General features: G+C 36.2%; 1 protein-coding gene and 1 long non-coding RNA gene across 2 annotated transcripts; one reads left to right on the top strand and one right to left on the bottom strand.

Annotated features, from left to right (window-relative positions):
• Positions 1–56,795: 56,795 nt before the first annotated feature.
• On the top strand, positions 56,796–107,374 carry LOC150097159 (uncharacterized). The gene is made up of 4 exons (XR_016549655.1): positions 56,796–56,920; positions 99,473–99,644; positions 106,143–106,300; positions 107,282–107,374. It is a non-coding gene; the product is annotated as an uncharacterized LOC150097159 (long non-coding RNA).
• Positions 107,375–108,856: 1,482 nt separating this feature from the next.
• On the bottom strand, positions 108,857–127,745 carry LOC150097158 (zinc finger MYM-type protein 1-like). Its single transcript, XM_090407602.1, has 2 exons — positions 126,402–127,745; positions 108,857–108,910 (listed from the first exon to the last, which is right to left on the bottom strand). The coding sequence occupies exons 1-2, from the start codon at positions 127,743–127,745 to the stop codon at positions 108,857–108,859; spliced, it is 1,398 nt and encodes a 465-aa protein (XP_090263728.1).
• Positions 127,746–144,179: the final 16,434 nt, after the last annotated feature.

The raw sequence follows: 144,179 nt of genomic DNA, 5'->3' as shown, positions 1-144,179 counted from the left end.
ACGGTATCGTATTATATTTGGCTCATGAGAGTATAAGGATAGATCATATAACAATTTTACAAAGAAACGTATCAGAAGAACTTCACAACGTGTTCAAACAACGCTATTGCTATGAATCGCAATTATTCAATGCACAGAATGTAGTAATAAAACTGCAAATGTGCACGATGCCCAATTTTGTTATTTTAGTTCTAATATATATCGATCTGTCAGTACACATTTTTGAAAACAAATATTTTAAAGTATCGGTGATTAATCGTGTGACGTTCAATGTGGGGACCATTGAGCAGGACCAATACAGTCATACCCCATTGTCTACAGAAGAACACAAATGATCTGGCGAAAGTTTACCACGTAATGTTCACTTTTGTCTTTGAGATTTGCTAGGTGAAGAAACTTTGCCTAATTAACCATGCTTTTGAGGTAACCCGAACGTCTTTCTTTCTTCGTCTTTCTTTGACTGGTTCCCGAGTTAATCGACTTTGCTTCCCCAGAAACTGAGTTCCGGCAACAAATACGTGTCACGTAGAATTGTTTAATGAGCATCTAGCTCTATCTTTTTAGCTAGCAGTGCAGTTAATGATTTCAGGTTTGTATTTTCCAAAATGTTTCATAGTCTACTGCTTGGAAGTAGAGTAGAATTGGGTGAATGTTAGCCTTTGAAAAGTATGTGTGTTTGTTGGTTGTAGGTCTTTGGAACTGTGACCGAAGCAAATTAAGGCTATAAACCAGTGTAGTGTATTTAAACTGCGCGTGTTCTCTGCCATGTTTTCCTGTTTTGCAGGAAGAAAACTTTGTCATCTCCATAAAGCCCTGATTAATGTTCTTCCCGTGCTAGAAGGGATTCGAACCCTGCAGATCTCTTCATTTAAAGGGCCTTGTAAGTAACTTTTGCATTAGAAAATTTTGATAGTAGAAATAACAACATCGAACTGAAGTTGTGAGTTCTTGATGATCAAAAAAACGAAACAATATGTAGACATTTTTCTGAATGATCCAGATAATTTTGGTGATGGAGATTGCATTGTGACTTAAGGTTGATTGATCCGTGCTTTAGGACTGGTCTCCGCACTGATTCCAATTTATTCTCTGAGCAAATGATTTGCTCTTTCCGAAACAGAAATGACATAGGCTCTGAAGATGAGTTCTTTGTTAAATTTATTCTTCTAAATGCCACCAAATGAGAGTATGAGACATACGATGGTGGCCTGAAAAGTTCTCGACATCGACCATAGATAGCAACATTATCGGTAGGATTTAATTTTTCTGAATTGGTACACCTTCATAAGAAGCCCTGTAAAATTGAAAGTCATTCTCTCAAGTAGTTTGTCTTATACAGCTATCTGAAGCAAAAGTGTTGACTGTATCCCTTGAAATGGATAAAACTGAGTATCTTGCGGTTATAAAATTCTTTGCAAAAGAAGGATTAACGCCGAAGGAAATTCATTGGAAGTTCATAAACGTTTACGGGTACACTTCTCCTTCGTCTTCGATAATTAAGAAATAGGATGCTGAGTTTAAACGTGGCCGAACCAGCCTTGAAGATTATCCACGTTAAGGACGTCCAAAAAGTGTAACAACACCAGAAATTAATCAAATGCACGATATGGTATTGGATGTTAGGCGAGTCAAAGTGCCTGAAATTGCTGAGACTATAGGCATTTCAAAAGAACGTGTAGGATATATTTTGCATGAAGAATTGCAAATGAAAAAGCTTCGCATAAGATGAGTGCAGCGCTTGCACACAGCAGATCAAGAATGCACTCGCATGAAATTCTCTGAACAGTGCTTAGAGCGTTTTAACAAGAATAAAACTGATTTATTAATATGGAGGAGACTTGGATTCATCATTACATGATGAATCCAAACAGCAGTCAAACAATGGACAGAAGTCAGTTGTTCAGCGCCAAAGAAGACAAAGTATTATCTTCATCAAAAGCCATTCATTCAGGGAGATCAATCAGGGATGTCCTTCCTGATTGACCTTCTATTGTACTTTTACTAAGTGTACCTATCTACAACACTCTGTCTCCAACCACTGCAACGAACCGCAACCACAACAACACCGTCTACTGCCCACCACTACCACCACTAGTATATTCACAGACAATCACATACATCCATGACCACGGCGGGATTCGAACCAGCAGCCTTTTCACTGGAGAGCGGATAGGCTAACCACTCCAAACTAGACCAGCAATTTTTGCTGTAATTTTTTTTTCCCTTTATAGTTCCAATATATAATCAATTTATTTTTGTGAATTGATGTATTCGAATTATGTTGCTACTGAAACGTAAAAAATAAAATAAATTTGGGATTATCGTGCATTTGTATTCTTTAGAGTAAATTGAGAATTTACTTTAAAGTAAATTGAGAACCGTTTACTATCAGATCATTATCAAATTCACTAATATTTTGAGTAGCTTTTGTTACTGTCTTTTTTTCCCTACCCTCTTGTCGCTACCACAATTTTATTTCTTACTTTTATTTCGCAGGGAAAAATTTCTTTCTCACACATGATGTTAGTTTATCAAATTCTTGGAGGTGTTCTGCAGCCAGGAGGATGATCACAGATATTTATAGCGGTTATCTAAGTGGGGAGTCCTGCATCTTGGTTTTGTTCTCCTCACAGACAGGTTCGGAATTATGATTTCATTTCTTTTATCTTAAGTGTTGGCTTTCAATTTTCCTGTTTTCACGAATGCTACCATCATTTGAGTTATGAAAGAATATTCTCTCTGCATTCAATGCACACCAGTTAGGTGAGCTTGTAAACACACAGCTGCTTTTTTGTGCGCTAACAATACTTTTCTTAATAGATGTTTACCATTATAATATAATACAGGTTATTTAAATTAAAATTACTTACAATATAAATGGCATAGTCACTATCTAATACATTTAAAGTTTTTTATTTTTATGCAGATCAATTGACAGTGGCGTGTACTTCAGACGAGATCTTCAAACTTGGAATTCCTGTATTGGTTTTCGAGTCCAGTCAAGGTGTCGCCTTAATCTCCGTGATGTATGACCCGTTCGTGCAAAAGCGTTTTTTTCTGAACTGTAACAAACTGCTGGTGATATACTTGCCAAACTCACGAGAGGATGTGCTGCATCTTATGGATCAGGTAAGAGAGTCTTGAACTCCTGCTCTTGAGACTGATTATTCAGCTTTGACCAATCCGGAGAAGAAACGAGAAGAAACGCTGGATTCCATTTATAACACAGTTCCTCCCCCCCCCCCAAAAAAAAATAAAATAAAATAATTTCTCCCAGTCTTGTTTAAATGATCTGAATGTTCTGCTTACACTTCGTTTATAATCCATTGAATATTATGGTTCCTAATTTCAGTAATAATAGTGTAGTGTAGAACTCTGGAGTTCTGGATGTTAAACTTTTCCAAACAAGAACCGATCCCATTAAATTCTCCAAACAAGTTGATTATTGTTCTCCAGAACAGTAATCGACTTGTGATCATATTTCAAAACAAACATCCCACAAAATTCTACTCTTGCTCATCTACCTATCTGCATAAAAATGAAAATCTATGGGTAGTTATTCTCCAGAAAAATAAATTAAGAAACAAATTCAACGAAGTCGTTAGAATGGACTTATTTTGTTGTGCACCAGCGAACTGGATATCGTCCAATTTTGCACACCAAAGTAGGCTATCTGACCTATTAAAGCTTATGTTTGCAGTTATTTTTTTTTAAATTTCCATTCATATCTACTAAACGTATATTAACGGAATATTATTATTATTATTATTATTATTATTATTATTATTATTATTATTATTATTATTATTATTATTATTATTATATTATTACGAGGTCTTATTATTACAAAGATTATTATTACAAAAATTATTAAAAATACTATATTATTACAAGGTCTAAAGAAGACCTTGTCATAAACGGTCTTCCAGAAACCGAATCCACAGAAAATATCAGAGACGTAGTTCTAAAGTTAGGCCAAGCAATTGACATCCCCTTACAGCATAATGATATTCAGACCATAAATCGGTTTCCCAGGAAGAACAGAAAACAAGGTTCGCCACGACCGGCACCAGTTATAGTTCGTCTGAAAAGCAAGGCTACAAGAGACAATCTCATAAAAGCCATCAGACTGAAAAAACCAGTAGTCAAGGATTTAAATGCATCGCAAGACAATACGCCAATCTTTCTATCTCAATATTTAACACCTTTCAATCAGAAACTTCTGTACCAAGCAAGAGAGGAAAAAACAGAAAAAAAGTATCAATTTTTATGGATCAAAGACGGCAAAATATTCTTGAGAAATTCAAAGACTTCAAAGTCTATATAAATAAAAAGCTCGGAAGATATAGACAGGTTGCCAGAGTGAAACAAAAGACTCTAACTTAGTTCAATAAGAAGATCTCAACACAACAAAAATGAATGTGAACCATCAGATAGATGTAATTACACCAGAATGCATCAGTAATTGTACTTTCGAATCTCTTGATGCATGGAAACAAAACACAGTACAAGCGAGAGGTCTCTCAATCTTGCATATTAACATCAGAAGCATCCGAAAACATTGGTTATTATTACAGGCTTATCTGAGAAATTACACTGATATTATAGATATATCGACAGTGTATGGGAAGCATTTAAACAATACTTAAGTCATGCGATATGAGAATGTGTCCGGAGAGTTCGAAGAATAAATATAGCAGAAGTCAAATGGATGTGTAATCTTGTTAAGCAAGAAAGCAAGAGATTCGTAAAAGAAGGATGATGTGGACGGAATACTGTTTGAATAAGGATGACATCCATTATGAACGTTATAAGCAGCAGGCTAGAATAGTCACAACTGTTGTACGGAAAGCTAAGTCTGATTATGAAAAGAAACTGGCTCTGCGTGCTACAGACAACTCAAAAGAATTCTATCGATATGCTGCAAGTAAAAGAAAGAATGAATATGAAAGAATAACTCTTCTAAATCCAGATGGAATGAGGGTTACTGATGCAGAAGAGGTTGTTCAGTTAATGAGTGCCAATTTTGTTAAAAGCTATCAACCTACTGATCGCAACATTGAGCTCACTGTTACCTCTTCACTAGATGAAGAAACGCAGGTGTGTGAGGCCAAGGTATTAGAGCTGTTGCACAAATTGAATAAGAATTCAGCAATAGGGACTGATAGAATATCAGCATGTGTGCTAAAAGAGTGTTCAGATGAATTGATCATTCCTTTGACTAGGATGTTTAATATGAGTCTCAGAACAGGGAAGATTCCGCAGTAATGGAAGGAATGTATGATAATTCTATTGCATAAGGGTGGTGCAAAGACCGATGTATCAAACTAACTACCAATGTATCTCAGGAGTGGTGGTGAAGATTGTAGAATAATTAGTTAGGGCCCGCATTCAGAAATGGATTGACAGTGAATCTCTACTTTTCAATGAACAACATGGGTTTACTAAAGGAAGGACATGTTTTAGCAACTTGCTCAAATTCTATGACAATGTTACCATTGAACTAGAAAAGGGGAATGGATACACTATGATACTTTTGGATTTTGCTAAGGCTTTTGACAGAATACAACATGACAGACTGCTGCATAAACTGGAGAAAATAGGTTTGGGTTATACAACATTTGCATGGATAAGAGGATGGCTGACTGACAGATATCAAAAAGTGATATACGGGGGATCTGAGTCTGCAAGGTTTAAGGTAGCAAATGGTGTACCACAAGGATCAGTGCTTGGTCCACTGTTATTCACTCTGTACATTAATGATATTGGGAAGGATTTGACAAGCGATTTTACATACAGTTATTTCCTGATGATGCAAAGATAGGCAGAGTAATCATGAATGCTGATGATATGCAGTCCTTGCAGAATTATTTGAATAAGCTGGAATTGTGGGCATGGGAAAATGGGTGTCAGTTCATTGTCAGTAAATGTAAAGTCATTCACTTCGGCATGATTACCTATCCAATATCGTAGTATATTGGTGGAATTAGACTAGAAGAAACTGATGAGGCTAGGGATCTTGGAGTGTTAATAAATAGGAAGTTGAAGTTCAGGGGCCATGCGGCAAAGATTGCAAATACAACTCAAAAGATAATTGCAATGCTTAAAGGAACATTCACATGTAAAGATAAGGATGTTATTTTGCCTCTTTACAAAGCCTTGATAAGACCTCACTTGGACTATTGTGCGCAGGTCTGGTCTCCTGGTTTCCGATGTGATTCTGATATATTGGAGAGAGTACAAATACGAGTGTTAAAAATGATATCAGGATTGTGGAATACTGATTATGAAGACAGGTTGAGAATTTGTAGATTGCAGACACTAGCAAACAGGAGAAAGAGGGATAATATGATTGAGACACCTACAAACTGCTGAAAGGGTCATACAGGATTTCAATTGATGGGATTTTTCAATTTATGGAGGGTGGGGAAAGGACGAGAGGGCATCCTTGGAAGCTGAGAATGAAGGCTGCCAAGAAGGATGTAAGGACTAGATTTTTCTCTCAGAGGGTGGTGCGTGATTTGAATGGATTGCCATTGGATGTTGTGAGTGCAAGCAGTGTGAATGAATTCAAGAATAAGTATGATAGCTAGTGTGTGTAGTATGTGGCCTCCCTCGATGAGTCTCTGACTACCTGGAGGTCTCTCTTAATAATAATAATAATAATAATAATAATAATAATAATAATAATAATAATAATAATAATAATAATAATAATAATAATAATAATAATAATAATAATAATAATAATAATAATAATAATAATAATAATAATAATATTATTATTATTATTATTATTATTATTATTATTATTATTATTATTATTATTATTATTATTATTATTACAAACGTGCATCCATAATTCATATATTCCTACTGTATATAGGGGTTGGACAAAATAACGGGAAGAAAATTGTTATACATACATATTACTTCATTAATATTGCGTTGACCACCTTTCACTTTCAGTACAGCTTGATTTCTCCCTGGAATGTTCTGAAATAAGTTTTGAATAATTTCTATAATTCATCTTGAAGAACATTTTCGAGTTGTTTTAAAGACGTTGAAGGTGGGAATCTGCTTCTTATTCTAGTCTCCAAAAGTGACTAGAGTGGTTCGACAATCTTCAAATTTGGTGATTGTGCTGGCTAGGAAAGATTTAAAGTTTACCTTCATGCTCTTCAAACCACGATTGTACTGTCATATCAGCCAGAATCGAGGCAATATAATTTTGAAATGCTGCATTGCTGTTTGGAAATACGTCTGCATCACATGGTGCACTTGATTATCAAAAATGTCCAAATAATCACTTGCAGTAGTTCAGCCATGAAGGCTAATAATGGGACTAATAGGATACCACGATACTGCTGCCCAGAACCTCACAGAACATCCCCGTGCTTTACTGTTGGAATACACGCATTCTGTTTTTGTTGGCTTCTAAGATGTTGTTAAAATATAAACTGTAACGTAGGAATTTGTAATATAGGAAATCTAATGTACGAAACGGACTGAAGGTCGACTCATCTGATTATATCACACGTTCCCAGTTTTCTCATTTTCAGGTTTGAGGGTCATGACACTATTGTTTATGCCTTTAAACATTCTTTTCGATAATCCGAAGTGAAAATTCGCGATTGTAGCTCTATCCGGAATATTGGATTTATGAAGCCAAGGCGGATAGTTTTTGCGGAAACAGGATCCGATAGATGAATATTCAGTTCTGCTGTTACCTGTGCTGCAGTAGGTTTGTGATTTTTTGAAACAGTCCTCAATGTCCGACTACATGGCAATCTCTTGCCATGATCTGTGTCTGTAAACTTCGAAATTTACGATCTCGATATACTTAATAACGTGGCAGTTGTTGTTGTCACTGATGGTCCTGCTAAACAAGGCCAATGATTTGTCCTCATTCAACGCCGGATAAGACTCCCATTTTCCGATTTTTAATGCATTCACTGATGCATGAGAAATAAAAAATGTAATATGTAATGTATGCACGAAAACACAATATAAAAGTATCAATTATGAAATATACTGCATATATTTCAGTTTGAAATTAACAGGCCATCATCAGTGGCTTAAAAAACAATTTTCCAAGTACAATGCAAATAATTGATTTATTCGAAATAGAACGAGCCGCGGAATGTTAAATCGCCAAAGCAGTATGCTTAAACTGAAGAAAAGATTAATATTAACAGTGTAAAAATAAATTGCATATAAATATATAACTTATCATATCACATTCAACAGATCATCTACATCTGTCAAAAGACAGATGTAGTATCTAGTTGGTTTCTTAAGACCTTATGTGTTTATAAAATACCATTTTTGGTTCAACAGTAAATAAATAATGAATAATACTTTTACATTGTGTTTTCGTGCATATATTGTATAAAACTATGGCACAAGTTTCTCTAAAAACAATAAAGAGTAGAAACAAAACAAAAAAGAGCATCTATTGCTACTACCACAAAGTTTTCGATGTAGCCAATACAAATAAATTGTTTCCCAAAAGACCGTATAGTCTATTCTAATATTTTGGTCACCCCTTGTATATAGTCACGAAATACATTGACAAATGGTATGTATTACAGATGACTGCTGTCACCAACTTTCATAAATGAAAATTTGATTATTATTAAACTTGTTTCAGTATTTTTCACTAACGTGATTGGCAACGATATCGATATATCTCACTTATAAATTTATATTCATGAAGTTGAAAAAGAACGTACTTATTAAGAGACCAAGAACTCTTATTTTCCAAATGCAGAATAATTTCGCCCACGGATGGAAAATTTGGAGCGCTACAAAATGGCAATTTCACTGGGATGCTTCAGATGCTACTCACACAGGTACGATGTTTTGAGTTTTTGAGATCTTTCTAAAAATTGCATATTACTATATTACATCCATGTTTCTGTCCAGAGGAGGCCGATATAAATGTACCAACAGCTTCTATGACCTATGACACCTCAACTGCTGCCGAAATGGCATTTCTCATATGGGTGGCTCCATCAACTTTCATGACTAGAGCTCCACAGGCAATGCTAAATCCATCGGCTCTCGTGGCTCCGTTTCCTCTTAAGGTGAGAGCATATTGACCTAGTAATGTTGTTTTATTCATATATGCTCGAAATTCTTCAACTCATTATTTTTTGTTCAGACAAAAAAAATAATAAGTTTGTAAACAGAAATTTAGAAAAATATAAAAATGGATGTCGATAAATTTTTATTCATTTCATTTGCATATTAATGAAACCAATTAAGCTTTCTTTATATAAATCACACTCAAAGCTTCTTTCGCATTGAGCAGTGCATTCTATAAAAATACTTCAAATTTATAAAGCTAAAATAGAATTGAAGATGGTGTTCTCATCATTGAGTTTGAAGATTGATAGAACACAATCAATTATTTATAGTTTGAATAAAATTCAGCTATTAAAGCAACGAATAAAATGAATTTACGTGTAAAATATTAATAGAAGTTTTTTTTTTTTAAATAAAGCGATTATGTTTTCTGTTTCTTCTACAGTTGTGGATTATGCTGATGACTTCGCTGTTCTTATCAAGTTTCTTTGCATATTTCCTTTTGCTGAACTCAACCTGGACTTCTTGCAGCACAAAAGTTACTTTACGTGATATCACATGGACCTTCTTTGGGACCCTGACCTTCAAAGGTAAGGAATTCTCATAAATATCTTTTAGGTGAAAAAAAGTGTAATGGTTACACATATCAAAATAGAAGCGAAATATTTCTATTCAGTGTGTTTTGTTTTTCTTTTTTTATGTGAAGTGAATTAAAAAAGGGACTGCACTGGCATTTATTGTACACTATGCTGTTTTTCAGTCTGGTACTAGTATCTTAAAAGAACACCTTCGTTATTTAGAGAAAACCAAGTAGACCTCCAGGCGAAGGGATTACTTTCACTATTATCCTATCTCGGGCTCGTGTTCTTACTTTATTCTTGGATGAAGGGTGAATTATATCCTTCAAAGATTCCAAATTACATCCCGAACACACTGTATAGACACAGTACCTTCACTTAAGGTCACAGTAGTAAAGCGTTCTTGAACCTGACTTGTAGATGTTACACCTACTAAAGCCGTGATGATTAATGTATCTGGAGAGTTCTCATTCAGGCAGCAAATAATTCTACCTACTCAACGAAATCGTACCTGGAGGAAGTTTGAATACAACTACCTGCAGCTTTCACAGACGTCCAAGAGAAAAAGAAGTCATCAGCAATCCTAAAAGGTTTGAAACAGATCAATGCTCTTTCGATGCACGTACGAGTAGAAACTATGATTAATCTACCAAGGCTTTTCGTTGCAATTTTTAACCTTCCATGTTTCATTACTCTTTCAACTCTTGAAATCATCATTGTCTTTCATCCTCTTACACAGAGAATCAAATCAAATTACCCCTCTCCCAGTTTACCAAGCAACTCATTACATGCGTCATCCTTTTACCTTTTTCACTCTAATTTCCAGTTTATTTTTCTGTTTCAGTCATTCCTTCTTCGATGTTTCAAAGTGAAGCCTTTCGGATATTTTCAATGATGTGGTGGTTCTTCGCTTTCATCACTGCAACAGCGTACAGCAGCTTTTTTCTCTCATTCCTCACTATCACCCATAAGGACAAACCCCGAGAAACGCTACAAGAGTTAATCAAGGCAGTAGAAAATAAGGAGTTTTCATGTGGAGTTTTTGACGGATTGTCTTGTCACGATACCATCATGGCAAGTATTTTTCGGTAAAGTTAGAGTAACTTCGTGTGCATAATCTGTTTATTACACTTTTTTCCTACCTTTTTTTTATTATTATCTTTCCCAATACCGATACGTTGGTAAATTACAGCACAGTTTGTGCACGAGAGGATACAGAGTTAATTAATCGAGGCCCCTCTTTAGGAAGCAATAAACCGCTTCTGTCTGCTGTCTATTGCCGTACTTGATACACCATCTTCATTAAGTTTAATTATTTTAACCATAATAGGTAATTTAACTGGTTTATTTTCCTTCTTCTTTCATCGGAAGCACCCTTACTTTGAATTTTATCTGCAATTATTAACAGAGATAAATTAAAATGATTGTTATAAAAGTGTTTATAATACACAACGAAACAACAAAACAAAAGAGAAATACAGCGACCAACGATATCGTAAACAAAATTTTAATGCACAAAATTGGGACATTGGGTCCCTAAATGAGATGTATGGGCGAATGCAGCGACGTGTAAATGAGCATTGGTTACAATCGAAGAGCGTCGTATCAGCGGATGGTCCTAATGCGGTATTATTGTTATTAATATTTGAAAGTTCTTCTGCAATATACTCATTGTTGAAGTGTTTTATGTTTGAATCCCTCTGATAATTAATTCCGCTGCTGAATAAAATGTAACAAATGTAAATGTAAGTGATAACCCATACAGTTCTCGAAACCACATATCAGTTTTCTCGGCTACATCACTGAACACTTACGACGGAAAGTTTAGGGCAAATATTTACAATTGTTTCCTCACTCACAGGCTGGAAATTTACATCTTGCACTACGTTTTTTAGATTTACAGCAGGTTTTAAACATGAATTCGTATAGGTAATTGGTAGACAGTGCCAGATCAAATTGACTGGCAATTGATAATGTTTTCATTCAGGTTTCTTAAACAGTGCTATATTATATATATATATGTGTGTGTGTGTGTGTGTGTGTGTGTGTGTGTGTGTATGTGTGTGTGTGTGTGTGTGTGTGTGTGTTCCCGTTTCTTCTCAGGAAGATGCAGATGGTATGTTTAATGCCTTCAAACGAGCTTTTGCTGATGATCCTTCGCTTCTTCTGCAGACAGGAATGCCAGGAGACAAAATTATTCATAGAATTCTGAAAGAGAACTTTGCTTTTTTGGTTGAAAGCATTTATTTGAAATTCCTTTCGAGTTTCTTCGGTAATGAAAATTTCTACATATCAAAGGATTCGTTGCATTTGAACATGGCTGCTTTCTTTCTTCCAAAAGGACATCAATGCAGGGAGGATTTCGACATTATGTGAGAATACAGTTTTTTATCTTTTCCAAATAAAAGAATTAAGATTCATTTTGGCAATTAAATATTTGAATTCTGCTCAGTAAATGTTAGAAACTTCAGAGAGGTTCACCGATAATTCTTAGTGAAGAGAGACAATTTTTTTTCTCCTTCTGTCACACCAAATCAACACCACAATTTTGACATTCACAATTCAAATCAGCTAGGTTAATACTTTAGAAAATTTAAATATGAAGTCGATCTCTTTCTGATCTTTTGTCGTAGTTATTGCAGCAAATCTGCTGCAAGCATAACGAGGTTTTATTTTTCCTGGATAAAGCGTGAATAGTAGTGGAGTCACTTTGAACCAGTTCAAGATCAAAATAAGATAAGGATTCGTGAGGTCATATGTATGTAATGTTTGAAATTTCCATGGGGACATACCTGTGTGACATCACGTTGTGTGTTTTGGTTTGCATATGGAATTCTGGGTGGTTCGCGTATGGTATTGTGGGTAATGGTTAAAGGTAATGATCATATCTCTCTCTCTCTCTCTCTCTGTTACGTCACGTTGTGTTTTTGACTCGAGTATGGAATTGTGGGTGATGGTTAGAGATAACATAGGGTATGGATCTTTGGAATTTCCCAGGGTGACACATCTGTCATTGACTACATGTTGTGTCTTTGGTTAGAGTGTGGAATTATGGGTAAAGGTTGGAGTATGGAATTGTGGGTGATGGTTAGAGTATGGAATCCTGTGTAATGGTTAGAGTATGGAATTCTGAAAAGATTGAAATCCAGATAATATAAGAATTAGATAAAAGACATCACATTGTGCGTTTGGTTCGAGTGTGGACTTGTGGGTACTGGTCAGTGAATGGAATTCTGGGATGTGGCTGTGTCTGTCATTGTCATGAGATGAGGTTTTCTGTTCATGTGTGGAATTATGGGTAATGATTAGAGATTAAAATTTTGGGGGATATTTGATCAACTCTTGGGGTCTTTAGCTTGATTGTGGAACTATGAGAGAACATTTGTTAGTATACCAGTAGACATTTTCTAAAATAATTAATTACTGGATATCATTGGTGTCCTCCCCCCCTCAAACACACGAACACTTTTTTTCTTTCATGTTTACATCTTCTAAAATAAATAATTACTGGATATCAGTGGAATCACCTTCATCCCCCCTCAAACACACACACACACACACACACAACATATTTTCTTTAATATGTACATTTTCTAAAATAATTAAATATAATTACATGACATCAGTGGTGTTCCCTGCACACCCCTCAAATACACACACACACACTTTTTTTCCTTTAATGTTCACATTTTTTAAAACAAATTAAATGTGACATTTATTACAAATTCTAAGCAGAATAAATATTCTTAAATAAGGAAAACACATGACCGATATCTCAATTGGCTTTTAATTTTTCAAATACACGTTTATTTGACTGAAATATTATTTACAAGTATATTCATAATGAAAAATTTAAATGTAATTACCTAGAAATATTTCACTCTTACTATTTTCCTGAAGAAAGAAAAATTCCAAAGGGTTTTGGGTTTGTTCATTTTTTTTTACTTTATGGGATACACAAAATAGTGCAGCACAGCACAACACACAGACACACACACACACAAACAAGATGATCTGCAGCCTGAAAGAATAAATTGCAATAAATAAACTGAAAATGCACTCGATTATTGTTCCTTCATTGAGTTGAAGGGAAAAGGGAGTTATTTTCGTGGGTATGTGTGACTTCCTGTGTGTGGAATTCTTGGTGAAGGTTGGAGTATGGAATTCTGACAAGTGAGATGAGTTTTTTGTTCGCATGTGGCATTATGGTTTTTTTTCTGTTCCCGACATTAATATCAAAGTGGTGATATATATTTTTTAACTCATTTATTATGTTACATATTTTTTCAACACAAATAAATAATTATTTATTCTTATTTCAACTAAATATTTGGTCTGGTATTATAATTTTCAACTTAATTCATCTGTTACAACTTACAAAGATTAGATTTCCATATTTTTCTTTTGCATTAATAAATGTTGACTGAAAGGAAATGAGAAAAACAATGATTGGAAGTAAAGTAAAGGCACCACTAACCTCTTCTGTTAATTTCAAAATGTAGTGTGTCAGATTGCACTACAACTTGAAAATTTTTTTTCGCATTCGCATTCATAATTAAATAGAAATTAATAAATTAAACTTAACATGTATCTGAAAGTAGGGCTACCATGTTTCTTGAAAACCATATGCAACATCAATGTCTACCATAAAAAAATGATTAAAAAATAAAATATTTATCTTCAATTAAATATTCATGATGAAGACAAACAAGAAATTAATCACCTTTTCAAAGGTTTGAAATTCACACTCATATAGTTTTCATCATTTGGAATACTGTAACCTGAAAATTCACATCACTCGATACAGAATTTTGATATGCTTCTATATATTTTTTTCAAGCTGCTTGGTTGTTTTCTCTATTTTGCTTAAAAAATTCAAAATATGCTTTTCAAAAAACCACTTCTGTAGCTGAAATTTTTTCCCAAAACGTTAACACAGCTTCTTGAAATATTTGAAGGTTGGCATGAAGAAATAAGACTAATAATTCACTGAGTGGATTTTCAAAAAAGTCTCTGATTAGTTTGTGGCAAGAAATTTCACAAGATTTGTCTACAAACTCGCAAATTTCTTTTGGCTTTCTGTTCTAATCTGTTCGATATATCTAATATACGTAGTAAAAAAATTGACATTATGTAATTCATTTTGTACTTTATCCATTAAAATACCCATAATAACGTTATTTGCTAGCACTGTCTTTTTTAGGATAGAAGGGTCGTAATGTTTTCAAATAAGATTCAACTGTCAGCCACATGATTTTAAACTTTTACGTATAAAAGTGTGTGAAAAGAAAAGAAAATATAGCTTCTCTTTATTTTTGAAAACAACATTGAGAGCTTCTATTACTTGCTCAAACAGCGTTTATGATGTAAGATCAAGTGACTTGTTCTCTCTCATATGTCCCTAATTTGTTTTGAGGGGAAAAAATCGCTGGTGGAGGGTTACAGGGTATTCCAGAAGGCGATAGACGTCTTCCCTACAAGGACCCCCCCCCTCTCCTCCAGAAGATGACCACTCAGTCAAGGGAGAGTGTGAGCTCCCCGTTTGCAGATATCTGTTAGTGATCTTACTTATCTCAAACTGATAACCTCTGTGGTTATCAGTTTGGGTGAGATGAGTCATCTGCACGAATGTTACATATTTTGAAGAAACGGTCAGTGTAAACAGTGCTATATGGAATAACAATTGAGTCGAGTGCATTTTCAGTTACTGCAATTCGTTCGTCCAGTGCAGCTATCGTATTGTGTTGTTGTGTTTTGTGTCCGGTAAAGTAAAATAATGGGTGAGCCACAAAAGTCCTTGAAATTTTCTTTCATCAGGAAAATAGCACGAGACAAAACTCTTCATAGGTCTAAAAGTATGGATAGCGATAATTATTTTAGAAGATGTGTACACTGTGATGTGGTTTATTTATTTATTTATTCGTAGAGTTTCCTCCCTTTTTCTCCCCCATCCCTATTGTGGCAAGTTGAGCCCCCTCATGGGGGGTTAAGTATTTATGGCTGTAGGTCCGTGTGTCTTCACAGGGCCAGTTTGCCTGCTTGCGGGATGAAAAACGCCAGATAAACTGGCGAAAAAAACCTATTGCCTGCGCCCAAGGCAGGCTAACTTGCTATGGCTGATGAAAATCCTCAATTTCCTCATGTCTTCGACGAGAATCGAACCTGGGACACTCCTTCCCCAGTCATACGGTTGCGAAGCGCACAGCCACAAAGGCTAACAGCACGGACTACTGTGATGTGGTTATCTAGGACCACATGGGAACAGTTACGCAGGAAGTAAATTAAATTAAATTAAATTCATCAGTGATTAAATTAGACCTTCAAGACTTTATTCAATTCGATATAGATTCTTTAATTTGGGACATTTACGAACACTATACGAATACTGCTTGTGTATATCTGGTAACAAAAGAATAGATGGAAAGTTTAGGAACTCACTGAGTCATATCCAGGCTATCATCTTATCAGATGTACGAAGCTGTGCTTCCTATGGTGATGATTGTAAGAGTCTTTAGTGTGACCTGCTATTTTAATGTAATATAATCAAGAAACAGTGAGTAAAGAACATTTTCTTTATTGAACTCATTGGAAAATGTTAAGTGTGTAAACCAAATCTTGTGAAATATTTCTAGGTAATTACATGTTCGAATTTTTCTCTGTGAATATTATTTGTAAATAATATTTCAGCAAAATAAAATATGCATTAAACTTAAACGAACAAACGTTTTGTGTTGTTGGTGTGTTTTCCACAGTGAAAGTTTTACTCAGTTATTCTGTTTAGAAGTTTATATAAATCCATAACTTTATATCTTAATGCAGTTCTTTTTCTTTTTAACATTTCTTTAGCAAAAAAGTAATGAACTATTAATATCTAGAAATTAACATCTATACGATCATATATATATATATATATCACTACATTGAAAAAATTAATGCTTTGAATGGTAAAAAAGTGGAAAACTGATATTTATTTTAGAAAATGTCTAATGCTACCTATTGACATTTTTTGAGTCATATATAAACATTTCGTTCACATACTCGTAAACCCGAATGTTGGTTTCATTAGCATCACAGAAGGACTGCACATAAACATCAAAAAGGATAATATGAGTCATAATTAGACACCATTGACGTTTACATTCACATAAACATAACACTATAGCCTAAATTTTTAAATTATTTGGAACTGTCTAACACAGTAATTAACAAAGTATACTACAGAGCTGATATTCATATGAAATAATAATAACTTTTATTTGTGCTGACAAAAGAAGTTTCTAATAAGAAAACGCTAATGCAAAGTCCTCACCCTTGCATGTCTCATATCCATTAGTTAAACTTACTAATTCTAAGGAAAAATATGACATTTTGAAAAAAAAATTTAAATTTCAGCTACAGAAGTAGCTTTGAAGCACAAGGAATCAAAGTCAAAATCAATAGGCAGAATTGACAAGAAGCTCATCCTCATAGTTTTTAAAGCAAAAGCAGATTATCTATGTCAATAAAGGAGACATAAAAAGTAGATTTTGTAAAGCATATTTTGAATTTTTAAACTAAAATAGAGAAGCGCAAACAAGCAGATTGCGCACATCAAAAGCCCGTATCGAGTGTTGCGAATTTTCGGGTTGCAGTATTTCAAATGGTAAAAACAATGTGGGTGTGAATGTGAAACCATAGAAAAGCTGATGAATTTCTTGTTTGCTGTGATCATTTTTATTTGCAATTTTTTTTATTGTTGACATTGATGTCCCATATTGTTTTCAAGAAATAGAATAACCCTACTTTGAGACACATGTTAAGTTTAAAATCTTAATTTCTGTTTTGTTATGAATGCGAAAAAAAGTATGAGTGCAAAAAGCAGTTTCTGTATGTCAACAAAGGAGACTTACAAATTAGATTTATTTTGAAAGCGTATTTTCCAATTTTTTATGAGAAATGTATCTCTTATTAAGAAATGTGGGAAAGCAGGGTCAAAGCTACAGAGCAGTTTTCATGAACGCAATGAAGTCAGGATTTTGAGCTTCAGTGGCCAGATGTTGATGCATCTTTAGAATTTTTAATTCCATATCTCGACTTCCAAAAAATCAGTTGTTGAAATATACAATATTTTTGCTGAGGTTTCAATTATAAAAATACTACTGCAAGATTTAAAGTAAAATAGAGAAAAACAACCAACCAGATTGAAAAAAAATTATATATATATAAGCATATCAAAAGCCCACATCGAGTGATGCAACTTTTCAGGTTGCAGTATTCCAGATGATGAAAACAATATGGATGTGAATGTCAAAACTTTGAAAAGTTGATCAGTTTCTTGCTTGTTGTTATCATCAATATTTATTTGAAGATAAACATTTTATTTCTGTTTACATTTTTTTATGGTCGACATTGATCTAGCATATTGTTTTCAAGAAATATGGTAATCCTAATTTCAGGCACTTGTTAAATTTCAAGTCGACATTTCTGTTTAGTTATGAATGCGAAAAAAAATGCGAGTGCAAATTATCAAGTCATAATGCAATCTGTCACACTACATTGTGAAATTAACAGAAGAGGATAACTTCGAATTTACTTTACTTCCAATCCTTGTTTGTCTCATTTCCTTTGAGTCAACACTTACTAATGCAATAGAAAAATATGGGAATCTGAAGTATAACCTTTGGAAGTCATAACACAGGAATTGTTGATTACCCAGGATTCGATACTCTAACCATTACTCAGATTTCCAAAGTCGAACTTTTACTCACAATTCCACACTCGAACCGAAGAGACAATGTGATGTCAATAACGGATGTATCACCTTGAGAAATTCCAAAGATTCCCTTCTTTATCTTATCTCTGACCATCACCCACCATTCCATACTTGAACCAAAAGACACAATGTGACATTACAGAGATATATGATCCTTTTCTCTATCACCTCCAATTCATTATGTGAACCAAAACACACAACATGACGTCACACACATGTGTGTGTCCCCAGGGAAATAAAAATTCCATGCTCATGACGTCATGAATCCTTATCTTATCTTGATCTTTATCTGGTTCAAAGTGACCCCACTACTACTAACATTGAATTTCACATAGCATTATACTTTTTCCTGAAACGCTTCTAACCTTATTGTCAGTTAGTTCTATATTTATTTGCATTAATATAAGGGAATTAAAACTCCATCACTACACTGAATTCTTATTTTTAAGATTTTAAAAAAATGTTCAAAAGTAACCTCGATAATAACTGATGGTTACTGATCAAAAGTTAGCCACAGAAGACCAGACATTTCAGATCAAAGCAATCCAAGCTAAGTTTACAGTATCAGACAATCTTACATTTGCTTTCAAAATAAGCTGCATAAAGTAATGCACCATCAAAATACTGAAACATCTGAAATTGGAATTAATTTTCAATATTGAAAAAAGCGAGCCTTTAACTAATAAAATAACTTTCGATTAGTGAATGCAAGTAGTTGGAAGTATTGTACAGAGAAATGAATAGAAAATATATCTTTTCAAAATTTATTGCACAAATTGCAAAAGTAATTTTTGTCCAAGTTGAAAGGTGTAGAAGATTTTTCTTTTAAAACTCGCAACAACTACCAAGAATGAGTGGTAAATATAATTGGATGCAAATAATTGTAAATTCCTGCCAGGTAAACTACTGTAAGTAAATTCTTGTAAGTTCTGCTATATACAGGTATCGAAGGAAATTGAGTCCTAGAATAATTTTTCTTATTATTCCAAGATATATTCAGGATACTCGATTGTCTTCCTGTAAGACAATTGATCACAAACCATATTAAACAATAGAATCCTATGTGGACAAGTCATCAAAAAAAAAAGGAAACATATTCATATGATTTTTGTGCATTTGAAAATACTCGTTAGAAAAATTAGTGTGAACTCAGTTGTACCAAAAACCAGAGTTAGGAGAATTAATGACGGAGACAAAAATTGATTATAGAGGTTTAAAACTAGACACAAAGTGGATGTTGAGTAGCATTGGATCATATTTAAATTCAGTACAAAATACGAGTTACCACGAATATATCAAAGGTATTTTAAAAGGAACAGAGAGTCCATGAGGAAAGAATTGTTATTAGCCTTTGAGAGAAGCGAAATCATTTTTCTAATTGGAATCAACCTATTAAAGGCTATTGAACTCTATTTAGTGCCGACGGAAGGGCAGAGAGTGCAATCTAGTATCTATTTTTATCCATATTTCACGTTTGTGAGAGCATCATGGATATGTTAGAAGTTTATTTGGTGTATCGCATTTAGAATTAGAAGAGAATTAGTTCCTATTTGTACCAGTAAGAAGAAAAGGCTTGAGTTGGAAATGGACACAAACATTTGGTTTGGTCAGGAAGGAATGGAACTAAAATGTTTGTTCCATAAACAGAAAATTTTATCTAAGGATAAATATCTTTTTATCTATGGGTTTGAGTTCTCTCTAATATAAACTAAAGATAAGTTGATTTTTAATGGAGAATAAGATGAAAGGACAGAAATGATGTTTACTATCATTAAAAAGCTAAAAAGTTGTTGTTGTGACAATGTAATATCTTAGGAAAAATAGCTAATATGAACATATGCATGTAAGGTTGTGGAATTCATATTTCTGAACAAATATACCGACTGAATTCTGGAGCATAAGTTTTCAATACATTTTCAAGTGAAACATCAGGAGCAGAAGACTTTCGGACTCTTCGGAATTCGTTTCGTAAAAAGACAGGAGTTACGAATTACCTTCTTTTTAAATAGTATGTGGTTATTTGCCTTCGACAGCTCTGTAAGGAATTGCAGAAGAATGATGCCAAGAGAGCACCTTTATCAAGTAGTAAAGGTAGCGCTACCACTTGAATATGAGTAAATGAGAGAGGCGAAAATTTTGTTCAGTGTACTTCAAAGATTTCAATGCTGGACTGCCATTTGAACAAGAAGCATTAGCTCCTGTATTAGGATTTTAAAATGGGATTTACAGGTGTTGAAAACTGTAAGGTTCGCTGATGATGAAAGTGGAATTGGCCATAATCGTTTACTTAATCTACCTTGACATACTTCATAGAGAGTCATAGTTTGTGTGTGCTGTGAGAGTTCGATTTGATTGAGAAATGTACCAAAGCAGACGAAACCGAGAGATGAGTGAAATCGTTTCATAGAAAGGGAACTTGAGCGGTGTTGTGGTGTGAGTTATGAAGACGTGCCCTGAAAGAATTATCCAGGGTCTATCTGGAAATTGAACTGATTAAGATAAGTCGAGATTATTTGATGGATAGTTTGGAATCATCTGCTAGAATTGTTGATAGATTGACAGTCTATTAACACTGTGTAAAGAATTATAAAGTATTACAATTGTTTAATTATTATGAAATCATTTGCTCAAATTTGGCTTGCGTAGTTGTTTAGTAGTTGTTTTAAATGAATATGTTCTCTTTTTCATTTTTTAGGATAATGAAGGTCATTGAAGCAGGAGTATGGGACAAAATATTGAAGGACCACTTGGTTAGAGAAGAACTCAAAGGACTCAAACAAAATCAGTCAGCCGAAGTAGACGAAAATGATAAATGTGTGGCTTTAAAAGTGGAACACCTCGAGGTCGCATTATTTTTACTCCTGGCTGGTTATACTGCGTCAACTCTTATGTTGGTTGTAGAAATTGTAACTTTTAAAATTACTTCCAAATGAGCAATACATAGGGAACCAGCCTTTCTGTAAGGCTGGTTCCCTATGTATATATAATATATACGGTTAAAAAGCCACAGCTACTCTTTTTAAGTGAGCAAAAGGCGTTAGCATATTATTATTATTATTTAAATAAGAAACTATCCATTTGGCACCTGTTTAACAGATGTTACCTTTTTCATTTAATAAAGTATGTAGCTTGGGTTCCTCCTTCCAGTTGTCTCTCTGAAAATCTTAGCATTGTTCTGTTGTTCAGTTCCTTCAAAAATATACTGGAACACTTTAAATATAAGAAAACAGACAAAGCTCAATATTTATGAGTAAATAAGCAACCTTATTAACCCTGGATTTTATTGTTCTCTTCTAGAGATACCGGCACTGGCAAAGCGAAATTTCACTTCGCTTTGCAGTGCATTATGTTTATGTGGTTTCCTCAGGAAGCCACTCCATTCTAGATTTTCCTCAGTTACTGAGGGAAATGATTTGCTAGAACAGATTATTCCACTTCAGTACAATTCTAATAGTAACTAAAGTAGTATCCAAGAGTTGTATTTCACCATTAATGACAGTATTGATAAAAAGTGCTTATCATTACCATAGCGCGTAGGCAAAATTACACCTAACCACCACCTTTCCATCCCGACCATTGTGATTTATATTTGGGACATACTTGCGCCTATCTCTTCGTATGTTTCTGCTTGATGAAAAAGCGGACTGTAGAAATATTGGCTCCTCTCTCTCTCTCTCTCTCTCTCTCTCTCTCTCTCTCGCTCGCTCGCTCTCTCTCTTTCGCTCTCTCTCTCCCCCTGTCAAAAGCTACGGTATCAAACGTTTCCTCCTGAAATTATTCATCAACCCATCAGATACATGTTATCAAGTTACGGTTATTCACAGGGAAAATACGCATGTTGTCAGCAGCGAGGAAAAATCCCGAATTCGCCCACGTCAAATGCTTTCGAAGACAGGCATTAATGTACTTCCTAAACAAAGACATACTACACAACCTGCCAAAGTTAATCAAGAGGGGCATAAATGGAATAACGTACACATTCTACTTATCCTTCTCATCACAGTGCTTCTTCTGTCATGAAGAGGGTCTCTAAAACACTGTCCCTAAATTTCCAACTATTCATCAACAAATATCGCAGCACAGAATAGCAAACCAGTTGAACAGAATAACAGTACATGAAGAAAATCAATGCATAGGAAAAAGTAAACCGAACATTTTTTCCCCATCACGTATTTCACAGCCAAGAAAATCCAGGGCTGGAAAAGACAAGGGACACGTGGCAATTGCACACCTGCCCAGTAATGAGATCCAAAGTTCTGATAACGAAGTCTCGCAACACGCATTACTCGTAACAAACAACATGAAAACAAGGACTCTCCTAACAGAGATGACCGGGATGAACTAATTATAAGCAATCCCTGGACACAACAACCAAGAATCACAAATCCAGCTTCCCACTAATTAAAAACCTCATTCGATAGAAGAAACTGCTCAGAATAGCCTTTCATCACCTGCAGCCAGCCAAGGAGGAACAGAGTTCCCAGACGATGAGAAAACGGTACTTCCACATGACGACTTAGAAGCGGAAGAAACTGAGGCGCAACTTTACCGCACTGAGGGTCACTTAACCATGATGCAGCTGTCATCCTTCTTACAAAAAATGCGAGGCTCCCGTCATAAATTAACTATAGCCCTTAAATTCACCGTAAGAAATCCGGAAAAAATATCTCAACTTCAGGCCTAATTAATGAGCTAAAAACACAATACAAGACCAATATTAGAGTCAGCTTATAACCAAACTTTCATAAGCATAATATCGTTGATTTTTTTTTTATCTCAGTGCAAGAGGATATGCCTCTGCTTTACCTCTGCATCTAATTTAGAATAGTCCTTGATCATGTAAAGAAATATCACATAGACCTTCACACTTCTGCAAGAAACAAATATAAACTTCTCATGCAACCCATCTAGAAAATAGGTGGAGTGGCCTTATGACTAAAATCACTCTACAACTCAACAAATGTTTTCTCTTTGAAAAAAAAAAATGAGACAACAAACTGCATCTCCACTAATGTACACACTGGCCATAGAACCTTTCTTAAAAAAAGAGTACATGACACCATGATCTCCAAACGTAATAGAACCACATCTAAAAATGAACCTATCAGCTTATGCTGGTGACGCCACCGTAATAATCCGTAATGACGAAGAAATAACAGTAACCGATAAAGCGCACAGATTATATGCATTTGCCTCACGGACAAATTAAACTCTGCAGAAACTACTGGCTTGTGGTCAGGAAGATGGCAGGCTAGAACTGATTCTCTGATTGATGGTACCGGGTCAAATGAAGGGCAAACATACTTAGTTTTACATCTTAGCCACACCAAAATACATAATGCACTGAACTTGACTCAGCTGCACAGCTGATTCAAACAGGTACTAGGAAAATGGAACAGCATTCATTCAATGTCTTCACTTAGAGGAAGAGATGTAATAATCAACCAGATGGATGCGAGTGTGCTATGGCTTACCCCAAAGTACTGACACCCCTTGAAGACTTTCTCCATCACATTCAAAAGGCAATCAAACGTTTCCTCTGGAACAATACTAACTTTCTCTTAATATAGATAATCTTTCTCCTAAAGACACTTCGGTCAATCATACTTATGTAACCGCCTTCGATTACATCATCAAATCATCCACGAGACGATTACACTTTCCACAAGCCTAAGAATGCCCAGTTTTGCATCATCACCTCCTAAGCTACCTCATTTTCACAGAGGTGCTCTGCAGTGGTGAAAAAGTACAGAACTTCATCACACTGGCAGCATCAACAGAGTCAGCTGAACCTGCAGAACCACAGTTTTCGAAGATAAATATAACAAGTCTCACAACAGCCCAACCCTTTTTTCCCAACATGGATCTTGGCAGGAATAAGAATCATAGGGGACCTCCTTATCAACAGACGCAAGCTGCTATTATAAAAGCCTACCCACATTACAATACGCCTCAAGGAATTTGTATTCCTTCTAGAAACTGCGGGGAGCCCATCTTCCATCTTGTATCATCTGAAGCCTCACTTCCAGTTCTTCCTTGCAACTGGAAGAAAATATATCACTTCACCATGTCAGTACCTCCTATTTCGCCGTTCTAATATTCATGCTTATCCCTCTCATCTACAAAGCTACACGTGCCACATAGATTTCATTGGACTCTTCCATATAAATCGATGTGCCAAACCGGATTCCGATATACAGTGGAGGTTATGGCATAACATCTTGCCAACTCCCAGTATGCTCTACAACTTTCAACTTAGAGAATCGGATCTGTGTCTCTTCCGCAAAGTTTCAGGTACCTTGGAACACACATCTAACCTGTTCTGCATACAAAGCGATTATCTATGCCCTAAATACTGCTTCTAGCACCTCTAACTACACAAAATAGCGAACCCCACTGCAGGAATTTTGTCCATACAGAAGAGAGCAGACAGTGTATTCAATTTCCCCTTCTTCATTTGTGCTAAGGTATCTACAGTATCTTAAGCACACAAGAAATAACCAGCACCCATCCATAACCGAATCGGCACAAATCCTCCTCTGTTGCCTCCATCGGAATCTACAAAGCAGGCTTTCACTGGAACTTAAAATTATTACAAAGAACTATCGCGAAATTCATAGAGGTGTGGAATCGAACAGGTACCGTGTTCTGGATTACAGACGACGATACACTTCAGCTGAAACATATCTTAAAGTGACAGTGAACTGTAATATAAACTCTTTAACTAAACGGACAAATCCTCTCCACCACTTTCCTTGTCTAAGAGGCGTAACTGTAGTCCTAAGAGAGTCTATGAGTAAAGATACTGCCGTCACCTGCGAACTCTTGTTTCGCTTGTACGGACAACAGAACGTCCTATGTGCAGTAACTGACCGAACCATTTAATGAGGTCTGTTTCTGACCCATATCTCACCAAATTTTGCAGAGGGAATTGAAGAGGACTGGTATTCGCAATCGCTAATGGAGGTTCAACACGGTATTAAATAAAAGTTTCTAATTCAGTGAGTGGTATGTGTACATCACACCTTCTTCACAGTATCAATTTTTTCCCCTTATAGGAAGTTAAATTTAATTTTAAATGTACTGCTAACATTTTTTTAATTATATATGTATATATATTATTAAAAACATAGCTATAATGACTAAAAACCGAGATAACTTATAAAGATTTTAATAAGAATAATACGACTAGTTTCGGCTTATAACAGCCTTCCTCGGGTATTCTTAAAGGAAAAGAATAGTAATTAACATTGAAGTATCTAAACAAACTGGAAATTACAGGTAAAAATTCCACACATAATTGATACATAAAAAACGTTGTACTTTTTCAAGTTGTTCTAACAGGCGTGCCATTGTTTATTGCAAGTGTGCGTGCAGGCTCACGTGAACGCCAATATTGAATAACTGCAGCATGGCTATCTGGGATGTTATAACTCAAATTGTTGTTTAAGTGGACAGGCTTCAGCAGGATTTCCCTTGATTCTACAATTTTTCTCTCAAACTCATCATCACAGAGAAAGATATTTTCTGATCTATCCCAGCAAACGGTGTGGCTTTGTTGATCATCATTAGGATTATTTGAAAAAAAAGAACATGACTGGATAATGCAGTTGCATGAGATCTTTTGTAAGAGATGTCTCTCTTATGCTCTTCTATACGTTGCTCAAATTCAACGTTGTTAAAAAAACATTGAAGAAAATAGGATTGAAAATAAACAGGTTAGTGTTCCTCAAACATTGTAAGTTCCATTCAGTTTGTCGCAATTTCATCTCTTTTCAAAAAAAGATAACAACGGAACGCGCTAAAAGAATTTACCGTAAAGCTAAGATGGATCTCCTCAACGAAAGAATTTCAGACACAAAACGTTGTTTAGCTTTTTTGTTCAGCACAAAACGATCCTTAACTCAAAAACTTGAAGAAATTATGGATAATGTTAACTTACATGATTTTATCATTAACAGTGAAGCACAAGCCACACGAATACAAAACAAGAATAAATGTACTCTTATCAGGAAATTTTACAATCTAAAAAGGATACAAAAGAGATCTGGTCTCTAGTGAAAAAACTTTTCATATTTTAACGGATGCGGAAACGGATATTCTTAGCAAAGGTCTCAATTTCATTCCCTCACCAAAATTTATCCCTAAAGAATCTCTCCTTACAAAAATAGAAAAGGCAAGTTCACTCGTTCCTAATCATTTGGCGAAACTTCGTATTGAATCGATTTTCATTATAAATAATGCTAAACCTCCAATAGATAATATTTCTCTGGCTGAAAGACAAGCCCTAAAAAATCTAAAACAGAACAGTAACATTATTATTTTACCTGGGGATAAAGGAAATTCCACGGTCATCCTCAGCTCCGAAGATTACCACAACAAAATGCTTCAATTACTTGGAGATAGTTCCACATATTCAATTCTTCAGGAAGATCCTACAAGAGAATTACAAAACCGTACAAACAACTTGTTAAAGACTGCGAGTGAACTTCCTCATAATGTTCACCTCTCTTTACGCTCTCTACATCCGCTTATCCCACGCATCTATGGAGTTCCCAAAATACATAAAGAAAACATCCCTCTTCGCCCAATTGTAGAAGGAATCGACTCATACGTATAAACTTTCAAAATATCTAGCAAGTACCTCAAGTGTTTCTCTCTCCAATAAATCTTCATCTTTCATCAAAAACGCCACAGATTTTGTTTCACATATAAAAGATATACCCATCAATGAAAATTACATTCTAGCAAGTTTTGACATTACATCTTTATTTACTAACGTTCCTACGGACGAGGTACTTACATTAATAATGGAGAAATTATCCAAAAAAATGTTTTACTTTATTAAAACACTGCATTCATTCTGGTTACTTCAGATATCAGGACTTCGTTTACCAACAAAAACAAGGCCTGGCAATGGGCAATCCTTTGTCCCCAGTTCTAGCTAACATCTTCCTTGAAGATTTCGAAACGAAAGCCATATCTTCCTTCTCATTTAAACCAAAAGTTTGGAAACGATAGGTTGATGATATATTCATTATTTGGAATCATGGGCACACATCTCTCACAGATTTTCTTCATCATCTAAACATCCAACATCCTAATATAAAATTTACTGCTCATCTAGAAAATAATAACTCCTTAGCATTCCTGGATGTTATGCTTACACGATGCTCTGAAAGATTAAAAATCTCTATGTACAGAAAACCTACTCATACTAATAGATATTAGATATCTGCATAAACTTTCTCATCATTTCCCACCACAAAAACTTGGAATTATATCTACCTTAGGACACAGATCACGTTCTCTCTTGAATGAACCAGATGAACTATAAAATGAAATAAATCACCTTTCCCTTATCTTTAAATAAAATGGATACTCTGAAAAAACGATAAAGAAATTTCTTCTGGATCCTCCTAGGCAGTGCACAACAGAAAATGTTAATTTTAAAGGTAGCATCTCCATCCCATACATTAGCACAGTCTCTAAAAAATTAGCTAAAGGCCTTAAAAAATACAATATCAGGACGTTCTTCACCACACTTCCTAAAATCCGTTCTCAAATCAGCCATCCAAAACCTATTCATCATAACCTAAAATATCCAGGCGTGTATAAATTATGGTGCGATTGCAATATCCCTTATTTTGGACAAACTAACAAATCTATTGAACAACTTATTCAAGAGCATAAGAGAGACATCTCTTACAAAAGATCTCATGCAACAGCATTATCCAGTCATCTTCTTTTTTCAAATAATCCTAATGATAATCAACAAAGCCACACCGTTTGCTGGGAAAGATCAGAAAATATCTTTCGCTGTGATGATGAGTTTGAGAGAAAAATTGTAGAATCAAGGGAAATCCTGCTGAACCCTGTCCACTTAAACAACAATTTGAGTTATAACATCCCAGATAGCCATGCTGCAGTTATTCAATATTGGCGTTCACGTGAGCCTGCACGCACACTTGCAATAAACAATGGCACGCCTGTTAGAACAACTTGAAAAAGTACAACGTTTTTTATGTATCAATTATGTGTGGAATTTTTACCTGTAATTTCCAGTTTGTTTAGATACTTCAATGTTTATTACTATTCTTTTCCATTATGAATACCTGAAGAAGGCTGTGATAATGGGGGTGGGGGGGGGGGGGGGTGGGGGGGGGGGGGGGTGGGGGGGGGGGGGGGTGGGGGGGGGGGGGGGTGGGGGGGGGGGGGGGTGGGGGGGGGGGGGGGTGGGGGGGGGGGGGGGTGGGGGGGGGGGGGGGTGGGGGGGGGGGGGGGTGGGGGGGGGGGGGGGTGGGGGGGGGGGGGGGTGGGGGGGGGGGGGGGTGGGGGGGGGGGGGGGTGGGGGGGGGGGGGGGTGGGGGGGGGGGGGGGTGGGGGGGGGGGGGGGTGGGGGGGGGGGGGGGTGGGGGGGGGGGGGGGTGGGGGGGGGGGGGGGTGGGGGGGGGGGGGGGTGGGGGGGGGGGGGGGTGGGGGGGGGGGGGGGTGGGGGGGGGGGGGGGTGGGGGGGGGGGGGGGTGGGGGGGGGGGGGGGTGGGGGGGGGGGGGGGTGGGGGGGGGGGGGGGTGGGGGGGGGGGGGGGTGGGGGGGGGGGGGGGTGGGGGGGGGGGGGGGTGGGGGGGGGGGGGAAAGAAGCCACCCACCCAAACCAACTAATAAGGACAGCGACAGGCTATAATGAACATTACACAATGAAACACAAACGCCCCAAAACAATCCTGCTATTCCAAAGCTAACTATAAATCACACAGCCCGAATAGGGCGAGCACTTGCTCAATAATTACCCCTCTCCCTCCCTCAGGAGACAGACACACAAGACAAAGGGTGTAAATGCCAAGGGCTTGGTTCTCCATCACACCAGTTTAAGTCACAAGTCCGTTTTTCCCGTGCTTTGTATTCGATTTTTCTTTTTGATGTTACGTTTTTTAGTGTTTAAATTTTCTGGAATAGGGATGTTACAGTCACGGAAGTGTTCTTGTAGTCTTGCCCATAAAGACCTGATGGTGGAACCTGTGTAGGTGATGTCATAATCGTTTTGGCAGGGATATTTATAGACTACATTGTGCTGTTCAAATATTTCTTTCTGTGTGTGAGGTTTGGTGGATTTTAAGAGGTTTGCCAGTTTTTGGTTTGTGGTGAATACCAGTTTGTAGTCAGTATGTTTTAAGATGTATTTATAGGCTTTGTATGTGTTTTGGGTGTATGGTAGTTTGATAATTTTTTGTGTAGGGAAGTTCGTTTTGGTACTTGGGTTGTTTTGGCGGTTTTTTGCCGTCTTGTTTGCGTAGTTAATCAGTTGTGTAGGATAGTTGCGATTTAAGAAGATCTGTATTAGTTTTTTTTATTTCTGCGTTTAGACTATTTTGATTGGTTAAAAATTTGTAAGCATTTATTAATTGTGATAAGATGACAGATTTTTTAACAGAATATGGATGGTATGAGTGAAAATGGAGGTAGTTTCCGATGTGTGAGGGTTTGTGGTATATTTTCGTGGCTATTTTGTTGTGTTCTGGTTAATGTCAAGTTTAAAGAAATTAATGGATTTGTTCTGTTCGGTTTCTGTGGTGAATTTTAATCTGTTGCACAGCGGACATGCCTGTGTATTTTTCAATGACGTGCAAGTCCGCATGTGTTTCATTGAAAAAATACACAGGCATGTCCGCTGTGCACTCCATCAAACCAGCAACCAAGACAATACAAGCTATGCTACACCAAAGGCGGTACATCAAATCATCAAGAGCCTCAACAACAGAAAGGTCCCAGGTCCTGACGAGATTTCAAACGAAACCATAAAAGCACTCCCCCATAAAACAGTTATGCATCTAGTGGCGATCATCAACGCGATGCTAAGACTCAACTACTTTCCCACTTGCTGGAAACAGGCAGATGTAATCCTCATCCACAAACCCGGAAAAGCACCTCAATTCCCCCAGAACTACAGACCTATCAGCCTCCTATCAAATCTGGTAAAAATCGCGGAAAAGATAATTCTGAACCGCCTACAAAATGAAACGGACAAGATCGATCTAATCCCAATAGAAGAGAAGTGCTTTATTAGAAGAGCTGGAATATTAAAATTATTTTAAAAGTTAAAGCCTAATAACAATCACTGCACACTGTTAAAGAAATAGAATTAATGAAACGAAATAATGAGAAAAGAAAGAATAAATATTTTATAGTGGAAATGTTCTGAAGGGAATAATATTCATGAATGTGTCGAAAACCTCAGACCCAGAATGCCTGAATAACGTGTAGCAAATGTCAGTGACCAAGCCGTGCATTTATGGAAGTATTCATGAATCACCGGACTTTTCAGATATCTAAACCTTTCAACATTCGGGAAAGGGAGTACCCTGGTTTATGACAGGTCATAGATTACAACAATGGGCTGAGTATCCTCTGTTCTCAAAACAGAACGCAATAACATGTGTTGAAAATGTCAGTGACAATCAGCAAAGAAGTACAAAGAAATTTTTTTCCACTGAAGTTGATGATCAAGGCAGTCTGTATCCGGTTCTCAAAAATTAGTAATACGAATACTGTTTCTTCGTGAGTTCGCAATTCAGTGTGTATGTGCTTGCTTCGAAACCCGAGAGCTGTGATTTTTTAAACGTAGTAGGCCTATAGATTTAAATTTTAATATAAATAAGACAATTTGACTATTTAGCTGTTCTGATTTTCTCTGAGTCGTTTTCTTTTGCTAGCTCCGGATCAAACTTTCTCGGCATCACTATGTGTATTAATCTATCAAAAGCGAAATAAATATTCATTAAATTCTTCTTCTTCTTCTTATCATGGAATATAGGCCATGTGGCCTGTTCCCGTCTCATGCCATCTCTTTCTTGGTCTTCCGATTCTTCTTTTTCCACTTAATTTGTATCTGTATAATATTTTTGGTAGTCTGCTGTTGTCCATTCGATTTAAATGTTCTATCCATTTTTGTTTATACTGTCTTATGTAGTAATTAATTGGTTTGATTTTTAGGGATTGTAAGATTTCTTCATTTGTTTTGTGGTCCCACTTGGTATATCCATCTTTTTTTCTGAGGAACTTCATTTCTGCTGTTTGAATTCGTTTTTCATCTTTCCTTTTCATGGTCCATGTTTCGCTTCCGTATAGTAGAGTTGGTTTTGACAAGACATTATATAGTCTGATTCTAGTGTGTTTTTGTACCAGGGATGGCTTAAATATACTATTTATTATGCCATTTACTTTGACAAAGTTTGATATTTTAGTGTCTATGTCTTTTTCTTCTTCGTATGAGAGATCACATCCCAAGTATCTGAAAGTGTTTACTTGTTCTAGTATTTTATTATCTATCACTATTTTACTTCTTATTGGGTTTTCTCCTTTGAATGCTATTATTTTTGTTTTTTCTTTGGATATTGTCATATTATATTGCTTTGAGATATCATTTAATGATTTTAATGATCTTTGTAAGTCATCTTCTGATGTAGCTAATACTATTTGATCATCTGCAAATAGTAGTGTATCTATCTTCATTTGTGGGATCATTTGTATACCAAATGGGTTATGCTGTTTCCAGATTGTTAATATTTCATTTATATATATATATACTGAAAAGCAGAGGTGAGAGGGTACATCCTTATCGTACTCCTCTTGATATATCTTTCCATTCTGAGGTGTGTTCTAATTTAACTGCTATTTTATTTCCTGTATATATTTCTTGAATAGATTGTAAAAGTTGGTTTGGTATGTTTAAATTGGTTAATATTTTAAACAATTTTTGTAGACTAATTTTGTCAAAAGCGTTTTCATAATCAATAAACGCCACATGTGTTTCTTTTTGAAATTCTCTTCTCTTTTCTATTAATAATTTTAAAGTAAAAATTGGATCTATGCAGGATCGGCCTTTTCGGAAGCCATTTTGTTCTTCTAGTAATTTGTTTTCTACAATGCTGCTTAGTTTCTCTTTTAATATTCCTGCATATATTTTATATCCTGTATTCAGCAGGCTACTTCCCCTATAATTATTGCAATTGTCTTTATTTCCTTTTTTATAGATTGGGATGACCAGTGCTTTTTTCCAAGAGTTAGGGGTTTTTCGGACATCCAAACCATATTAAAAAATTTCAAAAGTCTTTCATTAATTTTTCACCTGCATTTTTGTATAGTTCTATATTTATATTGTCTTCATTAAATTCAGATTAACATAAATACATAATTACGTTAAAAGATTAAAAAAAAATAGAATCAGTAGTATTTGGTTTTCTTAAAAAAACGAGTAACAATAAAATAAGAATAATTTCGTCGAAAAATATTTTCTTATCCACTGCGACAACTACTTTCAACTACAACAACTATCATATAATTAGGTAAATACACTTGTCTACTGCTTTACAAATACCAGTTGTTATGCATGTGTACGAACAACACTTACCTCGGATTCACATAAAGAAAAGGGAAAAAACAACGGCAAAAAAATTATATGTAGGTATCGCACAATTAAGATTTATTCAACTGCAGCTCTGATTTTTTTTTATTTGTAGCAATTAGCATAATAATTCCAGATGTAACTTAAAACAGGAGGCAATAATAAATAATAATGATCACTAACTTCTTCTGCAGCTTATCCCACATTAAGTGGGTCACTGAACGAAAACTTTCTAACATCCACTTTTTTTACTCGACATTTTAGCCACAAAATAACTAGAATATTAATGAACAAAAAATGTTGCGAAAATCAACCTAATTTATAAATGATGATATTCATAATAATAATAAAGTTGAAAATTAAATGCGCTGTTTATATGATATAGAAATTGCTCTTACTCGTCAATTTAGACCGCAATTTCAATAACTCAGCGATCTGTTCTTTCCTAACAGGATTCTAGGAAATCACACAGTGAAATATTCTTAAGAAAGTTATGGATTAAACTGTATTTAATCTCTGGATTAAACTGCTAGGTCGCTCAGTAGCTTGTCAATAGAAGTGAAACATTTACTAAGAGGAAATTTCCAGAGAACATTTGAATTTACTAGTAGTGAAAAGAACAGTGGTCTAAAAAGTCCAGAAGCGAAAACCATCTGTGACAAAATGAAAGTAGTTTATTTAAGTAAAAATACAACCAATTTACATAGAGTTCATAATGAAAAGGACACGAATAATATTAATAATAATAATAAATTTCTTCAGATGTGACTCATCTTGTTTTGGTATTATGTCGGTAATATTTCTTGATATGCTCCACGTTTTACAAAAAACTGGCTAAGTTATTTTGAAAACAGCGCATACATATAATCCCTAAATAAAGCGTCTTTTCTATCAAAATATTCAAAGAATAATACCAAATGCTTATAAATACTTTATTAGAATATACACTATAACTCATTTATAATTTCAGTATAATTCTCTACAAAAACATCCCATTTTCCCGCTATTTTATATATATAGAAATTCCAATTTTTCTATGATATCATTAGCAGAAATCCGATAAAGAAAATTATTTTAAAGATTAGTAGACGTGAATGAAGAAAGCTGGTTATTGTAGTAAATGTGAGTTGATGCTGGTATAAAAGTTGTGAGATGAGGAAAAAGTTCATATTCTTAAACAATAGTACGCATTATTCTATGATCTGGAAGGAAATGAAATTTGTAGAGAGTCATTAGTTGTTCAGACTACTGGTCTAAATTAGAAAAGCCCAAATTTTTCGATGCATGATATACTCTAACAAATGTGCCACACGGAGAGATGCATTTGTTGATTAACTAATGAGTTTTCATAGTTGAAAAAAAAAATGCTGTAACACAAGGATGTAGTTACTCTGAGGGAAGGAAAGTTCTTTCTTGCTGTTTTTGTTATTAACTTTTTGTTATCTCTTCGCAGATAAACTAAAAAAGTACAGTAGAATGGCGATAAAATTTTTCATCGTGGATCAAAACACTATTGGCTTCTACTTTTTATCATGCAATTATCCCCCCCCCCCAAAAAAAAAAAACAGTTATTCCTTGAATGTCGATTTAAAGAAGTTAACGGATTAACTGTGGTGGAACAACCTTTGGTCACTTGGCTTTACATGTACTGTGTTATTTGGGATTTCCTTTACTGTCCTACGATATTTGATCTATTTTTTGCTACGTAATTACTGTATCTCTTCCCCAAAACAAAAACGAATTTCACATGTGTGAAAATAATCGACCCTGAAATGCTTTTGCAATGAATCCATTTAGCTATAGTAAAGTTGATGTCTTTTATTTTTCAAATCAGTAAAACGGAATAAGACTGCTTTATGTTCTTTCACTTTACTGACAATGTAGAATTTTTCCGCGAATTTTCAGATCATTATTTCATTTAAAAGGTTATGTCAAATATTTATATTTTTTTAAATAACATTTATTGAAATAAAAATGAGATTTTGCTTTCTTTCCTTGCAAACTGCCCTTATATGGATCGTCAGATCTCAATTTTAGGAACGATTTCCACCCCCCCCCCCCTTTTTTTTTATGAACAAATAATGTTAAACTTCATTACTTTTGGTTTCTGATGCCTTTTTTTTTATCGTCAAAATTTATATCGAATGATATTTTAGCAGGGACACTTAGCCTTCGTCTTTTGCTTGAAATTTTGAAATTGCAATAGAGTTTTATGTAAATAATTAATTTATTTATTTGTGCGATGCACATCACTATAACACCCAGGGCGTGACCACTGAATATATGTTGAAAAAATAATATGAAGGGTATCTTATGCGGAATGATTCAAAATTTTTGCTGGTTTTGAAGATTTTACTACTGTTCCCCCCCCCCCCCCCCCTCGTCCGTCTCCTCTTCTGGAACTCAGTTACTTAACTACTTTAAATTTCTAGTGGTTTGAAAGCGTTCACACACACTATTCAAATTCTATTACTTCAATTTACTTTCGAATAAAGAAATAAAGCAATAATATTGTAGTACCGTCGAAGTGTTTAATTCTGTACTATTCCTTTGAAATCTGAAATCAGCTGTCTGTTGAAATTATTCTAAGTTCTAGCAATACTATTATTTTTAATAAGTAAAACTTTATGCGTAGCACACAAAAGAAAATTCAGTAGAGTTATTATTTTTTTTTTAATTCTAAACATTACTACGTCTTAGAAATACACCATATTTATTATTCTCGAAAAATAATCCTTTTAGCTGGAGGAAAAGCTAAAGACAGATTACTCTCACTGCTATTGAGAAAGAGAAGAGAGAACCTTTCCCAGAAATCACACTACGTTGCCTCAAGCTGTAATGAAAAATACATCGAGAATGTCTTGATTCATTCTCAATTGCTGAATAGCAGATATCATAACAGAAAAACTGACATTTTTTTAAAGGCTGATCGAGTATTTATGCCAAAATGATTTAATATACAGTGACCAGTTCAACTTTTATTATCGAAAAATTATAAATTATTTGATACAATTATGTTAAAAAAAAAGATTTAAATGATTTAAAAGAAAATGAAAGGCGCATATATGTTAATTTTTTGGGGGGGGGGGGGGTTGTGAGCTAACGGAAATTATTGAGAAAGTGAGAGAAGAGAACGAGACCAGTAGACACACTAAAAAGTCCATGACAATAGCCGAATACACAGAGAATTCTATTTTACTTTACTATTTTTTCACACCTTTCTGATTGATTATTCTCATATTACGTTTGAAGGAAGAAACTTTTTTAAACATTAATTTCCCCAATATTACAATTTAATGATTTATAATTATCAGAAATTATATAAATGAGAAAATTTACAGTTTGCTAATTTATAATAATCACAATTTAATTTCGGTATCGGAATATTAAAAGTTCTCTGCTGCAATTACTTTGGAAAAATCAAGAATTCAAACAAAACGAAAGTGCACATATATATACTTGATGTTATCTATCAGTATTTCTCTGGGTATAAGAGGTGATAATTTCGGGATGGGGAGGGGCGTTAGCCATCAAAGGCGAAATACAATGTTAATTCAGTTATGAAAATTTTAGAAATACAAATTCATGTTGACGCATGTACCTATACATGTTTCGAATTATAAACTGTAGGGAAAGAATAGCTACTTCAAGACTGCTGCATAATATCGAAATTAGTCGAAAATATGTACAACAGTTGACTTCATATCCGCCGTTTATTTTGATTAGTAGTGAGTGATTAGAGAAAATCCTAATCACAAGAAAGTTCAATGCAAAAACCCTACAAATTATTTTGTAAAAATTATGCATTAAGTGATATGATTCAAGATTTGCGAATGATTCTCTATAAAGCGAAATCGTAAAAAAGTGCGAATCTTCTAGCGATCTCTGAACTATTCTTCGAACTAAGGTTTTGAATAAAAAATATAACTTAATTTGGAACAGATGGATGCTGCTTAAGGTTCGGATTTTCATGAATTTATGAAATAATTGTTTGACAAAAATAATTATCTTGAATCAAGTTCTGGGAGAATAAAATGTATTAGCGATTAAAAGAATCAGCAGAAAATTTATAGTGATATTGATCTTCCAAAGTGATACAACATGAACTGAAGAAAGTCTAAAAGGATTTCTTATTTTGCACTAGCATTAAAAACTATAATAATATGATAAAAACAAGCAGCAAAATTGAATATAACTCGTAAGTATTTATTCTAATATAAAATAGATTCTGGTAACCGACCAAATGGCAAGCAACTGCGTTTCTTGCTATATGCACCTGAAAGTAGATGTGTAGGGGAGGTAAGCTAGTTAAGTGTTCTTTTCAGCCTGAAGGATTATCACATCTTTAAACTGACAAGACATCCAAACTCCTTTTTATTCATGTGCATTCAACAGGTGGTCTGAATCTTATCAAAGGTTGAAACGCTTAGGTACATTAATTTTAGGGAATAGAGGACTTCCTGTTAGTTTTATATTTTAAGGAAAGAACAATATATCTAAAATGGAGCAGGAGCCTCACAAAATATTCAGCCGCCTCAAATTTTTATATTATGAATGTAATATTTAAAAATAAGTATTTTACTTTTCAACTATAACTAGACTTTTTTTATATATTGTTGTTTGTGAGGTGTAAGGTTTTAAAATGGTGACTCGTAGATAGTGAGACCCCAGCTTGCGCATAATTCGCCTTATGGTAAATATTGCCATGCTCTTAACCCTCCATGTATGAAATACTCAGAAAATACTGAACATTTCAACTATATCTCCAGCAGATGTGATTTATGTTCTATCTTCAACAACTAGAGTCAGTCTTCCACATTATCCCTTTCTCTATTTTTTTTCTCTTTCTTCACAGTTAATCTTTTTCATATATCAGTTTATCATTCTTACATTTACCACCTTCCTAGCCTGAACTATATGTAAAAATTTATGAAATATTTTTTATTCTGCTGTGAAAAAATTGTCTCATCTTGAAAAGAGGAATCTTGATATGTTTTTTTTTTTTTTTCAATTGAAGGTGTGAGTTAGACAATCTCATATAGAGGTAGCAGTTTTTCTTCCATCAGCCTCAAGAGCATGCAATTTACATAGAAAAATAACAGTAGTCATGGTGGGTGTTGATGTAGGCAATGATGGTAATGGTAGTTTGCTGGCCGGTGGATTAAGTGGTGGAGATATGAGTTGCAGAGTAGGTGCCTTCCCTCGGTGAGACTTTGGACTCCTTGTAGGTGTCATTAATAATAATAATATTAAATAAGTGCCTATGTATCCTTGTGTACTTCTTAATCTTAAAAATAACTGAGGTTTGAGGTGCAGGCTTGTGTCATTAGAAGAGATAGCTCTCATAATGTGTGTTAATGGTAATAGTGTAGTCAGAGGATTAAGTAAGGGAGATGTAACGTGTGTGGAGTAAGAGTCGAGTGCCTTCCCATTATGAGTCCTTGTTTTCACTAATTCCGTTGCCATTTATTAGTCTGTCATTTCTCTTTACTGATGAATGCTTTGTGCTCAAATGGCAGTCAAGCCTTCTGGTCACTTGCAAAGGCTGTTGGACAAAACTTCTGTCCTATTACGTTTCTCCCGTCTCTCAATCTCCTGTCCAATCTCAATGGAAAAACATTGGTAGCATTCTACTTCCTAAGCATCAGTTTCCTCTAATCCCTGTTTAGATTACCAATGAATATCTGCTCCTTTTATTCCAAAAAATAAACCACAGTATGCCTCCTCTGGTCTTTCATCAGGAAATACTCCAGCACAGTTAGTATTATCGTCCAGCTCTATTAAGAGCTTGTGCTCTAGGATTAAAATTACATTATAAATTAATGGCATTTTTCATTTGTCACAAAAAATATCTGGTTTCACTTAACATACATCTGAACCATTTTTACAAGAATACATAATTGGGCAATGCAACTACTTCCAAAATTGCTAAAATAATTTACTTTATTTATTGTAAGCTGCTGAATATGTTGATAGAGGAGGGTGAGAAGATATATGTAGCATACTGAAAAAGGAAAAAAAAAGTATATATATATTATTTAAAAGTTTTCATGGTTATTTATTGCATGCTCCTGAAGTTTAAAGTTGTCCATTAAGAAATGTTGCAAATGATGTAATTTATGGGCAATTATTTTTTTGTAAACTATACTGGGTAAAAAAAATATATATATAAATTACTTGTAGTTATTCATATTATACCTGTCCATAAGGATGTGTGTGTTGCATTATGGGATACTATGCAATTGATATGAAGCCATTAGCCTCTATATAAAAGTAACCTAATTGTGAAGTGACTTGATATGCAAGTCGCTTCACACCCATCCTTTACGTATGGATAAAGGATGAAACCATGAATATAAATTCTTGTCAGCTTTAATTTAATTTATAATATAAGCAAGTGAAAAGATTTTCACCATTTATTTCTAATCCAGAATATTTTAGTAAAAAGTTGGGACAACATTTTACTAAAATATTATGGATCTGGCAAATATTGCTGTACCATCCACGTATAGAGCTTTTGTGCTTCTGAATTAACTCCATCCTTCACTACAAATATTTCCCTTCTTACTGGAAACTGGCGGACATAATGCGAATCCATAAACCTGGAAAAGACCCTCGATTGCCTCAAAGTTACAGACCAATTAGCCTCATCTCAAACCTGAGCAAAATTGCCGAGAAGGTAATTCTCACCAGACAACTCCAAGAATCAGTACACCAGCTAAATATTCTTCCTGAGGAGCAGTTTGGGTTCCCCCAATATCATAGCACCACGCAGCAAATATACAGATTAGTGGAATATATCACCATGGGTTTTAACTGGAGTCAATGCACTGGGGCTGTTTTCCTTGACCAGTGCATTCGATAAGGTTTGGCATTGTGGTTTGCTATACTAACTGATATCAACTGGTATACCAATGGGAATCATTCATCTAATAAATCATACCTCCTCGATAGGCGCATGCAAGTTAGGATGTGTAGGGCAGTTTTGTCACAAAAACGCATCTTGGCTGGAGTTCCACAAGGATCCTTACTGGCACCGATTCAATTTCCATATACTTGTGTGATATCCCGCACAAAACATTGTCATCAATCAAAGCCCTATACGCGGATGATACAGAGATATTGGCCAGATCTTTAAAGCCACACCAAGCCACCAAGAAATTGCAAGAAAACCTACTGTTAATCGAACAATATTTTGCCAAATGGTGACTCCAAGTGAATCCTCAGAAGAGCGTAGCCATCCTATTCTCTAGAAGATCAATGCTTCCTGCTGAAGATATCCTCCTATTCAATACAAAAATCCCATGGCTAACTGAGATCAAATATCTTGGCATACTATTGGACAGAAAGCTGACATTCAGCTCTCATTTCAAGACTCTCTGTGCAAATACATCAAAAACCATAGCATGGCTCTACCTGCTCATTAACAGAAACAGCAAGCTGAGCAGAGAAATCAAACTATTCATATATGAAGTTTAGGGGACACATTGCAAAAGTAGCTAAAACAGCTCATCAACTCACTTGGTTGTTGAAAAATACCTTGACGAGCAGAGACAAGCAAGTTATTGTACCTCTGTACCGAGCCCTGATAAGACCTCATCTCGACTACTGTGCCCAGATTTGGTCACCTCGGTTCCTTCTTGATGGGGAGGAGGTGGAAAGGATCCAGAGGCAAGTGATTAAGATGATAGCAGGCCTATGGAATGAACCATATGAGAACAGGTTGAAGATTTTGGGGTTGCAGAAACTAGTTGATAGGCGGAAAAGGGGAGATATGATTGAGACATTCAAATTGCTAAAAGTATTCTATAAGATTAATTCAGAGGATATTTTTGAGATCAGGACTGGTGGTGGGAGAACTAGAGGACACCTATGGAAGCTGGGCAAGAGTGTGGTTAGCAGGAGTGTTAGAGCTGGGTTCTTTACTATTAGAGTGGTAAATGAGTGGAATAAGCTGCCGGAGTCTGTTGTGGGTGCTATGACAGTGAGCGAGTGCAAGGCAAGGTATGATAGATACTGTGAGAATGTCAAATAGTTGTGTGGACATGGAGTTTAGGGCCTCCCTCGATGAGTCTAAGGACTCCCTGGAGTAGCCCGAAATAATAATAATAATAATAATAATAATAATAAACTGATGGTTCGTCCAATACTCACAACCCTAACAAACTGATCCAACTGGCTGCAGATTATGACGCAATGGATTATTTCAAACATAAAAAAGACCAAAAGCCATCCTAAACTGGAATACTGAGAACTAATTTCCAAGCTCACTCCAATTAACTCATAAAGTTTTCTCCACTCACAGTTTCTCTCAAGATAGCAGTGAATATGAAAAGCATTTGCTTCGCCCCTTAGGTCAGTAATGTTGTAAGTTGTAACTTTTATCTCTAAGTCGCTGATATATGGTTTATTTTGGTTAATACTCATACTGCAGTTTATTATTTGGAATAAGAGGAGGAGATAGGCCTTGATCATCTAAACAGGGATTAAAGAAAACTGATCATTATTCATTGAGAATAATGTCGCAATTGAATTGTGATTAGATTGTAGGAGCACCATAGATGAGGAGCAACACTCCAGTGAGAGATGCAGAACTGATGATGAACACATTGAGGGGTACTCTGAAAAAAAAAAAAAACAATGTACCAAACAACAGGGAAAAGTACCACCAGTCATTTTACAAGAAAAGAAAAAACTAGACCTCAGTTTCACTGATCATCAGGGAACAAAATATCACCTACTCCTGGGCCAAAAATACAGATGGGGGGGTGAAAGTCCAACTCATCACTGTTGTCGATTAGACAGACAACCAAATGATGGACAATTCTAACTACAGTACCACACCTTCACTCTAAGTAGTGAAAGAAATCTAAAGGTGGTGCTCCAAGGGCATCACATCTGATGAGATCATTGCAGACCTCATCAACCAGGGACTGACTCCAGTGAAGTTAACCAGGATGTACAGAACTTACAAACAACCAATGCCACTAATGCTACTCAAAATTAACAACACGCGAAAACAGTTTTATGATGTTTTTCGGATGTTGTTAAATAAAACAGTTAACTGCAGTCTGTGGTCTCAGGATCACCACAGAACCACTCAGGAAAGGAGCTTCAGCAGGACAATACCAGAAATCTGGCCAGCCAGAAATCATGGGAAACACCCAGACATCGCCATCTCACTACTCAAAGCAACACGAGTAATCATCCTTCAATACAGAGCAAATCCAATCGTGATAACTCAGGTAAGAATTCGACCTCCAATCAAAATACATGCTGAAGTGAGATCAAAGAGTACAGCTCCTGATGACGAAACATGCTCCAACCTTACAGCAATCTTGACTGCCTCACTAGCTACCCTGCTCCATGATTTCATGAAAATCAGCTCATTACCATCTTCTACAAAGGGATTTCTGCAAGGAACCCATTCCATTCTGACAGCCTTCAGTTATAAATTGAAATAAAATAAAACTAAACTCCCTCCTAATTCCTCCCTGGAATGCCCACGGTCTTGTCAACAAGACACTGGACCTATGAGTTCGTACACAGACACAATTCTGAGATAATTCTCATCAACAAAATGCACTTGTGACCTGCAAATAACCCAAGACTAAGAGGTTACTCCATTCATCGAATGAACAGACTCACCACCAGAGTTGGAATTACACCATAACCGCAATGCCATATCCAGCCCATCAACCCGGAGGCAATTGGCATAGAGATGCACACCAACAATCCAAGCACACTCATGATGTAAGTAGTCTACACCTCATAAAGCAACTCACCCTAATGTCAGATTTGGATGCCATCCTTGGTTCCACACAGTCCACCATCACAGCAGGAGACTCAAACACCAAACACAGCATAGTTCAGGTCCACTATCAACAGAAACAGTTGCATGCTAAACAACTATACAAGACACAACACAGTTGTAGTAGCAGGAACCAGCAAAAGCACTCATTATCAAAAAGAAGAGATAGATGAAGTTGTCAATAACTTAACAAATCACATCAACAAAGCACTAACAGCAGTCACCAAAACTACACTCACCTACATGACCAGCCAGCTTCCAGGATATAATGGACTTAATTAGAACATAAAAACAAACCCAAAAAGAGATACCACAAGACATAAAAATCCTAAACACCATAAATATTCAAGTCAAGAAGCACTTCAAAACCACAGAAATCAGGAATGGGAAAACAAGCTAATAGCATTCAACCCAGAGGATCATAAGATCTGAAAATTCCTGCGAACCCTTTGTACCAAACATCATTTGCCATCGTACAGGCCAAACAAAATTTTGCACACACTGCTATGGAAAAAGCCCAAGCTCCCATGGACAGTCTGAAAATGCAATGTGAAAATGCATCGTATGAAGACCTATACATTAACCTCATCTGCAACATTAATCAGCAGGCTGTCCAAGGACAACTGAAAGCGTATCACTGCCACTGCTGTAGCCAAAATAATGAACATCCTGAAGCATCTCAACAAAGAAAAGCTCCAGATCCAGAAGGCATCATCAACAAAATTATAAAGCTGCTTCCATGAAAGACTATACTACAACTAGACATAACAAATGCAATATTAAGAATGCAGCACTTTCCCATAGCATGGAACACCACTGGCATCATACCCATAAAGAAGCCAGGCAAAGACCCCAACTCCCCCAAGGTTACCAACCCTTTAGTCTACTATTCAACCTAAAAAAAAGTCTCAGAAAGAGTCATCCCCTAAATATTATTACAACAGTAAAAAAACTAGGAATCATACCAAATGAACAATTTGACTTCCAAAGAGAGCACAGCACAACTCAGCAAATCAACCGATTAGTAGAATATATCTGTATCAGCAAGAAAATACTGTGAGTAGACATATTACTTAAAATTATAATAATGGAATTAATTCACGTAAAATATTATTTATTAGCAGAATTTTATCCTCGGTATGATCTTCAGAACATGCAGAAAGCTACTTAAACAATAACTGACAATTCCAAAAGTTGCCACCTCAGTAGCTAATGCAAGATAACTAAAAAAAAAATCATTAAATTTCCTAACTTATTTAAAATCTCTCTGTTTAAGTTTGGAGAGTGAAGTAAAGTTTCATGTTTGTTTATAAAGTTGCTCTAAGAGTTCCGTTAAAATAGTCTTGTTCCAATGAACTCTATGTTTAGTGTTGATGGCATGCTCTGCAAGTCCAGACTGTTCAGGTTCAAGGTATTGAATATAAGATCTGTGTTCTAACCAAATATTATGAAAGCTGACAAAGGGAAGGCTGCAGTGAGGCCCGGCTGGTGGCGTGTGCGAAGTGTGCAATATACACAGGCGCTGCAGAAGAAAAGGCACCTAAAAGAAGTCGAAAAATATGAGATAAGGGTTTAAACGAACAACGAGTGGCACATATAATTACGAATGTACATCGTCTTTCATTCGGGCCCCTTCAGATCTTCCCTGAAACGAACGAATAAATTCTGAAATTGTATCCCGAACCCGATTATATCACTGTATTTATTGATTAAAATTTACAAAAATATACCTAAAATAGTTCTTTATTTTTTGATGTATCAAAAATCAACTTATGATTAATTGTTGAGTTCCGTGTAAGGGCCGTATCCTAATTTTAATCGGATCGGATTCATGTGGTCCGGCCCTTAAAAGTTGGCTTACTACTGATACTCATTCATCTCGACATTCGAGCCTGTTACATTAGCGGACTGTTAGGGCGGCGATTATTTTGTGTCAGCGACACAAAATAATCGGCGAACTCTCGAGTCCAATGCGAAACATTCTTCTAAAATTCTCTTATCTATTTTTGTCGAATCTTCCTGAGAGAACTAAGTAGGCTAGTATTCTATAACATTTCCAACAAGTTATGTTGAACAATTGTTGGTATAAAAGAAATATTGTTTTGTATAAAAGATATAAAGTTAGGATATTTCACTTGCTTTAGAAGAAATGTAACTAGGTTAAAAAAGATTTGTAGAAATATGGGATGAAATGGAACTCCTGGATTTTTTGAAATTTTCAAATATGAGTTAAAAGGTCCAACCCCTAGGGTTGATGTTTTCATTAGAAGAATTTAAAAATTTTTAAAAATTATGAATTAATAGAAAATATTGGATAAATATTTGTGAGAACTTCCCAGAACTTTGCCAAAGCATTATTTCAAGGAACTATCTTCCTTATGGAACCTCAAAAATAGTGCTTGGGTAAAGCTCTGGGAGGTTTTCACATTGCTTATTATTTAATAAACAATAAAGACTTCAATAAAACACCAATATAACATCTAATACCAATCAATATTTTTGGATCTTAAATTTTTAAAAGACAGTAATTTTATCTTTATTTTCAAATTTATGTTATTTTAATTAGGATTTCGCTAAAATGAAAGCCAGACAAGTTCCCTTTTAGCAAAATTAATGTAAATACTATTTGAATAAATGTCTTAATTTTATATTACTATTTTATATTATTTTATAAATTTATATAACTTGAAAAAATTTGTATAAGCAGGACTAAGCCGTAGGTAACATTTTACTGTAAAGCGGTTTTCATTTGTTTTTCATTTCCTGTTCTTTTTATTCACATTTTATTCAAAAAAAAATTATTTTGGAAAGGTGCCGAACATTAATCGCACACACAAGAAAAATAATATGCGCCAGTCCTGGCTGCAGTTTTTCAAGACAGAAGAGAATATGAGAGAGATGTCTCTATTGCTCAGCGACTATTCAACTTACAGGCACTTCACATCAGATCTTACCAGTAGTCTATTAAAAAGACTTAATTATTCTATACATAATGTATCTATATGGGATGAAGATCAAAAGAAAACATACTTCGGTTTCGCACCTAAATGGTGTCATCTTCCAAAGGTTAATAAACCAGATATTCAATTAAGACCACTTGTAGAGTGTATAGCTTGTCCTACTTATAAAATTTGAATATTCTTTGCAAATTCAAATAGAAGAACTGCTACTTGTACATAAAAAAAAAAATTCTTTGGATTTCAAAAATAAAATTTCGGATCTTTGTTTGGACTTTTCGTATATTATTACTAATTCAGATGTTGTTTCATTGTTTACTAATGTTCCTTTATCTGACGGAACTAAATTACGGCACAAGAATTTCCTTAAAACATTGTTAAAATATTTTATTTTGTAATACATTCTGGTTATTTTTTCCTTTAAAAACAAGTTATATCAAGAATTCGAAGTAACAGCAATGGGCAAACTCATTTCTCTTGCTATTGCCAACTTCTTTATGGAGCAATTTGAACAATATATTTTTGACAACAATTCAACTAGACTTACTTGTTGGTTCAGATATGTAGATGATATTTTTGCTATCTAGAATGGCTCTTCTGATAAATTACAAAAGTTTCTCTCTAAATTAAATGCAGTTCATCCAAGGATCCAGTTCACCCTAGAAGCAAGTAAGCAGCTAGCCTTTTTAGATCTTTTAATTCTTTGCCAAACAGTTTGTAGCCTGCATTTCTCAGTTTAAAGAAAAGGGACTCATGCAGACCGTTATATTCATGCTGAATTTCATCACCATCCAGTCAAAAGCTGGGAACTATTAAAACACTGGTCCATTTGGCCACTCCTTTTGTTCTTCAGACAAAATATTACAGAAAGAATTGCAATATATTATTTCCTCCTTTTTATCTAATGGATATAAGAATTCTTTCATCAAATGAGCTTTGAGTAGTTGTGATAGATCTTCCTCTTCAAATAAAGAAGAAATAAGGCGTATTCCTATTACTTATGTGCAAGGGATTAGTAAACGCATATCAAAATTTTTAAACCATTACATATTTTTGTTGCCTTACGACCTATCAGAAAAATCTCCACCTTTCTCACTTTTCCAAAGGACAAGCTTCCACATCTCAGTTATCCAGGTATCTACAAGATTCTTTGCTCTTGTGGATTATCTTGTTTTCGACAAACAGGAAGATCTGCTTTTATTCAGCTAGAAAATCAAGTGTCATTTTCAATATCTTGCACCTGAACAATCTCAACTTGCAGAGCATTCATTCAAACTAAATGTAGTGTTCATTGGAACAAGACAAGAGTCCTTTACAAAAGGCAGTTCTTCATGGAAAACGGCTTTATAAAGAAACATGTAATCTGATAGTCTATGTCTATTCCCTTTGAGGGAGATAGCATTTTTTAAATCAGGTAATCCTTCCTAACTATTTAATTTGTGTGTGTGTGTGTGTAATTTTAATTTTATTATTTTTTAATTTAATTCATTTTTTAAATAAGTCAGGAAATTTAATCTGTTTTTTTTTTTTTTTGTTATCTTACAATAGCTACTTAGGTTGTGCCTATTGGAATTGTGAGTTATTCTTTAATCTCCATACTGGCACAGGTAGATGAAATAGCGAGACCAAATTGTTTTTATCCATGTTACTCAATAGGTGTTACAGAAACGTAGCAAGATTTAGCTAGAAGTATATATACATCCTGGTCGGTTGGGGTGTTAATTAACTTTCTTCATGTACTGCAGATGCCTGTGATACTCATGCCAAAATTCTACTAATAAATAATATTTTAACTGAGTTAATTCTGTTATTATAATTTTAAGTAGTTGAATATATCACAAAAGGGTATAAGTGGAAATTTTCCACTGGCATGGTATTCCTAGACATTGGTAAGGCCTTTCACAAGATATGGTATCAAATCCTTCTCTGTAAACTCACACAAGAAAAAATGCAATAATTCTAATAAGATTAATAAATTCATACCTCTGCGAATGAACCATGCTAGTAAAAATAAACAGAACAGTTTCAACCAGGTGTAAAATCCCAGCAGGAATTCCACAATGCTCCCTGTTGGCCCCCTGCTGTTCATGGTCTACATTGTGTTCACATCCCACGAAATCTGAGGACAACTGTCACAGCCCTATACACAGACCCACTGACAATTCTAGCAATATCTCTTCACCCCACATGGCAATCTGCCAAGGACAGTATCATTACACTGGAGAAATGGTTCTTTAACTGGAGGATCCAATTAAACCACCACAAAAGTAAAGCGATACTCTTTCCAAGAAAAATGGCTCGATCAATTAGACATCCAGCCCTTCACAGAAAGGATTCTATGAGAACCTTTTCTCCGAAGGCAGAAAACAGTCAAAATCCAAATATCTCCGGGTACAACTACCGGAAAAAAAATATCTGATTTAACAGTCACATTAAACTAGTAGGGGCTAAGACATCCAAAGCCATAGCTCAACTCTACCCAAATTCCCAAATCTTAGGAATTCCTAAGATTTGGGAAACACTTATCACCAGAGGTCCCACTTTACATTCCAAGCCACCTACAACTGCCTTTAGAGGGCGCTCCACCTAGATAGGACTTTAGTGTCACTCATGTGGTTGGGCTTAGTATTGTGTGTTATTTGTGTTTTTATGTTATATTAGTTTTTTTTTTTTTTTTTTTTGTAATCCCTGAAGATGTCTCATTTACTCAGACAAAATATATAGGAAGTATTAAATTCTGTTTTAATCCTTTCTGAGTGCTATATACAATCCATTAAACCTCCAATATGATGTCCTCACAGCACTTAAGCCTCTACACACGATTTCTATTACATCGCCTCGTTTTCTCGTATCAACCAACTTCTGCAATCCATGAACCCCTCAATCTCTCCTCGTAGAGAAAATTCCAAAACCACTAAACTGTGAATCCTCTCCACTGCTCCTCATCCCAATACACCGGTACCAGACTTAAGCACAAATGTGGGCATAACAAGGCCTTATAAAGAGAAATTACAACTTCCTTATCTTTACATTTTCATGTGTTTTCAAAGGTCAAGTAATCCTATGGGCTAATTTAGCAACCTCAACAATATATCCTCTAAACTTTAACTCTGTCTACTGTTACCCCTAAATCTCTACCTTCATCTCTCTGCTTGAGTACAGTCATCAATATTATTACTATTATAATTATTCAGGTCTCCATGGAGTTAAAAGACTCATCATGGGAGGTACTTCCTAGGAAATACAAAGTCTATCATACCACTCCTTGAACTCACTTGCCATACTTGCTCTCCATGATCATTCCATGACCACTCTATCAAGCAATGCATTCCATGGTTCAACCATCCAACACTCCAATGATCTGGTTCAGCAAGCTGTATCCTATGGTGCAACGTATCTATTCAAACATAAAAAACCAAAAGCCATTTCAATATCCTGTAGCAATACGTAATCTCCACAGTAGCAGTATGGGAACTTCTGACCAGATTAAGATAAGATAAGGAATCGTGATGTGATTGGTTCTTCATTTCATGACGTCATGAGTTTGGAAGGTTGGGAATTTCCCTGTGGGAATATGTGTCAATGGCTTCAGTTCTTGTGTTTTGGCTCGCGTATGGAATTATGGGTGATGGTAGGGATAAGGATTCGTGTTGTGATTGGTGGTTCACTTCTGACCAGATCTAGATCAAGATATGATAAGGAATCGTGGCATAATTGTTAATTGTAAATAAGTGACGTTATTGTTTTGAATGGAAAAGGCAGATATATTAGTGGATAAGCATTCGTGTCGTGATTGGTGGGACTCTAAGAACCAAATAGGGGTAGGGTGAAAGGGGAAGCGATGTCAGTGTCCTGGATCTGCATTGTTATGAGTTGTAGATAAGTAAATGGTTTGCGTATGGCATTATTGGTGATGGATAGTGATAAGATAAATTTTGGAATGTTTGGAATTTCGCTGGGCCCCCCTTCTGTCAGGGACATCACGTGGTGTGTTGGGTTCACGTAATGTATTGTCAGTATTATTTAGAGATAAGAATCGTGACGTTATGTGTTTGGAAATTTCTGGGGAACATATGTCTCTCTGTGATATCACATGGCGTTTTGGTCTGCCTATGGAATTGTGGGCAATGTTTTTGCGATAAGATATATTGGAATTTTCCCAGGGTGACACACATCCTTCGTTCTCGTCATGTTTTGTCTTTGATCTATAGATGATTGTACTAAGTTTCCAATACATTTTGAGGTATTTCTTTCCTGTTAAAGGGTGGGAATTCTTAGAGTAGATCCGTGATGGCGGCAGTATTTTGGCTTTTCTCAATAATTTAATTATATGATGGTGTCCCTCAAACATACACTTTTTTTTTTGCTCGGAAGTAATCAGTTATCACTATCAGTTTGAAGTGACACCACTAAAAGATTATTGGCAAATGACAACCTCTTTTCGAATTGACGTTATTTTGTTTACTGATGTTTGGTAATGGTGTTTTTTTTAGTTTACATGAAGAGAAAAAAACCAAACGGTATTTTAAAAAATAAATTAAAAATAAACAAAGAATTAAAAGCTTATAATAACTTTTTTGTATGAAGTCTAGAAATTCTAATGATAATTTAAATTTACTTACAGTCTTTCCAGAATGATTTTTCTTAATGCAAATAGATATTCCAAACAAAATAGTCGAATTTTTATCTACACACCACAACACACAAAAACACAATCTCAAAAGAAAGAAATTTCTCTAATAACCTGAAAAACTATTTGACTTTTGTTCCTTAGATTTTCTGTCCGTTTGGTACACCATTAATTCCTTAGCATTGGGTCATACTGTTTTTATTCCCAAGGTAGTGACTCTAACCTCAAAGTGTCTTTTCCTGACTAATATATCCGCCAGCGATCGGTAAACGCTCACAAAGAAGAATATTTCTGTAAACAACCAGAAAATGTAGTTGACTACATCGTTTAGATGAGGCCTGTGTAGCTCAGTGGAAGTGGCGCTTGTGTCCTCTGCGCTTGGCCACTTGAAGTTAGACCTAGGTTCTAGTCTAGTTGCTGACTGGAGGAACTTTTTCTAAGCCTATCTTCGACCGGTTCCCGAGTTAGTCGATCTCTGGCACAGGCAAGCGGGTTTTTCGTCCCGTAAACTCAAGAAAATCGACCGTAGTAACCACATTATTTCAGACAGTGACATATCTTTTTAGGGTTAGGTACCAAGAGATGGCAGCACTTGTTTGCCAGCCTCTTCATCGGCGGCTGCTATAATTAGTGATAGACATGGGCCAGCTATCTCTGATTGGCTACCGGTGGAGAGTGAACTGCCCACTCAGTCTCCAAAAGCTAGATAGGGTATAAAGGCCTCGCCTACTCCCTATTAGGGAATAAAAGGCGTTAGTTGATTTTGATTTTTTTTGACATCGTTTAGATTTCCACCCGTTTTTGTTTGGTTCGTTTTCTTGGATGTGACTCATTAATTTCAGTCTTAGTTTTTGACCTCTATCACAGTATGGAACTGTTTGTATTATGTTTGCAACTTATATTGCAACTTATTGATTTATTCAAACAAATCAATAAGTTGCAGTATTGTTCAAAAGGTATCATTTTCCCATGGTTGGATGTTTCTCAAATACTTACATATTACTAAGTAATTAGCATTCACATGACTGTGATGACATATATCCTAAAATTATTCATTCCTGATTAAGGATTTCATGCACTTATTGTTTTCAAGTGGATGGCTTGTTTGTTTGTTTACATTTTGTGTAGCTAGGAAACTGGAATTTATTTCAAACGAATATCAGTTCTGCAATATATATATATTTTTGTTAATTTCTATGTTACCTTTCATTTGACTGCAATATTATTAACAAATTGTATTTACTGAATCCATCATACAGAAATATTCTTTCCAATACAAATAAATAATTATTTACACTTATTTCAAATAAAAATTAGCTAAGAAAGAAAGAAAAATCATAAAGAAAAAAATATTTACCCTCAAATAAATATTTATGATCACAGCAAACAAGAATTTCATCAGCTTTTTCAAAGTTTTGAAATTCTTTGAAAATTTTTTGCAAATATTGTTTTCACCATTTGGTATCATTTAAATGAAGAACGGGTCTGGCTATTAAGTTCATCAATGTTTTTTATTTTTCTCTTCAAATGGAGAGTATTTTTTGATATATGCATGTTGATTCACTTGTTATCTGCATGCAACGATACCGTTTTATTTTTTTTTTTCACTTTTCAGGTGAAATATTCTCCACTATTAATTAAATAAATTAAATTCTGCCCTTTAATTTAATACCCATTTCCTTTTGCTTCCAAGAGTTGACACAGTTTCACCGAGTGGATTTTCAAAAAAAAAAAAAAGTCTCTGGTTAGTTTGCGGCATGAAATTTCACAAGGAAAAAAAAAGAAAAAAATATTATGGTATTACTTAAATTTGTATAACACATCAACGACACCGAATTTGTTCATTTAAATTTACACATTTTATTTCAATGAAATATTTTTTACAAATTGTATTTACTGATTCTAACATACAGAAAATAAATAAAGTGAAAAATTCAATATATTTTTTTATTTATTAAAACTATCAATATATTTTTCCCTTAATCTTCCTATTGTTAAATTTGCACTGTTGTTCAAAGGTTCCTCCCATACTTGTGGAATTGCCATCATGTGGTTTTTGACAATGTGACTCTCATCTGAAAGTTAATTTTCATTTGATGATCATTGGGAATTTATTACTATAGTAAAATTAAGGGTTGCATGTTTATTTTCTTGAAACCAATACATATATTTCTGAGAATTATTAAAAGCACAGAATCTTTCGTTATGATTCCAAAAGCATTTAAAAGTACACCTTAAGTTTTAATTTGGGCATCCAAATTCATTTAAATCAAACACAGGCCTCCCTATTAAACTCGTAAATGTTTTTGATTTTTCTCTTCCTTTGGTGAGAAATATTTGATATATGCATGTTGATTCTAGGAGCCTGTGTAGCTCAGTGGATGTGGCGTTTGCATACCACGGCGCTTGGCCGCACAAAGGAAGACTTGGTTTCGAGTCTAGTCGGCGACTAGAGGAAATTTTTCTAAGCCTTTTTTCGACCGGGTTCCGAGTTAGTCGATCTCTGGGACGGGCAAGCGGGTTTTTCCTCCCGGAAACTCGGGTTTTTCGTCCTGTAAACTCAAGAAAATCGACCGTAGAACCCACATAATTTCAGACATTAAATATATTGTGTTAGGGTTAGGAACCACGAGATGGCGGCACATTTCAGCCGTCTCTCTTCACTGTGTACCGCTTAATTAGTGATAGTCTTGGGCCATCTATCTCTGATTGGTACCAGTGGAGATTGAACTGCCCACTCAGTCTCCAAACGTTAGATAGGGCTAAATGGCCTTGCCTACTCCCCGTATACGGGAATAAAAAGGCGTCAGCTGATTTTTTTTTTTTTGATGTTGATTCTATCATCTTAGTTTGTCCAGAGATAGTGACCAATTTCCCACTTCACCTGATGGTTATATTTTATTTACCAAGAATTCTGTTTTTTAACTCTTTCAGGTAATTCTTTCCAAATGCAAGGTGATTTCATCAATGCATATCTTAGAATAATTCCATCAGAAATACAAAGTCCTTTAGGAAATAAATTTGAACTCTTATTCAAAAGAAATTGACAATCAATTATTCCAATGATAACTGAAATTCTTCTTTTCCTTAGATTACTTCATATGGCACCATAAATAAATAATTATTTATTATTATTATTATCATTATTTCACTGATTATTAGCTCATTTTTTATATTTTATGTTAACTTTCTGTTACAAAATTCTAAACAATTAGAACTTTTCCCAAAGAAACTTTCAAAGAATTTTGTGGCTAACTCATTATTTTTACATTACCTAACACAAAATACCACAACAGAAAACAGCAGTTGCATTGGATGAATGATCACCTTAAGTCCAAAATCACTCGACTCTATGGTTTTTTCTTATAGTACTGTTTACCCTTAGTATGCGCTACCCTGATCATTCCTATAACGATACCATATTTTGGGTTAAGAGTTGAGGATTTAACTGCTTTTTCTTCGAAATCCTTAAGAAATATATCAGCAAGAATCGAAGCGAGTGCGGGCTGCCCGTAGCCAATCCTGAGTTCTGTTTGTAAATCTTGTTTTCGAATTTGAAATATCCTGAATTTACATAATGAGAGAGTAAGGAAAAGAATTTTTTGGATAGTTTGTTCTGGAGAAGATGGAGGACTTCTTGAGTAGGTATATTTGTGAAGAGAGAAACTATATTGAAACTTGCCATTAAATCTGATTTGTTTAGTTTGATGTCTTTGATTTTGGACATAAAATCAGCTGAATTTTTTATATGAGAAAAGAATTTTCCAGATAGTCTTTTTAAAAAGGATGCGAGGTATTTAGATAGTTGTAAGTAGGGGAGTTTATGCCTTTAATGATTGGTCTGAGTGAAGAGTTTAATTTATGGGTCTTTGGGAGTCCATATAATCGTGGGATTAGCAGATGAATCGACCTGAGAGAAAGAGATGTTTCTTGCTAACTCCGATGTGGTTTTCAGTAAATTGTTGGTCCTATTGGGCAGTTCTTTTGTAGGGTTACAGTTTAGTTCAGAGTAAGTGTCAGTGTTTAGTAGTTCCAAAATTTTGTTATGGTAATCAGATTTGTCTAAGATGACAGTAGCATTCCCTTTGTCTGCAGGGAGAATAATGATGTCATTATTATTTCTTAAGTTTTTAATAGCTGATCCTCATCCTATCATAATTTAACCTTTTCTAAAAAAAAATTTAATGATTAATTCTTCCCTTCCATTTTCATCGGAAGAAGAAAGTGTACTTGTTCTCAATTTTGTTATAGCTCCTACTTTCTTACCTAAAGAACTATTCTTAACCAAGATAGAAAAAGCAACAACCTTATTACCAACCCTTGTTCGTATGGAAGCTATATTCAGCATAAATCATGCAAGACTGCCATCTGACATTTCTCATTCTGAAAGATCAGCTATTAAAAACTTAAGAAATAATAATGACATTATTATTCTCCCTGCAGGTAAAAAGAATGCCACTGTCATCTTAGACAAATCTGATTACCATAACAAAATTTTGGAACTACTAAACACTGACACTTACTCTGAAAAAATTTTCGCTAGTCCGTAAATACTTGGGGAGCGCGCGTAATGCGGAAATAGTGTTTTGACCGTATCTTTGGGCCATGTGGTAAATGACTTAAGTAGTTTCTTTGTTTTGTTTTTTATGCTATTGGTTGGGTTGTAGTTAACTAATTGGTATGTGTTATTGTCAGAGACCAGCAGATTCATTTTTTCTACATAAGTGGTAACGTTTAAAATAACGGTGGCATATCCTTTATCGGCTCTGGTTATTACTAAGTTCGGATTTGTTTTAACTGATTTTATTGCTGTTAATTCGTGTTTAGTTATATTGCTTGTTATTGTTTTGTTATGATTTAAAATGTTGGCAGTTTCTAAACGTATTTTGTCTGCTATGTTATTTGGGATGAATCTTAGGCCTCTTTCAATATTACAAATAAATTCAAGTTTGTTTATCGATTTCGGTGCTATAGCAAAATTTAAACCTTTGTTAAGTATAGAGATTTCGTCTTTGTTTAGAACGTGGTTAGATAGGTTGACTACGTTACTGATACCTGTGGGCGATTGGTGGCTCCTGTTGTTTCTTGCTTCTGGTTGGTTGTTGTTGTACACCGTGGAGAACTTTGAACATTACGGCTGGTTTTGTCGTTCTTTTAGTCTTTGGAAATTAAGTTTTCTTTCTTCGTTTGGAGGATGTGGTTCGATGTGTTGTCTGTAATTTTTTCTAGGCTCATCCAGATATCTTCGTTTACGTAGCATGGAAGTTCCTTTTTTTTTTTTTCCCTTTAGAAGCTAGTTTTGTGTAGCGGCTAAGTTCTTTCTGGTAGCTTTGATCAGCTTTCTGAGTAGTGCTTTCTCCATGCAGTGGTATATTCGTTGCGCCTTTGTTCAGGTGAATTTTCTCTTTAGCCTGATGCAATTAGGAGTGATATTGCTGTCCCTACACCGTTTTTAAAAAGCCAGTCGATTGATCAAATTCGAAACTTGAATCTTCAGCAAACCGTATTGGTTGCATAGTTTGTGGGTCGAATCTCCATGAATTATGGAGATTCGACAACCGTGTTAAAAAAACTCGAAACGTCGGGATAATAAAAAAGTTTTTTAACACGTTGTAAATTCCATGAAATTTTTAAATAGAAAAAAAGTATATTGTACTCGTCTTCGCTTGATTTTAATTACCCACGCAGACATTGGCGTCAGCAGAGGGGAGTAAATCGGGCACTTTCTCTCCCCCGGGAATCTACTTGTAAAAAAAATATATACAATAAAATAAAAATTAAATAAATTTATTGATGTAATCACAAAACGCCAGCGAAAACGTCGACCCGAAGCGCCGTCTACCACGGTTGTTGTATTTAATGGTCATCTTCGTCCATGTGGTTGCTGGCTGTATGCGTTCGTTTTGTAAAATAATGTAAGTTTATCCTCTCTTAGATAGTATGTGCGGCTTGTATTGGTTACGTTTATTTATTTATTTTTTGAATTATCCCTTGTATGGAAACCTACGTCATCCACCGGCCAAATTGTACTGATTTGGTCTTCGTATGGTGGATACGATGTTCGTCTGCATTTTCCCGACAGCCACTGTGTACCATAACGCTATTAAAAAATATGGAGTCATGACGTAAACGTTTGCGTGGTGATAGCAAGCACGAAACGAATACACATCTGATTTTTACTTGATTTTTGTTATGGGGGTTTTATTTATATTCTCCTGGGTGCTGCTTGTGTTAAGTGTTTTATCGATGGTATCGACTACTATACAACCGACAACATCGCATCATGCGTCGGATATATTTAGTTCCGCCGCATATTCTCTTCTAGCGCCCCTAGTATTACTAAAGATACGTGGGCTTCACTAACAGGTAATATCCAGCAAAAATACTTCTTATTTGTGTTATAGCGGTTTTTCTTTATATTCTACGTACACTCAGTTCTTTTGGTAAAGCAATGTCCATTTCAAAATCGGCGGGCGCCTTTATTCCGCTGAAACTCTATCCTCTTCCACAGATCGGTGTATTCCTATGACGTCGCCTGATGTACTTCCGGTTCACCCCCCTCCTTCCGCTTGCTAACGCATCACCACGTCCGCAGCTATCTCTCATAGATTTAAATGTTAAAAAACCGACCGTTGGAAAGGAAATAGTCCCTTCTGAAAAATTCATTAATTCAAAAACTAAGTTGCTGTGTCATTCCAAAGGTAAGGGATTGTGTGCATTCAATTTTGTAATTTTCCAGAGGAAGCAAAATTCGCCCATAGATATAACCCCACTCATGATCACATCCTCTGATGAAACGATCACATCAATTTTGATCCTTGTTTGCCCTCTTTTACAAACTGCAGAAGATAGTTGTCTCTTAGTAACTTGAAAAATTCATTTTCTTAATTATCAAATGCTAGGAGGGGACGGTCCGCCTCGGGCGGCACTTTGAACTTTTGCAGTTAATTCTAAAATACAGTCTCGAGAACTCATTTCCAAATATTGTAATACTACTGCGAATTTTCCTCGCAATTGCTGTAAGTGTTACCAGTTGTGAGAGGAGTTTTTCTAAATAAAATTTGATTAAGAATTACCTACATTACTATAAAATTGACTTTGCCATTGTCGATTTTGCTAACAGAAAAGCAAGGAAAATAACATTTTAGTATGTTGAAATTAAGGTTTTACTTCAAAAATAAACATAGTATTTTAATTTATTTCCCTATACGTCATTTTGACGCTTTGTGGTATTTTTGGTATGTATTGAGAGGGACAGCAACAGCTCTAGCTATGCCACTGCTGCCATAACGAAAATCACCCATAGCAATTACTTCTGTTGTTTACTAACTCAAGTAGCTTATACATTTCTTCATCTCCACATTCCATGGTGTCATTCAATTAAATATCCAATTAAATCCAAAGCAACATCCAATTAAATTTACTGTCAACCTTCATCTCACATCGCACTGTCTAATTCCCATTGCCAATATATCCATCTTTCATGTCTACCTTATGAGGACATAATTCCCTTGTTATCATCAGCAGCACTTTTCCTCCCTTCTACCGTTGCAAAAAAACAACACTATCATCATTATCAAATTCCTGCCATGTATCCACAAGGGGTGTACAGCATATGATAGTACTACATGAAAAATTTACATCATTAACTTCCTATCTACAATTTTTCTCCAAATCAGTCTGTTACCTGTCAAGACTCCAACATTATCAGATCTTATATTTCTATCTGTTAAGACATTTCTTACTGTCAATCCACCTATATCTTGGTCTTCCTGTGGGTCATTTTCTTTCCAACCTGGTAGAGAACACTTGTTTTGGTAATCTTTCATCTCCCATTATGTTTAAGTGACCATACCATGTGAGATTAGCTCTGCTTACACATTCCTGGATGCTGGCAATGTCAAGTTCTTTTCTAATATCCTCATTTTTAATATGATCTTGCCACTGATGCCACCTGTTCGTGCCCCTGATGTTTCTCAGGGCTCTATCTGTAGTCTTTGGTCAAGTGTTTTACTTCTTACCCAGCTCTCAGATCCATAACTTAAAACTGGTTTGAATACTGTCTTTTATACAGCTAATTTAGTGTTTCGACTAATTTCTCTCTTATTCCATATGAATTTATTCATTTGACAGCTTCGTTGATTTTGTTGTCTATTTCCATATTTAATTTTCCATCGTCACTAAAAATCGTGATTAAGTAGCTGAAATGTTTTACTTGTTACACAGGTTTTCCATTCCCAACTCAGTTGACATTTTCAATGCTTCTGCCTAATTTCATTGTCTTTATCTTGTTATTGCTGACCTTCATACCATATCTATTACAACAGTTTTTCAATTTAGTCAGGGAATCTTGCAGACTTGTAGTAGATTTATTTAGAAGCATAACATCATCCACATAAAGCAAAGAGCTGACATTAACATCTCCAATTTGATATCAGGTTTAATACCACTTTCCTTTATGATGCGATCCATATAGATAATGAATAACAGAGGGGATAATGTACATCCTTGTCTGACACCAGATTTAACATCAAACCATCTTCCCGTACTTCAATTCTAACTGCTGACTCACAACTCAAATAAAGACTAAGTATTGCTTGATATAATGCCCCATTGACACCATATAACTGTAGCATATTGAATAGCTTCTCTCTTGACACCTTGTCATATGCCTTTTCCAGATCTACAAAACTTAAATGCAGATCTTTGTTATATTCCCATGATTTCTCAGCTATTTGTCATAAAGTGAAGATCTGATCTTGACAGCCTCTATTTGGCCAGAATCCAGCTTGTTCTTCCCCAAGCTTTTGTTCCACAATTCTTCTCAACTGTTTCTCTAGTATACTTGCATAAATCTTACCAGGACACTCAGTAAGGAAATACCTCTGTAATTTTTGCATTGTTTTTTATTTCCCTTTTTTATGTATGGGTACTATGAGAGCTCTACTGCAATCATTTGGAATTCGTCCATCTGTCCAGGCCTTCTGAACTATGCAGTAATAACCGGATAACCTGATGTGGCTTGATGGACAACAGTCCCGTGGACTTCGATCCCTTAATCGGTATGTAATAGTCGTGTATTAAATGTTAGCGAGCACCTGGCTCACCCTATTCAGGGTTGTACGGAGGTACCAGAATCGATAAGCAAAGCAGCTTTCAGGCGCTTATGTTTCCACCTATCGTGTTCGTCATAATTCGATGACTCTTGAATGAGTTGATTTGGATGAGCAGCTGCTTTGGCAAAATAAACAGCAGCACTGTTATGTAGGAAAGTGGGAATATCTGGAATATCGGCATCTCGATGTAAGAGAGTATTTCTGACAAACCACGGAGCGTTGAAGATCATACGGAGGCACTTGTTTTGTATAACTTGTAGCTTCTTGATGTTAGTGGGGGAAGTGTGACCCCAGGCTGGCGATCCGTAAGTTAACGATGGTCTGATAATTGTTTTGTAGATCCGTAGTTTATCAGTGCTGACTTGACTTTTTCTATTGAGGAGAGAATAGAGTTATACAATTGCAGAGTTTGCTTTTTTGCATGCATAAACTACAGGGTGTTCGGGATAAATTTGACATATTTATAATTAATTATATTTTTCCGTAAGTTACATGTATTAACACACACTTCTCTTCATTTAAAAGTTTGGACCCTTCTTCATTCATATACAAGATGTCAGAAAGGATGGATAGCTGGAACCCACCTGAATCATGGAAGAGAATAACTTGTATCATGATGATTCGTGCCCGCCATCAAAATAAGGATATTACGACTGCTGCCCAATGCTCCCTGAATACAGTAAAAACAATCAGGCATGAACTAGAGACTTGCAATGGTGACTACGAGGATGTAGCAAGAAGAAAGATCCCTAGCAGACGATCTGATTGCGTTCGTACAGTAGAATTCCTCACAAATCTGCAGGAACAGGTGTTGAAGAACCCTGGCATTGGAATTCGGGCTTTGTTCGTGGAGTTGCTAACTGTAGTCAAGCCCTGGATAAGAAGGGTAGCCAATGGTAGGCCGTATGTATGGCAGCAGGATTCGGCCCCTTGCCACACCTCTGGGAAAAGTCAAAAATGGTTGTCTGAAAATTTCTACAACTTCACCATTCCAAATGTTTGGCCTCCAAACTCCCCAGACCTTAACCCCATGGATTATTTTGTATGGGGCGCAGTTGAAAAAGACACCAATCGCACTTCCAGTAATACAAAAGCCCAGTTAATGGATAAAATTAAAACAGTTTTTGCGGCCTTTCCCAGGGAGACTGTAGCATCAGCTTGTTCGAGGTTCCGAAGCAGAATTGAAGCTGTGATCGATGCTAATGGTGGTTATTTTGAGTAAATCTTGTTGATAGTATTGTAATTAACTCTGCCTGTAATGTTTTTTGTCAATTCATTAAATTTAATAGATACAAAGAAGATTTTCTTTTTCCTTACGAAACTGTCAAATTTATCCCGAACACCCTGTATGTGGGAGTTAAAGTTTAAACGGTTATCAAGTTGAATGCCTAGATATTTGGTGCTAGATCTCCATGGGATGGCTGTGTTAAAAAGTTTAACTTCTCCAACACGAGATGCTTGTCTTCTTGTGAATAGAATGGCAGTGCTTTTATCGGCATTTACAGATGTTCTCCATTTTTTGAACCAGTCTTCTAAATTTGTTGCTGCAGTTTGTAATCGCTGAGTAGCTATATTAGGCCTGAGAGATCTGCTAAGAATAGCCATATCATCCGCATAACTAGCTATAGTGGTTAGTGATGTGCTAGGAACATCAGAAACAAAGATGTTAAAAAGCAGCAGTGAGAGCAGCGAGCCTTGAGGGACACCAGCAGTGATTTTTTCAGTGAGGATCTAATTCCACGCAACTTACCCTGAATTTTACGGTCCTGTAGAAAGGAGTTAATAATTTTGGTAAGATGAGGGGTGTTGGCTGCAATTAATTTGTAGATGAGACCTTTGTGCCACACCTTATCGAAAGCTTTTGCAACATCTAGGAAGATAGCTCCTGTATGCTGTTTCCAGTTAAAGCCTGTAATGATGAACTCAGTCAGTCTGTGAATATGCTGTGTAGTGCTATGTCTGGTACGGAAACCAAATTGTTCTTTCGGAATTTTGTTATTTTTATTTATCTCCTCATTAAGTCGGTTGAGAATGACTCTTTCTGCTATTTTTCCTAGGCATGATAGAAGACTGATGGGTCTATAGCTCTGTGGCATCTGAGGTGCTTTACCAGGCTTGAGAATAAGGAAAATATCGGCATGCTTCCATCTTGAGGGGAAATAATTAATTCTCAGAATTGCATTGATAATGGCTACTAAATGTGACAGCTTTGTGTGGGAGGGCTTTAATTGTTTTGTTGGTAATTTCGTCTGGACCAGGGGCTTTTTTGTTTTTAAGCTTCTTAATGATTGAATAGACCTCTTTAGGTGAGGTGGGGCAGATATTTTCACAGCTGCAAGGTTGACGAAGCACAGAGCGTACCTTACGATGTATTTTTACTATGAAGACCAGATCCGCTTGTGCATAATTAGGACGGCACTGAAGTTGGAGGGCCTGAACGAGAGCTTCCGCTTTTTCATTATCTCTGTAAACAAGACTTCTTTCTCCGTGAATGGGCTGGATGTTCGAGCGATCTGTACAGAGAGCTTTAGTCAATTTCCACAGAGAATGATCTTCAGTTTTGAGAGAACAGAGTTTTCTTTCCCATTGCTGGTATCTGTGATCTTTTAAAGCGTAACGGACGAGGTTGGACGCTCTATTTAGTTCTCGACGGTCTTGTGGAGGTAGCGTGTTGTGATAGCGGCGTCTGAGCCTATTTTTGTTCCTGATCAGAGCAAGGATTTCTGCAGGAAGTAAGTTAACTTGAGCTGGGGTGGAAATAGAGCAAGCTGCGGATAAGCCAGCGCGTATTTTACATTCAAGATTGTTGACTGCCGCGTCAATTTCTTCACGGGTGGAAATAGTGGGTACTGAGTCAATGATAGTGTTCATTTTAGCCTTGAATTTTGCAAAGTTAGTGTGGGACGGGCTGGGAATGAGCTCAGGTTCCTCCCCTAAACTTAAGAGTACTGGGTTGTGATCTGAGCTTAGCTCGTCAACCACTTGAAGTCGGAATTGATGAGAAATATTGTTAAAAATAGCAATATCCAAAACATCAGGTCTGCCGATCGCTCCGTAATGTGTTGGCTCAATTGGGCCTGCAATAACAATATTTCTCTTCAAGGCAAAGTTGTAGAGGATCATTCCGTTGTTGTTAGAACTCTTGCTGTTCCATAAAGGGTGCTTGGAATTAAGATCTCCTGCTACAATTATTGCTTCATTTGTATCTAGTAGTTGAGAGAGATCAGAGGGGAGTAGAGGTTTGCCAGGGGGGTTGTATACAGAATAAATTTTTAAGCTGCCTGCATTGTTGGTATGAATTTCTATGCCTGTCTCCTCGAGGTTAGAAGTATTAATCTTCTTAATCTCATTATAGCGAATGTTTCTTCTAACAAAGATGGCAGTGCCGCCACCTCTGGCATTAAGTCTGTCATTTCTAAGTAACGAGTAGTTTCTGAGTTTGGGATTGTCGCAGGGACGTAGGTGAGTCTCGTTAATGAGGAGAATATCAATTTGCAATTGATCTGTAAGTTCCTGTAATTCCAAAATTTTGTTCTTAAGACCGTTTGCATTCCAGAATATTATCTGCATAGAATTTGATGTTGAAGCCGGATTAGTCATTAATCATGGAGAAGATGACTTGAGTATTCCTAAGGAATTTGTTGGTGTCGGCCTGGCTTGGATTTGTTTTGCTGAAGCCATTAGCATTTCCCCTAGTGAGGCAGCGAGAATTGCTGAAGAATTTTGACTGCTAGTTGCAGGGGATACCTTAGTGTTACTCAAGGGAACCACGGAAGCATAAGATTTATCTGGTGTAACTTTTTGCACTTTGATTTCAGGCACAGATCTCACAGTATTTTTCAGAGTGGGCTAGATTAACTCCTGTCTAGGCTTTTGAAGGTTGGATGGGTGGAGAGAACAACCCTTGTAATTTGCAGGATGTGGGCCACTGCATTTCGCACATTTAGCAGGTGTGATCTTTGGTTTGACGCAAGTATGTGAGGGATGGCTGCCACCTCACTTCACACACTTGTAGTCTGCTCTGCATAACATTTGCGCATGCCGAAATTTTAGGCAGCGATGGCATTGACCAGCCGATGCCTTTCTTCTCAGTGGTTTGGTCTTGATAACCAAGTTGCAGAATACCTTAAGATCGTAAATTTCTCTCTGATCTTTACTGATCTCTACTAAGACCAGAGGCATGGGGCGCTTGTCTGCTCGATACATTCGAGAAATCTTGATCGGCTCCAAGCCTTGTAATCTAAGGTCAGTAGCAATTTCTTCTGATGTTATATTTTCTACCAAACCTCTGATCACTACCTTGAGGTTCTTTTCACTTTTAAGTTGGTAGGTATGGTATGGAAATTTATGATCGTCCATAAGTCTGGTGAGCTGGCGGTAGTCCGTTGTTGCTTCAGGCTGTATGTGGACTCCATCATTTGCGTTTTTGGCTGATGAGAACTTGATGTTATTTTTCTTCGTCGTCTCTGCAAGCAACGACCATTTTTCCTTAGATCGCAAGACTACTGGTGGGATCCTCTCTTTAGGCTGTGTCGGTATATTTGTCTCTATTCTTGTACTAGATTGTGCTGATGTGTCCATTTGAAGTGCAGATTCAGGTTCTGCAGCAAGAAACTCTTTCTTTCTCTTCTTTCTGCTGACTTCCTGGTAATCATTAGAATCTATGACAGTTACTGCAGCGGGGGAATTGACGCTGTCATGTGTGAGGCTAGGAGAAAGATCGGAGGTTTGAGGGTCTTTTGTCTCGACCTCCATAATCTGATGAGCTTCTACCTTTCCTGGCCATTTTGTGTGTAAGATGTTACCAATTTGCCGAAAGATAGCTAGAAGTTCTTTGAAGGAGAGATCTTCATATGGTGAATCCATAATCTAGACTTGAAGCGGGGGAAGACCTGCCTTGTCCCTTCAACACCGAGTGCTGCACAGGGCTGGGAACAGGAGAGGGTCTGGAAAATGTTTTTGAAGATAAAATAAAAGTCTTACCTGCTCTGATGATCGAGCACGCTGTTGATGCTATATGAGAACATCAACCAAACACTATTTTAATTTAATGTTGAAAGGAACTCTGAACTAATCATTAAAAACAAAACTTAATCACTGCTGTAATACTACAAGGAGCGCTGATAAACACGTCTGTACTCGCTGATACTCACTGATAAACCAAGATCCCTTCGAACTATGCAGTGCAACCACTGTATGACTTTTATACCTTCATAAGTGAGCATTTCTGGTCAAATATCTACTCCTGCTGCCTTTCCACATTTCAGGCATTTTCTACTTCAAGTATGGATATGTATTTCTGACTGCATGCCTGGTGAGTTTTTTACCATTCTGCCATCATTGCTTGTTTCATTTAGTAATTTTTTGAAGTAATTACTCCATACCTAAAGGATATTTTTTTCTCCAGTTTTCATGTCACCCTTATGATCTAATTTCTTTTTACAACATACTTTCCTCCATTTCTGAGCTTCTTCAACAACTTCCAGAATATTTTGCCATTTCTTGATATTTATTTTCTGTGTTCTTACCAATGTCTTCCCATGAATTTTGTTTAGCTAGTTTTACAGTGTTCAGCTTTCTTACATTTGTCTCTGTATTCTCTAAGAGTACTAGCTGACTTATTTACCACAAACATTTTTTTATGTTCTTTAATTTCCTGTGTCCACCATGGAGTTCTGATTTTTCTATCCTTGCAGACAACTTCACCACATGCCTCTCTGGCTGAATCAATCAGGGTTTCCTTCAAGGCTTGCCACCGAATCTCCAAGATTTGGTTCCTGTTCTCAAACTCTTTCATTTTTTCTTCAATAATCTTTGTGTATTTTAGTCTATAGTTCACATCTGAGAGCTGCTCAACTTTTATTCGCTTTAAAATTTTCTTACATGTTCTTCTTTTCAAAAAAATTCAGTTTTATCTTGCTCAAGACTAAATAGTGATCACTTTCAATTTCAAATCCTCCGTACACTCTGATGTCCTGCACCAGGGAGAAAACATCACTATTAACAATAACATAGTCAATGAGACTTTTCTTATTCCTTGCCTCTTCTCTCCATGTGAATTTGTGTATATTTTTATGTTGGAACATGGTGTTAGTAATAAGTCCATGTTCTGAGCAGAAATCTGACAGGTATTTGCCATTATTATTAGCTTTACTCTGTTCTCCAAATTTTTCCAAAATATTTTTGTATGTCTGACAGCATTTCCTAATCTGTTATTTATATCCCCAACAAGGACCAACTTTTCCTTTTTCATTGGGCCAGCTGCTTTTTCTAAAGCCTCAAAAAAATTCCTCCACTTCTACCTTAGTAGAACCTTCTGTGGGACCATAGGCACAAATAAGTCTCATTGTGCAGACAGTTCTCCATGCTCATATTTGCCTACATCACTCCACTTGAGACTGCCTGCCATTCAAGATTAGCCTCATATTTAGTGTTGAATACTATGGCTACTCCGTCTTTTCCTTGATTTTCATTGCCTGAGTATAACATTTTGTATTTATTGCTCAGAAAGATTTCGCCAGTTTTTGTCTTTTTTTGTTTCAGTCACCTCTATTATGTCGATCTGGTTCTTATCTAATTCCTCAGCTAGCTCCATTTCTTTGCCATTCAGGCTTCTTATGTTGATAGTACCGATCTTTAACTCTGGTGATGTTGAGTTGCGGTGTGTTTCCAGATTTGTTCCAGTAGCTGACTTTTTGCAGTTTGCCCTGGCTCCCTGGCAAAAACAGCGGGGGGACTTGTTTAACCGGGCGACGTCCCATCCGGCATGAAATTGTGTCATGTTGTACCATCATTTTATATTTTGGTTTAAGCCAATAAGAATACAGTTTGGACAGCTAAATGCAAATTGCCAGCCCATCCTCATTTGTTCAGTATCCAGGTAGATACCTAAGAGGGTGCACCACGAGAAGGTGAGGATTCTACACTAGGTCAGAAGCCTTGATCAGTTTTCTGCATTCCTTTAACGGCTATGTGGGGGTCTCCTTTTAGTTATACAGCTTTGACCCTTAAGCACCCCAACAACTCTATCTTTTCATTTTTATTCCCGTTAGGATATCATTGCCATTCAACAATATTTCACTTATTCCAATGATTTATTATTATTATCAACATCTCACCTCCATGGTGTCAGAGACTCATCATGGTAGATACATTGTTGCAGACAATGCTCATCCAACCATGCCTTAAACAAACTGTTTCAATGTATCTACATTCTCAACACACTAAAGCAATATGTCTCAATCATATCCTCTTCCCCCTCCCCTTCTCCAATTCACGAGGCTTTGCAACTTACATTCTCTCAATCTTTTCCACATTCCAGAGACAACTGACCACCTTTGTGAATCTTCTCTGGACCTTTCCAGCATATTCTCATCACCATGAAAACCTGCTGACCAAATCTGTTCATATTAGGCCTGATGAAGGCCTTATACAGTGGCCTCATTAATTCTCTATTTCTGCATGTCAGGGTCCTCCACATCATTGCCATTATCTGATATGATGTCTTCACAACTTGTATAATGTGTCTCCTCAATTTCAGGTCCTTGTTCACCATCACTCCTAGATCTCTCATCTCCTCTACTATATTTAAAGTTTCTCCACCAAGTGTCTATTTTGCATCCTGTTGTTGCTTACCAAATCACAAAACCTTACACTTTGCAACATTGAACTTGTAGTTCTACTCATCTGCTGATTAATGCAATCTGTTGAAATCTTCCTGTAAGGCCATATCATTTGCTTGACTTCGCATTGTTCTTCCAAATTTTGCATTATTTGCAAACAGCAGCATATCACTAGTTAAACCCATCCCAATATCTGTAACATACAAATTGAACAATAATGGTCCCAAAACTGATCCCTGTGGTACACCATTAATGACCCTCTCTTTTGGGACAATTCATCTCTGTATAGAACTTTCTCATACCAATCTGATAGCCAGTCACTGATCCATCTCATAAGTCTGTTATCCAGTCCCATCTATTTCAATTTTAACAGTTTGTCATATGGTTTTCTGTCAGAAGTCTTTGCAAAATCCAAGTACCACTGTGTATGCATCTCTCCCATCCAAGGTATTTGTCGCCTTGTTATAGTACATAAGTTAGTGAAACATGATGTCCCTTTAACAAAGCCATGCTGATGACCTCAGAAAATACTGCTGTTATCAACCCATTTCTGCATCCTACTTCTCACCAATCTCTCCAGTACCTACATCATGACTCCAGTTATAGAGATTGGCCTATAATTTGAAGTTGTAGCCTTATCACCACATTTATGAAATGGAACAATTTTACCCTCCTTCCAACCCCTTGGAACCCGTGCTGTTGTGAGATAGATTCTTATTAAACAAGCATGCCAATGTTTCTGCCAATTCCCTGTAACATTCTGTTAAGAAGATGATGATGATATGTCATCAAATCCTGTTGCCTTATTGACATCAAGGTTATTTCCTGAAATAGTTCTGCTCACTTACAGTGAATCCATCCTCTCCTATGTCCTCTACACTTAAGTTTCTCATGACTCTGCCCTGATCAGGATGAAACACCCTTATAAATTGATCACTGAATACCTCAAGAAGGTTTTCTGCAGCAGTTATCACTCTACCATTTTCATCCATTAACATCTTATTATGATCATTTTTCCTTCTACTTGCCACTTATCTAAAATTCTCTGGGGTTTTATTTATTTGGGACAAATAAATTCAATCAGTGAAACCATTTCATCTTCCTTATTTCTGATACTCCTTGCATTTGTAAATAAAAATAGCAGTTCACTTTTATATCTCTAACCAGTCCTACCCATGCCATTGGTTAATTGTTATTTTGTCCATTTTGCTATATGCCCTCTAAATTATGCATCAAATTCAACTGTTAAAGACATTAGTTTGGTTTGCTTTTACACCAAGTGAGAGAGAGTTCCATGATTTTCTCTCCCCAAAAATAATCCAAGCAACTATGGAAATGAACTTCATCCAACTGACTCTCCAATATATGAATATTACTCACTTGACTAACATTCCTAAAATGTGTTATAGTTTCTATTATTTTATTTTATATTTATTTATATATAAATTTATAATGTAGTGTAAAGTTGATTATTGTATTATTAAATTGATTTTCATTATGTTGGTTTGCAAAATAAAAAAAACAGTTGTGAGAAAAATATTTATGCATTATAACTCACCATCGAAGTTACCTGAACAAGGGAAGCAGCAGAAGGATGTCAACTTGGCAGCGAAACGCTTGCCATATTTACTTGCATATAATTGGCACCCCTGATTTTACTTTACGAAAAAAAAAGGTTTTGATCCTGAACTGATTTAAAAAGTCCTTTTTAGGACTTCAGGGTAACAAATGGCAATGCTGTAGCCAATGAAGTTTTCACTGAGGCTCGGCTATTGCCGTTACCCAGCCATGACTAGAGCATTTAGCTCAATAACACCCCATCCACACAGATTTTCTTCATTCAAATGACGGGATAAAGAGTCAAGGACTCAGTCCATCTCCCAGTTCTTTTAAGAACTTTACAAAAAAAGACATTAAAAAGTGTTGCATATGTCTCGCTCACGAAAACTATTTAAACATGTTCATGTCGACATAGTAACTTGCTCCCTGCGGTTAATAACACTCCCTCCCCAACAGCCATTATACTGCAGATGCAAGAAAAACAAGTAGTTTTATTCCATCCCTGATTAAGGTAAAGAGGCTTTTGCAGGCCGTGTAATATATTTCTCAACAAATAGTGCAATTAGAGACAGCTGAATAAAAACTGCGCTAACTAATGAATCACGTGTTCCCTCTCGCAGAAACTACACCGTATAGTCTCACGCAAAACCATATGTTGCAATGGAAACACAGTATCTAACTAAAAACTCATGCCCAATATTTCAGTTACATGAAATAAGTGTTTGTTTTATTGCATTTGAAATTCTCGATGTTCATTATGACAGATCACAAAGGCTAACCTCAAATAAAATTCTACCACGAATTGAAATATGCCATATAATGCATGTATGAGTTCTTGTGCCAGCTCAAACGCAAACAAGCAGCAATAAAATTCAACCACAGGTTGAAACTTTGTGTGAATTGAGCCCACCGATAAAGAGAAGTTCCATCAGAACCATAAATGACACCCTGTCGTGAATGTGTTAAAACTAAGAAATACAGGTAATCCTCGTTTAATGTGGATGTTAGGTTCCACAAAAATGCTGCGTTATATAAATCGCGTTATGGGAGACTTAGATCATATAGAAAAAGTAGGCTTAGGTTCCGAAATCTTTTTTTTTTTTTTTAAGATTATGTAAACAATGACATATCCAACAAAAATATTTTTTTATTTAATTCGGGTAATTCATGTAAGTTAAGGAAACAAACTATGAAACAAATTCATAGTATAAAATTATAAAAAATTACAAATTGTACGTAAACTTCATTGCTTATAATGCATAAAATGTTTTAGGCAAAATAAAGTGCATAATTTAATCGCTATCACTGTCTTCAAATGAACATTTCTTAGATGTTCTTTATTTACGAGTGGCCGGACTCAGCTCAATTGAAAGAACAATGGATGTTGTTCTTTCAATTGAGCTGCAGAGACAACTGATAATTTATTATTATTAGAGGACAAATCCCAGCAGTCAAAGGGAGAGTCACCTAAGCTCATTCTAAGTGCAACTACACCAGTGCAATCTACTGCCCACCACCACTAGTATTTTCCCAGACAATCACAAACATCCAAGCCCACAGCGGAATTCCAACTTACAACCTTTTGGCTGGAGAGAGATGCTGACCACTTGGCCAACTAGGCTGGCCGTTTTAAGTTTTTTCCATTTTATTAAAATGGAATAGATGCAATCATTTCATTTTTGAAACAGATTTACTAAAAAAAAAAAAATAATTTAATTAAATTATCATCATGATGCGTATCAAAGATTTAGGCCTAGCATGGCCTGTTCCGGCCTTAGAAGTCATCGTATAAGAGGACGTCCTGGTTTTCTTTTTCCTAATGGCTTGTTTTGGTAATCTTTCTGTTTTCATTCTTTGAACGTGTTCCATCCATTTATGTTTATATTTTTTAATTTTTTCTATTACTGGTTCTTTGTTTAATTCTTTCATAATTTCTTCATTTCTTTTGTGATCAAATAGGGTATACTTTGCAGTTTTTCTCATTAACTTCATTTCTGCTGTTGTTAATCTTTGTCTTTTTGTTTTATTGTCCAGATTTTGCTTCCATACATTAAGACTGGTAGGGCTAATGTATTGTATACTTTTAGTCTGGTTTGTTTTTTAACTAGGTTTGGTTTAAATAAAGAATTAATTACACCTGTTATTTTTAAATATTTTGCAATTTTTACGTTTATATCTTTTTCATTTTCATATGTGATCATACATCCTAGTAGTTAAATGAATTCACCTGTTCCAAGATCTTATCTATTACTATTTTAGTTCTTGCCAGATCTTGTCCTTTAAAGGCCATAGTTTTTGATTTTTTTTTGTTGATGTTATGATACATAATCTTTGGATATCTCATTTAGATCTATAATAGCTTTCTGTAAGTTATCTTCAGAATTTGTAATTATTATTTGGTCGTCGGTAAAGAGGAGAATGTTTAAATTTACTGTAGGAGGAAGTTTAATTCCTGGATGTAAATTTTTATTCAATTTTATTATTATTTCATTTAAGTAGATATTAAAGAGTTGCTGAGAGGGGACATCCCTGTAAGACCCCTTGGTTTATCTCTTGTATATGATACCTCGTAATTTAATCTTATTTGTATTTGATTATTTTCATGTATACTTGTGATAGCTTTTAGCATATTATTTGGTATTTGTCTTTCTTTTAATATGTTAAATAATGTTTCTTTTAACTTTGTCAAATGCTTTTTTAATGTCAATAAATGCAATATGTGTTTCTAAATTGTATTCTCTTCTTTTCTCTATTATTAATTTTAGGCAAAAGGCTGGGTCTATACATTATCGTCCTTTTCTAAATCCATTCTGTATTTATAAAATAAAGTTTTCGGAATATTTCATTAGTTTGCTATTTAAGATTCTGCTATATATTTTGTAACAGGAATTTAGTATACTGATACCTCTATAGTTTTTTGGGTCATCTCTATTACCTTTTTTTAAAGATAGGAATCGCAATTGCTTTTTTCCATTCTATTGGGGGGGTACCAGTTGAATAAATTTTATTTAAAAATAATAAGTTTTTCTTTGAATCTTTTTCCTGCGTATTTATACAGTTCTGAACCTAGCTTATCTTCTCCAGGTGATTTTCTGTTTCTAATTCTTCATTAGTTATTTCCTTTTCATTTTCGTTAATTGTTGCCAGTTGTCTTTTTTAAAATATTTGTCTGTCCACAATTGTGTGTAGTAATTTAGAAATTCTTCTAATTTCAATTTGATGTTTAATTTTATGTTTTCTTTGGTATTTGCATTTAAGTGTTTCAAAATTCAAAATTTTATATACATTGGGTCTTATTTTATATAAATCATGTTCTAAATTAGAAAGAAATTTGTTCCATGATTCTCTGTCTTTTTCTGACTTCTCTTTTGGCTATGGCTCTTATTCTTTTATATTCTATTTCATCTTCTAATCTTTTACTGCTTAACCATTTGTGATAGGCTTCTTTTTTCTTTTTGATTATTTCTTTGATTGTATCATTCCAGATCTTCAATTTTTTCCTTTCATTGAATTTTTTGGTCTTTCCTAAGCTTTCATTTGCTGCTGCATTATTATCGATTTTATATTAAGCTATTCTATTTCTATTTCTTTTTTTTTTATTTTATCTAGATATTGGTTAATTATTTGTTCATATAACCATTATACATTTGTGTCATTCAATAGTCTAGTTTTATAAACATGTTTCAATTTTTCTTTCTGTTCTTGTTACTTGTAGCCATTTAGGTGGTAATCTTAATTTTATTTTAACAAGGAAGTGGTCACTGCTTATTTCATATCCTCTGTGTCTTTTCATTTAATATAAAGTAATCTAATATTGATTTCTATCCTCTTGCTGCCCAAGTGAAGGAATTCATTATTTTTAGGTTATTATAAACTACAAAGTCAATCAATTTTTTACCATTCCTGTTTAGAGTATGTTCTCAATGTATTCCTATATTATTAATTTTTGTGTTTACAATTCTTGCATTTAAGTCTCCTACTAGAATTATGTAATCATTTTTATTTATTTTATTATATATATATATTTTGTAGCCGATGATAAAAATCAATATTATCCTGTTCTCTTCCTTCTTCTGGGGCATATAAACCAATTGTTGTTATAATAGATTTAGTTTAATCCTTTATCCCAGTGAGAGCAAACAAAGTTTGCGCCTGAAAATATCTTCAGGACTAAATATAGCGTTGTACTATCTTATCCAGTAAGTAGTGCAACACCAAGGCAACTCGTGGCAAAGGTGGAGCAAGCTACCAGGCACTTCTAACCCAGTATCTCCCATAATGCAAAACACATTTCCTATGTGGATATGTATACTGTTATGCATTAAAGGGATTGGCCATCTACCCAGACTAGTTTCGACCTTTATTGAGGTCTCTTCAGTGGGAGCCAGGCCCAGAGCTGGAGATACCAGGCAGAAGCAGTAGCAAGTCATCTGTGCCTATGGGAGTTGCCAAAAGGTTTATCACCTTTTTTTTAAAAATTACTCTGGATTTAGAGAAAGATGTTGAAAATTTATTTATCACTAGGTTAGACTATAATAGATTTAGTTTAATCCTTTATCCCAGTGAGAGCAAACAAAGTTTGCGCCTGAAAATATCTTCAGGACTAAATATAGCATTGTACTATCTTATCCAGTAAGTAGTGCAACACCAAGGCAACTCGTGGCAAAGGTGGAGCAAGCTACCAGGCACTTCTAACCCAGTATCTCCCATAATGCAAAACACATTTCCTATGTGGATATGTATACTGTTATGCATTAAAGGGATTGGCCATCTACCCAGACTAGTTTCGACCTTTATTGAGGTCTCTTCAGTGGGAGCCAGGCCCAGAGCTGGAGATACCAGGCAGAAGCAGTAGCAAGTCATCTGTGCCTATGGGAGTTGCCAAAAGGTTTATCACCTTTTTTTTAAAAATTACTCTGGATTTAGAGAAAGATGTTGAAAATTTATTTATCACTAGGTTATGCATTAAAGGGATTGGCCATCCCTTTAATGCATAACAGTATACATATCCACATAGGAAATGTGTTTTGCATTATGGGAGATACTGGGTTAGAAGTGCCTGGTAGCTTGCTCCACCTTTGCCACGAGTTGCCTTGGTGTTGCACTACTTACTGGATAAGATAGTACAACGCTATATTTAGTCCTGAAGATATTTTCAGGCGCAAACTTTGTTTGCTCTCACTGGGATAAAGGATTAAACTAAATCTATTATAGTCTAACCTAGTGATAAATAAATTTTCAACATCTTTCTCTAAATCCAGAGTAATTTTTAAAAAAAAGGTGATAAACCTTTTGGCAACTCCCATAGGCACAGATGACTTGCTACTGCTTCTGCCTGGTATCTCCAGCTCTGGGCCTGGCTCCCACTGAAGAGACCTCAATAAAGGTCGAAACTAGTCTGGGTAGATGGCCAATCCCTTTAATGCATAACAGTATACATATCCACATAGGAAATGTGTTTTGCATTATGGGAGATACTGGGTTAGAAGTGCCTGGTAGCTTGCTCCACCTTTGCCACGAGTTGCCTTGGTGTTGCACTACTTACTGGATAAGATAGTACAACGCTATATTTAGTCCTGAAGATATTTTCAGGCGCAAACTTTGTTTGCTCTCACTGGGATAAAGGATTAAACTAAATCTATTATAGTCTAACCTAGTGATAAATAAATTTTCAACATCTTTCTCTAAATCCAGAGTAATTTTTAAAAAAAGGTGATAAACCTTTTGGCAACTCCTATAGGCACAGATGACTTGCTACTGCTTCTGCCTGGTATCTCCAGCTCTGGGCCTGGCTCCCACTGAAGAGACCTCAATAAAGGTCGAAACTAGTCTGGGTAGATGGCCAATCCCTTTAATGCATAACAGTATACATATCCACATAGGAAATGTGTTTTGCATTATGGGAGATACTGGGTTAGAAGTGCCTGGTAGCTTGCTCCACCTTTGCCACGAGTTGCCTTGGTGTTGCACTACTTACTGGATAAGATAGTACAACGCTATATTTAGTCCTGAAGATATTTAGTCCTGAAGATATTTTCAGGCGCAAACTTTGTTTGCTCTCACTGGGATAAAGGATTAAACTAAATCTATTATAGTCTAACCTAGTGATAAATAAATTTTCAACAATTGTTGTTAAATAGCCTCTATCTGTTTTTATTCTAGCTTCTATTATTCTTTCATTCCATAATTTATAATGTTTTAACTATTTTGAAAGGGAGTTATGAATCCAAATCATGACTCCTGATTCTGCAGAAGCAGCATGACTCCTGCTTCTGCTCTTTGGTCTCTGTCGACTTTTCACTCTGAGTTAATTACAGTAAGCAGATACCCTTTGTATTCAAAATACATCCTTTGAGAACATTTAATTCTTCCCTTCCCCGAGGGAGAAAAAATTACTTTACAATGAAATCTCTGCAATTATTTAAATTATTTAATATATTTTTATATTTTTTAGTTTTTTTTAATTAAAATGTTATTTACAGATGTGTTTATTTAGTGTAACTATTTTCTTGGAAAAAAAAAAAAGGTCACAAAAGCATTTCTTGCATGTTCTTTATTATAACATCGGCATGAGAATGTACTGTATTATCACAATAACGACATTATTGCTTGCCAACTGTGCATTTCACTTGCCACAATTTTCACTCTGAATTAATTACAGTAAGCAGATACCCATTGTATTCAGAATACATCCTTTGAGAACATTTAATTCTTCCCTTCCCTGAGGGGGGAAAAACTACTTTACAATGAAATGTCTGCAAACATTAGCTACAATGCAGTCAGTTTTATTGCTGGGTTACAAATGACGTTATCGGCCTGGTTGGCCGAGTGATTAGTGTATCTGCTCTCCACCCAAATGGCTGTGGGTATGGAACCTGAGATGGGCATGGATGTTTTTGATTGTCTGTGAAAATGTTAGTGGTGGGTGGTAGATGGCATTGGTGGTGTTGTTGGTGGAAACAAGGGAGTTGTAGAGTAGATGCCCTCTCTCGATGGGTCTTTGGACTCCCCGGAGGTGTCATGTAATAATATACATGACAACAACTGTCTTCGTTTTGAGCTCTTACCTAGAAATAAGCAAAGACTGCTCATGAAGTATCTAGTTTACTCTATAGAGCAGCTGTTGCTGGACTCACTTCAGTTGTCTTAGTATTGCATAATGTAAAAATATTATGGGAAGGGTCACTACCCAGAGTACTTTCAAATTTACTGAGGTCTCAGTGGTAGCTACACTCAGCAAGATACCAAGATGAAATCAATGCAGAAGTCATTTGCTATATACAATAGTAAAATATTATCATATTAAATACTCCAGTTCAGAGATAGTTGCAGAAACTTTTCTACTGGGCTGCAAAGAATAGTATATTGACAAGAAATTATATTTTTGTTTTAGTCTTTTAACCAAGTGTAAGTAAACAAAGTATCCAGGTGAAGTATTTTCATGACTGGAATATAATTTCTTGTAAATATATGTATACTAATGTTAGAATTAGTCAGAATTAGGGTAAGGAGTTTTTGGTTTTGGCCTGCTCAATTTGGCCTAATGTTATAGGCATTAGGAGGACATGGATGCCGAAGGCAGTTCATTTGAGGTTATCTGGTGTAAGACATGCCAAGACATCAAAATGTGTTGCTGCTATAATCTGGGGATGGGTAGAAATGCAAATATAGATGGCATAAATTGGCAAACTACCACGATGAGTGCAGGTTGAGTAATTTATGGAAGTTACACCTGAGGACATAAAAACGGAGGATGAATAGTCACAGGTAGAAAATGAAATTTTTATTTCTATGGGCACTTCAGAGATTCAAAAGACTCAGCAGAGACCTGCTCTATCAATTAACACAATACCTATGATACATGTTCTTAAACCCATTCACTGCTGTGTTGCTCATTACTACCTATAGCAAACCAATCCATTCCAGTCATTGCCACTCTCTCTCTATTCAAAGAACCTAGTTCTTACACTCATGGACAACTTCAGAGTGTGATCCCTTGTTTTACCTCTACTGCTCGTGTATTAGAAAATTTCTTCTGTGTCTATCTTACAGAATTCCTTTAGTAACTTATAAATCTACCATATCCCCACTTCACTGTCCGTCAGCCAAACTATCCTCATATGGCACATTCCACAGACCTGACACCAGCTTGGTCATTCATTTCTTAATCTCCCCCCCCCCCCAATTTCTGATCATAACCTTAAAGAGGAATAATAACCTTTCTATATTTTACATGTCAGTGTGTCTTCAGCATCCAAGTAATCCTCTGAGCTATTTTGCCAACTGTTATTATTATCGTAGTACCCCATGGAATCAAAGACTTATCTAAGTGGTCCTTTTGTCATATACAAAGTTCATCATACTGTGCCTTAAACAGACTGAAATTCTCTGCAGAACCACCCTATCAAGCAAGGCATTCTAATAACTCAAAACTGCATGCAAAAAGACCTGCTTCTCACTCCTTTACTAACACCCTCCTTATACAGCTTCCAGGGATGACTTCTGGTTCTCCCACCATTTTCTGTAAAACCTCTTTAACATTGATCCGCTAACAACCCCTTACTAACTTGTAGGTCTGTCATATCACTCCTCTTCCTCCTATCCACTAGACTGTAAATAGCATCTTCTCAAACTTTCCTCATATTCTACATTCGAGACATCAGAAATTAATACTAAACTAAAACTAAAAGGGTCCAGAAGCAACTTATATTCTAACAACTCTTGATTCTTTTGAAAACCATCTGACCTAATCAGATGTTTGGCCTAATCAGAGCCTTATAAATAGAACAAGAATCTCTTTCCTTCTACAAGTCGGTGTCCTCTCCATCACTCCCAGAATTCTTTGTGTTGTTCTCACAATTTTAGCAATGTGTACTCTAAATTTCAGGGGGACAACGTGGTTTTGTGAAGGGTAGATCATGACTCAGTAACTTGCTCACGTTTTATAACACAGTGACGGCTGAACTGGATAAGGGTAATGGGTTTACAGTGATTCTACTGAACCTTGCCAAGGCCTTTGACAGGATACCACATGGAACTCTAATCAGTAAACTGGAGCAGATGGGGATGGATATAGGGTTGGTGAGATTGATAGGAGGGTGGTTGATGGAGAGATACCAGAGAGTGGTTTATTCAGGAGTGGAGTCCAAAAGACGGCTTGTGACTAATGGTGTGCCGCAGGGCTCTATTCTTGGACCACTACTTTTCAATTTGTTCATCAATGATATAGGAAAGGATCTGAGAGGAAGTGTTCACTTGTTTGCTGATGATGCAAAGTTGGGTAGAGCAATTGTGAGTGCACAGGATGTCAAAATTTTACAGGATGATTTGGATAGTTTGGAGGACTGGACTAGGGAAAATGGATGTCAATTTAATGTGGCAAGTGTAAGGTTATGCATTTTGGGGTGAAAAGAATAGCAGCAGTATATCACATTCATGGAACCATACTCCAGGAGATTGATGAGGCCAGGGATTTGGGAGTGTTGGTGGATAGGCGATTGAAGTTTAAGGGGCACATAGCAAAAGTAGCTAACTCAGCTCATCAAATCACTTGGCTTCTGAAAAATACTTTAACAAGCAGAGACAAACAAGTTATTGTTCTTCTGTATAGAGCCTTCATAAGACCCCATCTAGACTACTGTGCCCAGATATGGGTGCCACAGTTTCTTCTTGATGGGGAGGAGGTAGAGGGGATCCAGAGAAGAGTGACCAAGATGATAGCAGGTCTGTGGAATGAACCTTATGAGAACAGGTTGAAGATTTGTGGATTGCAAAAATTGGTTGATAGGCGGAAAAGGGGTGATATGATTGAGACATTCAAATTACTGAAGGGTTTCTATAAGATTAATCCAGAAGATATTTTTGAGAATAGGACTGGTGGTGGAAGGACTAGGGGCCATACATGGAAGCTGGGCAAGAATGTGGTTAGCAGGGGTGTTAGAGCTAGGTTTTTTACTTGGAGAGTGGTGAATGAGTTGAATAAGCTGCCAGAGTCTGTTGTGGGTGCTACGACCGTGAGCGAGTTCAAGGCGAGGTATGATAGATACTGTGTGAATGTCGAATAGTTGTTCTTGACATGATGTTAGGGCCTCCCTCGATGAGTCTGTCGACTCCTTGGAGTTGCCTGGAATAATAATAATAATAGAGATCTTTTATTTCCTCCACATAACTATTGCAATCTATTCTATCCTTTCTTGTCCATCCTAGGACGGGTTGAATCCCTTCCTAATGAGGGGTTACTGGCATATTAATCCAGCCAGTTTGCCATTCCTCCACTGCATCTTCTATGGGAAATATTCATGACTGTGTTCCGTGTGTGTTCACGGGACTGGTTTGCCTGCTTGTTGGATGAAAAAACCCCAGGTAAACTGGTGAGAAAAAACTCTGCTGTCCACACCCAAGACTGGCTATGGGTTAGGAAGATCCTTGAGCTCCTCACATCATCGACGGGAATCAATCCTAGGACACTCCTTCTCCAGGCATATGGTTGTGAAGTGCATAGTCAGTAAACTTGCCATGCAGACTACTCTTGCATTATGTGCTCTGAATTTCAAATATTTATCCAGCGCCACATCCCTAATGTCATCCACATCCCTAATAGTATTCTAGAAACTATTACCATTAATATGGTACAATGTATGTATGTATAAATGGAATTTATACAGCTGCTAAGAGATAATTACCTCATACAGTATGTAATGGTGGGGATACGAAATTCAAGAGTGCATCACGGATATAACAGTAACCAGCCTAGCTATGCTGCCTCTGCTGGGGAAAGTGATCCCATAGTCTTGACCAGGGTCGGCAAAGGTTTTAGACCATTGACCTTCTTCATGGAATTATTTCATTCATGTTAAATAAATGAGTAAATGTTATCACTAATAAATTTCTCAATTTAAAAATAATTCCTTCACTCTTTTACTTCATTACTGCTTCTCGATAAAAAATTTTAAGAAAAATACTTAGACATTGATAAAGAACATTAAAAATTTAAACGCCGTTGTGACCCCCCCCCCCCCCCCTTGGATAGCTACATCAATCAACAGGGGTTGATATCGACTACTTTGCTGACCTCTGTTCTTGATCCAGGAAACTTCCAGATACAAACAGTTTTCTGCTTAGAATGAATAATCAGGTGATCATAACAAGTTTAAGGGTTAGCTTTCAGTAGTAACTTGCGATAAGAATTTGGATGGGGGAGATTGGTGGTGAATGGAAGGGATTCAGGGGTGTTTTAATAAAGCAGTATCAGACTGATTTCTTAAATATCAAAGTCAGAAGAATAAATCAGGTAGTACTTTTATGAATAGCATCATCAAGTGAAAGTTGCAGGAGATGGGAAAGTTTTGGTTGGATTATTTAAAAAAAAAAAGTGATCTGCATTCCAATGAGAGGTACAAAGCACATCCAAGAAGGGCGACTAGTTTGGTAAGGAAGGCCAACAATAATTACAAGAGAAAGCTTGCTGATTAGGTTAAAAGAAATCCTAAAGAATTATTTTGATGTTTGGCAAGTAAAAACAGGAACGACTATGGAAGGATGATTTAAATTTAAAAAAAAAGTATAAATAAACTAGAGAAACAACATTAATTACAAAGTGAGACTACTAAATGATTTAAGTATGTGAAATTTATAACAGATGATTAATCTTCTTCTTTCACTACGTGTTATTCCCGCTTCCTGTGCAGGGTGTGCGTGTTACTTAGATACGACTTCTTTGGTAGTATCACTCCCAACCGACCTGTCGCCTAGTCTGCCACTGGGGGGGGGGATATATTTTTGACTGTAGCAGCTTATGTTCATGGGACCGGTTTGCCTGCTTGTGGGATGAAAAACGCCAGATAAACTGGCGGAAAAAACTCTACTGCCTGCGCCCAAGACCGGCTAACTTGGCTCTGCCTGGGGAAGATCCTAAAGTTCCTCACGTCTTTGACGGGAATCGAACCTGGGACACTCCTTCCCCAGGCATATGGTTGCAAAGCCACTAGGCTAACCGTGCAGACATAACATGCTTAATAACTATTAATTATTAATAACAATGAAAGGATACCATTTAGTGTTTCATCAGTCAACTTATTAATGGTTTTGTTTAAAAAAGGATGTGGGATTGACTGAGCTAGTTAGTTTGTACTAAAACGTTTTTGTTTAAATATGATATTGTTGGCATGTATCAATGAGTGGATGAACAATGGTGGCAATGAACAAGTTGGGCGATTAGAATTTTCAAGATTTTATTTGGTGCAGTGTATGTGAGAAATGTTTCTTTGAGAAAATTAAAGGATGTGTGGAAGGAAATTAAGTCTTTCAAAAGTGAGTGTCTGTTAAAGACAAAGTATTTGATTTTGTGCACTCAATACTGAAGTAGATAAAATAGAAATAGTTGAGTTACTGATTGAGCACTTTGCAAGGGTACATCATTCTAGTGAGGTCACTTACTGCTGTAGTATAGGTGATGGAGACTGATCTGGAATCAGAGGTGGATGAACTGGGTGTTCTTAGGATATTGTATAATTTCAATGTACACACAGATATGGGATATCAGCTTGGGTTTTGCAGGAATGTGCAAAGTAACTGGAAATGCTTCTGGCTAGGCTCTTTAATTTAAGTCTCAGATTTGGTAGAGTTTCTAAGGGAGTGAAAAAAGAGGAAAGAAGGCAAAATAATTCCATGTCATGCATGGTGACAAAAGTATTGGAAAAATTAGTCAGAAAGATAATTCAAGATGAGGTGGATGAAAATATGATACTGTGTGAGAGACAGTGTGTCTTTGTGAAGGGTCAGCCATGCTTTAGTAATTTATTATTATTATTACCCATAAAGACTCATCTGGGAGGTCCTTTCATCACACACACAGCTCATCATACTGTGCTTTGAAGACATTCAGACTCCCCTACTCACACCTTCTTTATGCAGTTTCCAGGGATGACCTCTGGTTCTCCCTCGATCTCCCACTATTTTCTGTAGAACTTCTCCAGCATTGATCCTATAACAACCCCTTACCATATCTCCCCTCTTCCTCCTGTCCACCAGACTCTGCAAATTGCATCTCCTCAATCTTTCCTCATACTCGACATTCCAGAGGTTAGAAACTACCTTAGTCAGTCGCCCTTGGACCCTTTCCAACATCTCTTCATTATTCTGAAAACCAGGTAACCAAATCTGGGCACAATAGTCCATGTGTGGCCTAATCAAAGCCTTATACAACGGAACAAGAATCTCCCTACTTTTACACGTCAGTGCCCTCCGCATCATTCCCAGAAGCCTTTGTGTTGCTTTCACAATTTTGGCTGTGTCCCCTAAATTTTAGATCCTTATCCACTATCACCCCCAGATCTCTTATTTCTTCCACCTCCAACAATGTATCCTCACCAAGCATAAATTCTGCATCCCATCTTTGTTTTCCAAATTTTAAAACCTTACATTTTGCAACATTGAACTCGCATCCCCATTTCCGTACCCAATCACTCAATTTATTCAAGTCTTCCTGCAAGGTCACAATATCCTCACTACTCTTCATGGTTCGTCCCAACTTTGCATCATCTGTAAACAACTGAATATCTGCATCCAAATCTTCACCTATATCATTAACATACAAGTTAAACAGTAATGGCCCTAAAACAGATCCCTGAGGCACTCTGCTAGTGACTCCTTTTTCGTTGACATCGTTTCCCCCATACACAACTTGTTGATACCTATCAGACAGCCAATCTCAATCCAATGCACCAATATAATATCCAACCCCATTCGCTCCAGTTTGACTATCAATTTATCATGAGGTACTTTATCAAAAGCCTTTGCAAAATCCAAGTATATCACTGTGTATCCTTCTCCTCTGTCCAAGGAAGCAGTCACTTTATCGTAATAAGTAAGTAGATTACTAAAACATGACCTCCCTTTAGCAAATCCATGCTGTCCATCAAAGATGATACCATTGTCGTCAATCCAACTCTGGGTGCTAGTTCTCACAAACTTCTCCAACAACTTAACCACAACACCTGACACACAGATAGGCCTATAGTTTAATGCTTAAGTTAGATTACCTCCTTTATGAAGTGGCACAATCTTGCCCTCCTTCCACTCCTTAAGAACTTGACCGAGTGCAAGACTTGTATTAAAAAAAATGTCAAGACAGGTGTCAACTCCCTGGCACATTCCTTCAGAATACGTGATGATATATTACCAAGTCCCACAGCCTTATTAAATATCTAGTTTACTCAACTCCCCATACACCTGTTGCTCACTTACAGTCGGTCTCTCCTCCCCATCATCTACTGCTCTCAATCTCACCATGAAGTCACATTCACAAGATTGAAAGACCTGTATGAACTGCTCATTAAGTATCTCCACCACACATTCCGCAACAGCAGTCTTTATACCATTTTCTCGAATCAATGTCATTCTTCCATAATCATTCTTTTCAGTGGCGTAGCTAGGGGGTAGCATTTTCAACCTTTTTGAACTTTTGCAGTTAATTCTAAACTACATTCTCGAGAACTCAGTTCCAAATATTGTAATACCACTGCAAATTTTCTCACAATTACTGAAAGTGTTGCTAGTTGTGAGAGGAGTTTTTCTAAATAAAATTTATTAAGAATTACCTACATTACTATGAGATAGACTTTGCCAATGTCATTGATTTTGTTAACAGAAAAGCAAGAAAATGTAATATTTTAGAATGTTGAAATTAAAATTTTACTTCAAAAATAAACAGTATTTTAATTTATTTCCCTGTACGTCGTTTTGACTTTTTCTGGTATTTTTGGTGTGCGTTGAGAGGGGAAGCAAACTCGGAGACCTCTCCGGGAGGCAAAAGCTGCAGCTACACCACTGATCTTTTCTTTTGCTGGCTACATATCGAAAGAACTCCTTGGGATTCTTTTTGGCTTCATTAGCTAACTGCTGTTTATACCTCTCTTTAGCTAGCCTTGCCAACCAAGTCGCCCTCCTTGCCTGGTCTTTGTAAACCTCATGGAATTGGTTTTTTCCACTTTGCTTATGCTGCCTCCACAATGCCCTCTTTCCCTGTATCACATGCTTAATCTCTTTATTCATCCATCTCACACCTACTTTATTTAACCTTCTCACCCTTGGAATATATTTAGACATTGCATCTACTACATAGTTTTTGAAAATCCCCCAAGCTGCATTGATCTTTTTTCCAACTAACTCCTCATTCCATGTTATACCCACAAGCTGTCTCCTGAGCTCATCTACTTTATTATTTCTATTTATTATTTCTATTTATTTACTATCTTTTATAATAGTGTAACAGCTGAGTTTGGATAAGAAAATTGCTACATGATGATATTGCAAATATGTTTCATAGAATACTGCATGGAAGTGATGCAAATGAGAAGAAATGGGGATGGAAATGACACTGTTCAAATGGATAAGAGGGTGGCTGCAGGACATATTAAAAAGTAGTATATGAAGCTGTAGAATCAAGATGTGGAGAGCTTGGAGGACAATTTAAATAGGCTGTCAGTATGGGGGGGGGGAATGTGTGTTAGTTTAATGTGGAAAAAGGTAAATTTATGCATTTTATGAAAAATAGATTACAAGCAATCGTGTATGATATTGTGGAAGAATGACTTTGCAGGATAAAAATGGGAATAGAGAGACTGCAGAGGACATAGCAGAGTTGTTCAGTGAACTTTTTATTAGAGTATTTCATCCTGGACTGGTATGATTTAATACTAGAGGGATAGGGCAGGTTCGAATTTTAGAGGTGTAAGAGGAGAATGTTTTTGAAATACTGAGGTACAAATACTTCATTACTGGATGGTATTTCACCATGGGTTTTGAGAGAATGTGCTAAAGAACTAAGAGCTCTATTGAAATAGCTATGGAAAAGGCACCCAAGGAATGCAAGGAAGGTAAGAAAGTGCCATTGCATAAGGGCAGTAACAGACTGAAAGTGTCTAATTATAGGCCAGTTTGTGTTTCATCAGTAGTCGTAAAGTTTGGAGAAATTAGTGAGGGACCATATATAGCATTGGGCAGATGAGGGTAATGTTATCTGTTAGAATCAACATGGATTTGTGTAGGGGGTGCTCTTGCATTAGTTATGATTGTCTTTTATAATAAAGTAACAAGAGCAGTTGATGAGGGAAAGGGATATACTGCTTTTTTTTTTTTTTCGCAAAGGCATTTCACAGGGTGCCACATTATAAGTTGATATTTAATTGCAGCACATGGGATTAGATGTTGGGTTAGTCAACTAGATTCAGGATTGCTTGCATGATAGGTATCAGAGACTTGTGTATGGTGGGGCAATGTCAAGGGGTCAGAAAGTTAAAAGTGGAGTCCCACAGGGCTTAGTACTGGACATGTATTGTTTAATCTTTATATCAATGATATTGTTAATGGATTGCAGGGGATCTTTAATTGTTTGCAGATGATGTGAAGCTGGGAAGGGTTATTAGTAATAGTGCAAATGTGGCAGTCCTGCAAGAGGATTTGAATAAACAAAACAGATAAGTAAATGAATGGGGATATCAGTTTAACCACACACCCAGCCATATGGATAAAATACACGCTATTCATACACTTTTTATCCATCATATATGAATAAAATGCACACTCTTCATACACTTCATATCTATCATATATTTCATTGTTATAGCAATGGTATAACATATAATATCAATGGTATTATAATTTTAACATGCACTTCAGATCCTTGGTAACCTTGATATCTATAGACATCATGGCCAGTTGGGTGCTTAATGCAGCAAAATGTAACATCTTGAAGTTTGGGATACATCGATGGGAGGCTGCATCCTCAATTGGAGGAGCTGTAATGAGGGAAGTGGGGGAGACGAGATCTGGGGGAATGATGATTGATAGCAACCTGAAAGTCAGGGAATATATTGCAAAGGTGGTGAAATTAACCTAGAGAGATTGCTGCAATACTGAGAAGGATGCTGACCTGCAGAGATGAGTTATTGTTCCATTATATAAGATCCAGATCAGATCACACTTAAACTATTTTTTTCAAAGTTGGTCCACAGGATTTGAAGGGAATAAATTAACTGTGGAAAGTGTACAGATGTGGATAACAAAGATAGATTCAGGACTGTAAATGTCAGTTGTGAGGATTGGATAAGGGAACATGGACTGCCGAATTTGGTAAATAGAAGGAGTGGTAGTATATTTGAGGCTTTTAAACTGTTGAGAGGTAGGTACAGGGTTGACACTGGGGAATTCTTTCGCTTGTTCGAACAGCAGAGTGATGAGGAGTGGTTTCCTTGTATGGACGGGGGGTTGAACCACAGAGTGCATTGCCTGATAGAGTAGTGAGAGCAAGTATGGTCAGTGAGTTCAAGGAGTGGTATGACTTTGTTTTTCTTAGGAAGGACCTCCAATGATGAGTCTTGACTCCATGGAGGCCTGAATAATAATATGGATGACACTACTCAAGCAGACAGATGAAGGTAGAGATTTAGGGGTAGCTGTAGACAGAGTTAAAGTCTAGAGGACATATTGTTAAGGTTGCTAAATTAGCACATAGCATTACTTGCCCATTGAAAAACACATGAACATGTAAAGATAATGAAGTTATAATTTCTCTTTATAAGGCCATGATATGCCCACATTTGTGCTTAAGTCTGATACCCCTCGTATCTTGGGATGAGGAAGCAGTGGAGAGGATTCACAGGTTAGTGGCCTGTGGAATGTTCTCTATGATGATAGATTGAGGGTTTGTGGATTGCAGAAGTTGGTTGATAGGAGAAAAAGAGGAGATGTGATAGAAACATTTAAGGTGCTTAAAGGGTTTTATAGGATTGATGGGGAAATGTTTCAGCACTTGGCTAGGGAGACCAAAATAAGAGGGTCATTCCTGGAAGTTGAATAAAGCTGTGGTTAGTAGGGGTATGAGGACTATTTTTTTTGCTTCGAAAGTTGTGAATAAGTGGAGTCAGTTGTGAGTTCTTTGTCTATTAATCAGTTCAAGGAGAAGTATGATAGAATGGTGTCTTGTATGATTAGTCTTCTGACTCCATGAATGTCCCTGTATAATATTACTACTACTAATAATAATAAGTAAGGGGCACAAAAAAATACGTGTATTGGACAAGGAAATAAAAACAGTAATTGAAAATAAAGTTGGCCTTTAAAAGATGGTTAATTAACAAAAAACAAGATGAAATACAAAGCAATAGCCAAATGAGAAACCAGAAAGAGGTAGAGAAAGCTCGGGGAAAAATTTGTATCATACCTAGAAAATGATGTATACTAAATAATGCCTAATGTGCATAAAATACTAAAGCTCATCAATGCAAATTTGAGACAAACTGTAAATATAAATGGCAAAATAGATTTAAATGAAAGATGCTGAGAAATTAGATTCCAAGTTTCATCCTTTATCCAAATGTAAGCAAACAAATTTTGCAAGTGAAGTAACTTCACGATTCGGTTACTTGTATATCTCGGCTAATGACTAATTAGTATCCTATAAAAGCTAATGTTATGCATTATAGGATGGGCCACTACCCAGATCAATTTTGCACTTTATTGAGGTATGTTAAAGAGATTTTGATAGTAATCTTGTAGATCACTCTCTAGTACTGAATGATCTTTACTAAACTTATCACTGCTGACCTGAATCACTCCACGACAGGATATTGATACTAAACTTATTACTGCTGACCTGGATCACCAAGCAGAACCTCTCTACTCCCCTGGACACAAGCTGTCATCAGTGGACCAGACCCAGAAGATATAACAACAACATTACTGACTAGATAGTGAAGCAGTTAGGTGTTTCATATTCCCCTTTATCTATGTAAGGAAACTTGGAGGTGGGATGGGTTGTGTGCTTTATGCTTGCCCTTTGTATTCTGTGGAGTTAGTGGTGTTCATTTGGGATCAGGATTGTCTTGGGTTTTTTGTGTTTGCAGTGTTCAGATTAATTGTAGTTAACAGCTTGTCTGAAAAGTGCCTTTGGGTGCATGCTTGCTTTGAGAAAAACTTTTCAGTTAGCACATGAAGGGGCAGAAAGATGTATAGGATTCTGTTCTTTCAGTGGATCTGAGTGTTTCTAATAAACCATGCAGCATACAGTAACATCCACAGGCACTTATTCTGTATTCACTGCAATTTTAGAATGTTTGAATTTGAGGTATGGCTCCATGCTGGGGAGTCATATGTGATTACAGGGCATATCACCATCATATATCTAGGTTGCTGTGGCAGTTGATCATGAGGTAGAGTTGAGCTATGGCTTTGGATGTCTTAGCACCTATTAGTTTGATGTGACTGTTAAATCAGAGGTTTTTTTCCCGAGTTGTACCCTGTGATATTTGGTTTGTCTGTTTTCTGCCTTCGGAGAAAAGGTTCTCATGGAATCTTTTTGCAAAGGGCTGGATGTCTCATTGATGGAGGCATTTCTTCTTGAGAAGAGTATGGCTGTAGTTTTGTGGTGGTTTAATTGGATCCTCCAGTGAGAGAACCATTTCTCGAGTGTAATGATACTATCCTTGTCAGATTGCCATGTCAGATGAAGAGATATTGCTAGAATTCCCGGGGAGTCTGTGTAAAGGGCTATGATGGTTGTTCTCAGATTTTGTGGGACGTGCACAATGTAGACCATGAACAGTAGGGGGCAACAGGGAGCATTGTGAAACTCCTGCTAGGATTTTACACCTGGTTGAAACTGTTCCATTTATTTTTACTAGCATGGTATTTTTTGCAGAGTATGCTTTTATTAATCTTATTAGAATTATTGCATATTAGCTTTTGTGAGTTAATAAGGAAGGATTTGGTGCCATATCTTGTCAAAAGCTTTAGTGACGTCTAGGAATATCATGCCAGTGGGCAAATTCCAATTATATCCTGTTGTTGATATATTCTACAACTTAAAATTATAATAACAGAATTAACTCAAGTAATATGTTATTTATTAGTAGAATTTCTGCATGAGTATTACAGGCATCTTCAGTATATGAAGAAAGCTAATTAACACCCCAACTGGCCAGGATGTATATACATGTCCAGCTAAATCTGAATAAGATTCTGTAACACCTATTATGTAAAATGGATAAGTGCAATTTGGTCTTACTATTTCATCCACCTCTTCCAGTATGGAGATTAAACAATAACTCATAGTTAAAATAGTCACCACCTAAGTAGCTATTGTAAGATAACAAAAAAAAAAAAAAAAACAGATTAAATTTCCTAACTTATTTAAAAAGTAAATAAGTAAAAATAAAATTAAAATACCATAAAAATAAAATTGTATGCACGCACACACACGTTAAAAAGATAGTACTTTTTAATTCAGCTAATCTTTCCTATCCCCCACAAAGTGGACAGACGTAGTCCATTGTATATGTTTAAGTTAGGAGAGTGGAGTAAAGTTTCACCTGTTTCTCTATTAATCCGATCCATGAAGAACTGACTTTTGTGAAGGACTCTTGTCTTGTTCCAATGAACTCTGTTTAGTGTAGATGGCATGCTCTGCAAGTTCAGACTGTTCAGGTTCAAGATATTGAAAATAAGACTTGTGTTTTTGCCTAGCTGAAAAAACCCAGATCTTCCTGTTTGTCCGAAATGAGAACCCATAAGAGCAAGGAATCTGGTAGATAACTGAGATGTAGAAGTTTGTCCTTTGGAAAAATGAGAAAGGTGGAGATTTTTCTTATAGGTTGAAAGGCAACAAAAATATTTACTTGTTTTAAATCTTTTGCTATGTGTTCACTAATGCCTTGCACATAAGCAATAGGAACATACCTTATTTCTTCTGTATTTGAAGAGGAAGATCTATCAAAACTACTCAAAGCTCTTTTGATGAAAGAATTCTTATATCCATTAGATAAAAAGGAGGAAATAATATATAGCAATTCTTTCTGTAATAGTTTGTCTGAAGAACAAAAATAGTTGGCCTAATGAACCAATGTTTTAATAGTTCCCAGCTTTTGACTGGGATGGTGATGAGATTCAGCATGGAAATAATGAGTCCTTTCTATAAACTGAGAAATGCAAGCTACAATCTCTTTGGCAAAGAATTAAAAGATCTAAAAAGGCTAGCTGCTTATTTACTTGTACCTCTATTGTGAACTGGATCCTTGGATGAAGTGCATTTAATTTAGAGAGAAACTGTTGTAATTCATCAGAAGAGTCATTCCAGATAGCAAAAGTGTCATCTACATATCTTAACCAATGAGTAAGTCTAGGTGAATTGTTGTTCAAATTGCTCCTTAAAGAAGTTGGCAATAGCAAGAAAAATGGGATTGTCCATTGCTGTTCTTTCGATTTGTTGATAGAACTTGTTTTTAAAGGAAAAATAAGCAGAATGTATTACAAAATCAAATATTTTAACAGTTCTTGTGCAGTGATTCAGTGCTGTCAGATAAAGGAATATTAGTAAATAATGAAATATTTTAACAGTTCTTGTGCAGTGATTCAGTGCTGTCAGATAAAGGAATATTAGTAAATAATGAAACATCTTCACTAATCATAATATCCAAATGATACAAAATTTTATTTTTGAAATGCAAAGAATTTTTTTTATATATATAAGTAGCAGTTCTTCTAATTGAAGTGAATCATTTGCTAAAAATTTTCAAATTTTATAAGTAGGACAAACTCTACAGTCTACAATTGGTCTTAATGGGATACCTGGTTTATGAACCTTTTTGAAAGATGATAAAATCTAGGTGGACGACCGAAGGATGTTTTAAGTTTTTTCTTTCGATCTTCATCCCATATAGATACATTATCTATAAGAGAATTAAATCTTTTTAATAGACTACCAGTAGGATCTGATGTGTGGCACCTGTAAGTTGAATAGTCGAGGACCAATAAAGACATTTTCTCTCGTATTCTATTCTATCTTGAATAACTACAGCCTTCCCTTTGTCAGCTTTTGTAATATTTGCCTAGAACATGTCTTATATTTAATACCTTGAACCTGAACAGTCTGGACTTGCAGAGCATGCCATCAACACTAAGCATAGAGCTCATTGGAACAAGACTCTTAATGAAACTCATGGAATGACTTTATAAAGAAACACGAAACTTTACTTCACTCTCCTAACTTAAACAGATCTGATGGTCTTCGTCTATCCGATTTGTGGGAGATAGTATATTTAAAATCAGCTAATCTTTCCTAACTTTTTAATTGTGTATATATTTAATTTTTATTTTATATATATATATATATATATATATATATATTTTTTTTTTTTAATTTTGATTTTAAATAAGTTAGGAAATTTAATGTATTTTTTTAGTTATCTTGCATTAGCTACTTAAGCGGCAGCTTTTGGAATTGTCAGTTATTGTTTAAGTAGCTTTCTACATGTACTGAAGAAGCCTCTGTTACTCAGGCTAAAATTCTGCTAATAAATAATATTTTACTTGAGTTAATTCCATTATTAAAATTTTAAGTAATTTTTTATTTATTTATTTTTTTTTGTTGAGATGCTTCATGATGTTTATTATTTCTGCTGGAGTAGTGGGAGTGATATGCTTTCAGTTGTCTTTGGACAGACTTATATAAGATGGTCTACATTGCCTTTTCAGACTGCCCATGAGAGCTTGGGTTTTTTCCATATCAGTGTGTGCAAAATTGTTTTTGGCCTGTATGACAGAGAGTGACATTTGGTACAAAGGGTTCGCAGGAATTTCCAGATATTATGATCCTCTGGGTTGAATGCTGTTAGCTTGTTTTCCCATTCCTGATTTCTGTGGTTTTGAAGTACTTTTCTGACTTGAATATTTATGGTGTTTAAGATTTTTTTTTTTTTTCTTGTGGTATCTGTTTTTGGGTTTGTTTTTGTTCTAATTAAGTCCATGATGTCTTCTGGAAGCTGGCTGGTCATGTAGTTTTGACGACTGCTGCTAGTGTTTTAAGTTATTGACAACTTCACCATCTCTTCTTTTTTTTTTTTGTGGATAATGAGTGGTTTCACTTGGTCCTGCGACTACAACTGAGTTGTGTGTTGTATAATTGTTTAGTGTGTAACTGTTTCTGTTGATAGTGGACCTGAACCATGCTGTGTGTTTGGTGTTTAAGTCTCCTGCTGTGATGAAGTCTGGAAAGGATGGCATCCAAATCTGACATTGGGGGGAGTTGCTTTATGAGGTGTAGACTGCTTATATCATGAGTCTTCCAGCATTGTTTTCATGCACCTCTATGCCAGTTGACTCCAGCTTGATGGGTTGGTTATGGCATTGTGCTTTAGATAGGTAGCAAGTCTCTTCATTCGGTGCATGGAGTAACCTCTCAGTTTTGGGTCATTTGCAGGTCAGAGGTGTATTTTGTTGATTAGAATTATGTCAGAATTGTGTCTTTGTGCGAACTCTTATAACTCCAGTATCTTGTTGGTAAGACAATTGGCATTCCTGGTGCAATTAGGAGGGAGTTTAGTTTGATTTTTTTTTTTTTTTTCAATTCATGAGGGCTGTCAGAATGCAATTGGTTCCTTGTAGGAATCTCTTTGTGGAAGATGGTAATGGGCTGGTTTTGCTGAATTCATGGAGCATGATAGCTAGTGAGGTAGTCAAGAGTGCTGTAAGGTTGGGGTATGTTTTGTCATTAGGAGCCGAACTCTTTGATCTCACTTCTGCAAATATTTTGATTGGAGATTGAATTCTTACCTGAGTTATCAGGATTGTATTTCTTTGTACTGAAGGATGATCACTCATGTGGCATTGAGAGGGTGATGGCTGGGTGGTTTCCATGATTTTTTGAATGTAGGCTGCAACTTTATATTTGTTGTGATGATGCCTGCCACAGTTGGCACATCTGGCTTGTGTGGTTTTCGGCTTGGTTGAAGTGATGGTTTCACTGCATTTTAGGCAGCTAAATTCTGCTTTGCATAGCTTAAGATTTCTGGCATTGTCCTGCTGAAGCTCCTTTCCTGAGGGGTTCTCTGGTGATCTTGAAAACACAGACTGCAGTTAACCCATAAATTTGTTTTGGGGTGTTGTTAATTTCACCTAGCATTAGTGGCATTGGTTGTTTGTAGGTTCTGGACATCCTGCGTACCTTCACTGAGGTCAGTCCCTGGTTGATGAGGTCTGCAGTGATCTCATCAGATGTGATGCCCTTGGAGCAGCACCTTTAGATTTATTTCGGTACTTAGAGTGAAGGTGTGGTACTGTAGTTTAGAATTATCCATCATTTGGTTGACTGTCTATAATCAGCAACAGTGATGGGTTGGACTTTTACCCCCTCATCTGTATTTTTGTCCCAGGAGTAGGTGATAATTTTTTCCCTGATGATCAGTGAAACTGAGGCTCAGTTTTCTTTTTCTTGTAGAATCACTAGGGGTACTTTTCCCTGTTGCTTGGGACATTTTTTGCATAGTACCCCTCCATGTGTTCATCAGTTCTACGTCCTTTGCTGGAATGTTGCTCCTCATCTGTTGGTGCTCCTTAGGTAGGAAGAGAGTTATATTTTAACTGTGCATCTCCTCTTTGCCATCAGCATTGTTTGAGCATACAGGTTTAGGAAATCCAGCTACATTCTCAAACTACTTTAACAGTTTCTTGAATAGGTCAAGTGCTTAGTTTCTATCCAAGTGTTGGATTAATTTGTCTGGGTTTATGTTTTCCATATTAGTTATGTATAAAATCTTACCTGAAGTTCAGCTGCTGGAGTTTACGATCGTCTGTTACCAGCAATGGAAACACTTGAGTTACTCGGTCTCAAATGTTATCAACTTTTTTTTTTTAAAATAAAAAATTAGTATTTGAAATGCATCAATGTTGTACAAAGAGAGCTCTTTGAATACACTTCATAATGTCATTCAATGCAATCTAATCACAATTCAATTGCAACATTATTCTCAATGAATAATGATCAGTTTTCTCTAATCCCTGTTTAGATGACAAAGGCATATCTCCCCCTCCTATTCCAAAATATAAACCACAGTATGAGTATAAATTCAAAATAAACTACATAATCAGTGACTTAGAGATAAAACACAACAACATTACTGACCTAAACGGTGAAGCAGATGCTTTTCATATTCCCCACTATCTGATGAGGAAACTGAGTGGGGAAAAAAAATTTGAGCCTGTTACTTGCCCTGAGTGTGCTTGAGGGTTAATCATAAGTATTGCAGTTTAAAATGGCTTTTGGACTTTTGTGCTTGCTGCAAATTATGATGCAAAAGATTACTTCTAGTTGAATCAGTTTGTTAGGGGTCACAGATGCTTTTAAGAAGAACTTAGTTGCTATAGTCTGCATGAAGGTGTAAATATAGGGGACATTTTTGTCACAATGAAGTTGCACAGTTCGTACAAACCATGGTGCGTTGAGGATCATTCTTAGACATTTATTTTGCACACGTTGTACCTTGAGAGTATTGGTATTAGCAGTATGGCTCCAAGCCTGAGAAGCATAGGCGAGTATAGGACGAATTATCAATTTATATATAAGTAGTTTGATTCTGGTGTTCAGTTTGCTGTTCCTGTTGATTAAAGGATAGAGCTGGGCTATAATTTTTGATGTCTTTAGGCAGAGAGTCTTGATGTGGGAGCTGAAAGTCACCTTTCTGTCCAATAGTACGCCAAGATATATGATCTGTTAGTTATGGGATTTTTGTGTTAAATAAGAGGATGTCTCCTTTAGGATGCATTGAACTTCTGGATAATAGCACGACTACGCTCTTCTGCAAATTCACTTGGAGTTGCCATTTGGCGAAATATTGCTCAATTAGTAGTAGGTTTTCCTGCAGTTTCTTGATGGCTAGTTATGGCTTCAAATATATGGCTAATATCGCTATATCATCCATGTAAAGGGCTTTGATAGATGACAATGGGTTATGCGGGATTTCATATATGTATATGGAAAACGGAATCGGTGCCGGTAGGGATCCTTGTGGGACTACAGCCAAGATGCGTTTTTGTGTTGATATTGTACCGTTTATCTTAATTTGTATGTGCCTATCATACAGGTATGATTTGATTAGACGAATCATTCCCATTGGTATTCCTGTTGATATCAGTTTGTATAGCAAGCCATAATGCAAACCTTATCAAATGCACTGGGTATGTCAAGGAAAACTGCCCCAGTGCCTTGACACCAGCTGAATCCCATGGTGACATATTCCACTAATCTATATCTGTTGCATGGTGCTGTAAAACTGCCGAAACCCAAACTGCTCCTGAGGAAGAATGTTTAGCTTGTGTACTGATTCTTGGAGTCTGATGAGAATAACTTTCTCAGCAATTTTGCCTAGATTTGAGATGAGTGATTGGTCTGTAACTTTGAGGTAATCGTGGATCTTTTCCAGAGTGAAGGATAGGCGCTATGTCTACCAGCTTCCAGTGGGAAGGGAAATGTTTGTAGTGGAGGATGGAGTTTATTATGTTAGTCAGATGTACAATGGCTATTCCAGGTAGTAGTTTTATCAACTTTTTGGTGATTCTGTCAGGTCCAGGAGCCCTTTTATTCTTGAACTTCTTGATTATATCATATTTCTGCAGGTGATGTGGGTGCAATTTGACTGGAGCATGTGACATAAGATTTCAGCGAACATCTGACATGTCGATGGATCTTATATATGTGATTGAAGTGTAGATGTTCATATGAGGGTTTACATTACCTATCTAAATTTTTTGCTATTGCTTTGACTTTATATGCATCAGTGTGGATGAGGCCTAGATCTGTTTGGAGAGTGGGAAGAAAGTTGTTTTTATCCTTGATCTTTCTGATCAAGTTCCATATGGAGTGGTTATCAGGAGAGATAGAAGTCAATTTTTCTTCCCAAAGTTGACTTCTATGCACTGTAAGGGCATCTCTTAGTGCAGAGTTGAGTCTGTTTAATATTTGTTTGTCTTGAGGTGCTCCAGTGTTGTGATTTTTTTTTTTTTGTTGCTTTGTTTTTCTCTCTGATCAGGTTCATGATATCTTCCGGCAAGTGGTTGGGTCTGAGGGTAGTTTTGGATGTAACTGCTGCACATGCTGTGTTAATTTGTTTTGTTAGATTTTTTGCAGCTATTGCAATTTTATCTTTGGATTTAATAATCGGCATGAACCAATATATTTCGGGAGTACCTTGGACAACTTTTCCAATGGTATGAGTGTGTGTGTGTGGGGGGGGGGTTCTTGGTTTCCCAACTTTAATAGTATTGGATTGTGATTGGATGATAGATCATTAAGTGTTACTATACTGTACTGGAGTCTTAGATTCTGTAGGATTATATGCAGCAAAGATTTTTAGCTTACCAGTCGAGTTCGTGAGAATCTATGCCAGTAATAGCAAGATTATTGATAGGTGGGATATTTATAGAGTGATGACTGATGTAATTCTTAATGAAAATAGCAGTGCTGCTGCCTCTGTGGGACATCTGTCTGTTCTGTATAGCCGATATCCCCTAATTTTGGGGTTGTCAGCTGGTCTTAGATGGGTTTCGTTTAGCAAGAGTACATCTGGCTGATGTCTTTGGGTGAATTCCTGGAGATCCAAGGTTTTATTTCTAAGTCTGTTCGTGTTCCATGCAATGATCTGTAGTGATTCTGAATTTAATTTATTCCTATTCATGAGTGAGCGCTGTGATGATGGTTTGAGTATCCTTTAGGAATGTTTTAGTTGAGGATGGTGAGGGGTTGGATCTGCTAAAGTCCAACAGCGTATTTGCAAGAGAAGCAGTGATAATGGCTCTCAAATTGGAGTGTGATGCTGGTTGATTCATTTCCTGGGTTGTCTTTTTAATACGAACTACATCTGCATATGTCCTTGACTGATGTTGTTGGGATGATCTTCTAAAGACCTCTGATTTCGAGAGATGGGTTTCTGAGCATTTTTGCTGATCTTTAGGGGCTGTTTAGCTGTGGCCTCTGGCATAGATCTGCTGGGGAAGGAAGAGAGTCTGGTTGTTTTTAATTGTCTATTTTTTGGGTTTTGAATACAACCTTTATAGTTGGCTGTGTGAGGGCCACTGTAGTTGGCACATTTAGCCGGTGTGGGTTTTGGCTTTGTGCAGGTGTTAGTGAGGTGACTCTTTGCACATTTCAGACATTTGTATTCTGCCTTGCAGAGTCTCTGAGCATGACCAAATCTTTGACACCTATGGCAATGCCCAGTTGAAGCCTTCTTCCTCAGAGGCTCTGGGGTGATCCGGAGTCCACATACTGCTCTAAGGTCATAAATGTTTTTATAAGCTTTATGGACCTCCACTAATACCAGCAGCATAGGGGTTTTGTCTGCTGTGGTCATCCTACTGACCTTGATAGGTGGCAGGTCCTGGAGACGGAGGTCGGCCTCTATTTCATCTGTAGTTATATCTTCTGTAACACCCTGTAGGACCACCTTCAGATTTCTCTCTGAGCTAAGAGAGAAGGTGTGGTATTGTGTATTGCTTGAATCCAGCGCTTTAGTCAGTTTTCTAAAATCTGTTACAGTAGCAGGCTGGATTTTGATGCCATCATCCATGTTTTTAGCTGAGATGTACTGTTTTGTAAGTTTGTCATAGCGGATCTTAAGTGTGTCCATTTTTTCTTATCATGGAGGACAATCGGTGGTACCCTCTATTTGTGGGAGGCTGAGGGATTGGAACTGGGAGTGTCTTCTTCCATACCCAAATCGACGGAAGGTTCTGTGGTGGTGGTTTTATTCTGCTTGTGCGCATGGACCTCTTCAAAGTCAGGTGGAGTGGAAATTACCAAATCTAGCTTCTCCTCTGTCTGGGCTGTGTCCTCGCACTCCTCAACTTCACTTGGCAAGGAGTAGAAATTTAGGCTGCTGGGCCACTCATTTTCTACTTTTTTCAGTATCTTTTTTTGAGAATGCTGATCGCCCATCCTTTGTTGTTGAGCGACTCAATGTAAATGTTGTCCTCCTCCTCGCTCATGGCAAAACCGGATATACAGTAGAAAATAATCTGTTCCTTTTCATAATTAATCAACAATGATGATTCTTACGGCAGTTAGGCCTAGCAAATCGCCTTCGTTGCAATTACAGTCTACTTACCTGTGTTGCTGTTCTTATATAATCCACAATTTAATGACTTCATTCCCATCTCAACTAGTTAATCTAGCAGCTACACTACACTACAAAACCAGAGTTTCTCATATTTTATTAACACATTACTCTAAACTTTAAAATTTGTTGAAGCACACCTCCATCTTGAACAAACGCTCAAATCACCTAGAGGTAAAAGTCCTAAAAAGGACTGGTTAGATGGGCGAAGCAAAATTGCTTTTCATATTCCTCATTATCTGTAGAGGACAATGTAAGGGTAGGGTGTTATTGAGCTATATAAAGCTCTGATCATGGCAGGAGGGTAACAGCAATAGCCTAGCCTTAGTTAGAACTTCATTGGCTACAGTATTACCATCCATTACCCTCACGGGATACCCATTTTAGTTGCCTCTTACGACATGCATGAGCTACATTGGGGCTGTTCTTATCCCAGCCATCGCACAGGGTTAGTGATAAAATGTTCACGTGATGCACAAGTCATATTTTCATATAAAAGTAGGCAAGTGGTGTCCCAACTTGTTACTAAAATACTCTGGATTAGAAATACACGTTGAAAGTTTTTTCGCTTGCTTATATTATAAATTCCAGGACAAGTATATTATAAATTAAACCTGGCAAGAATTTATATTCTTGATTTCATCCTTTATCCATGTGCAAGCAAACAAAGTATGCATGTGAAGTTACTTCACAACTGGGCTACTTGTATATAGAGGCTAATGGCTTCATATCAGTTACTATAGTATCCAATAATGCAACCCACACATCCTTATGAACAGGTATAATATAAATAACCACAAGTAATTTATAATTTTTTTTTACCAATTATAGTTTACAAAAAAATAATACCCCATAAATTACACCATTTGTAATATTTCTTAATGGACAACTTTAAAGTCCAGGAGCATGCGATAAATATTGCAAAAATTACCATGAAAACTTTTAAATAAATAAATAAAAAAAAATGTTTTCAATATGCTACATATATCTTCTCACCCTCTGGTATCAAGACATTCAGGAGCATCCAATAATGAGAGTAAATTATTTTAGGAATTTTGGAAGTTGTAGCATTTCACAATTATGTTTTCTAAAACTTTTGCTATGTTTAGTTCTGATATGTCTTCCTCTTCAAATACAGAAGAAATAACACTTATTCCTATCCCTTATGTGCAAGGAATTAGTGAAGGCATAGCAAAAGTTTTAAAACTACTAAATATTTTTGTTGCCTTTCTACCATTTAGAAAAATCTCCACCTTTCTCACTTCTCCAACGGACAAACTTCCACATCTCAGTTATCCAGATGTCTACCAGATTCCTTACTCTTGTGGATTATCGTATTTTGGACAAACAGGAAGATCTGCCTTTATTCGGTTAGAAGAACACCAGTCTTATATTCAGTACCCTGAACCTCAACAGTCTAGACTTGTGGAATATGCCATTAACACTAGACATAGAGTTACTTGGAACAAGACAAGAGTCCTTAACAAAATTCGGTTCCTCATGGAATGGCTTTATATAGAAACATGTGAAACTTGACTTCACTCTCCTAACTTGAACAGATCTGATTGTTTACACCTATCCCCTTTGTGGGAGATAGTACTTTATAAATCAGCTAATCTTTCCTAACTTTTTTAATTGTGTGTGTGTGTGTATTGTATGTGTATAATTTATTTATTTATTTTTTTTATAAGTTAGGTAATTTATTTATAGACCTTTTTAGTTATCTTACATTAGTTGTTTAGGTGGCATCTTTTTGAATTGTCATTTATTGTTTTATTAGATTTATACATGTATTGAAGATGCCTGTGATACTCAGGTGAAAATTCTACTAATAAATACTATTTTACGTGAGTTAATTCCATTATTATAATTTTAGTTAATAGTTGTAGAGCACAAGCTCTTAATACAACTGGAGTGATACTAACTGTGCTGGAGGATTTATTAGTATTGAGTATTTTTTTTATGTCCTTCTGATGAAAGACCAGATAAAGCATACTGTGGTTTATTTTTTGGAATAGGAGGAGGAGATATGCCTTGGTCATCTAAACAGGGATTAAAGAATACTGATGCTTAGAATGTCGAATGCTATAGTTTGCCCACTGATTAGAGATCCTTCGACACTTCTGCACATCTCAGAAAAAGGAGAATCCATTCCGATAATAGGGTAATCAGTCCGTATAGTGGGATGAGGTATTTATTATTACCGGTTGGAAAATTAACTTCTCTTTTATGATTATTGTTAACTATGTTGCTTGTATATCAGTTGGAAAATTTTACGCATAAAGCATGTGAATTTCACGTGTTGGCGACCAATTCGGACATCCTTCATTTCTTTCTCCCCGTCAGCATGAATCGACTATTCTTGGAAAGACGCGAAGCAGGGACCTACAAACAGTGGGCGAACTATACCACTGTTTTTCCATTGAGATGGGGGATTGAGAGATGGGAGAAACATTATAGGACAGAAGTTTTGTCTAACAGCCTTTGCAAGTGACCAGAAGACTTGATGCCATTTGAGCACAAAGCAAGCATCAGTAAAGAGAAATGACAGACTTATAAATTATACTGGAATTATCGAAAACAAGGACTCATAATGGGAGGGCACCCTGTACTCTACTCACACATTTTATGTCTACCTTACTTAATCCTCTTACTACACTACTATTACTATCAACAAACATTGCCAGAGCTATCTGTTTTAGTGACACAAGCCTCAGACCTCAGTTATCTGTAAGATTAGAAACTACATAAGGATACATAGGCACTTCCTAAATATTATTATTATGCGACACCTCCAAGGAATACAAAACTCATTGAGGGAGTGCATCTACTTTGCATCTGATATCTCTACCACTTAATCCACCAACAAACACCTTTACCATAATTGCCTACATCAACACCCACAATGACTACTATTATTTTTATATCTAAATTGCATGCTCTGAAGGCTGATTTGTCTGCCATCACTGTATGAGATTGGCTAACTCACCTTGAATTGGGAAAAAGAAAAACATATCAAGATTCCTAGTCATGACGAGATATTTTTTTCACATCAGAATAAAAAATATTTCAATAAATTTTCACAAATAATAAATCTCAAACCATTTCGCCTAATTATCTGTCCCAAGACCTTACCTGTCTTCTGCAACTACTGTAATTCTGTTGCTCTCAGCTCTCCCAACCAGTCATTCTTTTCTTTTCTGTTATCCATCAAGATGAAAAACTTTTACTATTTTATGCACTTTGTTTGAATTTATTTTATTTAGCTTTCTGTTTCTTTGTCAATTTATATGTCTCTGATATACATAATATGGTCTTGACATTATTATTGAAGATCATTATTTTGTTTTATTAGTGCAGGGAACTATGATAAATTTAGGAAACGGACCGGATGTGCATTAGTTTAATCAGTTTAAGGGGAGAGAAATCAGTGCCTCCGACTTGGTACAGAAACAATTATTTATAGCAATGTCAGATTGCATTCCTAAGGCTCAGAGGATAAATAAATCAGGAATGAAATGGATGAATCATAGAATTATGCAGGAACTTCTAATGTGAGTATTTTGATGCGATTATTCAATGAGTATTTTGTGAGTATTATATTGTTCAGGCTAGGAAGGTGACAAATGTAAAGAAAGATAAACTGATATATGAAAAGAGATTGACTGTGCAGCAAGGCAAAAAATAACCCTAGAGAAAGGGAGAATATGGAAGACTGACTAGTTGCTGGAGATGGAACATAAATCACATCGGCTGAAAATATAGTTGAAGTGTTCAATGAGTATTTTGTGAGTATTTCATACAGGGAGGGTTAAGAGAATAGCCGTATTTACCATAAGACAAATTAGGTGCAAGCCGGGACCTCACTCAATATGGGGCCACATTTTAAAACATTACTCCTCACAAACAACAATATAAAAAAGCAGCCTAGTTCCAAAATAAAATACTTCTTTTTAAATATTAAATTTATAATATAAAAACTAGAGGCTGCTGAAAATTTTGTGAGGCCTCCTGCTCCATTTTAAATATATTGTTATTTCCTTAGAATATAAAACTAACAGGAACTTCTGTATTATGTAAAATTCATGTGCGTAAGCATACCAAACCTGGATAAGATTGAATGCACATGGATAACAAGTGCAGTTTGGCTGTCTTTTCCATTTAAAGATGCAATAATTCTCCATGCTGAAAAGAACACTTAACTAGATTATGTCGCCTACGTGGCTACGTTCAGATGCAAATAGCAAGAAATGCAGTTGCTTACCGTTTGGTCGGTTACCAGAATCTAAGTTGTATTAGACTAAATAACTACTAGTTATATTTATTTGTGCTGGTTGTTTTTATCGTGTAATTATAGTTTTTAATGCCAGTGCAAAATAAGAAAGTATGAAATATAGCACTTCATATTCATATTGTATCACTTTGGAAGATCAATGTCACTATACATTTTTGCTAATTCTTTTAATTGCTCATACATTTTATTCTTGCAGAAGTTGATTCAAGATAATTATTTTTGTCGAACAGTTATTTCATAAATTCATGAAAATCCGAACCTTAAACAGCCTCCATCATTCCAAATTAAGTTTTCTTTTTTATTCAAAACATTAGTACGAAGGATAGTTAACGGATTGCTCGAAAGTTTGCACTTTTATGATTTTGCTTTATAGAGAACCATATGCAAATCTTGAATCGTATCATGTAATGCATAATTTTTACAACATAATCTGTAGGTTTTTCATTGAACTTTTTTGGTTTCCCCAAATCGCTCACTAAATCGAAATAAACAGCTGATATGGAGTCAATTATTGTGTACATATTTTCGGATAATTTCAATATTATGCAGCAGTTTTGGGGAATCGATTCTTTCCCTACAGTTTATCATTCGAAACATGTATAGGTACATGCATCAACATGAAATTGTATTTCGAAAATATTTATAAGAGAATTAACATTGTATTTCATATTTGATGGCTAACTCCCCCCCCCCCCAAAAAAAAAAAAAAAAAAAATTAACACCTCAAACACACACACAGAAATAGTGCTAGATAACATGTGCACTTTTTGTTTGAATTCATTATTTTTCAGAAGTAATTGTAACCAGAGAACTTTTAATATCCTGATACTGAAATTAAATTGTGATTATTATAAATTAGCAAATTTTGTATATTTTATCATTAAATTTTGATATTTGGAAAGTTGATGTTTAAAAAACAGTTTCTTTCTTCAAAAGCAATATCAGAATAAAATGTTTCGAACATCTGTAAATCAATCAGAAAGGTGTTAAAAAAAATAGTAAAATAAAATATATTTCTATGTTTATTCGGCTATTGTTAGGGGCTTTTTTAGTGTGTCTACCGGTCTTGTTCTCTCCTCACTTTCTCAGTAATTTTTGTTAGCTTACAGACTATTACTTGAGCAGAAAGGAATAGTTCTATAACCCCCCCCCCCCTGAAAAAAAATGATTGTAACATAAGTCTTTCCTTTTCTTTTAAATAATTCAAATCTTTTTCTTTTTTTTTTTCAAGATAATTGTATAAAATAATTTATAATTTTTTGATAATAAGCTGGATACTGCTCAACATAAATTAAGAAATCAATTTGGCATAAATAGTCTATCAGCCTATAAAAGAAATGTCATTTTTTCTGTGTTATATCTGCTAATCAACAATTGAAAATGAAACAAGACATTCTTGATATATTTGCACTACATTGCCTCAAGCTGTAATGCAGATTTCTGGGAAACATTCTCTCTCTCTCTCTCTTGTTTTTCCGAATAGCTGTGAGAGTAATCTGTTTTTAGTACCTCCAGCTAAATGGATTATTATTCAAGTATAATATATATGGAATATTTCTAAGATATAGTAATATTTTCTGAATTTTCTATTGTGTGTTATGTATAAAGTTTTACATAGTGAAAATATAGCATAGTATTGTTAAAACTTAGAATGATTTCAGCAGACCACAGAACAACTGATTTCAGATTCCAAAGGAATAGTACAGAGTTAGAAGATTCGATGGTACAACAGTATTATTGCTATATTTCTTTTGTCAAATGCTAAATTGAAGTAATAGATTTTAAATACTGTGTGAAAGCTTTCAAACCACTAGAAATTTAAAGTAGTTATGTAACTGAGTTCCAGAAGAGGAGATGGAGGGATGAGGGAGAAGCAGTAAAAGTTTCAAATACGGAATCCAAATAAAATTTTTTTTATTAATAAATGTAATAAATAAATAAATTTACTGAACGTAAGTTAGTAGGCCTAATACTGAGATGACTAGGCTTTTCCTCCTGGAAATAGGCAAATCGGACAAGAAAAACAATAAGAATCGATATTGTTCTGTAATTATTCCTTAGTAAAGCAGCATTGCTATACCAACAATCATTATATTGAGGAGGATGAGGGAAAATAGTATTAATCATTAATATTACAACTACTACTAATAATAATAAATTTATTCTTTGATGTAAATATTTTTCACAATATAATAATAAAATATACAGGAATTCAGAATAAAAATATTGGAAAACTTGAAAAAAAATTCATTCCTGAAGATTTTTCAATCACGTTTCACTTATTTACTCCTGTTTCTGTTATTCCTCAACGACAGGAGTGACACGTGCACTTATCTCCTGAATAACCTTGAAAGCAAGTAATTGCAGTTAATAAGGGGAGGAATAAGCTAAGAATACTGAAGAGTATATGTGTGGGTATATTTCTGGGTTTTGAGGAGGTGATCGGTGCAGTTTGTTAAAAAAAAAAAAAAAAAAAAAAATAAATAAATAAATAAAATAAATAAATAAATAAAATAAAAAAATAAAATAAAACGTTAAAATATTGTCTAGGAAAGGAAAATAATAAAATAAGGAATGATGAATAAAGAGTCTTAAAAAACAAACCTGTAAACCTTTTAGAAGCATACTCATCTGGTGTTATATTTAGATGAGCAGCGATTGGAAGTCTTATTCGACTTCTGAAGGATGCCAGTGGTCAGCAGATCACAGTTAGAAAACACAGTGCTAAAGGAAATTGGTATTGGGTTGAGTTGTTTTGAATTAAGGAAGAAGCAACTGGCTTTAAATCCCTGCGTGTTTTTCCAATTCGGTTCGCTAGTTTTTTGGCGAGAAAAAAAACAAGTTTCAGAGAGGAAAAACCTTCCATCCTCGTATGAGACAGGCTAACTCACTTTCAGGTTAAACGCCCTGATAAAGGCGCTTGACATCCTTGATAAACATAGGATGCTGAAGTCCTTTTCAGCAGTTTTATTAAATGAGTTGTAGAATTTTTCTCTTCTTGGTTTCTGCAGATGAATTGTCTTTCGGTAAAACTGTTTTTCGATGAACTCTCCGGATACCAAAAGTTCTATATTGTCAGTAAATTGAAAGGACATAAAGTTGTCTTATTCCGTTGCAGTGATTTGATGAATAAAAGACAGCAAATTTACTATAACTAAATAGATTCATTGGAAAGGCATTTCAGGGTTGATTATTTTCAAACATGTGAAATTTGTTTTTATTTTTGGGAAGGGACACAATTGTGCAGCAAAAAATACATCAAATATCATTGGACAGTAAAGGAAATTCCAAGTAACAGAGTACACTTAAAGTTAAGTAACCAAAGGTTGCTCCACTATAGTTAATCGTTTAATGGCTCTAAAATTGATGTTCAAGGTTTAATAGTATAGGGGAATAATTGCCCGATAAAAAGTAGAATGCCAATGAAATCTTGATCCATGACGAAAAAATTCATCAGCATTATAATTTTTTAGTTTATCTACGAAGAGATACTCAACATGAAAAAAAAAGCAACAAAACAGCAAAAAAGAATCTTCCCTCTCTCATAGTAACTAAATCCTTGCTTCACAGCATTTTTTTTTTTTTTTTTTCTCCCAACTATGAAAACTCATTAGTTAATCAACACATGGCATCTCTCTGTGTGGCAAGGATGTTAGAGAATATCATGCATCCAAAAATTTAGGTTTTTCTACTTTGGACCATTAGTCCGAACAACTAATGGCTGTCTACAAATTTCAATTACTTCTCAATCATGGAATAATGTGTACTATTGTTTAAGAATATATTTCATAATGAAAAAAAAAAAAAACTTTTTTCCCTCACCTAGTAACTTTAATACCAGCATCAACTCACTCTCACTGAACTAACCAGCTTTCTTCATTCACGTCTACTAATCTTTGAAATAACTTTATTATTTCCGGCTTCCACCAATGACACCATAGAATGATTATTGGAATTTATATATATTTAAAATAGCAGGAGAAAAAAAGTGTGTTGTGGAGAATTATACTGAAATTATGAATTAGAGAGTTATAGTGTATATTCTAATAAAGTATTAATAAATTTATTATAAGCATTTCATGTTATTAATTGAATACTTTGATAATTAGAAAAGATGTTTTATTTAAGGATTATATATATATATATACGTGGTTTTCCACATAACAGCCAGTTTTGTTGTAAAAAAATGTCACATTTGAAGAAATATTACCGACATAATAATAAAATTGCAAACTTCATAATTTCTAATACAGAAATAAGATGAGACACATTTGTAGAAATTTATTATTATTATTCGTGTCCTTTTAATTATGAACCGTATATAAAGATATACTTAATAAATTGGTTGTATTTTTGTGTTTTTACTTAAATAAACTACTTTCATTTTGTCGCAGATGGTTTTCGCTTCTGGACTACCTGAATTTTTTAGACTATTGTTCTTATCAATACTACTAAATTCCAATCTCCTGGAAATTTTCTCTTAATAAATGTTTGACTTGTGTTGACCAACCACTGAGTGACTTAGCAGTTTAATCCAGAGATTAAATTCATGGTAAGTTTAATCCATAACTTAAGAATATTTGATTGTGTTTTTCCAGAATCCTGTTATTAAGAACAATCGCTGAGGTAAAAACTTGTGGTCGTTTTGAGACACGTTCCTGAGTTAACAGAACTTATTTTTCTGCTGCTATTTCTATTAAATACATGGTTAAGAGCAGTTTCTATATCACATAAGCATAGCATTTAATTTTCAACTTTATTATTATTAATATCATTTATAAATTAGATTGATTTTTCGCTTTATTTTTCTAGTTATTTTGAAGGTAAAATGTTGAGTAAAAAAGTGGATGTTAGTAGGTTATCGTTCATTGACCCTACTTAATGTCGGATAAACTGCTGAAGAAATAAGTTATCCTTCCTGTTTATTGCCTCTATTTTTAGTTAACCTTACCAGCCATTAAAGATCAAATACGCATCCTCAAAAGCTTCGTATCCACCATCAATTTCAATGTAATATCAATGGTATTATAATTTTAATATGCACTTTGCATCCATAGTAATGTGGACGTCTTGCCCGGTAGTGTGGTTAAATCTGGAATTATTATGCTTATTACTGCAAATTAAAAAAAAATAATAATAATCAAAGCTGGAGTTGAATAAATCTTAATAATTGTCCGATAAAGTTGAATTGAATTAATCCTATATTGCAATTTTGTTTGTGTTTCTTTATGTGAATCCCAGGTTAAGTGTTGATCATATGCACGTGTAACAACTGATAGTTTAGTTACCATTATTTGGCTAGTATTTGTAAAGCAGTATAGAAGTGTATATACCTAATTATATGATTAAAGTAGTTATCGCAGTTGGTAAGAATATATTGTTCAATGAATTTATTATTCTTATTTTAATGTTACTTGTTTATTTTAACAAAAGCAAGATACTACTGTTTCTATTATTTTTAGCTTTTAATGTAATTATTTATTTTATTTATGTTTATTTTGGATTTAATAAATATTTATTTCGCTTTTGATAGATTAATACACATAATGATGTGGAGAAAGTTTGATCCGGAGGTAGTAAAAGAAAACAACTCTAAGAAAAGGAAAATAGCTAAATAGTAAAAAATGGGGAAATTTTGTCTTTCTTACGTTCTTCTGAAAATGAAAGAAGTGTAAAATTTCATAGAACTCAAGTTGTACTTCAAACTTCTCGGAATGAAAGCAGAATATGTAAGAATCAGGAGGAGATGAAAGTGTTAATGTAGAACATCAAATAATGTGGAAAACATAGAGGAGAGAACGAAGTTAAGGAAACAAATCAAGAGCGTTTTGAAGAAACTTTTCGAACAGAGTCTCTACTTACTAGCAAACAAGCTATCTTATTCTACTGATATAGCGGTGTAGTCATTAATGAACAATTTACAATTAATATAGTATTAATGAACAATTTATCGAGCATATTTAATAAATATGCACACAATATTGGAAAATCAAAAATATAAAAAAAAAAGAATACACAGAACGCAATAGAATATATGTCAGAAATGGTAATGAATCGCAAAAAATACAAATGGAACTATGGAGAAAAGAGATTGGCTAATTTTTTTCTGAAACCATCAAAGCAATTTACTGCTTTGTTTGTAAATTGTTTTCTAAGTTAAATAATAGCTTATTTGTACAGTTTAATAAGTGGAGAAATATAACAGAAATCTTATGTGATCGTGAGCATTCTACTGAGCATATGAGTGATGTGCGCATATCACAAAAGATAATCAAGTTCTGTGAATAGTCTAATTGATTCTGAATTGATGAAACAAATACAATCTGAAGGAATTATTGGAGAGAGGTTTTAAAAAGAATAATATCTACCATTAAGTTACTGAGTAAACTAGGACTAGTGTTTAGAGGAAATACAAATGATATTTTTTCAAAAATCTTGCAGAAATTATTTACATGAAATTGATGATTTTTTAAAATATCACATTAAAATGTATGCCAACTGTAGTCTGGTAGATCAAATTATCTTTTTTACCATAATTGTGATGATTTCATAGTATTATTATCTAAAAAAAAACAAGAGAAATATTAATATCAGAAATTAAGAAGCTATTTATTTTGCAGTTATAGTCTTTAGTTTGGTTTTATAGTTGACAAATAATTTTGCTGTTTTCTATGAAGCGAATTTATTAACAGATGAGATAAAGATGTGATGGAAAGAGTTGGAAAAAAAGCATGATAACTTTCACAGTCTAACGATGAGATTATATTACATGGAAAAGAAAATTTCATTGTTAATAATTTTAATATCATTTACAATAAGCAAATTTTAGAAATTGATGCAAGAAGAAAAAGCTATTTAGACTTATTAGACATGTTTGACATTTTGACATTTTTTGAAGAAAGATATAGATCGAGACAGGTTAAAGACTAGTATTAAGAAAATTTTACAAACTTATTGGACTCATATTGACTCAGAAAAATTTATTGATGAAGTTAAGCAATTTTTAATAATCATAAAGAAAGTCAATTTTTCAATTAAAAATATGTTCAAATTTATAAACGATGGGTTAAGGCAGTGTTTCTCAACATTTTTTGGATCATTCCCCACCTCAACGTCTCAAAGATTTTTTATGCCCTCCTGTAGCATAATAGTCAGTCAAATTCTGAAAAAGTATAATATAAATATGTGCATGTACATTTTCTAATGGCCTCCCTGTGGGGCGTACATCCCCTTTGAGAAACACTGGGTTAAGGTCTACTTTTCCGAACCAAAAAAAAACAATATTAAAAATATTCTTCACGATGCCTATTCGAAATGCAAGTGCTGAACTCTCATTTTCAGTGTTGAAACGAATGAAATATTATTTAAGAAGCAAATTGCATAAAAAATGAAACAAGTGATCTATCATTATTATGCATTCAATCGGAAGTAATGGACTTGATTAATTATAATAACATAGATATATTTGCTAAATCCAAATCCAGGAGGAAAAAAATTTTTTTTAGTTATTATTATTCATTTAAATTGATATATTTTTATACTTTTTTAAATGTAAATATGTGTATACTAGTGTTGTTATTTTTATTTTAATAAAATGAGATATGGAAATGTTGGCTTTTATTTTCAGTAAACTAAAAAAAATGCATAAGAATTTGAATAACTGAAATAGATTTGTTCTTTTGAAGTCTCATGATGTACTTAGGGCCTCCAAATGTATAAATGCGGCTGTAGTTCAGATTGGTCTTGAATAGGGAGAAGTTCAAAAATTGGGAGGTATTTAGATAAGTAACTTTCAGTTACTGGAACAAATCTGAAAACACACCCCAAGTCTTGACAAGTAACACACTGATTTGGAGGAGAATTGTAGATAGGAAGTTAGTAATGATGTAATTTTTTTCATGTAGTACTATCATATCCTGTACACCCCTTGAGGGTACATGGCAGGAATTTGATGATGATGATGACGACTTTCGTGTTGATAAGGTTGTTAGACAGATCGGATTTCACCATGTATATTACTAGAATGTGCAAAAGAGCTGACAATGCCATTTACTTGGATTTTGACAGACGTTTAGCAACAGGAATAGACTCATAAGAGTGGAAAGAAAGAAATAGTGCCATTGAATGAAGGAGAATTTGAGTCAATGTCAGACTATAGGGACAGAGCATATATCAAATCTAGTGAAGGTGTTAAGTGAGTCTGTTTAGAGACAGAATACAAACCTGGATTCAAGAGAATGGAAATATTTCGAGAGCAGCATGGGTCTGTTAAATGTGGAGTTCTTGATTTAATAACATTGTATAAATTAGTGAATTTGCCAGAGTTTTATTATTATTACGGGCAACTCCAAGGAGTCCTTAAACTCATCAAGGGAGGCCTTATACATCATGTCAAGAACAACTATTCAACATCCACACAATATCTATCATACTTTGCCTTGAACTCATTCACAGTCATGTCACTCACAACAGACTCTGGCAGCTTATTCCACTCATTCACCACTCTCCAAGTAAAACACTTAGTTCTAACACCCTTGCTAACCACACTCTTGCCCAGTTTCCATGAATGGCCCCTAGTCCTCCCACAACCAGTCCTGTTCTGAAAAATATCCTCTGAGTTAATCTTTTAGAAACCTTCAGTAATTTCAATGTCTCGATCATATTGCCCCTTTTCCGTCTATCAACCAATTTCTGCAACCTGCAAACCTTCAACCTGTTCTCATAAGGTTCATTCCATAGACCTGCTATCATCTTGGTCACTCGCCTCTGGATCCTCTCCACCTCCTCCCCATCAAGAAGAAACCCTGGTGCCCAGATCTGGGCACAGTAGTCATGATGGGGTCTTATGAAGGCTCTATACAGAAGAACAATAACTTCCTTGTCTCTGGTCATTTAAGTATTCTTCAGTAACCATGTGATTTGATGAGCTGATTTAGCCACTTTTGCAATGTTCCCCCTACACTTCAACTCCCTATCCACCAACACTCCCAAATCCCTGGCCTCATCAATCTCCTGGAGTACGGTTCCACCAATGTGATATACCGCTGCTAATCTTTTCACCCCAAGATGCATAACCTTACACTTTGCCACATTAAATTGACATTTATTCTCCTTAGCCCAGTCCTCCAATCTATCCAAATCATCCTGCAAAATTTTGACATCATGTGCATTCACTATTGCTTTACCCAACTTTGCATCATCAGCAAACAAATGAACAGTTCCTCTCAGATCCTTTCCTATATCGTTAATGAACAAATTAAATACTAGTGCTCCAAGAACAGAAACCTGCGGCACACCACTGGTCACAGGTCGTCTTTTGGAATCTACCCCTGAATAAACTACTTTCTGATATCTCTCCATCAACCACCCTCCTATCCATCTCACCAACCCTATATCCATCCCCATATGCTGCAGTTTACTGATATTATGTCGTTGTTCCCTGACAATTTCAGATTATCATGTGTTGTTATTATCTATTTCTAGCATCAAGTAATTTATTCCACCATACTTAATTTTTTTTAGCTTGTACTCCCCTCTCGGACCTTAATGCCAGACTACAATAAGTCTTGATCACCCTGATAAGAATCTCTCAAAGGATTTTAAAAGAACTTAAAATTGTCTTACAAAATATCCTCTTGTTCTCACTGACTTGCAGTTACCCTTATCTACTCAGAGAAATTTATTTGTATCCTGCACCACTCTGAGACTAGATGTTTAAGAGCATAACATCAAGGCATTGACAATCAGAAACAAATGCATCACTTATTTTTCTAAAGGAATTGATCAAGATCAAAATGCATAAAATCGTCAATCGTGGTCGTTAAACTATTACACTTATGTACACCATGAGTTTCGCGCTATAATTTGAACAATTTATGAGCAGTGCAGTAAAAACTAATTAGACAAACACTTATTCAGTATTATGACAAAATACATTGATTACTGAACTTTAAGATACAATACACAAGAACTTTTCACAAAGATGATAACTAATGGGAAATAATGAGATTGACATGCACGCTCTATTCAATGTTGGACACTTCTAGTTTTCATCTCAAAATTACACAGGTAATCTTTTATACAACTTGGGTCTATACTCTTAATTGTTACGTGAGGGGCCCAGTTCCCTTGAAATCAACAAAGTGCTATCTTAATGAGTCCACCCTATTCTGGTCCTTCAACTTAATTTTCTTAAGTTGGTAACACAATCCACTAGAACCATACAGTTCTTTAAAAGAATATGCACAAGGAACAATAATCTAACTTATCAAACTTGGAAAGAGTAAATTGACATGTAGACTCTTTCTCTTAGGGCAATTATTCTACTGAACTTAGACTACATTAATACAAGAATATTATTTACTTCTTAATCGCACGTTCTCGAGGAACATACAATATTTCAAGCTCAAAAGTGTAAATGAGGGTGGGGTCTATTTATTTTTTTATCTTATTTTCTTTATTATTTCTTTATGTAGTTTTTATCTTATCTTTAATTATTACCTTATTATTTTTTGTTTGTGTCTCTATCTTATCTCTGTATATATTTATATATCTCCTTACGCTAAACTGCCATCCGCACTTGCCTTCTTATCAAACACCAGAAATTTATTTGTTTAAAAGCTGCGCCACTGATCTTAGTTTTCTATTAAGAAGTGTAAAATGCATCCAGTAGTTTTCCATTTTTTACCCTCAGAATATCCCTAATTTAATTAGTATCTGCAGTCGTGGTCTACTATCTGTCCCTTACTATCCTTTCTCCTGGGTTCCCGCTAATATGCAAATATTTTTCGGAACAGTGCATCAAAGAAATTAAGTATCAGGCGATACTCTATTAATATTCAAACAACAAATTTAATTCGCATAAAACAATTTACACTAAGTTTGCAGTAATAAAACAAAACATCTCGATTCAGACCTATATAAATCAATTAGCTAAATTCTCCCATTCACTCATACAAATTATGTCATATAAATAACTGATTCTCTCATTTTAACACAAATCATCTCCGTGAGCATGGTACATTTTACTTAACTATTAACTCTTGATTATCATGCACATAAACCAAATCTTTTGCACACAAATACTCCTTCCTTTCTATGCTGGGAATATTGTATAGGCAAATTATTTTTTTTTTCATTTGTCAAACAGTTATACTCTGACTTATTACACATATAAATTCCTGACAGTTATTTACTTTCTAATCTTCAACTGTTAATTATGCCTATTTAGGTCAGCCTCCACTTTACAGTCCACTAATAAAAGTTCTCCTAAAAACTCGAAGAAAAATTGGAAAAACATACTCACTTTGGTGGCGACTACCCACTATGGATCTGGCTTCACACTGGAGTTCTGTTCCATGTCAGGTTTTCTTTCCCTCTTTACGCCGGCAATAGATTTACTGACGCTTCTTAGGGACGCTGTACTCGCCGCACTTCAGACAAAGATTATCGGCTTGTGGAATGTTTGCATGCACGTTGAACTAATGGAGCAATTTTTTCCCTCTGGTTAACAGCTCCCAGCGAAGACTCGTCAGTTTGTCATCAAATATCTGCTTTGCCTAGCGGATCGGCTCCCGTCGACTTTCTTTTAGATCACTGGCATGATTTCTCCCGAAGTCGCGTTCCTGATTTCTGACTGATAACTGCCGACAGACTTCTTGACGTCTGTCTGACCGATGACCTCTGGATCACCGATGATGCAATCTTTTCGCCAACACCTTTTATTCGTTCACTTGCGAATCCTTGCACGGAGATATGTGACCCCGAACATTTTGGTGAAATCCCTTGATCCTTTCCTCAGACTGACCCTTCCTTTTGATTTTTTCTCCAACACTCCCTAAATCCTATTTGTTCTGGCAGCGGACATTCATTTGAAGCTTTTGTCGGTCCACCCAGCACTGACCTTGAGCGTTTCCATGTAGAACACGCACAAAATTTGACGTCTTTACAGAGAGCTAAAAATATACTATTTACTAGTGGCAAGGTATTGCCTTAATACTGCACCTTAATACCACAGAGAGCATATACAATTTCCATTGGGATTATTTACACTAAAACAAACATCTATGTACAAGTTACAATATTTATTGAGCTTGATCTTGGTAAAATTTATGTAAAAATATTTAGACTTTTTGAAGCTACATAAATATTTTTACACAGGTTCCCTCGGAACAAACATTCTAAATTGAGTCGACCAGTTCATAAGGAATCACCACAGGCACTAAACACGTTTTGAACACTAGTAATAGCTACGATATGTTCTATCAAGATTACATACACGTTCCCTCAATGTTGTTTATGATTCATAGAAACGCAAGATCTTACCGGGACTGACGAATTACTACCTCCTTAATGTGGAATATGGCGCTTTCCTCAGACATTTCGACAGGAAATCGTCACAAGTCCACGTGCAGCTCATCAGGAAGCTTGCCTTCTACAGATATCTGGTTTTCTCAGGAGATTTAGGCTCTGTTGGACTGCGTCTGCGTTGGCTGTCTCAGGAACACATTACTGAAGCCTTCTTGAGCCCTCCCTTGTCTGCTTCTTATGCTTACTCTGCATTAACATCGGTGACTCTGGGCTCAAACCTTCGAAGCCATACATCCCATAGGAAGACAGGAGTTAAGACATCTCTTAGCTGCGAATAAGAGACTCTGGCAACAAGGGATCTTTACGACATGAGAGCTTCAACACATAAGACCAAGGAACGTAAGAGAGAATTCAGGACTTCACAATTGTTTTATAAATCGCGCTACTTTCTTCTGTTGGGCCTTTTTATCCTTCAATCAGCACTTGAACCTTTGACCGTAAGCGCCAGTTTGCACGATAGTGTCATGAATCATGAACAATGCGCGGTAATCAGGGCCACAAGCCCACCTGGTGGGACTCTTCTTTACTCAGAGGATGACTTGCAAATTTTATTGCACGTGTATCACTGGAGGCAGTATTACTCATAATGGGATTAAGTTCCAAGTTGGTGTTAAGCACACATGGCATATATATAGCTTACCAAGAATTAACAATACAATTCCAAGTTTATACAAAACCACATCTATTTTATACAAAGCAATAAAAAAAAAAATTCCAGTACAAATTCTAATTAACCGAACTGGCTTTAGGGAATGGTTGACTTGTTAAACCCTGAATGAGATCTTGTTTATTCCATAATTTTTCTCATTCAGAATTTAACAAAGGCTTATTCTTTCTTTGAAAAATTTTTTGAAGAAAAATTTTTCTAGGTCGGACATTCTCATTAAGGTTTAGAAGGTGGGGGGTCCCCCCTTTTTTTTTTTCAGGTTGTAATTCGTTTGACTTACACCTTTTTTCTATGTGAACCTTCTTGACATGTTCATTAAGTGCACTCTTCACTGATGGAAGCCTTCTCCAAGCCCTCTTAAGTTTTTTCCTTCTCCAGTTGATTTACTTGTCTTCCCTGAGGTAGAATGCTCTTGCAAAACTTGCTTCAGCTGTTCCCATATTTTTAGCACCAACTGTTGGCATGGTTGGATGTTTTCAATTCCATCTGCATTGTATCGTCTCAGGTAGACCAAGTAATCTAGGGAAGGGATCATCTTCACTAGCATTAGGTTCATTTCTCGCGAGTTCTTCCTCACTAGATAACTTTGTTTCTTTTGAAAGGTGTGAATTCTTATCCAATTGATCTCTTCTTGGATATGCTGTCCTACCAGGGTAATTGGTATTCCTCCTCCTGCCCATTAGCGATATCTGACCCTTCGAGTCGAAGTCACAGGTGGTATTTTTTTATATCGGCAGAAGACTTAGTAATACATATGGTAAATCTCTCTCTTGCTAGCGTAAATTCCTTCAACAAAGTTTATGTAAACAGTCATGGTTATTTAAGTATTTAAACTGCACTTTTAATGCCTTAATTGTTTCCCACTCACGAGTCCTATTTATTTAGGAACAGGGCAGTTGTAAATAAACAACTGCAAAGGCTATAGCAAGTAACGTTCCTTTTTTCAAAACTAGATAACTACAATAATTACTCCTTTGCATATTTAATTCAATTACTGACACTAATTTACTCTCAAAGAGATTGGCTGACTATGCCAAGTTATCTCACAAGTTATATTTCAGTCAATAATAGTTCAGAGGACTTTCTTAGATAGTCCTTGTTATTAAATCTTATCAGTCCATCTATAATGTCTCCCAAATTACAAAAGTAATTTACAATTAAAGATGGAACTTACAGGGGCTTTTTGTCACACATTCTTTGAAAGGTTCTGCATTAAAGTTTCTATGCCGTTTTCTTTACTCAGGCTTTGGCTTTCATCTGGAGGGCCTTCAAGAGGTTTCACCAGATTACTGGCAGGCCGTGGACTGCAATTTTTTCTTGTATTCAAAAAGCTCAGGCAAGAAGTTTCATCACACAGGCTGAAACTCAAATTGCTGATTCATGATTTTTTGGGTGGTAGAGGCACCCTTTGTAATTGGCTGGGTGAGGTCCTCTGCAGTTTGTGCAATGTACAGGAGTTCGTGGTTTGGTGCAGGTGTTGAACTGGTGTCCCTCGCCTCATTTCAGGCACCTGTATGCTGCTCTGTACAGTTTTGTGCATGCCAGAATTTTGGCATCTGTAACATTGCCCTTCCGATATCTTTTTCCTTAGCGGCTCGGTTGTTATTTTGTGCTTGAGGATATCTGTAAGTTCATATATTCTGTTTTGGTTATTGCACAAGTGGTATTGACTGTATGTTGTATCTTATCATTCTGTTTACTTTGACTAGTGTCAGGCCTTGATTGATTAGGTCAGCACCGATCTTGTCGATTGTGATATCCTCGGCAACCCCTCTGAGCACCACTTTAAGGTTTTTCTCACTTGGCAGTGTGAAGGTGTAGAAGGGCAGCTTGGCATTGTCCGACATCTTGGTCATTTTACAATAATTGGCGAGTGTAACTGGCTGGATCTTTACACCGTCGTCTGTGTTTCTGGCCATGGAGAAGTTGATGTTTTGTTCGCCGAGGGATTTTGAAACTAAAGTCCACTTCTCTTTATCCCAGAGGATGACTGGTGGGACCTTTTCAGTTTTAACTTCTGTGGTCTGTGGAGTTATGTTTTCTTCCATGTTTTCTTGGTTTGTCTTCAGTCTCTTGGGTGCCTGTTTATCCTGGGAGTCCATCTGTCTATGGGTGATGAGATAGTTGTAAGCTCGCCTCTGTGTCGTCTTCTTCTCCCTCTTGATTGTTGACCTCTGCATATGTATTTATAAATCCAGGGAATTCTGTGTCAAACCTTTTTTAGTATCTTCTTGAATAGGTCAAGTAGCTGGTCTTTGTTAAAGGCTTGAACTAGATCATTGGTGACGTCCATTCTGGTAAAAAGAGTGTCCTGTTAGAGCAGTACGTTGTGTGTGGTGGAACTGTGTTTCAGGACCTACCTGGTCCCTTCCTTCCACCGAGTGTAGACTGGCAGTCAAAATCTGCTTCTGAAGGTGGAAGATGACTGACAGGCACTGCTTGTGGAAGAGGAGTGGGCCTGGGCAAGTTGCACTAATGTTCTTGTGAGTTGCTGTTGAGCTTTTGATCCAGTCATCGATTGAACTCCATCTTCGTAAAGAATCCTTCCTCCATGATCCTACTTTCATCAATTCAGATATCATTAATCACGATCTCTCAATACTCTGATGAATCACACTAACCCAGACATCCTGCATAAGTTGTGAAAGTTCTGGGTTACATCTGTTTATCCTACATTACATTACTCTAGGACTTATGATCTATTTTCTTTTAGTGATTCGATTAATTCTGATTTATTCTACTTTTGCCTTGTCCTCCTTTCACTCTGGCCACTTTATGTTCATTCTGAAAGAACTTCATGTGAATATCTTTACATATTCACTCATTGGAATATTGTTCCACATATGGAAATTCATTTCACTAAAACATTAGTAGGCAGAATTTTATCTCATCTCTTAATGTACACAGTGTGCACCATATCTGCTTGAACTTATCACTCCCTAGGATTCTTTTCTCGATTTGTAAAAATCTGCGAATGGATCCATAAAACATTCTGAGGATGGTGACGATTGCTTCTTGCACGTTCTTCTCATAGTAGAAAGCAAAACATTTTTTCCTCACTTTCCATATGTGAAATTTCAATTCGTTGATCAGGAAGATTTTGAATTTATCCAACCTCTGAACTGGCTTTGGGAATTGCAAATATAATACCTGCTCCTTCGAAAAGCTGCAGATTTTGTTCCTTTACTCAGCTTTTCCCATATTCATTTTGCTATCAGACACTGTATAAAGGCGTGCTCTATTGAGTCTAGTAGTGAGCACACTGGGCAATATGGATCTCCGTACCCAGTGCATCTCCAGCTATTAGCGTTGGTAGGTAATGGTAATTTAGATTATTTGCCGAATGCTATTCACCAAGCTAAATCCTTTCTGCTGAGGTAATTCCTACTTTGCATAATGTTGTTGAAAAGAATGTTATTACTCACTCCCCAAGTCTGGTTCTTCAGGCCTTAAAAACTGCAGGATCTTGTAACATTTTTTCCCCTGAAGACTCCTCTAAAATGTTGATTCCTGTTTCTCTAATTAATTGGATCAGCTGGCATGCATCGGTAATTATTCGGAGTTGTCTCTGCCTTAGCGTCCTGATGTTCGGAAATGCCAAAAAGTCTAAGATTGTATCCCAAGAAGTACTGCATTAATCGTATGCTCTGGTGCTTTGAATGCAAAATTTTCCTAATCGTAAGAATACTGTTTGTGATGCATTTCAGGTGTCGCACTGGCAATCCATAACCTCTTCTTTCCTGCAGCAATTGGAGCGCTTCTGGTAAGTTCCATTCCAGAAAAATTTCAGAAGACACTTGTACACTCATGCTTATTCCGCTTCTGTAATGTACATGATGTTAGCTACGTACTGAACATGCAGGAAAATTATCATTTTTAACACAATTCCCTTAGCAGTTAGGCTCAAAGGAGTTGCATCCCAGTCTTTAATGATGTCAGCTATATTATTCTTAAGTTTATCCAGAGCAGTACCAGGCCATCCATAAAAGGAATGCCCAAGTATTCTATGGGCACTGACATTGTTGTTATTCCATACAGGATTTCCCTTTTGTCGCATTTTCCATAGATCTGCAATTTGGTCTTGTTTTGATTGATTCTCAACCCACTGACTTCCGAAAAATCTTCCATTATCTTCACGGTATTAAGAATTAGTGCATTGTCGTACAGAGTAAACATGAAGTCTTCTGCATAGGCAATTACTTTGATTTGCTTTCTGCCATTTGGAACTTCAATTCCCTGGATCTCATTTGCTTCCCTTATCCTGTAGAGAAGTGGTTCCAGGACTAGCGAAAAGATCAACGGGCTTAAAGGCACCCCTGCTTAACCCCTCTCTGAATTCTGATAGAGTTTGACAGACGTCTATTAATGAGCAATGTAACCGATGCAGTTTGGTATGTATTAACTATCAGTTGCTCTCGACACCTACCTGCTTGAGGATGTCCAAAAGGTAAACGTGACTGATACTGTTAAAGGCTTTTGTCAGGTCAAGCGAAAGCAGTGCCATGGATTGATTTTTGCTGGTTATGAGCTCTATTAGATCCCTCAAGAGGAACAGGTTAAAGCTTGCTTGTCAGTCTGGGATTCCATACATCTGAGTGCTCCTGATGATTTCTGCAATCCCTGATTTCAGCCTGTTGTTAATTATCCTAAATAATATTTTATAAATGAGATTGGTCAAGGATATTGGTCTCCATTAGTCTGCTGTGCCTTGAGTCTTGCAGGCTTTGGGGATGAATGCAATTATGCTAGAACCAAAATCTGATGGTACGGCTTCTGTTTGGAGGAAATCATTGTATACTTTTCTGAGGATAGGGGCTAAGAATTCCCAAGACTGCGCATAAAATTCTTTAACGAGACCATCCAACACTGGGGACTTTTTATTCCTACACTTTCTAAAGGCCTCTTTAATTTCCTCTGCTGTTATAGGGATGTCTAAATTTGCTAGTACTTGGGGGGAGGGGATCTATTTCCCATTCTGGAAAGCAGGTTGCATTTACACTCAGTGCAGCGTAACAGAAAGAAGCTTGCTAAAATGTTCTTCAAAGATTTTTAAAATATCAGAAGTTGTTGTGTGTTCTGTTCATCCTTTTTTTAACATTGCTAATTGTTCTTTCATTTCTTGTTTTTGTCAGATACCTGCTGTAAAATGCATCTGTCGGCAAGTCTTCCATTCTCTGGTGAACTTGTGTTTTTTCAACTTGCTCTTTCATGAATATTACTTTCTCCTTTTCTATATCTGTGTTAATGCTCCTAATAATTTGTGAACAGTCAAACCCGTTTCGTTCGTTTGCCACAAATCAACTTCTCTCCTTGTAGAGATCCCTGAGTGGTTTCCTTCTCTGATATGTTGCTTTTTTAGTTTATTCTATGAATTTTTTACTTATTTCTATTTTAAATTCAGACCACTTGGCCCAGCTCTATTCGATATTGTTTCATCTTCCACAGAACTGCTTAATCTTTGCTTCGAAGGTAACCGGATGACTGGGTGCTAATCTCTAGGGACCAGTTTCGATCCCCGGTGTAATTCTAAGCTTTAATACAACTAGCTGATGGTCCACAATCCTCTCGTCTATATGTTCTATTCTACAGCTGCCATCTTGCAATGTTTTAAACATGTACATCCTGTCCAATCTTGTACTTATTGTCCTTGCTGTCCAAGTATATGTGTGGGTATTAGGATATTTAAGCATCCAGATGTCGACCAATTCGTGTGTGGCCAGAGCCCATGCTAGTTGCATGTAACCCATTTTACTTTGCTCGGTGGTTACCCCCTATTTTGTCAAGTTTAAAATGTATAAAATTTAAAGTTTTGGATGCAGTTCTAGTCACCCCCCAGCTATTGCATATTGCGCACCTTGCAGGTACGGCTGCGTGGTCGGGAAAAACTGGGTCTTTTTGTTTGAACTTCCGGTTCGTTACACGGATCATGTTGCCTTGATTTTTCCAGTCAGCGCTGATCACTCTTCCTGCAGTATCCTTCTGAACGTTTCAGAAAATTCCTAGAATGGGGGGGGGGGGGTAGGACAAGGAATTCCCACTCCAGCCCAACTTTTGTCTCCAAAGCTCCAGAATGAAAGAACCGGAAACTTTCAAAATTATGGATGTTCTGATAGTTGCAGAAATGTGTTTCCTACAGAAAGAGGAAGCAGACATTATGCTTCAACATTAACTGCCACACATCCTGCTGCTTTTGATGACTGTGAAAGCCCTTCATGTTCAAACTAGTGATGCCCAGGAGAGGTAGCATGTAGTTCAGCATGAAGCTAAGTCTTCAGTATTAAAATTTTTCACAAGATAAGTGCTTCTGTGTTCAGGGGGAGGCCACATAGCCTGCCTCTTGCAGAGCTTTCTGTAATTGTGCACACGCAATACTTTCTATTTCGAAGATGTGATTAGCATTCCTAATCGGAAAGCTGGTAATTCGACTTCCTTCAGTTTGATAGAAGAAACTGGAGAATTGATCATTTGTATATTCTTTAATCTTTAACATGACCTGATCTGTGGTTGCTTCCTCAGGAACTACCTCTAGTTCCATACCTTCAGCCATATCCAAGGAATCATCACATGAATTTGCGTTATCTTGGGACCGATTCCTTCTAGCAGATTTCTTTTTCGTCTTGAGCTTCTTTTACTTCTATTTTTTTTTTGTCAACTCTTTTTTCCACTTAATGGTTCTCACCAGCAAGAGTGATATATTTCCTCCCTCACCTCACCCTCCTCCAAGCTGTTCTCATCAGCCATATCCACGGGTTGTATGGACTCTGACTTCTGTTGCAGCTTTGACTGTGGTCTCTTTGGTACGTTGCCTAGCAAAGCCTGATGGAAGTCCTTTGCTTGCAGCTTTTGGAAATTGCTCACTGTTTCCCTGGGAGGGGAAAGTGGCAACTGCACTAACCCTGTCGACAAAGGTCCTTTGCTGGCATAACGTATACTGATGTTCAATACGCTGACACTTTTTACATGGTTGTGTGCATTGTGCTGAAAGGTGCCCGTTGCTCATGCAGTTGAGAAATTTAGTTTTTGGACATTACCCGCCCAATTGCTCAAAGGAGCCACATCGTTGGCACTGTTTTTTTTCATGCTTGGGTAATTAACTAGGCGTTCCAACTTGCACAAAGTTAGGCACCAGCATCTTCATGTCTATGGTAAAAGACACCTGACCAAGTACCAGTTTGGATTTTGTAATGATATTGCTTTCTGAATGTTCGTTACCTTCCCCCACTTGGAGAAGGTTTAAACCAGTATATCTGAATGACCTGTATCTGGCTTCCCACCATCTCTGAAAAAATCTTTTGCCCCTCAAATTAGAAGCCTTCTAACAATTTGTCCCTGGTTTGTGTGTCTCAGACTACTATGGTGTACCTATCTTCCCCCAAACGGGGTAAAAGAGTAGATATTTTCCACTCCGACAAGTTCCTTTAGCACTGGTCAGTTTTCTTGGTTTGTTCATGTCTGGAATTTCTATTCCTAATGTCCTAATCCTTGGAGGTATTTGGGCCCCTTTGAATCAGAATAAGACTCAGTTTTATGTAGTGGGCCCAAAGATCCTATAGACAGTGTGCACTCTTTATTTGCAAATGGAAAAGGGAAGATGAGAAGGGATGAGTGTCCATGGATGCAAATGATCCTGCAGTAAATCCTGTACCCTTTGGAACGCCAAAGCAGTATTAACAAGGACCTCTTTGACGAGGGGAGTATCCCACACCGGTTAATGCGGTGTCAGCAAAAGGTTCAAGTTTTAAAGGTATACATAAAAACTTACCTTAACATCGGAATAGTAAGTAAACCCAACAGAAATACTGACAAAAGTCAATCAATCCTCATATCGTCTTCCTCTCCATCCTTATTGTTAACTGTTAACTTTTGTGGCTGGATGTATCTCAGTCCAATTGATTATAATCCCTTCATTGCTAGGAAAATTGGCTTACATTAGTCAGAGATTATTGAGCACCTCACTCACCCAATTTAGGGTGGTGTAGGAGTGCCTGTACTGATGAGCAAAGCCACTTTTGGGCACGTGTTTCCACCTGTCGTTTTCATCATAGTTAGATGACTGTTGAATGAGTTGATTGGGGTGAATAGTTGCTTTGTTGAATATGTAGTGGCATTATCACAGTGAAATGTGGGAATATCTGGAATGTCAGCATCTCGGTGGAGGAGAGCATTCCTGACAAACCACGGAGCATTAAATATCATGCGGAGTGGCTTGTTTTGGATAACTTGTAGTTTTTTGATGTTGCTGGGGGAAATGTGACCCCAAGCTGGTGATCCGTAAGTTAAAGTGGGCCTAATAATTGTTTTGTAGATCCGTAGTTTGTTTCTGGTGTTGAGTTGGCTTCTTCAGTTGAGAAGAGAATAGAGGTGCACAATTGTGTAGTTTGACTTGTTGCAGGCATAAATAATGTGAGGGTTAAAGTTGAGACGGTTATCTAGCTATATCTGTAGATATTTGCTGTTGGACTTCCATGGGATAGCTGTGTTGAAAAGATTTACTTCTCCTTAGTGGGATGCTTTCCGTCTTGTGAAGAGAATGGCAGTGTTTTTGTCAGCATTCACAGCTATGCTCCATTTCCTGAACCATTGTTCGGTGTGAGAGATCTGCTCAGAATTGCCATCGTCCGCATAGCAAGCTATGGTGGTCTGTGTCGTGCTATGGACGTCAACATCTTTGTTGCAGACGTCTACAACATTTTGCAAAAAAATTATAAATAAAATCGATTAAAATTCTTACCTTAACTGAAGTTAGAAGTCCGGACAGCATCATTCATTCTTGATATACACTTGTTTCACTCAAAAAAAAATGTTAATAATAGTGTTTTATGAAATTTGCATAATGAAGGGGTGTCCACTAAGGTAAAAATAATCATAATTTATAATTCTGAATATTTTTACAAATGTTTATGTTAGGACATTATTAGTTTTGGTTTCATAACACACATTGTTGGCGATTGGCATGTGCACGTTATTGATGTTATTTTGTCAAGCATGTAAAAAAAAAAAAAAAAAAAGTTGCCACTTTCATGGAGTGCGCATGCTTGCTGAGGAGTTTGATGTGTGATTGACAGCTTACGGAGAGAGCGTTCAGTATCGAAGTAATAGAAACAAGAAAAGAGCATTCGGGTATGAGAGAATGGAGGATAAACAAAAGGAGAGCTAATAGACACCATATTGTGACATCCCTGAAATCCCCTCAGTCACGTGGATTATGCATTGTGCTGCATATGATTAGTTGCAGCAGTTGAAATTTTTCTCTTTAGATGTCATACAAGGACAGAAACCCAAGTCAAATAAACTTCAATTGATTGGCAATAGATGGATGAACCTACCTGCAAAGTTTCAATATCTTACAATGATTCTTTCCATACTATAAAATTGTCAGCATATGGGAGGTGCACCAACCATACATATATGGGCTCAACAAAGCAAGCGAGTATTTCCGACCTCGTAATAAATATTTCTCAGCTGTTAAAGGATTATAAAGCAGTGACAAAAGCAGCAAGTTTAGGAACACCTGCAGTGATTCTTTTTAGAGGATCTCAGTCCACATAGCTTGACTTGGAATTTCCGGGGTTTGGTTTTAAAAAGGAGTCAAATTGCTTGGTATAGTGGGATGTTGGCTGTAATCAATTTATACGAGACCTTTGTGCCAAACCTTATCAAAGGCTTTTGCAACATCTAGAACGATAGCTCCTGTGTGTTGTCTCCAGTTAAAACTGTGATGAATTTTATCAATCTATGAACTTGTTGAGTAGTTCTGTGCCTCTTACAGAACCCAAACTGCTCTTTCGGAATTATGTTATTTTTATTCACCTCATCTTGCAATTTTCCCCAGGCATGATAGTAGGTTGATGGATCTGTGGCAACTTTGGCAGGTTTCTGTGTATGAGGATTATGTCTGCTTGTTTCCAATGACTGGGAAAATAATTTAACCTGAGTATTGCATTTATGATGATATTGCACTCTACCAAATACATGACAGCTTTGTGCAGGAGGACCTTTGTCTTGTTAGTAATCTCATCAGGACCTGGGGACTTTTTGTTAAGTTTTCTGATTATTGAATAGACTTCTTTAGCCAAAGTGTGACAGATATTTTCATGGCTGCAGAACTGACGGAGCACAGTGCAAACGCATCAGTGGATTTTCTCAATGAAGGGCAAGTCCACATGTGCATAGTTTAAGACTACACCACAGTCCTAACTATGCACTAGAGCTTCTGCCTTTTCATTGTCCCTGTAAACAATGCCTCTTTCTCTGTGAATGGGCTGGATATTTGGAATGTGTTATATCGCTTCTTCTTATTCACACTTATTTTAAACCTTTGTTGCTTTATCTCCGTAATACACTATCGGGTAGCACGTGGTACCTCTGAGGGACAATGGAATTTCCTCGAGATAGAGGCAGTATCAGAGTGTCTAAGATTTACCTCTCGTAAAACGCCAAGAAATTTATGTTTCGCTGCACCACTTAGCGCTATTAGATTATTAAACATTAACAACCAAGAGGTAATCTCTGGACAGTACTTAATGATACCTATCAACTCTGCAGACGTGACCAAAATATACCCTTTTCAAATATCCCACATAGATTTGCATTAATATTTTATAAGCGGTGCATCGGATTCCAGAAATCACAGAAAGTCTAGTTAGAATCAAAAGCAAGGTTTATTATACTCAAAAGTTGATACACATAATAACACAAAATTAAATCCCATCTTAAGGGAGTTTCAGACAAGATATAAAATTCAAACACTACTATTACACTTAAAATATTATACGGTAGCTTCCTAAAGTAAGAATTATATTAACCTTCGCTAATGCATTAATCATGTACTATTATCACAATCAATCTAAAACTCCGTGGCTCTGTCAGGCTACACAAGATACAGTGGCGGACCTAGAACTTTTGCTGCCCGGGGCGGTCTCCAATTTGCCGCCCTTTCTAAGTCAAATGGTGGTTTTTATAAATTAATAAACATAAATAATTGTAATTGAGACAAACTATAGGTGGGGGCTTTTTTACCATTGGATGCCATATTTAAATTAGGCAGTAATAAAGGAGGCCGCATAAGTTGATATACCTATAAATGCAACTTTTATAAAAATACAAGATACTTTTTTAAAGGCCACAAGAAACTTACGGAGTCCGCAGGTTCCCCACCTATGAGACAAAACATACCTAATTTACAAAAAAAAATTGCCATTAAATATTTTTTATTTTATATTTATAAATAAATAATTTCATTTCTTTTGGATAAACAAACAAATTGCACACGTGTATGTAAACATATTTATATATTTACTCTTCTAACTTTCATAGTTGAAAAATCGTGTATAATGCTCTCAAAATTTATATTATTTGTAATTTCTTGTTCTATGGACAATATTGCAAGATTTTGTAGTCTTAAATCACTCATTGTAGAACAAAGATAATTTTTTATCAACTTCAATTTGGAGAAGCTCCTTTCGCAACTAGCGACACTGATAGCAATTGTTAAAAAAATTCTTAGCAAAATTACAATGTTGGATACAGAATTTTCAAATCTATATTGTTGAATAAATTTTAGTAGATCAAGAGGGCCTTCCCCCCCCCCCCCCCCCCCGTTTTTCCAACGTTTTGCCTCTTCTTGTAGTGTAGGTACAGCCATAAAAACCTGGATCCTTTTTCTTTCAATATGGAACTGTTCTTTATCAATGTCAATAAAGTCATTTATTTGACATTCAAATTCTTCATTTAGTAGGTTACATGGTATTATACACGAATATTTTCTTGCAAGGACATGCAACTGATCAAAGCATTCTTTTATTTCCTTTATAATTCTATCTATAGATAAAAACATTTCTCTTCGTACTTCTTGTTCTAAGGATAGCGCCACGTCTTGTGAATTTTCCCCACTCCTATTTTTTCTCCTAACTCGACGCTCAGTCGATATCTCCAACTCTTCACAAATTGTTTTGGCTGCTATAACAGCGTTTTGTATTAGCACATCTCTTTGTTCCATGAAATGGGTTTGCAAAGAATTTAGTTTTGTATGGCATTGACGGATATTTAACCCTTTTATTTGCAGGTATTTTTGTGCGTCATTAATTTCCAAAAGGACGGGTTCCCATAAATTGAGATAACATAGAAAAGAAAAAGATTGCATTGAATTGAGTAATTTTCCAGCATCTGATCTCGTTTTACTATTTTCTTCTTCAGATGTCAATTTTTCTAAAGCGCTTAAAATGTAAAAAAATTGGTTTTTTACTATAGTTACCGCTTCTGCTCTAGCGCTCCAGCGAGTTTCTAGACTGCATTTAACACCTTGACCAGTGACAGAAAGTAAAACATCCCATCGATGAGTTTCAGAAGATAACGACGAAAACAACTGTTCGATAGTTCCAAAAAATGTTATGGAATCGATAGCAGTAGAAGCTACGTGTAAACATGCCAGGTTTAAAGAATGATTTGTACATGCTACAAATTCTGCATTTGAATTTATTTCCTTAATGCGAGTTTGAACACTGCTGTGCTTTCCTGCCATGACAGCAGCATTATCGTATGCCTGTCCTCTGCAATTTTTTATATCAAAACCGACATTTTCTAATTTTGTTAAAATCATATTTGTGATTTCCTCGGCAGTTTTTCCTTTAGTTTCTACAAAGTCAATAAACGATTCTACAACTTTAACTCTGCTACCATCAATAACTACATATCTAATAATTTGACTGGTTTGATCTTTGTGAGAAATATCTGGAGTGCTGTCAAATATCATACAAAAGTATTTAGCTTTCTTTATTTGATCCATAATTGTTTTTCTCACTGCACCTCCCAATAGCTCTATGAATTCGTTCTGAATCTTCAGCGACAAATAAGAGATACTATATTTATTACCCATCTTAATTTTTATTACATATTCACGTAATACTGGGTCGTACTTAGCCAACAAGTCAACAAGCTCTAGAAAATTTCCTCTATTTTCCATTGAATTGATGTCTTCCTGATGAACACTTTCACGATGACCTCGAAATGCCAAATTTTGTTTTGCTAAGAATCTAATTATATCAAGTATTCTTGTAAGAATTTCCTTCCATTTTTTAATTTCCTTATCAATATTCTATTGTTGTAGTCTATCAAAATCCTCGTTTGTCACAGGGATGTGACAAACGAGGGATGTTTGTCACAGCACTTTACACACTTCTATTTTGCCCTGCAAAGTTACTGCGTGTGTCCATGTTTTTGACAGCAGTGGCATTGTCTGGTAGATGTCTTTCTTAGGAGAGACTCTGTCTTGATAACTAAGTTGCAGACGATCTTAAGGTCGTATATTCTCTTTGGTCTTTACTGATATCCACTAAGACCAGTGGCATTGGTCTGCAAGGTACATGCTTGAGATTTTTATTGGCGCTAGGCCTTGTGATCTAAGTTCAGTTTCTATTTCTTCAGATGTTATGGTTTCTACCAATCCTCTGATGACAACCTTTAGGTTTTTTTCCACTTTTAAGCTGGAACGTGTGATATGGGATTTTCAGTTCGTTCAAAAGTCTGGTGAGTTGATGGTAGCCCAATGCCCATTCTGGCTGGATCTGGAGTCCTTCATCGGTGTTCCTAGCTAATGTGAATTTGATGTTGGTGTTTTTCATCATCTCTGCAATTGATGACCATTTTTCTTTAGTTAAGATAACTGGTGGAATTCTTACTTTGGGCTGTGCTGCTGAGTCTGTCGCTGCTATTCTTTTGTCGGGTTGTACTGTTGTGTCCATTGGAGCTGATCTTCCCAAGTGTTGAGGTGGTATTTCAGGTTCTGCAGCAGGAGACATTCTTTCTCTTCTTCCTGCTGACCACCTGGTAGTCACTAGTGTCTGCATAGGAGATGTTATCAGCTGGTGTTGCTGGCGCTGTCTTGTGAAAGGCTTGGGAGAGGTTCAGAGAGTTGTGGGTTATCTGATTCGACTTCTTTGATCTGGTGAATTTCAATTTTTCCTGGTCATTTTGTAGATATAGCTGTGCTGTTGTCTGACTTGCTTTAGTGGAGATACTATTTATGTGTCTTGAAGTTTAGGCATTTATCAAGATGCACTCCTAGATACTTGGTACGTTTTTGCGAAGGGATGATTTTTCCAAACAGAAGTACTGCCGAGTTTTTTCCTGGATTGATGTCTATATGCAATTTGGTGTACAAATTCTCTAATTCATTACTGAATTACTGTAGCTCTCTGTAGCATGTTTGCATGACTGCTCTCTGTAGCATGTTTGCAGCCATATGTAGATGGATGGATCTGGCTATGATAATGTGCCATCAACATAAGAGGGCAGTGATCGGTGGGACAACTTGGGGAGATCAGCCATGTGTGTGGAGAAGAGTTGGGGAGATAACAGAGAGCCTTGAGGGACTTGTGGCGACTCTTTTCTGTAGATCTGATTCCATTGAGTTTTATTTCAAATTTTCTGTTATTGAGATACAATTTGATAAGTAGAACTAGTGGTATTGGGATTCCTGCTTGGTGTAGATTAAAAACCAGATCATAATGCCAGATTCTATCGAATGCTTGTGTTATGTCCAGGAAGACTGCGCCAGAATGTTGGTGCTATTCATAGCCTTGGGTAATGTATTTGACAACTCTGTAAATGTGGAAAGTTGTAGAATGCTGTTTTCCGAATCTGAATTGCTCTTCTTGTATGACGTGGTTGTTATCTGTTGCCTCTTTGATCCGTGTTAGTATAGCGTGTTCGGCTATCTTGCCTACACATGATAGAAGTCTGATGGGCTGATATTTCTGTGAAAATTGTGCATTTTTTCCAGGTTTTGGAATTATTATTATTATTACAGGCAACTCCAAGGAGTCCTTACACTCATCGAGGGAGGCCCTAACATCATGTCAAGAAAAACTATTTGGCATTCACACATTATCTATCATACCTCGCCTTGAACTCATTCACAGTCATGGCACCCACAACAGACTCTGGCAGCTTATTCCACTCATTCACCACCTCTTCTGCAGCTTCTCCCACTTAAGTGGGGTCACTGTTGATAATGAGTCTCCTCCACACCTTCCTATCTTGGGCTGTCACCACATCCAAGTTCTTCATCCTCAAGTCCTCTTCTACCAGAGCTCCCTCCATCTCTTCTTTGGCTGCCCATGCCTCCGCCTTCCTTGCACATCCATCTGCACATCCATCTTCTTCCCACATATTCGTCCTCCCTCATCACATGACCAAACCATCTCAACCTTGCCTCCTGTATTTTCGCTTCTAAGTTCGTAACTTTCACTGTTCCCCCTGACATAGTCATTTCTCAGACGATCCTTTCTGGTCACACCACACATCCACCTAAGCATTCTCATCTCTGCTACTTCCATCCTGCAGATGTTATTTTTCCTCAGGGCCACAGTTTCTATAGCATATGTCATAGCTGGCCTCACTACTGTCCTATAGATTTTGCCTTTCAGATTGATCAGCACCCTCTTATCGCATAACACTCCAGCCATCTCCCTCCAGTTCCTCCAACCCGCTTGTATCCTGCATCCCACTTCCTTCTCAGCTCCTCCATCTTCTTCCACTGTTGAACCTAAGTATCTAAAGTCTCTCACCTTCCTGATGACATTTCCTTCCAGCTCCAGATCTGTCTCCTGACTGCCGCCGCCCACTGCGCAACACATATACTCTGTCTTACTTCTGCTCAGTCTCATACCTCTCTCTTCCAGTACTTTTCTCCATCTTTCCAGTTTAGTTCCCACTTCTTCTCTTGAATCTGCACACAGCAAGATGTCATCTGCATACAACATTGTCCAAGGCGCATCTTCTCTCACCTCCTCTGTTACCACCTCCATCACAATATTAAACAGAAATGGACTTAATGCTGACCCTTGCTGCAAGCCAACTGTTACTTAAACTTTCTGTCTATCCCAGACAGGTCCGAACACTTGTCTTCACATTGCTGTACATTTCCCGCACCAACCTGACATATTTCTCTGGAACCTTCTTTTCCCTCAGACACCTCCAGACTTCTTGCCTTGGCACTCTATCGTATGCTTTATCCAGATCAATAAATGCCAGATGTAGCTCCCTTTTGTTTCTCTCGATATTTTTCCATCATCTGTCGTAACCCAAAGATAGCATCTGTTGTTGATCTACCAGGCATGAAGCGAAATTTTTCCTTTGCAATCTTCACCTCCTTCCTCAATCTACCATCAAGAACCCTTTCTAGGATTTTCATTGTGTGGGACATCAACTTTATTCCTCTGTAATTTTTACAGTCTTGTGCATCCCCTTTACCCTTGTAGATGGGGACAAGAGTACTCTCCCTCCATTCCTCGGGTATATTTTCCTGTTGGCAAACTCCCATGAATAGGTCCCACGGCAGGTCAATTCCCTCTTCGCCCAGTGCCTTCCATGCCTCCACTGGAATTCTGTCGGGGCCCACTGATCTTCCATTCCTCATCCTCTTCATGGCCTCTGTCACTTCCACTCTACTGATCTGCACCATCCCCTCAGAAGGCTGTGAGTCCTTGCATTTTGCTCATACAAAAGTCCATCAAAGTATATTTTCCATCTGTTTCTTATGTCCACATCCCTCCATAATACTCTTCCTTCAGTGTCTTTGATTGTCTGCCTCACATGTAAGATGTCCTTTGCTGCTTTATTTCTACATTTCGCTAGTTGATAAATTTTTCTCTGTCCTTCCTTTGTTTCTAATTGATCATACAGATCTTGATATGCCATGGCCTTCGCCTGTGCCACAACTCTCTTGGCTTCTTGCTTTTTCTCTCTCTGTACACCTCTCTATCCTCTTCCACTCTTGACTCATCCAACTTCTGCTTTGTCTTCCTCTTAGCTGTCACTGCCACTTTTACATTATTATTCCACCACCAACCCTCCTTCTGCTCTCTAATCTTTCCAGATGTCTCACCAAGCACCTCGATTGCACAGCTCAGGATTATTTTTGAATTATGTTTCCACCAATCTTGTGCACTTTCCAGTCCATCCGAAATCCTCTCTAACACCCTCTCCCTAAAACGATTCCTCACACTCTCCTCTTTTAAGCGAAACCACTTAATTGTCTTCATCCCATGGCATCCAGAGGTTCTTATCTTCAATCTTATTTTAAAGTCTGTGCACAGCAGTCGGTGTGGCTGGGCTACTTGATCTGTTGGAATTACTTCACAATTTATCACAACCTTAAGATGTTTTCTTCTAGTCAAAATGTAGTCAATTTGTGAACTGTTGTTACTACTGCTAAATGTTATCAAATGTTCTTCTGTCTTGTAGAAAAAAGAGTTCACAATTGCCAGATCAAACGCTACTGCAAAGTCCACAACCCTCTCTCCTTCCTGGTTCATCATTCCCACTCCGTGGCCACCATGCACCCTTTCACAGTCTCTATTCTGTCTTCCTATGTGTCCGTTCAAGTCTCCTCCGACAATCGGCAACTCGTTTTCTTCCAGTTCCCTCATTTCTTCATCTAACACGTTCCAGAACTCGTCTTTCTCCTCTGCTGTACAACCAACTTGCGGGGCATATACACATAATACGACCACCCGCTCTTCTCCAAGACCCAATAGGCAGAAGGAACGACAGGATCATTCGCATGATCCTGTCGTTCCTTCTACCTGCTTTCAGTACTTCACCCTTCATTCTGCCACACACCACAATTCCTACACAATTTCTTCCCTCGTTATTCGCTCCAGAGTAGAACAATTTATATCCATCTCCCAGTTCCTTTGCCTTTCCTCCCTTCCACCTTATCTCCTGCACACATAACATGTCCAACTTCCTCTTCCTCATCATGTCTGCCACCTCTCTTCCCCGTCTAGTCATGCTTCCAACATTCAGTGCTCCCACTCGCAACATCCTCTCCATCTGCTGGGCTCGCTTCTTTAACCGCACCCGCCCTTGATGTAGTAGCCCTCGTCCACTTCTCGCAGCTGTAGTGCGATGTGGCTGCGCGTCGCTTAAGGGGTACAACCTAGCTCTTATATCATTTTCTCTTTGACTCATATCATAGTTTGAGCTGGCATTGAAGGTTTACAACCGGATGCTCTTCCTGACTTCAACCCTCGCCATTTATACGGGCTTCGGACCAGCACCTATTGAGGCTAGCTTGCCTCCTTCGGTTTGCTGCATAAGAGACGAAATGACTTAGCAAGATAGCAAAGACTCACCCCTAGCCCTCGAATACTCTAATAGCATCAGGGGGAAGGAGCAAGGAGAAGAGAAAGAAGCAAAGAAAGAAAGGACGGACCAGTCTACATAATAATATAGCAGATGTATATTACATGAAGGAAGACATGGTCATTCACCACTCTCCAAGTAAAAAACCTAGCTCTAACACCCTTGCTAACCACACTCTTGCCCAGCTTCCATGTATGGCCCCTAGTCCCACCACCAGTCCTGTTCTCAAAAATATCTTCTGAATTAATCTTATAGAAACCCTTCAGTAATTTGAATGTCTCAATCATATTACCCTTTTTCTGCCTATCAACCAATTTCTGCAACCTGCAAATCTTCAACCTGTTCTCATAAGGTTCATACCATAGACATGCTATTATCTTGGTCACTCGTCTCTGGATCCTCTGCACCTCCTCCCCATCAAGAAGAAACCCTGACACCCAAATCTGGGCTGAGTAGTCTGGATGGGGTCTTATCAAGGCTCGATTCATAGGAACAATAACCTGTTTGTCTCTGCTTGTTAAAGTATTTTTCAGCAACCAAGTGATTTGATGAGCCGATTTAGCCACTTTTGCGATGTGTCACCTAACTTCAACTTCCTATCCACCGACACTCCCAAATACCTGGCCTCTTCAATCTCCTGGAGTACGGTTCCACCAATGTGATATACTGCTACTAATCTTTTCTACCCAAAATGCATAACCTTACACTTTGCCACATTAAATTGGCATCCATTCTCCTTAGCCCAGGCCTCCAAACTATCCAAATCATCTTACAAAATTTTGACATCCTGTGCACTCACTATTGTTCTACCTAACTTTGCATCATCAGCAAACAAATGAACACTTCCTCTCATATCCTTTCCTATATCGATAATGAACAAATTGAAAAGTAGTGGTCCAAGAACAGAACCCTGCAGCACACCACTAATCACATGCCGTCTTTTGGACTCTACTCCTATATAAACCACTCTCTGATATCTCTCCATCAACGACCCTCCTATCCATCTCACCAACCCTATATCCATCCCCATATGCTGTAGTTTACTGATTAGAATTTCATGTGGTATCCTGTCAAAGGCCTTAGCAAGGTCCAGTAGAATCACTGTAAACCCATTACTCTTATCCAGTTCAGCCATCACTGTGTTATAAAACGTGAGCAAGTTACTGAGGCATGATCCACCCATCAGAAATCCATGCTGTCCCCCATACAGTATCCCATTTTCATATATCCAATCCTGTATTTTTCTCTTGACTATTTTCTTCAAGACCTTGACAAAGATTCCTGATATGTTGATCGGTCGGTAATTTACAACAGCATTTTGGAACCTCCTTTATGCAGTGGAACAATTTTCCCTTGGGACTAACTCAGACCCAAGACTTGAATTAAAGAAAATGGTCAAGGGCACTGACAATTCTTTACCCACTTCACGTTCAGCAAGAGCTGGTATACCATCCAATCCCACAGATGTATTGACATAGAGTTTTTGTAATAGACTATTCACCTCTTCTTCATTCATCACAATTCCCATATAAGCTATTGGTTCATTCATTCCTGCAATGTCACCACCTGGATGATATACTCCTGCAAAGTGATGGCTCAGTAACTTAACTATATCAACTGATTCAGTTACCTCTCTACCATCGGCATTCTTTAAAATCATTCTACCATATACATTTTTTCTTTTACTTGCAACATATTGAAAAAAACTGTTTGAGATTTTCTTTAGCCTGCATGGCTAATGTTCTTTCATAATGTGCTTTTGCTTTTCTTATCACACTCATTACCCTTTTGGCCAGCATTTTATACTGTTCATGTGCCTGCCAGTCACCTTTCTCCTTAAATCCCTCCATGGTTGTTTCTTTTTTTTGCAGCTCAAGCTCAATCCATTTAACCCCAACTTGATTTATTACTTGGACTCTAGGATATACAGTCAGCCATTGCTTCATGCAAACACTTCTTTAACTGCCTCCTATGCACTATCCAGCCCTTGCAGTTTAACATGTTATGACACCGAACCAATCAAACTCCTAAGTTTGTCATACTTACCAGCCGGATAATTCCACATGTACCCTGTCTTAATTGTAAATTCCACACCTTTAGCCACCTCCCAAGTCAAGACCCTATGATCACTCTTACCAATTGGTGTGAACATGGTCATATTCGTTTCAGCCAAATTCTCAGATGCAAATTACTAGGTCAAGCACTCTCTGACGCCTAGTATTTTCCATTACTTGCTGTCACAGATAGTTATCCCTTAATAACCGCATTATAAAATCCAATTTTCTTCCTTTTTTCTCCTCCCATGTGTCTACTCCTAATTCCAAGCGATGTTACTATAGTTGAAATTTCCCATAATAATTACCCTCCTTCCACTCATTTCTTCTATTTCCTTATGCATATTATCTCCACCATCTCTTCCATCACCTGGTCTATAGCAGCATCCAACTGTATATTTTGTTCTGCTAGTCTCAATCTCCCACCAAATAGCCTCAAATGTGCTCTTTTCTCTATCCTGCAGTTCCACTTCTATTCTCCTTGGCTGCAGCTCATCAGCTATCATCTATAACACTCCTCCCCTGATTTTATTTTCCCTGTCACTCCTGAACACACCATACCCGTCACATTCAATCCCACTAGCTGTATCATCTTCTGTCAGCCATGTTTCACTAATGCCAATAACCTGTGGTCTGGAAGTGCCAGCCAAGGCCCAAAAATTCTTCCTTCTTGTTCCTAATACTTTTGGCATTAGTGTACATGAATTGCAGAAGCCCATTTGTCCCATTCCTATTTTGATGCCTTATAATAACTATCCGATTCTGATTCGTTGTCCTATGTACTCGCTCGGGCATATTACACACATTCGTACACTCAACTGTTTCCCTAAAGACTGCATATCACCCCCCCCCCCCCTTTAATAACTCTAGTTTCCCTGATTCTACACATCCACTTCATTCAACAACACCTTTTCAAGTCTATGCAATAAATCCATTCAAATGTAAACCATCCATCTTATATAAATCCTTTCACCCATCAAACTCCCTCCACGCATCCACAAATTCCACACCAGTCCTTCTGCATAATTCACTCAAAGTCATTAGCAATTTTGGCCCTCCTATACTCTTCACTGTCATACCGCAGCAACAGAATCACCATCCTAACTCTCTCACTCTTCTCTTTCGCTACGTCAAGTAATTCCTTCAAATCCTCTCTCATAGCCGTTTTGTCTCATTTCAAATCTTTCTTTCCTGCTACTGGTATCATTTCTTTCACCTTCTGTTTTTGCATTTTAATTGACTCGCTTACATCCTTAACATTCGCACCAGGTTGGTATGATTTCGTTAAACTCTCATCTATCACACCTCTTACTAAAGAATCTCCATACAACACTCGCTCTTTCATTCTGTTTACACTCACTGTCATACTCTTATTTTTCTTATCATACTTTTGCTGTTTATTAGTTGGTATGCTCGGTAAACATTTTTGCCAACGCTCCAGCTGCTGATTTAACCGTGCGATCTCACTCATTGCATCTGTCTCATCATTTTTATTATCCGTTAATTCATTCATTCGTTCGTTCTGTATGTTTACCTTCATTCCCACTTTCAGTGCCATTCTTGTATCTATCTGGTACTACTTCGCAAATATTCCTACCTAGCATATCATTATTTTCTACATTCTCACTTTCAACAGTGATATCACTCTCACGACCTGAAACAATCTTTAAATCCTCGCATTCCTTACACTTTCTGCACACTTTCACTCCACCGTTGTCTAACCAAACTCCACTCTCCTGAAAGTATACATTTCACAAACAGTACACTGAATAAAATCCTTTAAATTAAAAGTTTTAGACAAAGATGGCGACCTGGACGCCATTGTATTCATATTCCTCCTTATTGGCGCCATGTGCACAAATAATCGTATCTCTCAAATTAATAATTGGAAACTCAGAAAACACACAAAAATTACCCAGATACACTACAATACGAAAATTAAATAATACTACGTAAGATTCAAACAAATTTTTCAATTATTACTTAAAATAACACTTATCTGTTCTGGAGTTCTCTACAAACACTACACACCATGTAGCCCTCTAGTGGCCAAACCACTATTATTATTGTTGTATCATCCTATTCCGTTTTTATTTGTCAGATGTTGATTGATACTGATCCGAATATAAAGAAATTTATTTTATCCTGTGCCACTTTATATTCAGATTAGTCTATATATTGTAGAGGAATCGATCACCAACTAACGTTTGAAATCTCACTTTTCTACAGGTCAAGGTTATTAATATCTTTTAAGGCTTCCGTAAGGTCCGATAAGTTTTATGAACGGTGCAATGAATGAAGATCAGGCAAACAACAAATTGAATTCATTAAAACAAGACATTTAATACAGGGTTATATAACATGTACATCTAAGTATAACTTTCTAAACAAGATAATGCAATTGTACAAACCAAAATATCTGAGATACAAATAACTTTTCAGTTAGGTTTTAAGTTCAAAGCCAAAAGTCTAAGATCTTATTATTCAAGAGATAAGAATTTCTATCACAATTTGTCTCTATTCTATGAGACTAATCATGTCATCCATACACTGATTTAGTTCTAGTGCTCAGTATAGATACGATGCATTAGCTATCAAACATTCAACTTTCAGTTCACTATATTCTGTCAATTAATAGAAAATAGTTCTCACAGTTCAAAGTTGCAGAACTAACAACAAATATTCTTATAGTTGGCTTCTCTAATTCACTTCTAGTCTATAAATATAACGTGACCAATTTTTTTTACGATGAAAAGGACGAAAAAATTTAAGAAAAAAGTACAACGTAAATAAATGAAACATTTTATTAATTTAAACAAAAATACACTAATTATGCTTACATCCCTGAGTATTTTTCCATTGAAGGAATATTTTTTGTCAATATATCATTTTCTAACAATATATTGGAAATTTTGGAGCATGAAATATCCTTCATATTGAATTTTACGGTAAGTGCTGCAGCTAGAGTATCAACATTCAATCTTGATTTCTCACTTGTCCAAAAATCATTACTAATTGAAAAACTCTTTCAACTGCTGCATTAGTTCCAGGGCAGCACAATGTAAATTCAACAAGAATAACTAAATTTTCATATGGAATGTGTTCATTTTTGAAATGGTTAAATATTTCCACCCATCTTTTATCAATTTCAACATGTTGATTTTCCCATTGTTCTAATTTATCAGAATTTAAATATACATTCAGTCTTCTAATTTCTTCAAACAGATAATTGTCATCGATTTTAATATCGGGCATTTCTTTCGATAAAAATTCAACACAATTTTCAATATCTGCCCAATTTACTTGTGAAGGTAGAAAAACACCATTGAAAACTGTTATTTCCTGTGATATTTGTTTCAGACCATTCTTCGACATATTGGAAACATGTTTGGTAAAAATTCTGCACTTCTTTGGTAAACTTTTCCGTTATGTCCGGATTTGATTCCTCTAACTTTGACAATTTTCTTTTTATTATTAAAGGAATAAATTTTTCTTCAAATCGTGATTTATATTGAAGGACAAAATCGTTCAAAATAAGACTAACTTCTGTAGCTGAAATATGTTCACCTTCAATCTTTTGAATCGTTTTGTGGAAAATAGATGCCTGATTATGTACAAAATACATTAATATCTCCGATAATTCATAATTGAAAAAAGATTCCAGAATTTTTGGACATTTGTCTAAACTTAAAAAATATGAATGGAGAGGCTCAAATAATTGTAAAACACGCTCTATAGCAGGTGTTAGAGCGAGCCATCTAACTTTTGAATATCCTAAAACTTTTTTTGTATTCAACATTCGCGTCTTCACAAAATTGTTTTAAAGTAGCCACACGAACAGTAAAACGACTAAAATACAAATAAATTGTCGTTATTATTATTTCTACATCAATTGGCATGGCACATGACGCAGTGGTGATTGCATTTGACAAAATACGTGCATTACAACCTATTCCTAGTATTTTCTTTTGGAGTAAATCTTCTAATTTTACATAGACGTTATTCACTCCTTTGCGTCTTCACCCACTAAAATTTGTGTTTGTATTATCAGCTGTTAGTGCAACAACTTTAGATTTCAAATTGTTTTCATTTATTACTCTGCATAGGTGGTTTGACAAAATTTCAGCAGTTTCGCCCTCAATGGATTCTAAATTTAAAATTTTTACTTTAATGCCCTTGGTAACATTATAATACCTTACTAGTATTGGATACAATTTGGTTTCATTATGATTTGATGCATCAGATAAAACCGTTACAAATGCTGCATTTTTCAAGTCTTCTGCAAGTATTTTATCACAGTAATTTTTAAATACTGATTTAATAATAGCCTCACATTTTGTCCTGGCACATGAAAATTTAGCATTGTGAAAGTTTTTCAATAATTTAGTTGTACAATCCATACTACGAAAACTTTGATTGTGAATTATGGTATGAAATGAAAATGTTCCCTCTATTACAGCTAACTGTTTTTCATCTTCAGAATAATTAGAAGTTTTAAAAAAATAGGTTACTTTACTACTGGAAGCTGATGCATCTAATGATTGCTTATGTTTGTTGGTGTTCAAGTGTTTCGTTATAGCTGCTCTGCCTCCAACTGCAATGCAAAATTCTCCTCTGCAAATATTGCAGAAAACAACGTTGTCTCTCTTTGATATGAGGAGTGGAAATTCATTTTTCAATTGATCGTTGAAATGGCATTTCCTCTTTCTTGATTTTTCCATCCCTTAAATGAAATTAAAAATAAAATATAGAGCCACACGAACGATGCAAGCACATTATGAATAAATAAAATTAATAATTAAAACTAAAACTTTAATAACAAAAGCGATAAAACTTTACTAAATCTATAATTAAATTATTTTACACTTGTGTTGAAAACAGGGTTGTATAAAATTGAATTAATAAAACGTGAATTGTACTTACCTGAGTATAATATTCACTGAGAAAGAAAAAATTTCGTTTCTGAGAAAAAAAATGTTTCCGTTAGAAATAAACATGAAGTATAATATAGAGATAAAGTAAACAAAGTGAAGTTCTCCTATGCCCTGCGCATGCGTTTCATAATCGCATCTTTCCGAACTGTACCATCAGATGACGCGTAACAGTTCAGCGCGGCATCTCTGAATACAGAGTTTAACAGATTAGTTTTAAAATATCAAAAAGGAGGACAGGTAGGAGGACACTTTTCGAGAAAGGACAGAACCTACAAAAGAATGACTGTCCTCCCTAAAGGAGGACGATTGGTCACCTTAATAAATACTTAATTGAATTACAAGGCAGTTAACAATTCGAGGGGGGGAACACTTTAGTGCTTTATTCCTTGATTATTTATAGTTAAATACCACAGCTAGGGTTAAGATAATTTAGGTGGAACTAACTCATTTGCTTCACACTAGATGTAAAAAGGATAAGTCTTACCTGGTTTTAACTTGAGCACATTGAATTTACTTAGGCACATTTTCGAAATTCCTGTTAACTAATTATTGTGAGGAAACACAATTCAAAGAAATCTTCACTATGTTAACTGAAATATTAAACACAGAGCTACATAAATCTTGGCACATTGGATTTACGTTATGTACTAATTCCTTATTTTCCACTATGTGTTGACTTTAGCTCAGCAGCATTCTTCCTCCAATCATTAGGAATCTATCGTAATATTACAATTCCATAGAGGTAGTTTTTAATGCCTTTTTATTCCTGGTCCTTGTCGACTTTTTCGCATATCTCCACCCGCCTTACGTTACACACCACCGGTCTCTTCGTTGTCCCTAAGCTCTCTCCTTGGTTACTTTTGTTTTCCAATTAACTGCGTTTATTCTTCCTGCCAAAATCCAGTTCTAGCCAGTTCTGCTTACATCTACAGGTTTCTCTCCATATCATGGTGGTTCTAAGCATGCGCTAACTAAAAACAACTTTGTTTCTCCTTTACTAGCCAATCAAATTCAATCAGAAGAATTACCTGAAAACGTATCAGCAGAATTCCACATATTTACATTCTCTTTCAGAAATAATAAATAAGGTAATAATCCATAGTTCACATAAAATACATTTAAATGTGATAAATAAAAGTTCTTGTAATATGCACAGTTTTTATAATATTTATACAGGAATAAATAAAATAAATTGAATGACATTTTAATACAGAGTCCTTTCAGCACTAATACATATTCTAGATTAAATAATTAAACAATTATAAACTCCAAGTAATTATATGAATAATTATTTACGAGTAAGTGATTAACACCAAATTATATTTACAAGTGTTGCTTAAGTTTTGGCAGATTATGTTAAATGTGAATGAAGTATTAAAACATAAAATATATTCCTTCACAATTTAACATTATTATTATTATGGGTATCTCTGTGGAGTCAGTAGACTCATCGCTGGAGACCCAAACTAGCAAAAGAATATCTGTCATATTGTTATATCTTATGGTTTTGTTATCTTAGTTTCCTTTATTTTTTATTAACTTTTTAGTCATACAATCTCCTCTTTTATATACTTCTTTATGTGTGCCTAACTCGACTCTACCGAGGAATGATTCCTTTTCGGATACTGGCAAATTTATTTTTTTATTGCTGCGCCAGCCAGTATCCTATAACATGAGTTTATTCAGGTTCAGGGAATATTCCTAGATTGATAGGCATTCACTCTAACACACACTAAATAGATATCGGTATTAATTGCAATCGTGGCCAATGATCTATCACTTAAACATATTCATCAAAATCCCTCCCGCTATGGTTCCAATTTTTATAAGTGGTAATTTGAATTCTCGAATTCAGGCATGTGTCAGGTATGTGCAACAAAACATGTTTATTGGAACTAATGACAATTACAGCAAAAATTGGATTAAAATACTAAGACTTCCAAATCTCTTACTAGGTTAATATCTCATGCTAAGCTAGTTACACAAAGCTAAATTAATCAAAATGCACTCAGATCATAATGCTAATCACACAAAACAATAGAACTAAATGACGATAATACTCTAAATCAATTCTTTTATGCATGCTACTCTTAAAGACATTTTATACAACTTGTTACTATCTGGTAAAGGTCACCCATAAAATACAAATATACATATAATTTCAGTCACATGCAACTATAAAGATTCATTCCTGACTTTTCTTTGTTCAGCAGAATTTTGCAGTCTTAAATTAAGAATTCTTATCAGAGTCCTCTATGGATTGTCCACATAACTTAATCTAACATTAATTTTTATCTCTTTCAAAACATATAGTAAAGGTCTTTGCATTACCCAGTTCTTTCCGAAGGTCTGTTAACTGCTGTGTGTTGTTTGGGGTCATCCTTCGATCAGTTGTTTCTCACCTGGCTTATGGCTACGTCGTCCCTTCTACATTTTTCTGGACTCAAACTTATTACTGCCTCGACTGAGGGTTATCTCCGCTCCTTGGTTCTTGAATGGGACATCCAGCGACTGGCACATTTTTTGCGTAGGCCGATGATTCGCATGCGGCTCGTCTTGGGATCTTGCTTGGCATACTCAGAATGCCCACTGTCTGACATTGTAGGATCCTGGCTCGTCCTTTCTCCGTCCACTGGTCAGGAATCCTTGAGGTGAAATCAGGAACATAAAAGGCCCTGCAATATCGTGCATATTGCCTTATATTCTCTCCCTCTTTTTTTGCACGACCCTTAATTTTTATGCCCTCAAGATGATCCTCAATTTCCATACTGCCGTTAGGTGCTGTCTTCTAGGGAAGTGCGCTTGCGTCATCTTCTGTGTATGCAGTACCCTGTGGCGTTATTACAGCCGACACGTGTGTCTCAGACGTGCCCTTTGCACTGGTGCTCTTTACTGTTTGTCGATTTACGAAGTTTTAGATAGCTTAATAGGACAAAATTTAACTACTATTTCCCTTTTCCAAATGATCATTAATCTGATAATTCTCCAGTTTAGTTTTTGACTACAAAATATTTCTAATACAATTGATATATTATTACACAATTTCCTATACAACAAATCAAAACTTTCTGCTGGTGAGCAGGTATTGTCTAAGTTAGCTAGAATTCTCATGTTAGATTCTGAATGAATAATTCCTTAAAATTCATCCATTCAGGATCTAACAATATCTCTTCTGGAATTCATTTACAGACGAAGAGCTCACAACTAAGTCAGGCAACGAATTCCACTCATTCACCACCTCCAGACAAAAAACCTTGTTCTGACACCCTTGTTAACCACCCTTTTCTTTAATTTCCAGGGATGACCTCTTGTTCTTCCATCACTATCACACAGCTGAAACATTTCCCCTGCATCAATCCTATAAAAACCTTTCAGTAATTTAAATCAATACCATCAGCATCCACTAAAGTTATCTTTCCGAAGTCATTCTTCCTTTTACTTGACACATAGCAGAAGAACTCTTTGGAATTACCCTTGATCTCTTTGGCAAAGGTCTTCTCATAATCTGATTTAGCTTTTCTTACTATGCTGGTAACCTTCCTAGCTTGAGCCTTGTACTGCTCATGGGTGTACTGATCGCCTTTCTCCTTGTAAATTCTCCATAACATTTTCTGTTTTTGCAGGTCAAGCTTGATACTACTGCTCATCCATCTAATGTCTGCCTCGTTTGACTTCCTGACCATGGGGACACAATCTGATATTGCTTTCCTCAGATACTCACTGATTTTATCCCATGCACTGCTAACATCTTTCCCCTGCAATATGTTCTGCCATGGGAATGCTGTAAGCTCACTCCGAAGCTTGTTATAATTGCCTTACCTGAAGTTCCGTATATACCCTCTTCTTAACAGAAAAATCCACAGATTTTGCAACCTCCCAAGTCAATACCACATAATCGCTTTCACCAATTGTAGGTAACGAGGATGCCTTACTTATGCATATATCCTCTGAACCAATAACCAGGTCCAACACTCTCACACCACGTGTCCCTTCAGTTATGTGCTGTTTCAAGTAGTTATCTCATAGAAGATGTATGAACTCCATTTCCTTTTTGCTACGCGATATTTCTTCCTTCCAATTTGTATCACCATAATTAAAATCCCCTATAATAATCACTAAACCTGCACTAATTTGCTGATGCCTGAATTCAGTATCCCTGTACTCCCTGGCCTATAGCAGCATCCAACTATATTTGGTTGCATTGATCACTATTTCGCACCAGACCGCCTCAAATGAACTCTCATTCACACGTCTATCATC

This window comes from Typopeltis vanoorti, chromosome 17, assembly GCF_054136105.1.
Source record: "Typopeltis vanoorti isolate ZY-2024b chromosome 17, IOZ_Tvanoo_1.0, whole genome shotgun sequence".
NCBI classification, from domain to species: Eukaryota; Metazoa; Arthropoda; class Arachnida; order Uropygi; family Thelyphonidae; genus Typopeltis; species Typopeltis vanoorti.
Note: the sequence above shows the minus strand (reverse complement) of the source record. Positions and strands in the feature narration are given on the sequence as shown.

What these genes read in the sequence shown, in the direction of transcription:
- LOC150097158 (XM_090407602.1), bottom strand. Translation starts at nt 127,745, where the DNA reads ATGGAAAATAGAGGAAATTTTCTAGAGCTTGTTGACTTGTTGGCTAAG. An exon ending in TACCTACACTACAAGAAGAG is followed by an intron (nt 108,911 to 126,401) that starts GCAAAACGTTGG and finishes ATACTTTTTCAG; the next exon opens with AATTTGACTGACTATTATGC.